General features: G+C 41.5%; 1 protein-coding gene and 2 pseudogenes across 1 annotated transcript; 1 reads left to right on the plus strand and 2 right to left on the minus strand.

Moving 5' to 3' along the window:
- Positions 1 to 257: 257 nt before the first annotated feature.
- Positions 258 to 63,216, minus strand: LOC131327226 (disease resistance protein RPV1-like). Its single transcript, XM_058360271.1, has 5 exons — positions 62,288 to 63,216; positions 60,985 to 62,086; positions 60,417 to 60,854; positions 59,421 to 60,326; positions 258 to 1,018 (listed from the first exon to the last, which is right to left on the minus strand). Exons 1-5 carry the CDS (start codon positions 62,812 to 62,814, stop codon positions 305 to 307), a joined length of 3,687 nt encoding a protein of 1,228 aa, XP_058216254.1. The 5' UTR covers positions 62,815 to 63,216; the 3' UTR covers positions 258 to 304.
- A 33,366-nt stretch (positions 63,217 to 96,582) lies between these two features.
- Positions 96,583 to 101,751, minus strand: LOC131327229 (disease resistance protein RPV1-like; annotated as a pseudogene).
- Positions 101,752 to 112,024: 10,273 nt separating this feature from the next.
- On the plus strand, positions 112,025 to 113,783 carry LOC131327227 (crocetin glucosyltransferase, chloroplastic-like; annotated as a pseudogene).
- Positions 113,784 to 123,614: the final 9,831 nt, after the last annotated feature.

Below are 123,614 nucleotides of genomic sequence, written 5' to 3' on the forward strand. Positions count from 1 at the left end.
AGATTCATACACTTAGGTTTGCATCCCGCACCAAATGAGGCGACGGAGGACCTGGGGCTCCAAGTCGCTACGCACACCAAATTTTTGCTAGAAATCTTGACAGCAATCGAGTCAGCTAATATGTTTTGGTAGAACGCAAAAGTAAATTCGATCACATTCCCCCAAAATGGCACTAAATTTGTAGTATCATGAAATCTTCAGTATCATATGCATTACACAAGAGCAAATGAGATGTAAAATGTACTTTTTCCAGATTAACTACGAAATATCGATCGTTGATACAAGCTGTTAGAAGCTTAATAAATCAACGCCCAGGGTCTAGAGAAACATAAAATGACCTCCCCGCCATAAGTGCTGAAGCCCAACAATATTGCAAATCAGAATCATAATTAGGACTGACAAGGATCCAAGGTGGAGGGTACAGATTCTCACAATACTCGCAAAGACGAGAATCATTGCCGAGTTGGTGCAATATTGAGGTCGGCTGATGTGCAGAAACATTTCCTGGAACAATATTACCAAATTGATAGACTTGATTGGATCCTTTATCTTCATAGGCTGATTGGGAGCTCATCTCTTCTTGTTCCTCCTTGTACAAAAGGTGGACTCCAACCTCCTTTACTTGCACAAATCCACCTCCAGACACTGAAATATTGACTTCATCGCCGCTTTCCAAATGATTTCCAAACTTCCAATAACTTAGCCACATCGTATCTTCACCATCTTCTGTAGTTCCAAAGACTTGTGGGCAATGGCTCCAAATCAAGCTTTTTGTCCTATTACTAATGACAGTATGTGGTTCATGATCTTTTTGGTCAGTCATGAAAGGAAGTACTTTATAGTCTATTGGATCACCAGAGAGCTCATAAACTAAACACACGTTCAAGCCTCGTATCCTCGAATTAATATATGAAGACACAATAAAATCAATTGAAGATCCTAGATTCTTAAAATTGAACCAGGGTGGAACCTTGTTACCAGGAATATAAGCGTAGATTATATGTGTTTCATAACATACCTGTGTCACAAAAGAAAATCTAAGCATCACTCAGAGAGAGAGAGAGCACCTGGGGGAGACACTCTTTGTTGTATGCCAAACCATGACATTAGCTTTACAGTTAGGTTTCCCATGGATTGCAAGTTCAAAAAGCCCAGATTGTTAATGATCTCAGCTTCAACGTTTCCTATGGATTGTAATTTGAATGAGCCCAAAGTCTCTGGATGGTTGCATGCGTCCAAATGACAAGTGGTTGTTGGACGGTGCGAGATTTGAAACGTTACTTCCCCAGCAATCTATTAGCTCCACAATGCAAATAACGTAGATGCATGAGCCCATCAAGTTTGCGCAGCCTTGGGCAATGATTTATATGTAAGCATTCGAGGTTCGGAAGATCTCTGATGAAATCAGGGAGGCCACGAAAGAAATTAAACGACTGATCTAGTTCCATCAGTGAGCATAGGTTTCTAAGTTCTCCAAGGAAATTATCCTCTGAAAGATTACAGTTCGCTAGACTTAGTTCTACTAAGAACCATGGTAAAGAAAGCCATGAAATCTTTGAACTTTTTCTTGGATCCAACCGCCAAGGCTAGATGAAAGATTGCACTGCGTTCCCCTGCCCATTGGTAGGGAGAGATTGATTCAAAGCAATTCCATCTACCTTGAGCGCAGTTGGAGACTCCAAATTTCCCATATTTGTCGGCAATCCATCGAGATTTGAGCAACCGGAGATAACAAGCATTTCCAAATGTTTGAGCATACAAATGCTTCTCGGAAGATTCTTTAAATTTTGCAGTCTTCCAAATTTAAGAAAACAAGTCTCTCAAGGTGTCCAATGGATTCATGAACCTCAACCAAACATCTATAATTTTTAAGCGCTTGCCTCTCAAGATTGGGGAGTTCTGAAAAGTTGGAAGTTTTCGCAAGGTTATATGAATGACTTAGATTGAGGATTTTTAACATCCATAGAAACTGCAAAAGAAAGGGGACCAAAAGTGGGTATCACAGACTTCAGTTCACTTTTCGAAGAAATTTTGAAGGAAGAAAAATGTAGTATGTGTGGCCCGTGATTCGGTGATCTGCAGCCCTCCTTCGTTGGTTCGCGGGTTTCCTGCCTTCTCCTCGATTCCTGCACAATGAACGCACGACTAAGACCTGGCCGAGGTTGCCCGACAAGGCCCTCCGGCGAGAGGATGAGAATATGCGGAGAATCAAGTGAGAAGTTAGAGTTTTGGGTAGTGTAAAGTGTGTACCTCCTTTAGGGTTGCCATCCTTTGATATTTATAGAGTCTCCTTAGCCTGCTCTCCAAGCACGGGCATGTGCCTTGCACGGGCTAGGTGACGTCACTGTAGCGTCATAGCATAGATCTGGTAACCGTTTTGGCATGAGCTGGCACACCCCATGTGCGCTCATCATTATCTTTTGGCATAACCGCTTTTGTCACGTGAAGGGCCACGCGGCCCGGCGGGTGGCCGAGCCTTGTACGTAACCGAACCCCGTTCTCGGCCGAACCTGGTATACGGCCGAGCCCGATGGGCGGCATGTGCAAGGAATACGTCGACAAGTGCGCCACAGATGGTGGCCGTGCTTGAATTACGTACGGTGCCAGAGCTCCTTGAAGGATCTTCCCAATGGTGAGTCTCGGCTAGTAGCCGAACCCAGTTCAGGCACGATAGTGGCGCTGGCTGCAGGTGATTACGTTCGATCCGCTACAATAGCCCCTCAATCTCCGCCGTTGCTGAGCGCATGGTGGAGAATGATGTTTTCAGCTTGGCCGAACCTGCCTTTCACTGAGTGGAGCCTGCAGCAAGCTGGGTTTCTTGGCCGAGCTCCGTTGATTTTTCAACAACTACCACAGATATGCCTAAATGTGAGTGCGCGAAGTGTCCCTCTCTGGTTGGGCATGGCTGATGCGAGGACGAGTGGCACATGTGAAGCTCTGCAAGGTTGTCCCATTATTGCCACGTGTTTAGATTTGATTAGTCCTTGGTTTGGCGGTGCAGAAATGGGCGGGAACTTCGAACCCCAAACCCTACGCCTATATAAGGATGAGGAGAGGAGAGAGACAGGCTACGAACCCTTTCTCTCTCTCTAGAACGCCATTGCCAGAGCTTCCTTTCATCTTTCAGCCTTGACTTTTCGTCGATCCGCCACTGAATCTTCAAAAAATCTTCAGGTGAGCCTTTGATCCTTATTTCTCCTCATTTTTGCAATCTTACGCGTTGTTTTTCTTTGATCTTTGGCTTTCCTTGAGATTTTTTGTGCTGTGTGAATAGTACGTTGCTGGGGTTGAACCGTCTGTTCATCTTCAGCTTTATCCTATTCTTCCGAGCCCCAGTTTCAATGCTGGGGGCTTAGTCGACAACGGTGTCTGCCGAGCCTGATGGCTTTGCTTAATTACGTTTTCCCGAGCTTGAGTCTTGATGGGATATGGGGTGGGCCTAGTAGGTTAGCCGAGAGAAGTGAGATCCTTGCCATCTGGCCGACGACGAGGTTCTTCATTATTCTTTTTCTTTGTTTTGTTAGGTCTGGCTCACCCAACCATTGTCATCTCTTCCGACTCTGAAAGCTCGGGGAACGGCTCCGAACACTTAGTCATCCGAGAATATTTGGATAGGTGCAGGAGCCGACGCCAGATTTCTTCCATTGCTTCGAACATGTCGTTCGACTCTGGTGACTCAAACGCCGAACGCATTTATGAGTACGACGGGGATGGGTTCAATACCGACCCAGAAATTTCATTTACATCGTCAACGCGTTCCGAGGCCGAGCCCCGGCCAGGGGCCGAGGCCGAATCGAGATTCAATTCTCAAGCTGAAGCGACCTCTTCAATAAGATCTGGTGAAGGTGAAGTGCCCTCAGAAGACAGAGAGGTCGCCGACCAGTACGAGAGGGGTCAAGTTTGCCCCCATGCCCATTTTTTCAGCGGAGAACCCGGTGAGTATGAGAGATTCTGCCGAGACTATAATATCCCTGACGACGTTGTCATCAGCCAGGTTGCCAGCAACCGTATTCGAGATATGAGGGAACACCATCCCGAGCATATCATGGTTCCTCTGATGGCAATATGCGAGGCTGGACTTCGGTTTCCTCTCCATCCATTTCTGAGGGAGCTTTTGGCTCGGTTCAACCTAGTCCCCCACTACTTTGCCATCAATAGCTATAGGATCGTGATGACGGTGATTGCTCTGAAAGAGCTTCATAACTTGGATTTCTCCGTGGCCGACCTCTTTCATACGTACATAATGTCCAGGCACGGCCAAACCGAGCGTCGGTACTTATCCACTCGTAGGGGCAAGACGCCCCTTGTGGACGGTCTGCCCGATACTGATAAATGGGCAAATTTTTATGTTGAAGTAAAAAGCAATTACGAATTCGGCGACCAGTCTAACCGTCGATATGCCGTTCCGAAGATAAAAGATTTTCGAGGTAGAGTTTCTTCAATTTTGATTTTCTGCCGAACCTTTTGTTGCTCCTGTATCATCCCTCCTTTGAATAACGTTTGTTATCTTTGTATTTTTTGCAGATCATAGGTCCATAACAAAAACTCAGCAGTCTTTGGCCGTTGAAAAGCATATAGAGATTTTGCTTTCTCAAGCTGTCAGAGACGCGCCGACGCTGCTTGGTTACGACCCATCATACAGAGGTAAACTTAAAATGAGGGAGGAGGTTGGTGGGCCGAGCAACAGGGAAGAAATTGCCAAGAAGGGTGGATTTTCAATGAGAGAGAGACGTCAGAGGAAGGGGGGAAATAAGAAGCAAAAGGAGCCGAGAGTAAAGTTCCCTACGTTTAGGAAACCAGTAGACTTTTGGTTCCAGGAAAGTCAATAATCCGAGCATTCAGGTGTGAACATTCCCCTTCAAACACTCATACCCGAATTTGCTGGTCAGATGGGGAGGAGAAATGTCGTTCGCGTCAACATTAGAGACGGCGTTGCGGTTCGACAGAAAGAGTCGGATGTGGCCGAACCAGCGGAGAAGAGACAAAAGATTACCCATGATTTTTTCCCATCTAAGCCGTCAACTCCTTATCCGAGTGATAAAGACAAGATCGAATCCTCAGCCGCAGGTGGTTCGAAGGAGGTCGAGAAGTCTGTGGGTTCGGCTGGGCCGGTTGCTATTCCTGAGTTTGCTCCCTCTTACGCCCTGGCCGAAGGTAGGGTTATTACTGTAGAAGACTCGGTAAAGATGGAACCAGGATTGGCCGTGGCAATGCTCCAAGGGCTGGCTCTTCCTCGTGATATGCAGAAGATTCCTGAGGACCTTCAGCCGAGCTTAGTACATGCAAGCACTTACCTTGTTCAGGTTTGTCCGAGCATGTTTATTTCCCTTCTGTACCGTACTTGCTTAAGCTCACTCTTGAATCTATTTGTAGGTTTCGACTTTCTTATTTATATCACATTTTGATTCTCAGGCTGGGCAAGCTCTACTGAGAGCTTCGAATAAGGCCGAGCTAGTTTCCGCAGAGAGGTCTCGTTACCGAGACGACTTGAAGACCGAGCGAGATAAAGTGAAGTCTTTGAAGTCAAGCTTGAAAGCAGCTAAAGCTCGTGCTGCCGAGCTTGAAAATGAGAAGGCGAAGTCTGGGGAGAGAGCTAAGAAGGCCGAGCGTGAGCTTGGGAAGGTGCTGAGGAAGGAGAAGAGGAAGATGAAAGAAGTTGATGAGAAGGCTTATCAGGCCGGTTTTGACCGAGCCGGTGCCGAATATATTAGGGATGCATGTAAGATGGTGAATGAAGAGGTAGAGAAGCGGGTGCCTATTGCCTATAGGAAAGGGTACAAGGATGGCGTAGCTGCGGCTGCCAGTGTTCTACAGCTGGAGTCCAGCTCGAATTTGTACAAGACTATTCCTCCTGCTGTTGTTCCCGAGCTTGTCTTGCCGTACACTGATGAGGAGTGCGCACCCTTCCCTCCTGAAGAGTTTCCCGGGAGTGATGATGAGATCGAAGATGTTTCTGGTGATGAGGGTGAGGATGGAGCCACTAGGCAAGTTGCTGTTGATGTTGTTGAAAAAATTACTGATGAAGGTGCTGAAAAGGCGATTGGATGTGCCGAACAGGAGCTTTCCAAAGTTGACAAAAACGCTGAGGTTGGAGCCGATGCTAATTTGGCCGAAGCTACTGAAGATGCTGCTCAAGCATGAGTGGGAGATTACCATTTTCTTTTCTTTTGGTGTCTTTGTTTTTTGAATTTGAACTTGAGATTTTTGTTGGGCTGGGCGGATCCGAGCTTGGATTTTACCGCGCCAGATGTAATAGTTTTATGGGGGATTGACACCGAACGATGTATTTGGCAGTATCTCCCAGCTTAGGATTTTTTTTACAGCACTTGTCTTCTTTTGAATGAATGACTTTGACTTCTGTGTTTGCAATGTGTCATCTTTGCCGAACTTTGATTGATATTCTGTATGCCCTCTGATTTGAATAGGCTTGCTTGGTTTGAATGGTAGATAGAATAGTGGTTTTCTTGTAGCCCCTTCTTTGGTTTGGGGTTGTCTGAGTTAAGTCGTCATGGAGCGAAGTAAAAGCTGCTTTATCAAGTTTGTTGGGTTTTTGCCGAGCCTTAAACAACGCATAGTGATATGACAGCTGAGCCTGGGCTATAGTTAGAGATGTTGATGTGATATGTTGCCGAGCCCTGGTTATTGGAATAGTAGTTATCCTGTAGCCCCCACTTTGGTCCGGATTCAATTTGAGGAATCGAATGTTGGCCAAAGTAGGATTAGCTTTTGATAAGGGGTTGGTGCCGAGCTGTTGTTGTCGTAGATTTGAATTTGAGACTTAGTTTTTAGGGAACATGAGAGTTGAATAGGTGCCTGCTAATCGTGGCATGGGCTCGGTGGGATGGTGTCAGTTCCTCGCCAAGTGTTTAGAAAGTTGATGCTGTTAAATGTTGGTTGGAGGTTCTCGCTGAACCATTGGTATAACCGCGTATTGGCCGACCTCATGTCTTGCCAAACCGTATCGAAGCCTAGATTTCAGTTTATGTATTCTAGGCTTGGTGGACCATATGTCTAGTTTTATGCTTTTTTGGGCGGATATAGTGGCCGAAGCAGGGGCGTAATAGCCGTTTGTGGGTGTGATCGAAGTCAACGTTTGGAGTTGGCAGAGTGATGCCGAGTATGGTGCTATAGTATTTAAGACAAATAACAGTAAGAAGAAGACATCGATTGTTTAAACAAGATACTTCTTTTACTTTGTGAAATGTTAAATACAAGATGAATTTAAAGATCTTTGGCCGAAGCTAATAATAAAGAAATTGACATTGTTGTGGCCGAAGCCAATTCTTTAAAAGACTTAAGATAAAAAGCGGGTTAGGTTGGGGCCGAACAAGCGGCCCATTTGTTGGGATATTTTCATTACATGTAGGCATTCTTTAGATTCTGCGCATTCCAGGGGTTGGTAAGGACTTTCCCAGTCATGTCCTCCAGTATGTAAGCACCTTCACCAGCAATCTTAACAACACGGAAGGGGCCCTCCCAGTTGGGTTTGAATTTCTACTTCTTACTAACTTGCACCACTTTTCGCCAAACCAAGTCGTCTGGTTTGAAGGTCTTGGTTTGAACACTTCGGTTGTAGCTTCTTGCCACTTGTTGTTGGTACTCGGCGAGCTTTAACTGAGCGTCGTCACATTTTTCTTCTGCCAAGATCAATTCTTGTTTTACAGCCTCTTCATTAGTTTTTGGATCGAAATTCTCTATCCTCAGAGTGGGGAACTTAGACTCTAGTGGGATTACCGCCTCCATGCCGAATGCCATTGAAAAGGGGGTTTGGCCTGTTGAGCGCCGAGGCGTAGAGCGGTAAGCCCAGAGGACACGTGGTAATTCCTCAGCCCATTTTCCTCTCTTGGAGTATAACCGGTGTTTGATCCCGGCACAGACAGTCTTGTTTGTTGCCTCGGCTTATCCATTCCCTTGTGGGTATGTAGGAGTAAAGTTGAAGAAGCGTATCCCAAATTCGTCACAGAGGCTGGTCAGGTCTTTACTAACGAATTGGCTTTCGTTGTCTGATACGATGGCATACGGAACTCCAAATCTGGTAACAATGTTTCGCCAGACAAATCTGCGAACGTCAGCCTCTGTGATTGTCACAAGAGGCTCGGCTTCTACCCATTTGGAGAAGTAGTCTGTTGCGGTGATCAAGAACTTGAATCCTCCTGGAGCTGTTGGTAGTTTTCCGACAGTATCGAGCCCCCATTGTGCGAAGGGCCATGGACTGGTGATGGGAGAGAGGTTCTGGGCGAGTTGCTTTGGAATGGGAGAAAAAAGTTGGCATGGTCGGCATTTGCGAACTGTATCTTCGCAGTCTTTCTTCATGTTCTTCCAAAAGTATCCCTGGCTTAATGCTCATTGGCAAATTGAACGGCCGCCTGAGTGGCATCCACAACTTCCTGAGTGAAGTTCGGCGTGAATCTCGGGTACCTAGGTTGGGTGGATCACGAGTAGGTATGGGCCAGAGATAGATTTCCTGTAGAGTTGGCTGCTTTCAAAGAGCCCGTAGTAAGCGGCTTTGTTCCTGATGCAATAAGCTTCCTTTTTGTCTACCGGTAGAGTATCATGTTTGAGAAACGCAATGATCTCGTCCATCCAGCTTGGGCCGAGTTCAATGTTGAGAACCTTTGGAGTGGCATCGAAGCTTGGGTGGTCAATGTTGTCGAAACTGATTGTCCGGAATTCGGAGGCTTTTGAAGCTGAAGCAAGGCCAGCGAGTGCGTCGGCATGCGCGTTGTGTTCACGGTTGATCTGTTCGATCTTGAAATTGGGGAAGTGGGTGATTAGTTCGGCTACGGTTGCCTGGTACTTTGACATCCGCGGATCCCGAGCCTCATAGTCCCCCAGTACTTGGTTAACTATGAGTTGAGAGTCACAGTAAACAAAGAGATTGGAGATTTCCATCGCGACTGCAGAGCGTAAGCCAGCTAGGAAGGCTTCATATTCAGCTTTGTTGTTGGTGGCGGGGAAGTCGATGCTTATAGCACTTTCGTGTAGTGTTCCAAAGGGGGAGACTAGAACGACCCCGGCCCCTGCTTCGTTGCTGTTGGATGCTCTGTCAACATGTAGACGCCAAGTGTCACCTTGGAAAAGGTACCAAGGTTTTGGCAATAATTGATGCTCGGCGATGGTGTTTGTTGGAATGGGTATGTTGAGAAGTTTAGTATCTGCGGGAGTGAGTTCAACAATGAAGTCAGCAAGAACTTGTCCTTTGATTGCCGTTCGTGGTTCAAAACGGATATCAAAGTTTGCTAGCTCTACTGCCCACTTCGAGACCCGGTTAAATAGATCAGCCTTTTGAAAGAGGCTCTTAAGGGGATGTTCTATTAAAACGACGATTGGGTGTGATTGAAAGTAGGGCAGGAGTTTCCTAGCCGCTGAAACGAGAGCAAGGGCTAATTTTTCAAGTGGCAGGTAACGAGTTTGAGCCGGAAGGAGCGTCTTGCTTGTGAAGTAGATTGGCATGTCCATGGCGCCATCCCGCCGCACGAGTGCGGAACTAGTTGCGTGGACGGACACGGCGAGGTAGAGATATAAAGTTTCGAAGTCCTTAGGTTTCACCATCAGCGGGGCCGAGTTTAAGTATTCTTTAAGTTCGGCTAAAGCGGCGTCACATTCCGAAGTCCACTCGAAACTGCGTCGGCTTTTTCCCTTCAAAGCATGGAAGAATGCGTGGCACTTGTCTGAAGATTTGCTGATAAATTGATTTAAAGCCGCTGCCATCCCAGTGAGTCTTTGTACCTCCTTGATTGTCCTTGGTGGGCGCAAATCTTTGACAGTCTTGATTTGGTTATGGTCGGCCTCAATGCCTCTTCGCGTGACAAGGTGTCCGAGGAATTTCCCAACGCTTACCCCGAACGCGCATTTTTCAGGATTTAGTCGTAGCTTGTGGAGCTTGAGGATTTCGAAGACTTCCGCCAAGTGTCGCAGGTGGTTGGATTCCTTCTTGCTTTTGATGGCCAGGTCATCAATGTAAGCCTCTACGGTGTGACCGATTTGTTCTTGCAACATCTTGAATATTGCTCTGTTGAACGTCGCACATGAATTTTTGAGTCCAAAGGGCATGACGCGGTAGCAGAAGATGCCGTATGGCGTGAAGAAAGCAATTTTCTCCATGTCGTCGGGGTCCATGGCAATTTGGTGGTAGCCATGGTAGGCGTCCAGAAAGCTTAGCCGAGCATGGCCTGCTGTTGCGTCCACAAGTTGATCAATCTTTGGGAGTGGAAACCAATCCTTTGGACAAGCGTCGTTGAGATTGGTATAATCCACGCAGACTCGCCATTTGCCATTTTTCTTTTTAACGACCACAGTGTTGGACAGCCATGTTGGGTATTGTACTTCTTGGATTGTATTGGCCTCCAGCAAACGCTTGACCTCTTCGACGACGGCGTTGGCGTGTTCGGCTGCAGAACGCCGTGCCTTATGGATGACGGGTTTAGCGTCTTTCTTGATGTTGAGGGACTGACTGATGAAATTGGGATCGACCCCCGGCATTTCGTTGGGGTTCCAGGCAAAAACTTCTACATTCTTCTTGAGGTATTGAAACATTTCTTCACGGTCAGGCTCGCTAATGGAAGAGCTGATTAAGAAGAATCGAGAGCCATCCTCGTTGATTGGCATTTAGATGAGGTCCTCTTCTACTTTGTCTTCGGCTTTCTGGCCGACGTCATCGATCACGGTAATGTCTGGAACTTCGACCCATTGCACTTGCTTGGATTTGGTGGAATTGTGGACGGCTGATACGTAGCACTTTTTGGAGGCTATTTGATCACCTCGTAGATCTTCCTCTCTCCCATTGATACCGATGAAGCAAACGACCTGGTGGTAGGTTGAGGCGATTGCTTGCATGCCTGTAGCCAGGTTCGGCCGAGAATTACGTTGTATGGGCTAGGGACATTAACGACGATGAATTCGACGCTCAACGTTTTCGAGCCAACGACGACGGGCATGAAGATCCGACCGAGTGGCCAAACGGGTGCTCCGTTGAATCCGATGAAGGGTACTTCGGCTGGTTGCAAGGCTGATTCTGGGAGATCAAGCTTTTTCAACAAATCATAGTACATGACCTCTGCCGAGCTTCGCTGATCGATAAAAACGTGTTTGACATCATGTACCCCTATTTGGACGGTTACAACGAGGGCGTCGGAGTGTGGTGTTTGCACACGTTCAAGATCACGCTCGGTAAAGGCGATTGTCCATTTGGGTAGCTTTTCTGGTCGTGGTCGTTTGGATCTGGGTCCTACGGTGAGTACCTGCTTGGAAGCTGATGCGCGATTGAGGTCGGCTTGAAGATTTGATTCAAATTCCTTTGTTATGGGGCCGTGGATAACGTGTATCGTCGGTCGTTGTAGAGACCCGTGTTTAAATTTTAAAATTATTTTTTATTGATGTTGGTACGTGGAATTATAATTAGATAATTTTGTGCGCAATGAATTTTATTTTGTATATGAAGATGTATGTTTGGTCATGTGGGCCCGAGTTCGTGAGCCATAGGACGAGAGTGTTGAGAGACCCGCGGTGGTTAATTTTTATGAGTAGTTACTATTTATTTTTATAGCTCATGGGGTATTAGTGCAGCTACTTATTAAATTCTAGGACTTGAGAAAGTGCTTAAGGTAGTTGAGGGGGGTGTAGTGTAATAACTACACTTAAAAGGATCAGAGAGAGACCGGTCGATTCTAATTTCTTCTTTTTCCTTTTTCCTGCGTCTTCTCCTCTGTCTCTTTTACCTCTCTCAAACCCTCATGGTTCAAATGCTAAATTGAAGGCCAAGGTTCGAGAATCGCGCAACAAGGCAAAAAGAAAACGCGATCTACGGACAAAGGGCTACGCATCTATTTGAATAAAATCTCAATCGATCAAATTCGGGATTTCATGGCAATTTGGGAATTTCTCTTTTTAAGGTAGGATTCTTGCTAAATGCTTAAATATGAGAAAGTATAGTGAGATACACCTAAAATTTCGTGGTGTATGGCATTTTTTTTCCTCCAATTTCATGAAAACCCTAATGTGTTCTAAGTAGATGTGATATATGTATGTTGTGTATTGTTCATGGGTCTATAGTTTTCGTGATAGATTATGATGATTATTTAGCCTAATATGTAATCTTGGGTACTTAGATGAATTATTTGTATCTTGTTAAGAACACATTTTGTTTTTATCGTATCAATTGTAGTATAAAGTAAGTAATGGAAGAGTTACCTTGAATAAGGAAAATGATAAGTACATACAAGCTTAAGAAACTTGAACCTAGATGTTTGTGTTTTCTTGATTTTTCTATATTTAAATAAAGGATGATTTCGAGTTTATACTTTATATTTGGGATAGTGAGCCATGTATTGGTGATTGACGTTGCTATTTTATACTTGTTGTGTAGCCGGAAGCATATGGATAACGAGTTTATCCGTCGGTGTATAGTCCGTAAACCCGCGCGGGATAAGGTGTTCCATAGGCCTTTGGGTTAGTAGCCCATAAATTTGGATGATTAGGGACCTGATCAGTCGCCTAGGATTGGTACACAACTTGTTAATTTGGACCATCGGTCTTATGCGCTCTTACTTTCTCCTACTTGACTAAATAATTTAACGTGTTTTGTGTTTGAAGGATTTTGGATATATGAGATGAGATGAGTTTACGTGGTTTGATTAATATAAGAGATGAGATGAGTTTACGTGATTTGATTATAACTTGGTACTTGGGAATTGGATTTCCATCGTATTGTACCGTATCGGATTGTTTTATTTATTTATTTACTTCGGTTTGATATTTGAGAAGGAAATGTTAGTATTGCATTTTTTTTTTCGGGATCATTAGAATGCGCTTTCTCTTAGGATATAGTGTATACTCGCAAATTGATGTATTCGAAAAGAAGTAGACTAGAGCAAATTATTTTGTGTATCGTGTATTTTGCTTGCGTTCTCTTATCTTTGCCTTTAGCACGTTTCCTATTGAGTGTCGACTCACGTTGTATAATCCAACCTTTTTCAGGTTTCAAGATGGATCCGAAGGCTTAAGAATCATGGGATATGTTCTAGTCTTTTATTTAAATGTGTAATATATAGGGTATTTTGAAGTTTATTTGTAAAAAAAAAAAAAGCGGGTCGTGACAGTCGTGGTTCGTTTGGGTTGGGGTTGCGAGCAGGTGGACGGGTGGGTGTCTTGGTTTGATCGATGTATTGATCAAGATGGCATTGTGCTGCCAAACGCTCCAATAGGGCTTTGTAAGGTGCGCATGCGGTTGTGTAATGACCGAGTTCGTTGTGGTATGAGCACTTTTTTCGTGGATTCTGATCCGCTTGACCAGTGTCTGTGCCAAGTTTTCCCGTTGGCCATTCGAACCAAGGTTGCCTCATGATCTCCTTTAGAAAAGACCAGATGGGTTCTTTGAAGTATGTGGTTTCCGCCACGTAGTTGTGTGCTTTCGGCTGGTCCTTTTTTCCTTCCTTGATGTTGTGGACAAGTTTCTTTGGCAGAGGTTGCTATGTTGTGACTGGTGCTAGTAGCTGAGGTGTGACCACTGGAAAGCTTGTAGTTGAACTCCTCAGCCCTTGAGCAGCATGGTCCGCGTAAAATTCTTTGAGAGCGCAGAAACGTTCTACGATGCGCATTAACTCGCCCATGCCATGAAGTGGTCGAATAGCAAGTTCATCTAGAATTTTACTGTTGATTTCCAAGCCATTTTTAAAGGTTCTTGCGGCCCAGTACTCGTCGATTCCAGGAATTTCGTTGAACAGTTGCCAGTATCGCTCGGTGTTCTGACGGAGAGTTTCGGATGGGAGTTTCCGCATTTGGGACAATGACTCAGGTTCATTTGCCGTCCTGTTGCTTGTGATGAAACGGGTGTTGAATGCGCGTTAAAGGTAGGCTAGGTTCCGTATGGATCCGGCAGGCAACTTGTTGAACCACTAGAGTCCAAGGGAACCGAGGCTGGACGGGAATGCTTTGCATTTGATCTCGTCTTTTGTGGTGCATAGCTCAATGGTTTGACGGAAATGGATTAGATGGGTGTAGGTTTCGCATGTGGTAGGATCAAACTTTGTAAACTTTGGTAGGTGGAAGTTGGGTTCAGCCGTCGTGTTGATTATGTGGGGTGTGAAGGGTGAGACGCCGAGATCCTTCAGCTGTCGCTCAAAACCTGGGCGCAGTTGCTTGCCGTGCTCATCCATCTTTGTTCTCTTGGAGTCTCTGTCGGGAGACTTTTCACGATTTCGATGCCTAAGTTTGTCTCTTAAATCTGCTGTTACCTGGCGATGTTCATCAACCGTTTCTCCCCTGTCTTTACGGGATTTGGTTTCGTTGTTCGGTTCGTCAATACACACGCCCTTTCCGTTCCGTCGAGCCTGGTTGCTGTTGTCAAACTTTCCTGCAGGGATTTCCCCGAGTCGTTCTGATACATGGCTTCTGGTCTCCACAAAATCTCGGCTACGGTGGGAAACCGTTATGGGAGAGAATTCTGCGTGACCAGTCGAGTATGTGCTTGTAAACGTCTCGGTATCCCTAGTGTTGGTTCGATCGTGGTGGCCCTTTGAGCGGTGTGTTCAAGATGTCGTGTTCCGCTTATAAAGTATGATCTCCCTCGCATCACCTGGATCTGGTGGGATGCCAAGGCGGTCCTTGACGGAGCCACGGTGGCCGGTTTCGTGAGGACATTCTTGTGGCGGTGGTGGGGGTGGTGTTTGTTTTCTTTGCCTCGCGCTTCTGCCTCCCGCCGATCTAGATGTAGCGGGAGCAGTGTTTCGCTGCATCTGTTGTTTCATTTGGGCAAGTTCCGCTATCAGAGCTACCAGCTCGTTGTCCCTATCCTCGTCGCGACGTTGTAACAAGCGGATGTAGGCCGTTGTTACGTCATCCGCTACTGGGGAGAGGCCTGAACTTTGGGGAAGTGAAATAGACATGTGCCTCTCTGAAAACGGTGTAAGGATTGTGTTTCCATTGGCGTCTTTGGCCCCTGAGATGGTGACGTCTGCCAGATCTTCGCCCATGGTAATCGAAGCTGTAGTGGTTGTTCAAAGGAGGAGAGGATGGGCTGAGGAGGTTCGAGCCATTTAGATCAGAAGTTTTGTAGTTTCACGTCAGGTTCACTAATTGTGTGGCCCGTGATTCATTGATCTGCAGCCCTCCTTCGTTGGTTCGCGGGTTTCCTGCCTTATCCTCGATTTCTGCACAATGAACGCACGACTAAGACCTGGCCGGGGTTGCCCGGCAAGGCCCTCCGGCGAGAGGATGTGAATATGCGGAGAATCAAGTGAGAAGTTAAAGTGTGTACCTCCTTCAGGGTTGCCATCCTTTGATATTTATAAAGTCTCCTTAGCTTGCTCTCCAAGCACGTGCATGTGCCTTGCACCGGCCAGGTGACGTCACTGTAGCGTCATAGCATAGATCTGGTAACCGTTTTGGCATGAGCTAGCACACCCCATGTGCGCTCATCATTATCTTTTGGCATAACCGCTTTTGTCACGTGAAGGGCCACGTGGCCAGGCGGGTGGCCGAGCCTTGTACGTAACCGAACCCCGTTCTCGGCCGAGCCCGATGGGTGGCATGTGCAAGGAATACGTCTACAAGTGCGCCACCGATGGTGGCCGTGCTTGAATTACGTACGGTGCCAGAGCTCCTTAAAGGATCTTCCCAACGGTGAGTCTCGGCCAGTAGCCGAACCCAGTTCAGGCACGGTAGTGGCGCCGGCTGAGGTGGTTACGTTCGGTCCACTACATAGTAACATACCTTGGTTCCTTCCCATACATTTTTTAAGCAGCTATATTGCATGTCAAGAGCAACCAAGCTCTCCAAAGGGAAATCACCAGATATGGACTGAAGTGGGAATCCCCGCCAGCACAACCATCTTAATCCTTTGGGAAACTTTTGATAGGGCCCATTAATATATACACCATTGAGCTGCAGAACTTTTAGTTTGTTCATCCTTGCAAATGCATCAGTTTCCAAAGCCACTCGATTTGAATTTTCTGAATCTGTGGGCTCGAGGTTAGAGGAGAAGATATTGAAACCATATCTTTTAAGGGAACCACCAAAATTTGACAATGAGGGCTTCCCAAGGTACTCTTCAGAGCGACATTGTCACGCCCCGCCTCGCAAATGGCACTCAAAGTGGGCCCGAGTCGGCGCGATCACGTGGCATTCCACACAGAAGACCAAACCACACCTCACAACCTGTCAAAAATAAACACCCAGCGGAAGACTTATCACCTTAATATAAAAATGAGTCAATGTATTGATCAACCAACCACGACATCGCACAACCAAGAAACTACATCTGCATTATAGTACTTTAAAAATTCTATACTTCAACACATCCATCGACGACTTACTAACAACTTGAATAGACCAACTTCTTCATCAACTACTTACAACGAACTCGACTATCCACAACGTCCAAGGCTAATCTCAAATAGAACGCCAGTCATCGACCAAACTTAATTACAACCTGTAAAATTTAAAAGCTTTAACTATCTTTAGCTACAACTCCTTAAAAATTAAGTTTTGCATCAGCTAAAGCACTCCACAATAACGTAACCAAAATCCCACCTGCTAGCAAAACACCTCAACACGATGACCGGTAGTGGACCCACTCTAAGCAACCTGCTACCTGGCAGACCAAAAAGGAAAGCCAGAGTGTGTGAGATGTAGAAATGTTCAACATAATACACATCACCAATGTAACTGAAATACTAGAATGTATACAACGGTTGTAACCAACATATTTACCTGACTGAGCAATAATAATCAATGCACAACAATATTGTTGTAACGAACGCTATGAATGCAAGCTAAGAACGAGAAATTGAAAACTAAACAAGAAATCACAAAGACACAAGATATACGTGGTTTCCCAAGATGGGTACCACCACGGGCGAGGAGAGAGAGGATTCACTAACCAATGTGAAGAAGAGATACAAAGAGCCGGCTATAATCCGTAACTCTAGAAAGGCCACAATATGAAAGCCCAAAAGATAATTTCTAAAAGTCCCTCAAAAGCCCTATTTATAATAGGCTACAAAACGGGAACAACATAATTAACTAATGTGGGACTAAAGAATACGAGGCATTCCTAACAATTCTCCACCTTGACTTGAATTCCACTGAATCAAATCACCAAATATAGCTATCCCCTTCTAACCCCTCACTCGCCAAATGCCCCCTAGGGGCGATCAACTGCAAATACCAAGCAAGCCCAAGCAATGCTTGAACTTGGCAACCGGAACCGTTTTAGTCAACATATCTGCTGGGTTATCTGCCGTACCCATTTTCTTCACCTTAACTTGTGTAGGGAGGTATTTCCGAACAGGCCCGAGAAAAGCCCGAACGCGGTGTGAAGAAAAGGTCAAGCATTATGGACCAGTGACATGAGAAGTCATTGGTCCAGAGAGGTTATACGATTCTTAGTTCAGTAGAACATGAGAAGTTATTGGACCAAATAGAAAGAAAGTGACATGTGAAGCCACTATTCAAGTAACTTGTTCGGCGACGAGGAAGCCGAACATAATGAGAATTTCTAAAGAAAAGAATGGTCCAAATAATTGATAAAGAACCTGTTACATGAGAAGTAACTGGTCCAGGCCATCTGTTCGGCCATGAGATGGCCGAACAAGGAGAGAGGTCCTATTAGATGTTGAAGTAGGGGGAACATTCTGGAAGAGTCCAGAAACAGTGGTATTCCATTTAAACATGAGATCCCGAGAATGTAGGATCTGGGAAAGATACCCAACGGGAATGTGATGTTCGGCTCATTATGGAAAAGAGTCCTAAAAGGACTAAGCTAGCAAACTGATAAAGGAAACGAGAATCCTTGATATCTTAGGTTTCCTTTACGAGATAGGAATCCTAGGGCGACAGGGACGCTTGGGCAGCAAGCAATTATGAATCTATAAATATGAGGTAAACTTTGAGGAAAAAGGTACGCAATACACTGCATTCTTATTGCTTTCCTACTGATAATTAGGGTTTGACTGCTAGTACGTGATACTAACTTAGGCATCGGAGGGCCTTTGCTACGAGAGGCAAAGGTGCACTCACTCCTTGTCTGTTTTGCAGGACAAAGGTTCCAACGACGAACTAGGGTTCCGGTCAAGAGGCACGAGAGGCCATTACAATCTAGTGCTGATCAAAGCACTAATTGAATTTGTCCACCTACAATTGGCGCCGTTTGTGGGAAACGAAAGAGTTCCCTTTGAAATACGACCATGGTAGAAGTAGATCCAGCAACACCGCACGACCCAAAGGATGTGTTAGATGGAGGAAGGGATAAATCTCCACCTGGGGCTCCGAGAAAGCCCGAGGGTGGACACAGGAGAACCACGAGTAAGGGCCGCCCCCTTACCGTCCACGATAAAAATAGAGATGGAGAGACAGCTTCGAGTTCCACGAGAAGGAGTAAATCCCATCGAGGGGATGAATCAGTCGCACACTCCAGGAGTGTGCACCGTAGCGAAGACGTTCTTGATAAAAAGAGACAAGAAATTGAGGAGTATGCTCGTCTGATTAAAAAACGAGAACATGAGATCAGAGAACTAGAAAGAATCAGGGAACATCCGGAGGACTCCGGACTGTCTCGAAGAAATTCCAGAGGCAGTGGGTATGCTATGGTACAATTCAGAAAAGCTCCTTCACGAGGAAGAAGGAGCAGGAGAAGAAGTCCAACCCCAAGGCGACGTAAAACTTCTCCACAAAAAGAGAAGAGCAAGACCCGAACGCCGGAGAGAATGAGGGATTCCCCAAGAAAGAGGAGAAGCAGAGGTCGAAGCTCTACCCCTGAGGAGGAAGGGAGTAGGAAACATCATAGGGACAGGTACGAAAGACCTAATTCCGATTGGGAAAGAACTAGACCCAACAAAAAGAAAGGACCAGAGGATGAAACCATGACTGCACGAGAAGCAGCACGGAAAGCACTCAAGAATATAGCATCCTCCCATTTTGCAAGAAAGTTACAGGAGGTTAGGTTGCCGACCAGAGTGAAACATGGAACGTTCATCCTCTACGAGACAGATGCTGATCCCGTGGCACATATACAGCATTAACAGCAGGCGATGTTTATGCATGAAGGAGACGATGCAATTATGTGCAAAATGTTCCCGTCAAGTTTGGGGAAGGTAGCTTTGTCTTGGTTTCACAGGTTCGGTTCACGCTCTATCCGAACATGGGTGCAGTTAGCTGAGGAATTCACTGCACGATTTTTGTCGAGCAGGAAAGCTCCAAAAACTTTTGAGAGTCTTTCCTTTATGAAGCAAGGCGAGGACGAGCCGATCAGGACATATGCAAAAAAATACCGGGAAACCTTTAACGAAATTGAAGGTTGCAGCGAGGAATATGCCATTACCACTTTCAAGACAGGTTTGCCTGTTCGGGGGGAGCTGCGTAAGTCCCTAAACATGAGTCCGGTGCAGACACTCGCAAAACTGATGGAGCGAATTGAGCAGCACCCCAGAAACGAGGATGATATTCTTCGGGAAGATGGCAAGCTGGCCACCGAGCAAGTAAAGGGGCCCATAAAGAAAGCAGAAAAGCCAGAGCCCAAAACTTATCGTGAAAGGAAGGATTATGGGCAAGCAAAGAAAGAGCCGTACAAGGATAAACAAGCTCCGGATCCCAAGTCATTCTTTTCAATAAATACGGTCTGGAAAGAGCCCATTTACAGGATTCTTTATCGAATAAAGAATCAACCTTATTTTAAATGGCCTCCAACTCTAGGTGGGAATAAAGATGCGAAACGTGCTACGAATCAACACTGCAGCTACCATAAGGATTGGGGCCATATGACAGAGGATTGTGAGATGTTTAAACGGCATCTTGATGATCTGGTCTCGCGAGGTTATCTCAAAGAATTTATCCAAGAAGATCTCAAGGATAAAGAAAAAGCAATGGAATTGGATTACGAACAGAATCCAAAGGGAGTAATCCATATGATACATGGATTAGCCGAACCTTATACGAGAAATGAGGTGAGATTGCTTCAGAGATAGATTAAACACGACCAACATGTGATGCAGTTGGGAAAGAAGAGAGGGCGCAACGAAGAAGCATGCAATAAGGGCATAGTTTTTACAGATGAAGATCTGGGAGGAGTCCAGGTACCACACAATGATGCTTTAGTCATAACCCTACGAGTTGGGGAGTATGACATGGAAAGAATCCTGGTGGACTCTGGGAGTTGCACCGAAGTGCTGTATTACGATGCATTCAAGAAATTGGGACTGACTCAAGAAGACTTGGTACAATCAGCAACCCCTTTGGTAGGATTTGGAGCAGGAGCAGTCTGGCCATTGGGAAAGGCAACTTTACCTGTTCGGGCTGGGACAGTGCTACTATGAACTGACTTCCTGGTGGTGGATGTACCGTCCTCCTATAACGTAATTATAGGGAGAACATGGTTACAAAAGATGAGGGCAGTCTCTTCTACTTTCCATCAAATGGTAAAATTCCCAGGATCCAATGGGATTGAACAGATCAAGGGTAACCAAAAGGTAGCTCAACAATGTTTGGTATCCATCATAAAAAAAATCCATAACGCCCACCATGTCAACACAGTGGAAATTCCAGATCAGCCGATCATTGAGGATATCGGTAAGGATCCAACCGAGAGGGTAGTTGAGGGTTTGAAGAAAATACAGATCAACGAGATTGATCCAGATAGGTATTTTTTGATTGGGGAATCACTGCGAGCAGAGGAAGAGACTGAATTAATGAGTTTCTTAAAGACTTCTGTCGACGTATTTGCCTGGACACCAGAAGAAATGCCTGGGGTGAGTGCAGGCGTTATCTGCCATCATTTGAATATAGATCCACAGCATAAGCCGGTCATTCAAAAGAAAAGAAGGGCAGCCATACAGCACATTAACGCTGTAATTGAAGAAGTAGACCATTTGTTGGAAGGCAAGGCAATAAGGGAAGTTTATTATCCGGAATGGCTATCAAATACTATTGTTGTCAAGAAAAAGAATGGAAAATGGCGCGTTTGTGTAGACTTCACAGATTTAAACAAGGCGTGCCCAAAGGATAGTTTTCCTCTTCCAAGGATTGACCAATTAGTTGATGCAACAGCAGGATACGAGTGGATGAGTTTTCTCGATGCATATCGAGGATATCATCAAATTGCCATGTTCGGGCCAGATCAAGAGAAGACTTCTTTTATTATACCACGAGGGTTGTACTGTTACGATGTCATGCCCTTTGGATTGAAGAATGCAGGGGCAACATATCAGAGATTGGCAACCATCATGTTCAGAAAATTGCTCGGCAAAACTATGGAGGTTTATATAGATGACATGGTGGTGAAAAGTAAAACTGGGCAAGGCCATATAGCAGATTTGAAGGAGGCTTTTGAAATCTTGAGGAAATACAAATTGAAACTCAACGCCTCGAAGTGTGCATTTGGAGTCGGTTCGGGAAAGTTTTTGGGCCACCTTGTGACCTTAAGGGGGATTGAGGCGAACCCCGACCAGATAAAAGCCTTACAGAATCTGCAAAGTCCTCAGACAACGAAAGAAGTCCAACGGTTGACTGGGATGGCAGCGGCTCTTAATCGATTTATTAGCCAGTCAAGTGACAAGTGCAGACCTTTCTTTCAGCTGGTAAAGAAAAGGGAAGGGTTCAAATGGGGAGCAGAATGTGAACAAGCCTTCCAGGATCTGAAGGGATATTTGGCTTCTCCTCCCCTTCTTTCGACTCCAGAACCAGGTGAGTCCCTAGTTTTGTACTTAGCTGTTTCTTAGCATGCTGTGAGTGCAGTCCTTTTGAGAAATAAGGGATCCGAGCAAATCCCTGTTTATTATGTGAGCAAAATGTTGTTAAATACGGAAACAAGATATTTGCCCCTCGAGAAATTAGTCCTGGCACTAAGGACAGCAACCAGAAAATTGCCACATTATTTCCGGAGCCATAAAGTTGTGGTTTACACTGAGTTCCCATTAAAATCACTGCTACGAAAAGCAGACTTCTCGGGAAGGATTTCAACTTGGTCCGTTGAGTTGAGCCAATATGACATTGATTACCAGCCGCACACAGCAATCAAAGGCCAGGTGTTGGCAGATTTTGTGGCAGAATTCTCATCCACAGTAGCACCTTTGCCTCCTACGAGAAAGGAGTGTGAAGCAAAGCCACCTGTAACGAAGAAACAGGCATCAGCCGAACAAGATCCCCTGGAATGGAAGCTGTTCGTTGATGGGTCAGCTTGCAACACCGGATCAGGAATCGGGGTAGTGCTTTTTCCCCCTGAAGGATCAATGTTGGAACTATCTGTTCGGCTAGGGTTCAATGCATCAAACAACGTGGCAGAGTACGAGGCACTCTTAGCTGGTTTGAGAAGTGCAAAAACCCTAAAAGCAGAACGTGTTAGGGTATATTGTGATTCACAACTTGTAGTCCATCAGCTGTCCAGGCAATATGAAGCCCAGAGCGAGAAAATGGCAGCTTATGTACAGGCAACCAGAGATCTACTCGATACTTTCGAAAGGCTGTATATTGAGCAGATAAGTTCTGGAAAGAATGCTCATGCAGATTCATTAGCATGGTTAGCCGCAGCTGTACCAACGAAGTTTAAAAGAAAGATAGCCGTAGAGTATCTAACTGAGCCGAGCATTGGGAGAAGCGTGGAGATGGTCTTGGACGTGAACCAAGGACCAAGTTGGATGGATCCAATTGTAGAGTTTTTACGAGATGAAACATTCCCTTCAGACAAAAAGGAGGCTCACAAAATAAGGACCAAATCTGCTCGGTTTTGGTTATCCCCAGAGGGAAAATTATATAGGAAGTTTTTTACAGGACCCTATTTACTTTGTGTGCATCCTGAAATGGTGCAAAAGTTTCTCCACGAGATTCACGAGGGAACATGTGGAGGCCATGCTGGGGGCAGGTCCATAGCCCGTCGAGCAATCACCCAAGGTTATTGGTGGCCGTACATGCAAGAAGATGCTAAGATATACGTAAAGATTTGTGAAAAGTGTCAGAAGTTTTCACCAATGATACGAATGCCAGCAGAAGATTTGGTACCACTAACGAGTCCTTGGCCATTTGCCCAATGGGGCACGGACATCGTGGGTCCACTACACAAGGCAACTGGGAATCGAAAATTCGTATTAGTTGTAACTGACTATTTCACTAAGTGGATTGAGGCAGAACCATTGGCCAAAATCACTGAACATATGATAGAAAAGTTCGTGTGGAAAAGCATCATTACTCGTTTTGGGGTTCCATACTCATTGATTACAGACAATGGATCACAATTTCAGAAGAAATCCAAAGCATTCTGTGCTCAGTATGGAATAAGGAATTATTACTCAACTCCAGCCTACCCCCAAAGTAATGGACAGGCAGAAGCTTCCAACAAAACAATTCTAGATGGAATCAAGAAAAGGTTGGATAAAGCCAAAGGGAAATGGCCCGATGAATTACCGTTGGTTCTATGGGCATACCGAACAACGCCTAGGAGGTCTACAGGAGAGACCCCCTATTCTTTAGCATATGGAACAGAGACTGTTATTCCATTGGAAATAGGTCTGCCGACCAACAGGACCACTTTGGTTGAAAGTGGAGGAAATGATAGAGCCTTGGAGATTGAATTAGACCTTGCCGAGGAACGACGAGAACGGGCCCTAGTGCACTTGGCCTCATACCAAGAGCAACTAATCAAAGGCTACAACAAACACGTGCATCCACGAAAGTTTGGTGTTGGAGACCTTGTGCTACGAAAGGTGCTCGGCAACACTAAAGTGGCAAATGAGGGAAAGTTAGGAGCCAATTGGGAAGGCCCATATCAAGTTACTGAGATCGTAGGCATTGGAGTTTATCGTTTGATTGATCTGGACGGGAACCTAGTGCCAAGGCCTTGGAATGTCCACAACTTGAGAAAGTTCTTTATATGAATATATTTGAACATATTTTTTCTTTATGCACATCGTGATTGTGTGAGAGTTACGAATAAAACTCTCTTATATTTTATTAGTTGCAAGGGGTACGAGTAACGTCCCCTTGAGTTTTGAAATTTTTAAACTCCAATGCCATGTTCTTTTTTCAATTTTTATTCTGGGTACTATAATATGAAGTGTGCCACTTCTTTTTCCAACATCCTTCATATTGGGGAGCAGGGATTGCTCCCATATGATTCCGTGCAATTCTACGCTTTCTTTACATACGAGATATGCAGCTTGACTGAAGTGCTTTAAGTATGAGTACACTTAGGCATATATCCAAGCATACGAGAATATGCACATATCCAAACATACGAGAATATGCACAAACTGTTCAAGTACGAAAATTTTTGGAAGCATGCGAATACATGCATAAGTACGAGAAACTTACGAGAGTTTACGATTAAGTACGGGAAACTTACAAACCAAAGTAAAGTACGAAATACTTAAAAAGTTTCAACACGGTATTCTAACATCACAAACCCACATGTTAAACCCACAATTCAAAACAGGTGGAAAAACAGGCTGTTAAATAAAAGACGATTGAATTTGTTCGTCTTCCGTGAGATCTTGAACAGTTGTAGGAGCAGTCGTAGGAGCTGCTGGAGCAGTTGAGTCTTCTGTGGTATTTTCAGGTTGACCACCACTGACTTCCTTTTGGCCAGGGTTGGTCATGACTTCACCTGGTTCAACATCAGGAACATGTTTCTCAGACCTATGCACCTCCTGCTCCTCATTTCCTTCCTCAGTAATATCTTCCTCACAACCAGCAGCAGCACTTGGTAGTTCGATGTTGGTCCAGAGGGGAGATGACTCAGGTATCTCAGCTTTGGCAAGGCAAGCTATCCAGGAGGCCACCCAAACTTGGTCTTGAATCCCAGGCATCTGTTTTGTGTAGCTTTCTGTAGCTACTTTGATTCCTTCATTGTAACCCCGTTCGAAAGCAGCTTTGGCTTCATTCTGGCTCGCCTCTAGCTCTTTCAAGGATTGGTTCAGGCTATCTTCAGCCCCCTTCAGCTGTCCCTTAAGCCCATCAGCTACCCCCAAGGCTTGGTTTCTCTCTCTCGAGAGCCTAATAATGGTATGTTGTAGTTTGGTGTTCTCACTGACAAGTTTGGCACGTTGGGGCTCGGACTGGCTAAGCTTCTGAGCCATGGCCACCATCTTTTGCATCGCCTGGAAAATATTCAAACAGATAAACATGGATACCAAAGATATGGTTTACAAAGGGAAATTTTACCTTGGCATTATGGGACATGAACGAGCTTAGAAGGTTGTCAGGAGAGCTTGCCACTTCTCTTTGCATGTCTCCAGGCAGTAGAAAGGCTTGGGACAGGACAAGGGCCATGCCTTCAGACTCAACACTGTCCCGAGCAGTGATAGCTCGGTTCCCGTGCGAGAAAGAAGGAGCCCAGATAGGAGCAGGAGATGAAGAGGCTTGTGGGGGCCTTTCCTGAGTTTCCTCCACTCGTTGACGTTTTTCTCGATGGAGGGCTTCAATTTCCTCTGGAGAAAGTCCTGGGGGAGCATCGGTTTGAGTCTGGGTACGACGACCACGACCTTGACCACTTTGGCCCCGAACAATGTTACGACCTCGACCAGGAATGGTGAGAAGGCTGCCTAAGTCAATTGGCCGGTTCATCTCTAGAGGTGAGGGGGTGTAGCAGCTGGAAGTGGAACTGGGAGCTTCCTCAGCAAGAGGGATTGGTTTGTCAGAGATTGGAGGAGTTCGAGAACACCTCTCTTCTTGTTCGGAGACTGGTCTTGAAGGACCAGCTACTACAAGGTTGTCAGCTGCACGGGTACGTCGATCAATAAAACCCTCGTATGATGCTTTGTAGCTGAGTAGTACCTGAGCTGCTCTTGCTCGGCCAGCAAGGTATGTCCATTCACCGTTGAAAGCAAGTGCACGTCTGATATCTGCTACGTGAACTTGAGGGGTTATGATATTATATCCTCGATTGATGTTTGGTGCTGAAACATAACAAAGCACAAATAATTAGAAGCATGAAAAAGCTTTTCTTTTTTTTTAAAAAAAGGACAAACATATGAATTAGGAGGAGAGCACTAACGTGGGCTCCCGAATACATGAGGAGCATGAAAACCAATCACTTGGCCGTCCTCATCTCTGGGTTCGAAGTTGCCTGTAACGATCAGAAAGTTGTCGTCATCCCCTCGAGTAGAGTCAGGGAGTTCGAGAACAAGTTTCTTTCTAGAATCCCTATTTTTTAAATAATAGGTGAAGGCATCCCCGGTTCTGGAGATACTGTATAAATGAAGAATGTCGTACAAACCTAGAGAGGTCCCTAACATCTGATTTAGGACATTTATACCCATGACTACTCGAAAGAAATTAGTAGAAACCTGCATTGGGAAAAACCTATAATATGCTAGGACTTGGCGAAGCAGGGGAGCCAAGGGAAACCTAACCCCTCCCTCAACAACGGCTACCACTGGAATGTGAAGGGTGTCAAAATCAAAACTTTCACGAATGGCGTCCTCAGGAGCCAAAACAGTAGCTACGTTGTCAGGAATCTCATAACGAGATCTAAAACTTGCCATGGTTTGAGTAGTATTACAATGCCTCCGAAATCTCCCCATAAATCAGAAAAGATTTTGATACTTTGAAAAAAATAGAGAAAGGGGGACGATGGAACCCTAAAAAGATTGTAAGCAATCTACTAGAGAAATGGAGCAACAAAAGAATGGTAACTTACGAAATTGGTCGATGGAATCCCTAAAAAGCAGAATGGAGGAGGCTTTGAGATGATGAACAGAGCTTCAATGGCGGGTAAAAGCTTGAACCTTCTTTTTTCTGCAGAGGGAGTCTAAGAGAGAGATTGGGGTTTTGAAAATGGGACGAAAACCCAAAAATACCCTGAAAGTGGAGTGGCGTATGTGAAACGTCACCTCAGACGGCGTTTGAGTGTTCTGTTCCCCAAAACACGTCTGTCCGCATTTAATGTAAGCAATACAGTGATCGACACGTGTAAAGATTAGGACTAAAAGCTTGTGACGGCCAAACGAAAATATGTTTTCGCCTTGGCAAAATGATAAAAAGTTGCACCAATATATGAAATAAGATGCAGGAGTAAAATAAATTTGCTCGGTAAAAGAGCTTTACTCGTCATTTGGGTAAAGCATAACGAGTAAAACTGAGGAGCAATTGTAGGGAGGTATTCCCAAACAGGCCCAAGAAAAGCCCGAACGCGGTGTGAAGAAAAGGTCAACGCATTATGGACCAGTGACATGAGAAGTCATTGGTCCAGAGAGGTTGTACAATTCTCAGTTCAGTAAAACATGAGAAATTATTGGACCAAATAGAAGGAAAGTGACATGTGAAGCCACTATTCAAGTAACTTGTTCGGCGACGAGGAAGCCGAACAGAATGAGAATTTCTAAAGAAAAGAAGTCCAAATAATTGATAAAGAACCGGTTACATGAGAAGTAACTGGTCCAGGCCATCTGTTCGGCTATGAGATGGCCGAACAAGGAGAGAGGTCCTATTAGATGTTGAAGTAGAGGGAACATTCTGGAGGAGTCGAGAAACAGTGGTATTCCATTTAAACATGAGATCCCGAGAATGTAGGATCTGGGAAAGATACCCAACGGGAATGGGATGTTCGGCTCATTATGGAAAAGAGTCCTAAAAGGACTAAGCTAGCAAACTGATAAAGGAAACGAGAATCCTTGATATCTTAGGTTTCCTTTACGAGATAGGAATCCTAGGGCGACAGGGATGCTTGGGCAGCAAGCATTTATGAATCTATAAATACGAGGTAAACTTTGAGGAAAAAGGTACGCAATACATTGCATTCTTATTGCTTTCCTACTGATAATCAGGGTTTGACTGCTAGTACATGATACTAACTTAGGTATCGGAGGGCCTTTGCCACGAGAGACAAAGGTGCACTCACTCCTTGTCTGTTTTGCAGGACAAGGGTTCCAACGACGAATTAGGGTTCCGGTCAAGAGGCACGCGAGGCCATTATAATTTAGTGCTGATCAAAGCACTAATTGAATTTGTCCACCTACAACTTGCTTCTGTGAGATGATATCCCGAACGAAGTGATACTTGACATCAATATGCTTGGTCCTCTCATGATACATTAGATTTTTAGTCAAATGTATAGCACTCTGCGAATCACAAAATACTGAACTCACACCCTGTGCAAGACCAAGCTCACAAAGCAAACCTCTCATCCACAATGCCTCCTTCACAGCTTCAGCAATGGCCATATACTCCGCTTCTATTGTAGACAGCGCGATTGTAGCCTGTAAAGTAGCTTTCCAACTAATGGCACTTCCGGACAGAGTAAAAACATAACCTGTCAGAGACTTCCTCTTATCGTGGTCACCGACAAAATCCGAATCAACATAACCAACAACATGATTACCAGAATTGGCAACCCCAAACAATAGACCAACACCTGCAGTTTTGCACAAATACCGTAGTATCCATTTCACAGTCTCTCAATGTGCCTTTCCTGGACGCCCCATATACCGACTAACGACACTAACTGCATGTGAAATATCAGGACGAGTATATACCATGGCGTACATAAGGCTCCCAACTGCGCACGAATATAGAACTTGAGACATATACTTCTCCTCATCCTTCGACTGTGGTGACAACTCAGCTGAAAGTCGAAAGTGTGCTGCCAAAGGGGTACTGATTGGCTTCGAGTTATGCATGGCAAAGCGCTCAAGCACTTTAAAAACATAAGACTTCTGATTCAAAAATAGTTTGCCAGCTACTAGATCTCTGCAAATCTCCATATTCAAAATACATTTTGCCGCACCCAAATCTTTCATCTCAAATTCACTACCTAACTGTTGTTTCAACTTGTTGATTTCTGATACACTTTTGGCAGCAATAAGCATATCATCAACATACAACAGTAGATAAACAAATGAACCATCTGGAAGTTTTTGAAAATACACACAACTGTCATAATCACTCGTAGAATATGACTGGCTTATCATAAAAGTATCAAACCACTTATACCACTGCCCAGGGGATTGTTTGAGGCTATACAAAGACTTACGAAGTAAACAAACGTGATCCTCCTTACCAGAAACAACAAATCCCTCAGGCTGACACATATAAATCTGTTCCTCAAGCTTGGCATGCAAAAACGCAGTTTTGACATCAAGTTGCTCTAACTTAAGATCATAACATGCAACAATAGCAAGTAAAGTGATAATGGAACAATGTTTTACAACTGGTGAAAATACCTCATTGTAGTCAACACCCTCATTCTGGCTGTATCCTTTCGCCACTAGCCGAGCTTTGAACCGAGCATCTTCTACCTCTGGAATACCTAGTTTGCGCTTGAAGACCCATTTGCATCCAACAATCCTCTTCCCTTTCAGCGGTTTTACTAACTCCCATGTCTGATTCTTCTGAAGAGACTCAATCTCCTCATTCATAGCAACAAACCACTGTGCAGACTCAGCACTCAAAATAGATTCCGTATAGCTTGAAGGCTCCTCATACTCAACTGTCTCAGCAACTGATAAAGCATAGGCCACCATCTCAGAATAAGCCGAATACCTTTCAGGAGGCTGAATCTCCCTCCTTGGCCTATCTTTAGCAATAGTGTGTGGTTGCTCAACTAACACATCAACTTCTGTGTCTGAACTCTTGAACTCCTCTTCAGTTGGCTTCTCAATGTGTTTCTTTCCTGAGTCAGCAGATTCACTCAAAAACTCCACCTGCTATGGAACACTATGTTCCTGAACTGTATCATCAACCTCCTTAGACCATTTCATTAGATAATTTTCATCAAAAGTCACATCCCTATTGATCAAAAACTTCAAATCATCAGAGCACCATAACCTGTATCCTTTGACACCTACTGCATAACCCAAGAAAATACACTTCTTTGCCCGTGGCTCCAATTTACCCTCATTCACATGAGCATAAGCTGGACACCCAAAAACACGCAGCACAGAATAATTAGCTGGATGACCTGACCATACCTCAAACGGAGTCTTACACTCAATAGCAGTTGACGGAGACCTGTTCAACAAATAGCATGTTGTGGAAACGGCTTCAGCCCAAAATTCTTTGCCCAATTCGGAATTGGACAACATAGAACGTGCCTTCTCCAAAAGAGTCATGTTCATTCATTCAACCACACCATTCTGCTGAGGGGCTTTTCTCACTGTGTGATGCCTCACAATACCCTCATCACTGCAGAACCTATCAAACTCGCCAAGACAAAACTTCATACCATTATCAGTTCTCAAACGTTTTATTTTCTTACCAGTCTGATTCACAATCAAAATTTTAAACTGTTTGAATGTATTAAAGGTGTCACTCTTATGTTTCAACATATACACCCAAACTTTATGAGAGAAATCATCGATAATACTCATAAAATATCGAAAACCACCTTTAGAAGTTACCTCTGCGGGACCCCAAAGATCTGAGTGAAAATAATCCACCGTGCCTTTGGTGCGATGAACAGCTGTACTGAATTTTACCCTGCACTGCTTGCCGTAGACACAATGCTCACAGAAATCCAGTTTCTCAATTTTTTGGCCACATAGCAAACCCTATTTGCTCAAAACTGTCATCCCCATCTCGCTCATATGCCCAAGGCGCATATGCCACAAATGAGTCAAGTCTGAATCTGAAACCTTGGATGAAGCAACCGTTGCTGCAGCACCTATAACTGTACTGCCCTGGAGTGTATAGAGGTTACCACGCTTCTGACCCTTCATCAGTACTAACGCACCCCTTGAGACTTTCAAAACTCCACCTTCACTGAGAAATTTGCAACCATGAGAATCAAGAGCACCCAGGGAGATAAGATTTTTCTTCAAATCTGGAACATGTCGAACCTCAGATAAAGTCCTAACAATACTGTCATGCATTCTAAGCTGAATCGTTCCTGAACCAACAGTCTTACAAGCCATGTTGTTGCCCATCAAAACTGTACCACCATTGACCACCTCATAATTAGAAAACCACTCTCTATGCAGACACATGTGGTATGAAAATCCAGAATCTAGAACCCACTCGGTCTTAGAGCGAGAATCGCCCTCTGTAACTGATAACACGTTATCTGACTCATCTGAACTTTCAGCAATTCCAGCAATTACTTTACCCCCTTTCTGGTCTTCTTTTTCCTTCTCCTTGAGTTTTAAACAGTCGCTTTTCCAGTGCCCAGGTTTCTTGCAATAATTGCACTTTCCCTTCTTCTTACCTGATGACCTGGATCTTCCCCTATTACTTGACTCCACCCTTTCTGTTGTTCTTCCCCTAACAAACAAACCCTCCGCATGTGCATCACCCTCACCTGACACTTTCTTCCTCGATTCTTTCGAATATAGGTGTAGGGGGATGAAAACAATTGACGCTTCGGATCAACTGGATTGCAACGGCTTATTCGTGCCTCTTCACCGGAACCCTAGCTCGACGTCTGAACCCTAATCTGCAAAATAGACAGGGGGTGAGTGCACCTTTGCCTCTCGTGGCAAAGGCCCTCCGATGCCTTTGTTAGTATTTCGTACTAGCAGTTAAACCCTAATTATCAGTAGGAAAGCAATAATAATGCAACGTATTCCGTACCTTTCACCTCTAGGTTTTCCTCATATTTATAGATTTATGGATGCTTGCTGTCCAAGCATCCTTATTGCCATAGGATTCCTAACTCGTATAGGAAACCCAGGATATCAAGGAGTCTCGTTTCCTTTATCAGTTTATGGAAAAGAGTCCTTTTTAGGATTCTTTTCCTTTAAGAGCCGAACATCCCATACTCGTTGGGTATCTTTCTCAGATCCTATATTCTTGGGATCTTTATCCCTATATAAGACATGACTATTCTGGAATCTTCCAGAGTATTCTCTCTGCTCCTACTCTCGATTGGAGTTCCATCTTTGTTCGGCCGTCTCATAGCCGAACAGACGGCTTGGACCAGTTACTTCACATGTAACTGGTCCTTGAGCCCGTACTGTCCTGTCTATATTCAAACTATGGTCCCACGTACCATTTATTCAGATATCGATTGCATTGCTTTCAACCCGTGATTACTCGTATCGCATGCTAGGTTCTTTACATCATCTGTTCGGCTGTATCATAACCGAACAGTCTATTTATAGCCATGACTTCTCATAACACTGGTCCATATCGCAGTCCACCGAACTGTTCGGCGATAAGTCCAGCCGTATTTACCACGAGTTCCCAAACATCACGTGTTTGGTAACTAAATGTATCTGCTCGGGAATAGCTCCCTACAATTGCTCCCCAGTTTCATGTATTTACCACTATTCGGGGGTAATATATGACGCTTAGAAACAGAATTCTATCTAGACCAAACTCTTTTGATCCCGTGCAGTCATAATTTCAATACTTCATTGATGCCTTTTGGCGCCTATGTCATTATACCATTTCGGGGTAAACGACTCCACGTGGCACGTTTTCGTGTGCCTAGCATTAACTTCGAACTGACGTTCTATGAAACGGCGTCAGAACGGTTTCTGCTTTCCGTTACTTTTTCCTGTAACGGTGTGAGAGGAGACGTTTCGTCTCCGTCTCTCACCCCTTAACCCCTGAAAGAGCTCTCTTTGGGTTTTTACCAAAGATTTACACGCACTCCTTCTCTCTCTAGAAACCAGGCGAAAGCATCCCGCTATCCGCCATTGCCGCCACCTGCAAATTCAATTGCATTCAAGGGAATCGTCACATTTATTCTTGTAAGATTCTCGTTCTTACTCCATTTCGTCTTCTTAGGCTTCCCTCTGAGATCTCACTCTCAGATTCGTGGGTCGTTTTTCTAGGGTTTCAATTACACCCTTTTTCAGTCTTTCTTCTTTCCTGGGTATACCCATGGCTGACGATGGTGAGAATCCTTTGAGACCCAGTAAATTTAGGAAATTATGTGAGACCCCTACTGCCATGGCGGCATTTAGGAGGGAATATAACGTTCCAGAGAACGTTGGTCTCGAACTCGCCCCCCTAGGCGCAGATAGAGACGGAGGTTCCTGGGATCGAATGTGTATCCCCATTGTTGCCATCGTCGAAGGTGGAGTTCGATTTCCTCTTCACCCACTACTCCGTCAGATCCTAAACTGGTATCGTCTCACCCCCATGCAAGTATCAACAAACGTCTTTAGGCTGATAATGGGTGTAATAGCTTTGAATAGGATTCTGGGGACCCAGTTAGGAATTTGGGATATTCAGTGGTGGTACAGTATTGTACTAAACCCTGACTATAATACCTACTATTTCAAAGTTAGAAGGGCAGAAAAGCGCTTCGTGCTCAATCTGCCAGATTCTGCTCGTGACCACGAGATCGACTTCCTCTATGTGACTGGAGCATTCGAGCCCTTAGGGGAAGATGGCCAAGTGATAGGGCTCCATTGCCCCCACATATGGGGTTATCCACGTATGCTCTTGCTTTTTATCTTTTGCAATTTCTTCATTTACTGCTTTCTCGTAGCTTTCTCATGAACTAAATTGGTTTTTCAATTTGAAACTTGCAGCCGAAAACGTTAACAAACGTCCTAGACGTGAGCCGAGCTACATCCGAGCAGGGGACATTAACAGGATACTAAAGTATACAGGAGAACCAGGAACCCGAACAGCTGGTCGGGGTCGAGACGCTGATATACTGCTGGGATACGATCCTTCGTACAGAGGGGTCATTGACAGAAGACTTGCTCATCCCAGTACCAGTGCTGCATCCACCTCAACTGCCCCTTAAGAACGTATCTCAAGACTTCAAACTGGGGTTACTGTTGCTGGCCTACCTGGTGAAGTTCCCATTTCAAAAGGCGTGCCACTTCCTCGTTTGAGACTCAGAAGATCTTCTCGTGGATCAGTCTCTAATCAACAACAATCCGAGCAGCTGATTGCATATCGTGATACCAGCCAGTCTTCTTCTTCTGGTTATTCTCGATCCCCTTGTAACCCAGGTACAATGACCCGTCAACCTCTTAATCTCAGCTCCTTACTTACTGTGCCCGCACGAGGACGAGGTGCTACCAACAGGGTAGCATCATCTGGCGCTCCACCCCCACAACCTCGTCGCAATAGGGGGGGATCAGCAAGATCATCATCTTCTCCTCGGGGGGAGGAAGGTTCCCTTGATGCTGCTAACGAACATCGGGACAAACGGCCGAGGTCTGATGACCCAGCTGATTCTGTCCCACAGGCTGATACAGAAACCCATCTCCCTGTGTCACCAACTGCTCAAGTACTCCCCCAGACATGGACTCCTTCTTTTACTAGGGGAGACCGTCTTGTCCATGTTGGGGATAGTGCTAGTTCATCTGAGACTGCTCTAGCCTTGGCCCAAGGTTTAATGCTCCCTGTTGATTCGCAAAAGGAGTCTCTGTCGTCTCCTGATCGGCTGGTGTCTACTGGTCTTGTTAATGGAATTAAGGTAATGTGACTCAATCTTTTCATATAAGTCTTCATGTATATTTCGTATACCATATATCATATACTGCTACACTTGTCACTCACCACTCGCTGTTTTTGCCAGTTTATTCAAAAAATGGTAACCATGGGGCAAAAGTACCAAGAAGCTGAGGCCGAACAAATCAGGTTGCTAAATGACAACACTCGACTTCTTCGGACAGTTGCTCGGCTTGAAAGAGAAAGAGACAAAGCCAAGGCAGATTTTAATGGTGCTAAAGGCAAGCTGCAAGTTGCCGAAGAGAGCCTAAATCAAGCTTTGTCTGAAATTGACAGCACCAAGAAGGCTTCATATGAAGATGGCTACCAGAAGGGTTATGATGCCACAACCGCCAGTTACGTGGAACAGATGCCAGCTTTACAGGACCAGGTCTGGATTGCCAGCTGGGAAACCTGTCTTACAAAACTAGGGGTTGCTGAGGATTCACCCTTCTGGGTTGAGAACGAGCTGCCTAGCACCCGTGTTCAGAACATCGAGGACTTTCCAGAGCCAACAGAACATCCAGAGGAAGACTTTGAACAGCAAATTGAAGAATTTGCTAATGCTGAGGAAGATATCCCCACGGATGTGGTCCCTACTGAAGCTCCTGCTCGGGATGTACCTGTTGAGCCCATTAACCTGGAAGAAAATGTAGTCGAAGATGGTGCCAATACTGACATCAACACTAACACTCCTGAAGTCCAGAATGTGGATTGATTTGGTAAGTATAAGAATTGTTTTGGTTGCTGGTCCTGCGTGACCATAAGCATACTTTGGCCCTGTGAGGCACCTGTTCAGTTTGAATACTTTGTTAACACAGGTATTTGGCCCTTCGTGGCATAACCTTATGTTTTGCTCGGCATCCTTTGTTGTTGCAGCTGCAATGTTTCAATCTAAGTATGTCGTATCATTTGTTTGCATAAGTATTTCGTACTTTTTAGCAAATCTTTCACGCCTGTCAAGTTTCACATACTTAAATTTGTTTAAGTGTCACGTACTTCAAAACATTTGTTTCCCAGTGTCTCGTACTGTTTTAAGTACTTTACAAGTGTATTCATACTTGTTAAGTATCACGTATTTAGAACATCACACAAGTGTCTCGTACTTGTGTTTCAGTTTCACGTACTGAACTAAATGTGGCTTACATTTAAGTCAAGCCAATATAGGTTCTCAAGTATCACGTACTTAAAACACCATATAAGTATCTCGTACTTTGAACGTCCATACAAGTATTTCGTACTTGTATTTGTTTAAAAGTAAACATACAAGTGTTTTCATACTTGTGTTCAAATGTATACCCAAGTTTCACATACTTGAAATTCTATACAAGTGTTTCGTACTTGTATTCGTTAAGTGTCACGTACTTAAAAATGTATAATGCTTTTAAGTTTCACATACTCAAAAGGTATGCCCTGCTCCCCAATACGAATAAGGAGAACCAAACTCGTAGTTCGTATTTAAATACCACAACAGTTTTTCGAAGTGATTGTATTCATAATCTGTAAAACGCAAGAGGGCGTTACTCGTACCCTTTGCAAAAACAATCAAAACTAGAACAAAGGAATTATATTCGTAATTCCCACACAATCACGTAGTGTAAATCCAAAACAGAATTTAATACTTCTAAACAAAGAACTTTCGTAAATTATGAACATTCCAAGGCCTCGGAATTGGATCACCATCCAGATCAGCCAATCGATAGGCTCCGATGCCCACAATCTCAGTTACTCTATACGGGCCTTCCTAGTTGGCCCCCAGTTTGCCCTCGTTAGCCACCTTGGTGTTGCCGAACACTTTTCGTAGCACGAGGTCCCCAACACCAAATTCTCGAGGGTGAACATGCTTGTTGTAGCTTTTCATCAGTTGTTCTTGGTAAGAAGCAAGATGTACCAAGGCTTTTTCTCTCCTCTCCTCGGCAAGGTCAAGCTCGATTTGAAGGGCCTTGTCATTGCCTCCACTTTCAACCAAAACGGTCCTGTTGGTCGGCAGGCCTACCTCCAGAGGTATGACAGCCTCTGTTCCATAGGCCAATGAATAGGGGGTCTCTCCCGTAGACCTCCTAGGCGTTGTTCGATGAGCCCACAGGACCAATGGTAACTCGTCAGGCCACTTTCCCTTAGCTTTGTCCAGCCTCTTCTTTATCCCATCTAGGATAGTTTTATTAGATGCCTCTGCTTGCCCATTACTCTGAGGGTAGGCTGGGGTGGAATAAAAATTTCTTATTCCATATTGGGCACAAAAAGCCTTGAATTTCTTCTGGAATTGGGATCCATTGTCTGTAATCAATGAATAAGGGACCCCAAAACGAGTGATGATGTTTTTCCACACGAACCTTTCTATCATAGGCTCAGTGATTTTGGCCAGTGGTTCTGCCTCAATCCACTTTGTAAAATAGTCAGTTGCAACAAGCAGGAATTTTCGATTCCCAGTTGCTTTGTGCAATGGACCCACGATATCCATCCCCCATTGAGCAAAAGGCCAGGGACTTGTTAATGGCACCAGATCTTCGGCGGGTGTTCGAATCATTGGTGAGAACTTTTGACACTTCTCACAAATCTTTACATACACCTTTGCATCTTCTTGCATGTGTGGCCACCAGTAGCCTTGAGTAATTGCTCGGTGGGCAATAGATCTGCCTCCAGCATGGCTCCCACATGTTCCCTCGTGGATTTCATGAAGGAACTTCTGTACCATCTCAGGATGTACACATAGCAAATAGGGACCCGTAAAGGATTTCCTATACAACTTACCCTCTGGGGACAGCCAAAACCTAGCAGATTTGACTCTTATCTTGTGGGCCTCCTTTTTATCAGAAGGGAGTATCTCGTCTCGTAAGAACTCCATTATTGGGTCCATCCAACTTGGTCCTTGGTTCACGTCCAAGACCAAGTCTACACTCCTCCCAATGCTCGGCTCGTTGAGGTATTCTACTGCCACCCTTCTTTTAAACTCTGTTGGTACTGCTGCAGCCAACCAAGCTAAAGAATCTGCATGAGCATTCTGTCCAGAACTTATTTGCTCAATATATACCCTCTCGAAAGTATCAAGCAAGTCTTTTGCTGCCTGCACGTAGGCTACCATCTTTTCATTCCGAGTCTCGTACTCGCCGGACAGTTGATTCACAACAAGCTGGGAATCACAATACACCCTGACCCGTTCTGCTTTAAGGGTCTTCGCACTTCTCAATCCAGCCAAGAGTGCTTCATATTCAGCCACATTATTCGATGCACTGAATCCAAGCCGAATAGAGAGTTCAATCAGAACTCCTTGAGGAGGAAAGAGGACAACTCCAATTCCAGAACCAGTATTACACGCTGATCCATCAACGAATAACTTCCATTCTTTGGGATCCTGTTCGGCTACGGGTTGATCCTTTAATGATGATGTCTTAGTTGCCTGTTCCTTTCTCGTAGGAGGCAAGGGAGCAACAGTCGGGGAAAACTCTGCCACAAAATCAGCCAACACTTGGCCTTTAATTGCTGTGCGTGGCTGATACTCGAGATCATACTGACTTAACTCTACGGACCATGTCGAGATTCGTCCCGAGAAATCTGCCTTTCGAAGCAGTGATTTTAATGGATACTCAGTATAAACCACAACCTTATGGCTTTGGAAGTAGTGTGGCAATTTCCTGGTTGCTGTCCTAAGTGCCAGGACAAGTTTTTCTAAAGGCAGATATCTCGTCTCTGCATCCAACAATGTCTTGCTAACATAGTAAATGGGGATTTGTTCGATCCCCAAATCCCTCAACAAGACTGCACTTACTGCATGCTCGGAAACAGCTAAGTACAGAATTAAAGACTCACCAGGCTGTGGAGTTGACAACAGTGGGGGCTCGGCCAGGTACTTCTTCAGGTCCTGGAAAGCTTGTTCACATTCTGCTCCCCATTCAAATCCCTCCCTTTTTTTTAATAACTGAAAAAAGGGTCTGCATTTGTCGCTTGACCTGCTGATGAATCTGTTAAGTGCTGCTGCCATTCCAGTCAGTCTCTGGACTTCCTTGGTAGTTTTGGGACTCTGTAGTCTTTGTAAGGCATCAATCTGATCGGGATTTGCCTCTATCCCTCTCAAAGTTACCAAATGGCCCAGGAATTTTCCTGAACCAACTCCAAACGCACACTTCGAGGCGTTGAGTTTCAGCTTATACTTCCTCAGGATTTCGAACACTTCCCTCAGATCAGAAATATGCCCTCCTTTTTCTCGACTCTTTACCACCATATCATCTATGTAAACTTCCAAGGTCTTCCCGATGAGCTTCTTGAACATAATGGTTGCAAGTCTTTGGTATGTAGCCCCAGCATTCCTTAGTCCAAAGGGCATAACACTGTAACAGTATAACCCTCGTGGTGTGATGAACGAAGTCTTCTCTTGATCAGGTTCAAACATAGCAATCTGATGATATCCTCGATATGCATCGAGAAAACTCATTCGCTCGTAACCAGAGGTTGCATCAACCAATTGGTCAATCCTAGGCAAAGGAAAACTGTCCTTAGGGCATGCTTTGTTCAGGTCTGTGAAGTCCACACAGACACGCCACTTCCCATTCTTCTTCTTTACCACAACAGTGTTGGATAACCACTCTGGGTAATAGACTTCACGTATTGCCTTGGCCTCCAACAAACGATCGACCTCTTCAATCACTGCATCTACATGCTGTACGGCAGCCCTTCGTTTTTTCTGAATGATTGGCTTGTGTTGAGGGTCAATGTTTAAATGATGACAGATCACGTCTGCATCCACCCCGGGCATTTCCTCTGGCACCCATGCAAAAACATCAATATATTCTTTTAGAAATCTTACCGACTCAGCCTTTTCGTCTGCTGGTAATGATTTCCCAATCAAAAAATATCTTTCAGGATCAATCTCGTTGATCTGAATCTTCTCCAGGCCCTCAACTACTTTTTCAGCCGGGCTTCTGCCAACATCCTCGATGGTTGGTTGATCTGGTACTTCTAGTGTGTGAACATGGTGGACCTTCGGGGCTGTTTTGATGATGGAAATCAAGCATTGCTGTGCCACCTTCTGGTTTCCTTTAAGGACTTCAATCCCATTTGATCCTGGAAATTTCACCATCTGGTGATAAGTCGAGGAGACTGCTCTCATTTTGTGCAACCACGTCCTCCCTATAATCGCGTTATAGGAAGATGGGACATCGACTACCAAAAAGTCTGTTCTTAACACTACTGACCCAGCCCGAACAGGTAGAGTCACTCTTCCCAGGGGCCAAACTGCTCCTGCACCGAACCCAATTAGAGGTGTTGTTGATTGTTCCAAGTCCGATTGGGCCAGGCCCAGCTTCTTGAATGCATCATAGTACAACACCTCTGTACAGCTCCCCGAATCCACTAGAATTCTTTCGATGTCGTATTCCCCAACTCGTAGGGTCACGACCAATGCATCATTGTGGGGTATTTGGACCTCCGCCAAATCATCGTCACTGAATGCCATGCTCTCGTTGCATGCATTAGTCTCTCGCCCTCTCTTGTTTCCCAACCGCATCACGTGCTGATCATGCTTGACTTGTCTTTGCAACAGCCTCACCTCACTCCTCGTATAAGGTGCAGCCAGCCCATGTATCATATGGATCACGCCTTTAGGGTGCTGCTCGTAACCCAGTTCCATGGCCTTCCCTTTCTCTTTAGGGTCCTCCTGGATAAACTCCTTGAGATAGCCCCGAGAGACCAAATCATCAAGGTGCCTCTTGTATACCTCACAATCCTCGGTCATATGGCCCCAATCCTTGTGATAACTGCAGTGCTGATTCGTAGCACGTTTTGCATCTTTGTCTCCGCCTAGACTTGGGGGCCATTTGAAATATGGCTGATTCTTTATTCGATAAAGAATCCTGTATATTGGCTCCTTCCAAACCGTAGTGATAGAGAAGAAGGACTTGGGGTCAGGAGTTTGCTTGTCCTTGTATGGCTCTTTCTTAGCCTGCCCGTACTCCCTTCTGTCTTTGTAAGACTTGGGTTCAGGCTTATCCACCTTTTTGGCAGGTGCCTTCTGCTGTTCGGCAACCGTCCTGCCATCCTCACGGAGTATGTCATCCTCCATTCTGGCATGTTGCTCTATCCGTTCCATCAATTTAGCCAAGGTGGCTACTGGATGTTTATTCAATGAACGGCGCAGCTCTCCCCGAACAGGCAAACCAGTTTTGAACGTAGCAATTGCATACTCTTCACTGCAACTTTCAATCTCGTTAAAAGTTTCCCAGTACTTCTTTGCATAATCCCTGATCTGCTCGTTCTCCTCCTGCTTCATGGTGGAAAGACTCTCAAAAGTCTTTGGGGCCTTTCTGCTCGTTAAGAACCGAGCAGTGAATTCTTCTGCCAACTGCCTCCATCCTCGTATGGATCGTGGGGCCAACTTATGAAACCAAGATAAAGCCACCTTGCCAAGACTGGAGGGAAACATCTTGCACAAGATGGAATCATCCCCCTCATGCATAAACATGGCCTGTTGGTAATGCTGTATGTGAGCTACGGGATCCGTATTTGTCTCGTAAAGTACGAACGCACCGTGCTTCACTCTGCTCGGCAACCTTGCTTCTTGTAGCCTCTTTGTAAAGGGAGAGGCTGCAATATTACTCAGGGCCTTGCGTGCTGCTTCTCGTGCAGTCACTGTCCCATCCTCTTGCTCCTTTGACTTGTGGGCCGAAGCCTTGACCCAATCAGCATCAGGTCTCTCGTACCTGTCTCGATGATGCTTTCTCGTGTCCTCTTCCTCGGGGGTAGAACTCCGGTCTCTGCTCCTCCTTTTTCGTGAAGAAGTCTTTCTCTCCGGTGTTCGGCTTCTACTTTTTCTTCCCCTTTTTCGTGGAGAAGCTTCGTGACGCCCTCTAACAGGACTTCTGCTCCTTCTTCCTCGTGAAGGATCCTTTCTGTATTGTACCATAGCATACCTACTGCCTCTAGAATTTCCTCGAGACAGGCCAGAATCCTCCGGATGCTCCCTAATTCTTTCCAATTCTCTGATCTCATGCTCTCGTTTTTTAATCAGACGAGCATACACCTCGACTTCTTGCCTCTTCCTATCAAGAATGTCGTCACTATGGTGCACACTCCTGGAGTGCGCGATTGATTCATCCCTTTGATGGGATTTACTCCTTCTCGTGGATCTCGAAGCCGTCTCTCCATCTCCTCTATTTTTGGAGTTATGATGCACGGTAAGGGGGCGGTCCTTACTCGTGTTCCTTCTGTGCCCACCCTGGGGCTTTCTCGGAGCCCCAGGTGGTGATTTGTCCTTTCCCTCATCTAACACATCTTTTGGTTCATGCGGCGTTGCTGGAGTTACTTCCACCATGGTCGTATTTCAAAAGGGAATTCTTTCGTTTCCCACAGACGGCGCCAATTGTAGGGGGATGAAAACAATTGACGCTTCGGATCAACTGGATTGCAACGGCTTATTCGTGCCTCTTCACCGGAACCCTAGCTCGACGTCTAAACCCTAATCTGCAAAATAGACAGGGGGTGAGTGCACCTTTGCCTCTCGTGGCAAAGGCCCTCCGATGCCTTTGTTAGTATTTCGTACTAGCAGTTAAACCCTAATTATCAGTAGGAAAGCAATAATAATGCAACGTATTCCGTACCTTTCACCTTTAGGTTTTCCTCATATTTATAGATTTATGGATGCTTGCTGTCCAAGCATCCTTATTGCCATAGGATTCCTAACTCGTATAGGAAACCCAGGATATCAAGGAGTCTCGTTTCCTTTATCAGTTTATGGAAAAGAGTCCTTTTTAGGATTCTTTTCCTTTAAGAGCCGAACATCCCATACTCGTTGGGTATCTTTCTCAGATCCTATATTCTTGGGATCTTTATCCCTATATAAGACATGACTATTCTGGAATCTTCCAGAGTATTCTCTCTGCTCCTACTCTCGATTGGAGTTCCATCTTTGTTCGGCCATCTCATAGCCGAACAGACGGCTTGGACCAGTTACTTCACATGTAACTGGTCCTTGAGCCCGTACTGTCCTGTCTATATTCAAACTATGGTCCCACGTACCATTTATTCAGATATCGATTGCATTGCTTTCAACCCGTGATTACTCGTATCGCATGCTAGGTTCTTTACATCATCTGTTCGGCTGTATCATAACCGAACAGTCTATTTATAGCCATGACTTCTCATAACACTGGTCCATATCGTAGTCCACCGAACTGCTCGGCGATAAGTCCAGCCGTATTTACCACGAGTTCCCAAACATCACGTGTTTGGTAACTAAATGTATCTGCTCGGGAATACCTCCCTACAATAGGCTGGCCTTAACATCCTGCATGGATATCGTGTCTTTGCCATACAATAGGGTTGTAACAAAGTGCTCATACAAAAGTGGTAAAGAACATAGCACAATTAGGGCTTGGTCTTCATCCTCAATTTTATTATCAATATTTTTCAGATCCATAATAATACGATTGAACTCGTCTATATGATCCTTAACAGGTATACCTTCTTGCATACGAAACGTATAAAGACGTTGTTTGAGATATAACCTGTTGGTGAGCGACTTCGTCATATATATGCCTTCCAACTTCAGCCAAATTCTTGCTGCTGAAGTTTCTTCTTCCACCTCGCGAAGAACGTCATCTGCCAGACTCAACTGAATAGAACTCAGAGCTTTAGCATCCGTATTATCCCAATCTTCCTCTTTGATTCCAGAACTAGTCTTGCCCAACAAAGCTTTGTGCAATCCTTGTTGGGTTAACAGCGCCTTCATCTTTACTCTTCAAAGACTGAAACTGCTGCTCTGCCCATCAAACTTCACAATCTCGAATTTAGCTGCCATAGCCACAATCGGAAACGAAACCCTAATTTTTGCAACCTAAGGCTCTGATACCAGTTTGTTGTAACGAACGCTATGAATGCAAGCTAAGAACAAGAAATTGAAAACTAAACAAGAAATCACAAAAACACAAGATATACGTGGTTCCCCAAGATGGGTACGTCAACGGGCGAAAAGAGAGAGGATTCACTAACCAACGTGAAGAAGAGATATAAAGAGCCAGCTATAATCCGTAACTCTAGAAAGGCCACAATATGAAAGCCCAAAAGATAATTCCTAGAAGTCCCCCAAAAGCCCTATTTATAATAGGCTACAAAAACAGGAATAACATAATTAACCAATGTGGGACTAAAGAATACAAGGCATTCTTAACAAATATGAATGTAATCACATCATATGCAGTGGCACGTCTGCCACATGCCATGTACCCAAGATAAGGTATCCCAAATACCATGCTTCCATCCACCGACAATTAGCCGGCATGGCATACGACATGATATGCCTCACACGCTAACCTTCGATGGTTCAATCAACACCTATCAGCATGCATTTTCATCAAACACGCATATCACAACCAAATCTTGTGTCTCACACACCATGCTCCCAACCATCATCCATTGAACGATATGGCTTATGACATGGTGTGCCTCATACACAAACATTCACAACATATCAAAAGTTAAACAACAATAGCATGATATACACCCCTCACTACAACATCTCATTAAAAATAACCATATCGAAAGCTAATCACAAATAGTAAGATATACACTCACCACCATAACAAAATTATATGGAGAAAAATCATATTAAACACACTCACCTTTGTATCGACCGAGCTACGCCAAACTTACGATTTCGGAATTTCCCTAATTGACTAGTTTGTTATCTAGTCACAAGCTAACCATATCAGTTTATTGAACGCTTAAACGTTACCACCAACTTCTGAAAATAATTTATAACACTAACAATAGATTAACGATACTTAACACATACAAGCATGTCCATCTTAAAGGTTTATAATTGTCCCTAAACAAACGTAACACTCAAACACCACATCAACCCTACATTTGGTCTGAAATCTTCAACCAACTTGTCGTATTCTGCCTATAATTTCTTATAAGGTTGAAACAAGATCATGAAACCAACACCATTAGAAAGTACACCTCCAGTACATGAATTTTGATATAAAATTTGTTAAAAACGGAGTCCGAACGACAAAGTTATGCTCGTCCGAAATTATACAGTAACCTATCCAAAATCACAAATTCTGCACGTCTATCAACTTCAAATCAAAAACTGATATAACCTTCTACAAACTAAAACACAACTCTCACATATTCCGAAAGGCATACAAGTCTATTTATTAAATCAAAAATTTGTGCGCAAACCCGATACCCGAGCTAAGAAATATGACCAGTTTTTCAAAATGTCTCAGTGCAGCAAATACAAAACTCAGCAGGAATACACCAATTTGTAAAATGAATCAAACTTAGACCATCAACAAAATGACCTGAAATTTGGTAGAGATCATAAAAACATCTCAAAGTTAATCCCTAACTTTTCTCAGATTTTTTACAATAAAGGAATCTAGTCAAAATCACCCCCAAACTCAGAAATTCTGTGCAGCGAAGCACAATTTCTAGGAGAACAGTCTGTGTTCGAAAATTCATTAAAATTTGAATATTTAATACTTTTTAGTAATTTCAATACCAAAACATCCCCAACTTATCAATCTTTAAAACCCATAAGGACCCATAACCAGAAAGGTCGCTTAACTATAAAAAAATTGATAAAAGACACAGCTCTGTAAGCTGTTTGCTCAAAAATAGGAATCTGATCACAGCTTGATTTACGATTTTTATCTTTTTCCACACTTTTTAGAAAATTTTGAAAATTTAACACGATACAATAGACACACTAATGATCATTTAATAAAAATACCAGAAATTTAAAAGCTTTCTAGGTACCTTGAATAATTTTGTAAAGAACATACAATAGTCTCCCGCCTCCTCTTCCTTCTCTCTCTCTCTCTCTCTCTCTCTCTCTCTCTCTCTCTCTCCCCGTAACAAGATATGTATGGAGAAAGATAAATATCCCCAAGATATTTTGCTATATAAAGGCACAAGAGAATTTATCATATGCAAACGGAACCACGTCCTAATTTATACTCCAATCACAAATCACACGCAGGACCCTCGCTGTAACGCCCCGAATTTTGGGTACGTTAAAAAGACAATTTCATTGAAAACCTCAAAATAGAGTCTGGCTCTTATTACAACAAAACTCCCACAAGAGTTCAATAATTACACAAATGAAAAGAGTTCTAGGGTTCTTAACTATAGCTCCACCTGCTCCTCCATCCTAGCCAGCTCCTCAGCTTCAAAAGCCTCCAAGGTGTACTGTTCATCTTGATCATCTATAAGGTCTGACACATTATACCGGCGTCGCCACCCGTATAATATGTCAGGGTCACCAAAAAGGCAACACCGTGAGCTACAACGCTCAATAGGATAAACCTTACCCACCAACCTTAACTTACGAAAATAGGTTATAATAACACATCAATTTCCACATGATACGTGTATAGACACCTAACAATGACACATCCACATTCGTTAATCATCTATCGTTGGTGTCCAAGATTTCCGTGTTTTATCCTACGCGACTCATCGTAGACCGTGTCAACGTTTTCACATTTCATAAACGTATCACCTTTTCAAAAACTCGTTTTTAACACACCCAACCTCGGTTCCGCCGTTCCGGGTTCCTGAGTATCCTCACAATGGTTCCGCCGTCCTGGGTTCCCATTGGCACACATTGCATTGGCTCCGTATCGCGGATAACCAAGCACACACCCAACCTCGGTTCCGCCGTTCCGGTCTCCCGAGTATCCTCACAATGGTTCCGCCGTCCCGGGTTCCCATTGGCACACAAAACACACACCACACAATGGGCTACCATGTCCGGCCACATTGCGGTTTTCAAAACATTTCAAAAATCGTTCGTTTAACTCACCCAATCTCGGTTCCGCCGTTCCGGTCTCCCGAGTATCCTCACAATGGTTCCGCCGTCCCGGGTTCCCATTGGCACACAAAACACACACCACACAATGGGCTACCATGTCCGGCCACAGTGCGGTTTCCAAAACATTTCAAAAATCGTTCGTTTAACTCACCCAACCTCGGTTCCACCGTTTCGGTCTCTCGAGTATCCTCACAATGGTTCCGCCATCCCGGGTTCCCATTGGCACACAACGCACACACATAATGCCACCCAAAACTGGTCATTATGTAGTTTCAAAATATTTTCTTCCTCGAAAAATATTTCCTTTCATTAACCACACCCTAGGTGTCATGTTTCTACTTTCTCGGTTCTCGTGTCTCGTTTACATGCAAAGACTCCGCGGTAGAACAAAAGTAAGCATGAAACATTCTAACAAGATCATCCAATTCTATACTACTTATCATGCTCAATCACCACTTATAGCATAATGCCACATGTACGGACGCCCTTGTAGTGTATCACTTATGCTTATTCAAAGCACAACGCCACATGTACGGATGTCTTTGGAGTGAAATCACTTATGCTTTATCACACCACAAGTAATACAATCAATTCACATATGCAACTCAAACTCTTTGAAAGATCAAAATATGAATACTTCGATTCACATGGTAAATAATCTACGTATTCATCGAGTAAGTATGGGTACCTACATTATACTTAGGAATAGAGATAAGAAATTCCTACTTTATACTTGGGGTGGATGATAAGGAGATCCTACCTTACTTCTTGGCGGTAGTAATGGATACGGAAGGTTAGTCGGCGGTTGGACGGAGTAACTTCCTACGGTATGCCTTCGGGAGCTTCGAAAGAGAATGGTTTCTCTTGAAACTTCTTCTTGACTAACTGTACTCTACTTTATGGATCGAAGGGTGGTCGGGTGGCGATTTAGTGGCGGCTTTGGATGAGTTTCTTGAAGAACTCAAGAACACTCAAGAACAAAGTAAGAACAAAAGAAAGAACAAAGAAAGAACACAATTATTCTAGAGAGAGAAGTTGCTAGGTGAAGGTGTGAGTTGAAATGCTTGGAATGGGGTCCTATTTATAGGAAAAACCTTGGCTCTCTCTCCCTCTCTAAGGCCGCCCCCCCCCTCTCTCTCATTCCTCAATTTTTGACACTTGTCAAGCACTCATGGAAGGTCAAAGTCTAAACCCTAGGTTTGCATGGCTAGTTTGTACCAAGGATTGATTTATGGAAGATTTATTGGAAGAAAGGAGACAATGGTACAAGATTTGGTCTAAAACAATCCTAGAAGTACAATGGGAGAGTTATGTTTGGCTAGGAAAAAGATTCACCCATGGATTTGAAAGATGTAGGAAAGATCATGGAAGGTACAACCAATCTTCCTCACTCTTTCCTCCTCTCTCTCTCTCTCTCTCTCTCTCTCTCTCTCTCTCTCTCTCTCTCTCTCTCTCTCTCTCTCTCTCTCTCTCTCTCCCTCCCTCCTAGTACTATATATATATATATACAAGAAAGAATAAGAAAGTACTAAGGTACAAGATTTTTTCAAATCAAAAATCCCATAAAGAAATCCAAAAAGGCACATGTTTGTTTAAACAAATAAACTAGTGTACTAATGTACTATAGGAAGATCAATTCCCCAATAAATTAATCCAATTGGGTACAAAATCCCAATATAAAATAATATAAAAGTACTTTTAAGAATCTTAGGCCTTAAAGGTTACTAAGGCTAATAAGTACTTTCATAATAAAATATTGGTACATTATCCCATGGGTTTTTAGAAAAGACTAATTTATTAAAACCCTTATACTTGGTTGAAAGATTAAACCTTTTACCCAATGGATAATAAATTCCCTAACTTTTATTGTCTAATGGACAAAAGTTAAAAGGAAACTTTTATATTAAAATAATCAAAGTCCTTTAAAGCATGTGACAAAAGCCTTATATTAAATTAGGTGTGGTACTAAGTACCCCAATTAAATAAAAAGACTAGGATTCTTCTCATTAAAATAATAATAAAGTACAAGTCAAATATCAAGTCTTTCAAGTACAAGTCAACTAAAGAATGACTAATGGTTTTAACCAATGGGTAATAGTTTCCTTAGCGGGTAAAGACTAAAGGATAAAAGAAGTACAAGTACTTTTTAAAATAAGATTTTGAAAGACTACATGTACTTTAGTTAAATATAATAAAAAGTTTATTGTCAAATGGACAAAAATTACCCTAACCATTATGGACTAATGGGTAAAGGCAGAAGGTTAAAAAGGTCCAAAAGGTTCATCAAGTAACTAGATGAGTTGGTTGCTCGGTTCTTCCAACTAGTTGGTTAGAAACTAACTAAATTGGTCAAGTAGGGTTTCTAGTCGAGAGTTAACCAACGACCAAAATCTAACTACGACGAAAATTAACAAGAAATTATATAGCCACTCAAGGGAAAATAAGTAATTCAAATAAAATTCAAATATTTAACGAAATTTTTATTGACCAAAATTCAGGGGCGTTACACTCGCAAGTTCTATTGTTTACGATTTAAACCCCTAAAACACATAGTTCAATTAAAAGTAATTAAAATACGAAAATATCCGGAGTGGGTATTACAACTCTCTCCCTCTTAGAAAATTTCGTACTCGAAATTAGAACCAACCGCCCCACACCAGCGACAACCAAAACTATTAGATTATTTACACAGTTTTATCCCACAACAACATGTAAGAGCAATGATAACATATATACAATACCACAAACAAGTTACCCATTCAAATACACAATCGTGTAATCCATCCTCACTCTTTTTCAACTCCAAACAAAACTCCCCTTACAATCATGTCTCTATGCACACAACACATATAGCAATTAAAACCCTTATGTTTCACATTTTAAAACTTCCTTATTTCATAACAATTTTCGATGAAAATAATTATATGAGTCTCACAAATACTAACTCAATGCCGATTCGGCCTCTCAAATAGGGCTCATGACCCTCAATTTACATTGCAGTACCTAACTTGTGTAAACAATAACACCACCTTTATCATTTCGCATGATTCCACTGAAGGAAACTTATGAGTTTATCCGTAAATAGAGTAAATTCTCACAAAAAACTCTATACTCTCGTTAAAATCAATATAACGCAATCTAAACAATTTCCTTTGTAAAATTGATTTCATCATTAGTATGTACTTCTTAAACCATCATGATCTCATATTAACGCACACTCCCAATACATGAGTATTACCTTTCAAGAAAAGTAAGTTATAACCTCATACTATCAGCTGGCACATTATTACTACTTGGCGTAGTATTACACCCAATTTCGGCAACCACTTTTTTTTAAACATATATAATCATGTAATCATGTTCAATCAATCATTATATCACACAATTATATCAAAATAATCACACCTATCACACACACAACACCCTAAGAAAATTGTATATACTAGTATACAATCCAACCCAACACATATTAACACGAATTGATAACTCACTTAACTTCCTAACCATAAGCCCATCACAAAATCTGCTACCTCAGTAGCCTAATTATCACTTAAGATTTCATTTCTACCCCTAACATCACTCGCAACCCATTTTCTTTATGCTCCCACTTAGAAACCCCAACATCCTCTCCATCACTCTATCACAACTAAGATACTATCATTATTCCACGTCCCACTGTCAACTCAGTAACATCTCCGAATTCCGTTTCAAAAACCCGAACTCAGTTTGTTGTAACGCGTCCCTTCAAAACAAAGTTAGTCCATAACATATATATTATTGATTGCATGCGAATATGATAATATGCAAGACATGTCGTGATTTGATAGGCACGTTGTCTATTTCATCACAACACCATTGACACTCCAGTCGACTGGACTGACTCTGACACGAAGTCATAATGCATGATCATGCTATCAAATCAAACAACAAATAAAAGTTATACCTGTCCCATTCTCTCAGAATGGTTTTCAAGAACACAAGCACTCTGCCCCAATTTCACTTCTGCGAAGTTAACCCATTTCTCATCTGACCCTTGCAACTGTTTATAAACATTGCCCATTCCATCAACACAATTCAATCCCAACCTGATTTGTATTCCCAAACTAGTATCATTCAAACTCATTAACAGAACAACCCCAACCAAAACTCACTCTTTGTAATACCCAACATTTACAGTTATCTTTTGTATCTGCTCCTATTTTTCAACTAATTCCTGTCGCCAAGGACACGACTCTCAATTCCTTCCCAACTCACTACTCCGACCATTAGACAACCATCTCACCCATTAATGCCACATTCAACAACTAACTCACCAAATTCTTTCCAACTCATCCGCACAGGTAACAAAACATAGAAATACTCACCTACACCTATTTCTCCCATAGATAATCAAAACCATATACCAATTCATATAAAGTGAATAAAACTATCTTCATATAACACCAAACTATTATGTTTTACATCTACATTTATCAACGTATAACACGTGCACTTACATACACCACGTGTATCCATAAACTCAACCCCCTATCATACGTTAACCTACTAGCAACGTTATAACATATCATTCACACTACAAAAAGTAGTAACGTATGGTTTGCTCATCCTTTAAAAAGATATGTTTACAAACATAAATTCTACATTATCAAATTCTCACTATCAATCAAAATTTATCTTATTACTCATTTCAGTCTTTTCAATACCAAATACGGATTATTCCCTATGGCTACAGAGTGTAGTTTTTCAAGCATTTTTCAAAGAAAACAAAACCATTTTGTACATGCTTTCAATTTTGAATATACTCCACAATACCATACCTGTTACTTAAGAACACATAACCAGATACAAGAAGTACATAGGTACACATTCACTACTTATTCAAGTTCCCATAAATAATATTATAACATCACCAAATATACTCATTCAATGCAACACCATCATCTATAAGATTATCAACTTCTACCGCATTTGATCCTTTCAACTAAACAAAAATATTCACATTCCCACAACATTTTTTTTGACGTTATGCCCAAAAATATTACCACACTAGATGTATACAAACTCATGACTTTTTTTTTTTAGAAAGTTCAATATTCTCCGCACACTCTCATCGCATTTCAAAAGTTTTCAACTTCTATAATAGTTAAAACTTCCCACACAACGGATGGATAACAACCATCTTAAACCTTGTATTTAGCAATACATATATCTCTATGATAGTGCCACCTCCTTTGCATGCATACACTAGACACATACCTAACCACACATCAATGAAGCAACATAGCTTCTAAAGACACACACCAATTTTTTAATGTCCCCTCAAACTCACCACAAAATCTACAACTATGATGCTAATATTTTAAATCCAAATTAGCCATCACTAGTTAATGAACTCCAACTTTCAAAAGTCTCCCTACCACTAACCTACACTACAGCAAGGTTGACATACCATATAACAATACATCTTTCTCACCACAATGCAAATCACTTTTTATAAAAGCACATAATTATTCTAAATGTATGCCAGGCATATAGATAACACAGTTAATAAGTTTAACCCTGCATCCACTGCAACCTACACTTGACATCATACAATATTGAACATACCTGTCACCGTATCCAGCAAAACCTGCATTCATTGACATACATAAGCACATACTTTCCATAACGCCATAAACCCTCAAATCCCTTTACCTCCAACACCCTGAACAAGACTCACATAAGACATCGCAGGTGCCTGTGCAATTTACCATGAAATACTTACCAGTTGTTGCTCCATGTACTGAGCCACATCAACACCCTGTTTCAACATTTCAAACCACCACCACCAACATAGTGCTAAGTATTAAATATGCACACGTTAGTCACCCACTAACCCCTACTCGACAGACTCAACACCCTATGGTCCACTACCAAAACTCCCAATTGACTCTCAACACAAAGACTAGAAAGTACTAGCTCTGATACCAAGCTGTCACGCCCCGCCCTGCAAACGGCACTCAAAGTGAGCCCGAGTCGGTATGACCACGTGGCATTCCACACAGAAGACCAAACCATATGGAATAGGACCCACCAACTTTTCTCCTGCCTAAGTGACCAAGTGATTTCCACCCTCTCGTTTGGTGTTTACCCGTTGGTCAATGACACCATCTGGAATTGCCTAGTGGTGTCACCATTGCCGACGATAACTAGTTCTGGGATAGATTGTCTTTGGATTGTGTGAAATTTTCCCTTCTAACTTAGAAGTTCTTTTTCCCTCGTGCTTTTCCCCTGGGATACACACCTTTTTCGAAGTAAATAATTGCTTCTTGGAAGATCTTGGGCAAGCGTCTGAACCGTAAGTTTATGAGCTTTATCAAGAATATTTATTAGTTACTCCCTCTTTCCCAAATTGTTGGTTTTGATATCGTCCCAACTTCTTAGCCCTCGTTGTAAAGTCCAAGTAGAAGTTGTTAGTTTTCCGAAACTGTCCTTCGCAAAAGGCTTTTTTTTTTTTTTTTTGTGTATTAAAAATTGGGAACAAAGGCGTGACGATTGAAATTAATGCCTTTCTAGTTCAATTTGACCATGAGTGCAATTATTACGTCTATATACGTCAAAAGTTGAAATTCTCAAAAGGACCGAATTGGGGGACTGTGCAAGTATTTATCTGAGCAAGACAGTTTGTGGGCATTTTCCATTTGGTTGTGTAGCTTTGAGATGATCGTGGGATTGCTCTAACTTGTTTGCCCTTGTAGTGTTTTACGATAGCCTGTTTGATCTCCTATTATTTCATATTCATTCTACATATGAGGCGTGCAAACGGAAATATTGTAATGGAATTTCTGATACATTACTACAATTTTGTTTTGCAGCATGATCGTCGCGACTACTTGGATGATTATCATGTAAGCATAAACCTCTCGTTTACTTGAGTCTTTCTTAGGCATTAATAATCATGTGACACGGTCTGAATACTTTTGAGATTATACACAACTTTTTATGTGCTTTTAACTTGATTTATAAGCACATAAATTTCTTTAAATAATTCTGCTATCTGTGTGTGGACTTGCATCAATTGCAATATCCCTGTGACGATTCGAGACGTACTCCAAAAGTCTTGCAGATTATATCTTATATATGTGGATGTCACATACATTTGTGCCGCACTAGTGGACCTCCACCATTTTGAGTTTATTTTCCGGTTTGATTTTCATGATTTTTTTCCTTGGATTCACAAGCTGCTAAGTTTTTTTTTATTTTTTTGGATAAGTTCACAAGCTGCTAAGTTGCAATATAGTAATTTCTCGATAGTTGGGCATCTCAGGTCACTCATGACATCAGACGCGCATTTTTGCTTAGTAGTGGAAACTTAAAATATGTTTGAGTTGAGAGTTAGTGATGTGCTATCAAATAGCACTTCAGACGCGCATTTGTGCATTTGCAAAAGTGTATTTTGCTTTCCTTTTACGAATGCAGTAGTTCCACCAGGTTTGAAAATTCTCGCCGGCAGACTCATCCCAGATATCTACTCCCACCAGGTTTGAAATCTTTTGATTTTGTGCACGTAGAATCTCTCTTTAATACTCACTTACTGAAAACAGGAGATTTGGAACATTTTAATACTCCCTTTGTCCCTTTTTTAGAGTCCAGTATTCCATTTTGTGTTGTCCCTTTTTTAAGGTCCAGTATTCCATTTTGTAAAGTTAGTGGGTAAAAGTTGGTAAATTTTCCATTTTGCCCCTAAAAGTAGATTCCATTTTGAAAAGTTAGTGAATAAAAATGTAATGATGGTGTTTTCATAAAAAGTAAGGAGAGAAAGTGGAGGTAAAAATTGATGTGAAATGTGTAATGATGATATCTTTTTAATAAGTTGGAATTACGAAGTAGGATACTTAAAAAGGGACGGAGGGAGTATGATTTTGATTGGATTGGACTGCGATGCTACAATATCTTATTTAAGAAGACAATTTAAAGCTAAAAAATAATGTGGTTACACAAATAATTTTTCTAGCAATATAGATCTTATTTGATAGATCTTATTGAGATCTTTTATACGGCACAAAAAAATTAAAAAAATTATTTTTTATTTACACTATTTTTGAGTTTGAAAATGTGAAATAAGTACTTATTTTTTAAGAAGGTGTTCTGGAACGGGGCCTAATCACACATGGGTTATTATTGTGATCTCGGTTTTTCTCTTTTGTTCTCTGTTCATATATATTACTATTAGACTACTAGTTAGCGGACGGTTTTTTTCAATTCGCACGAGTCAAAGGTTTGAAGAAGAAAAAAGACTTACAAATTAAGAGTACGAGAAGATTAAAACCTTGGTGTGAGAAGGCTAGAAAGAGGAAGAAGAAATTTGTTTCACAATCTATATACTCACCTTGATGAGCTAGGTATAACTATTTAACTTTTTCATTTTGAACTTGTAGACTTTTCTTGTTACTTTGTGCGTTATAATAGTTTTAAATATTTTGTGATTTTCATATAGCATATTGATCACAACGCCACCACTACAATTGTGCATGATTCATTCATGAAGCAGCGAACTGTGAGTTATTTTTATTTGTGCTAAGTTATAACGTGGTATGTTTCTAATGTTGCGTTTACTTGTGGATGTATTTTGTGTGTTAGGATGTTTGAAAAATCCCATATGTACCACAAATGATGAGTTATGAAGTTAATTGTCATATAATCTATAAACTTCTTAAGTGTGTTTTATTGAATTGTGAACCACCAACTCATCTAAAAAGCTTAAACTGTTAGAGAGAGAGGCAACTTTATTATTTATATTCTAAATACGCCCACTCACGTGTAGCGAGACTCTCCTCCATAAGCATGCTAAACACGTATAAATTTTTAATCATTAGGTAGCCGGTGATTTTCGAACCCAGAATCTATTGCCTGCTTTGATACCATATTGAATTGTGAACCACTAACTCATCTAAAAGCTTAAACTGTTAGAGAGAGTGACAACTTTATTATTTATATTCTCGACATTTTTATATTGTTACTATCGTATCCGGAGAAAAGAACTAAAATCATTTAATTCTTTGCTCGAAGTTATGGTGATGCCTATTGATCTTGCAAGTCATTCTTCAAGGGATACTCATTTCTTGAATTGTTAAGTTATTCGGGAGATCCCAAAGATAATTAAATTGTGTAACGAACGGCATATTTATGGATGAGGGGTTGAACTTTGTTTAATGATTGAGTAAGGAACTCACGTGACTCTTTTTTTTTGGTGAGACACTTATTGTGGTCAAATTATTACCATTTATCAAACTCTATCAAATATTGGGATGACTATTTTTTTTGTTGCTTACGTTTTCATGAACGACCAAGTTAATCAAATTACAAGATCCGTTTGTTGGCGCTTATATTTAGGTAAATGATAATGCCACGACACTAAATGTTAGTGCCACGAAAAATTAAACTTTAATCTCGGAACTGGCTACCGTGCCCTCTGATCGATCCTTTGTCGTCTTTCGTGCACTCCCTCTCTCTCTCTCTACCTAGATGCTTTACTCAGCCTCTCTATTTTACTTTAAATCTTTCCTTTGTTATTCATCATCCGGGCCTCCGGCAAAATCTTCCCCGCCATGACTTCCCCTATGAAATGAATACTCAAACCATTCATCAATTTGAAGTTTCAATTGTACGAGAAACACTAACTCGAAATGGGACAATATATATGCAGAATGACAATTTTTGAAGCCTTTACCTCCAAATCACCCACAAGACTCTCAATTATCACTGAGTCAAAACTGTTTTGACAATTTATCAAAGGCGGTGACCCCTACTACCCTAGATCTGTTGGACCTCCTTCACAGAATGAATCTGATGGTTCTCCATTCAAATGCACTCCGGCTATCCTTCAAAATGCATTGTTACCTAGTTGGTTTGTAACTTTGTATCTTCAGTTTCAGTATGTTGGATTTGTTATACCAGTTTTATGACAGAGATTGAAAGTGGATAGAGAGGAAAGAAAGAAGAATAGGAGGGATTTGGGTATCGGAGAGAGAGGGGGGAAAGAGAGACAGACAATCGAAGAAAAAGAAAGGAAGGGAAGGACAAAATCGTCAATTGGAAGCAGAAAATTAAAACCTGTTGTGGCAGTAGCATTTTCCGTCGTGGCACTATCGCTAACGTATATTTATTACAAGTTTCTGGTGGCATTGGAAATGGAAGTATAAGCAGGAAACAAATTTCACGTTTTTGTTGCCTTACAAATGCGAAAGTTATTAAGTGTTAAAAGCGATGCAATCTGGAAATGCGAAGGTTTTAAGTGTAATCTGGAAATTAAGGATTGAAGTCTGGTTCCAAACGGCAGTAGCTTTTTCTAGTCTTTGAAATGATTAAAACGATGTAGTTTTGCCTTATGGTGTGGCGACTGGGCAAGAAATTAATGATTTTTTTTAAAAATTTTGTGGGGCTCATTACATGTCCTACAAAGTTGATTCAAACTACAAGTTATTCTTGAATTATTTTTTTACGGTTTTTGGAAAAAAATTACCTCAACCCGATATCGGTAAGGGTTATTTCAGAATTTGTAGGCTATTTCTGAAATCGTAGGGTGCAATACGAATTTTGAAACAGCCCTTACCGATATCGAATTGAGCTCATTTTTTTTAGGAAACCCACAAGAAAACATTTAAAGAATAACTTGCGGTTTGAATCATCTTATACTCCTATGCACTTGGACATGGTTCGATTCCCGTAAGCGTCTATCCCCATGTCCAAATTCCCTAGGATAGAGTATATTAGGTTTAACAAATGACCCAAAAAAAAAAAAATCTTTGCAGGACCCGTAATGAGCCCCACAAAAATCTAAAATCTAATAACAGTTGCTAGCACAATTAGTTTGTCTTACCTCCTCTCTCAGGGGCCGCGAGGGGCTTGGTTGGGGTTTAGAGCTATGGACAGCTTCTGAACATTTGTTGACTTACATAGTAACACCCGTTAATCCCTGCTAATGTATAAAGTGTGAAAAAAAAAATTGCTTGCATGCTCAAAACGACGTAGCTTTTTCTAGTTTTTATGGGCATCAAATGATGTAGTTTTGCCTTATGGTGTGGCGTCCCTTTTTTGCCCAAAACGGCATCATTTTGGGCGCTTGGCAGCGCCTGCTTGGTAGTGTCCCCAAGTCCATTGGCTTATGCAGCTCTCTTATGCAGCTCCGCAATGTCCACACACAATTATTCAGGACAATACAACATGGGTGACAAAATATCGGATGCCAACATGAGACCTCTAAACAAATGGAGGAACATCGCACTTGCCTATAATTATCATAATAATTTTGCAATGTTCGTTACTAGTTTAGTATCAAAATTACTGTTTTGGAATGTTTTTTATTTTATTTTACAGATTTAATACTTGGAATTTTTTTAGGGGATAGAATATTGGAGAGAGAAAATTAAGAGAGAGAAAGATTTGGAAGATTAAGAGAGAGGAAGGGTAGTGCGGCTTTTTTTTTGAATTTCTGATCAAAACATAATTTTTCAATTTCAACTAGGATGTAATCGGAAGACTAAGGGACATGACTAAAATTTAAGTTTTGTTTTTGTTTGTTGCTTTTTGGTAATGCAAGCTACAAGGTATTTCGGGTCAGCTTACACACATCTCGGATTAATTCTTATAGCCCATCTCACTACATTTTCTCTCGCTAACACATTAGGGTGAGGTGACTCCAAGAGTTAGATTGTAAGGAGAATCGAACTTGACAACTTAAGAGGATTAGTATTTTTTATTTTGATCCGCTAGGAGGATTAATATTTAAGTTACCCCAAATACTGTAGATTCTTATTTTATTGAAAGCCAGTTTTGCGTCTTGCAAAAGGAAAAAAATACTACTCTCTCCGTCCCCTTTTAAGTGCGCTGCTTCGTAATTCCAACTTATTAAAAAGACATCATCATTATACCTTTCACATCAACTTTTTCTTCCACTTTCCCTACTTACCCATCATCATTACACTTTTATTCACTTACTTTTTAAAATGGAATATACTTTTAGGGACAAAATAGACAATTCACCAACTTTTACCCACTAACTTTACAAAATGAACACTTATTAAGGGACAGCTCAAAATGGAATATCGGACTATAAATAAGGGACGGAGGGAGTAGCTTTTTTATTATATCCTTGATAAAAAAAAAAACGAATCAAACCAACAAATTTTAGTTGGTGGAATATCGGCATCGATTCATAAACGGATTCAGATAAATCTAAACCAGCCTTGATAAGTTTCTGATTCTTTATTCATATTATTGGATCAAATAATTTCGGTACCTAGATTCAGATTTTCTCAAATCAAATCCAGATTGTTGTGAGGTTGCATCCCGCAACGAATGTGGTTGGGGAGGACCTGGGGCTCCACATCCTGGTGCGCACCAAGTTAGCTAATTTGTTTTGGCAGAACCATATTTTGGTGAACGCCAAAGTAAATTCGATCACATTCCCACAAATTTGCACCAAAATTTGTAGTATCATGAAATCTTCAGTATCAGATACATTACACAAGAGCAAATGAGAAGTAAAATATACTTTTTCCAGATTAACTACTAAATGTTGTTGATACAAACTGTTAATAAATCAACGCCCAAAGTCTTGAGAAACATAAAATGGTCCTGCCATCGCAAGTCTTGAAGCCGGACATTCCACAGTATAATCATAATCGTAAGGAGCAGGGATCCAAGGTGGAGGGTACAGATGCTCACAATACTTGCAATCGTGACGATGGCTGAGTTGGTACAATTTTGTGCTCGGCTGATGTGGAGAAACATTTCCTGGTATTTTGTCTTCATAGGCTGATTGGGAGCTCATCTCTTCTTGTTCCTGCTTGCATATAAGGCGGACTCCAACCTCCTTTAATTTACCTCCGGACACTAAAATATTGACATCATCTCCGCCTTCCAATTGATTTCCAAACTTCCAATAACTTAACCACATCGTATCTTCACCATCTTCTGCAATTCCAAAGACATATGGGTGATGGCACCAAACCAAGCCCTTCGTCCTATTACTTATGACAGTATGTGGTTCATATTCTTGTGGATTAGAGAGCTCAAAAATTGAACACACATTCAAGCCTTGGATCCTCAAATTAAGATATGAAGGCACAATAAAATCAATTGAGGATCCTAGATTCTTAAAACTGAAGCAGGGTGGAACTTTGCTACCAGGAATATAAGCGTAGATCATACATGGCTCATAACATACCTGTGTCACAAAAAGAAAATCTAAGCATCAGAGAGAGAGAGAAAGAGAGAGAGAGAGAGAGAGAGAGAGAGAGAGAGAGAGAGAGAGCACCTGGAGGTGAAACCCCATTTGTTGCACGCCAAAAAATGACGTTAGCTTTACAGTTACGTTTTCCATGGATTGCAAGTTCGACAAGCCCAAATTGTTAATAATCTCAGCTTCAACGTTTTCTATGTATTCTAATTTGAATGAGCTCGAAGTCTCCGGATGGATGCATGAGTCCGCATGACAAGTGGTTGTTGGACGGTGCAAGATTTGAAACGTTACTTCCCCCAGCAATCTATTAGCTCCACAGCGCAAATAACGTACTTGCAGGACCCCATCAAGTTCGCGCAGCCTTGGGCAATGATTTATATGTAAGCACTCAAGGTTCGGAAGACCTTTGATGAAATCAGGGAGGTGGCGAAAGCGATTAAACGATAGATCTAGTTTCGTCAGTGAGAATAGGTTTCTAAGGTCTCCAGGAAAATCATCCTTTGAAAGATTACAGTTCGCTAGACTTAATTCTACCAAGGACCATGGTAAAGAAAGCCATGAAATCTTTGGACTTTTTCTTGGATCCAACCGCCAAGGCCAGATGAAAGATTGCACTGCGTTCACTTGCCCATTGGTAGGGAGAGATTGATTTAAAGCAATTCCATCTACCTTGAGCACAGTTAGAGACTCCATATTCCCCATGTTTGTCGGCAATCCGTCGAGATTTGAGCAACCGGAGATGACAAGCGTTTCCAAATGTTTTAGCATACAAATGCTTCTCGGAAGATTCCTCAAATTTTTGCAGTCTTCCAAATTTAAGAAAACAAGTCTCTCAAGGTGTCCAATGGATTCATGAACCTCAACCAAACATGTACAATTTTTAAGCACCAGCCTCTCAAGATTTGGGAGTTCTGAAAAGTTGGGAGTTTTCGCAAGGTTATATGAATGACTTAGATTGAGGATTTTTAACAACCATAGAAACTGCAAAAGAAAGGGGACCAAAAGTGGGTATCATAGCCTTCAGTCCACTTATCGAAGAAATTTTGAAGGAAGAAAAATGTAGTAACATACCTTGGTTCCTTCCCATACATTTTTTAAGCGGCTATATTGCATGTCAAGAGCAACCAAACTCTCCAAAGGGAAATCACAAGATATGGACTCTAGTGGGAATCCCCGCCAGCACAACCATCTTAATCCTTTGGGAAACTTTTTATAGGGCCCACTAATATGTACACCATTGAGCTGCAAAACTTTTAGTTTGTTCATCCTTGCAAATGCATCAACTTCCAAAGCCACTCGATTTGAATTTTGTGAATCTGTGGGCTCGAGGTTAGAGGAGAAGATATTGAAACCATATCTTTTAAGGGAACTACCAAAATTTGACAATAAGTGCTTCCCAAGGTACTCTTCATAGTGACGTTTTCTATTATCACCAAAAACTGTAGACGCATATCCTTCCTCTTTGAAAAGACACATATCGAGTTTGAGGCCTTCTATTTCGCTTGTGCCCTAACATACGAATGAGAAAAAAGAAAAAGAAAAAAGGAAAGGGAGCATAGGCGGCAGGAACAATGATTAGTAAATAGAATCCTACCCAAATTCATACAAAAGTACATAAAGGGCAAAGTATAATTCTTACAGTGTTTTCTTTCAAAACATTAAATGCTTCCTTATGATTCCAGAGGATGCTACGTTTGCTTGGCTCCTTTGGTGACTCTTGGCGAACAATTTCTCTTCCCATTTGTTGAAGCAAATGATGCATTACCAGTATATTACTTTCATCAATCGATATTAGACATCTGTCCACGAGGTTTTGAATCCCAACCACTGTGTAAAATTCACAGCTGTCTAAGATTGTAACTGTAGAATCCTTATCCCTTCCGACAAAAAAACAGGCAAGATGGAGGAATAGACGTTTGTCGTGGTCATCTTGTAAAGAGTCATAGCTTATTCGGAGTTTTTCAAGGATTTGACCGTCAGGAATCGCTTTCAATTTTTCCAATTGACTTTTCCATACGTTTAAGCAGTTCCCTGACAGAGAAGAACCAAGAACTTCAATTGCTAATGGAAGCCCTCCACAGTAGCTTACTACCCTTTTTGAGACCTCTCCATATCCATTGTTAGGAGAATATTTTCCAAAGGCATGCCAGCTAAAGAGCTCCAAGGATTCTTCGTTACTTAGATTTTCAACCCTATGCACCTTACAGAACTTAGAAGCCCTTAGTAACTGCTCACACCTAGTGGTTATGATGATTTTACTTCCTGAAAAAAGCCAACGTTGCATTCCAAGTAGTGCATCTAATTGTTCATGTTTATCCACATCATCAATAACTACAAAAACTTTTTTGCAAATTATGGCATCTTTAATCATAGCAATTCCTTCAGATATACTATTTAGCTTTACTTTCCTTGTCTTCAAAATGTCTGAAACAAACTTTCTTTGTAATTGAAGTAAACCATCTTGTTGTCGTGAAGTTTCTCTTACATTCTCAAGAAAACTGCTACCTTCGAATCTCGAGAAGTTCAAATCATACAGAAGTTTTGCAGTGGTTGTCTTGCCTATTCCACCCATTCCACAAATTGCAACTATGCCAACATTACTTGGCCCACCTTCTAGCCAAAGCTGAATGTTTTTGACCCGTGAATGTATTCCAACCAAGTGGTGCGCAATGTTCAAGGTTGTGTATCTTAGCTTGTCTCCTACCACTCTTATAATTTTCTGGATAAACCTTGCCTCGTGTCTGAAAGATGCGATGATGATGAGACATAAAAAAACAAAAAGATTACATGATTGAATAGCACAAACCTAGAATTAAACATTTCAAAGGAATAACTAACAAAAATGAGCACGTTATTGGCACTATTGCAACAATGAGATGAGTATGAGGTGAAAAGCGATGAAAGTTATGCCTAGCTAAAGAATCGAGTTACAAGGAAATTACCCATCAACTTGATTTTGTAAATTCATCCCGGCCACATCTGCAACTTCTCTAAGCGCAGCCCTCCATGTACCCACCTTATCCTTCAATTTCTTTTTCGCCAGTTCATTTGTTTCTGATTTGAGCTTCTCTTCATACCTTATAAATGCTTCTTCTAAACTGCCGCTTTGCTTCCTCACTTCAGACGGTTCCACGTCATAGAAGACCGGTAGAACGAAATGTCCAGAAGCCCTGCATTTAAGTATCATCACAAGCTCTTCGAGGCACCAAGTTGACGAGGCATAGTTCTTTGACAAGACAATTATCGAAATCCTCGACTCTCGAATAGCTTTCTCGAGTTCAGACTTGATATCTTCTCCTCTTTCTATGCCATCATCATCTCTGAAGTAGCGGAATCCGGCTTGGTCCAAAGCTGTGTAGAGGTGATCGGTGAAAGTCTTGCGAGTGTCCTCGCCCCTGAAGCTCAAGAATACATGATAACTACATGGAGAAGCCGCAGAAGTGGCTTCTTGGAATTTCATAGGAGACATTGAACAAAGCCCAAGAAAAGACTAAGGAGTCAAGCACCAAGAGATCACTGCTATCTGTCAAGACTCCAAACGCAATCCAATTTGTATTTAAGAAGAGATGCCAGCTTAGCCAACGAGAGTCAACTGAAATCTAGTCATGAAAAGCAAAAGCTAGTGGAAGAACAGCATTCTCTAAAGATTTATTTATGGATTTTCCGCCTGGCTAGAAGCAACTAAACACAAATGGAACCAGTAATTCCGCAGTCCTTGGAACATTATGAACCCCTGGGAAAAGAACTCAAGAAATCTCTGGCAAAAGCCTGCAACATCAAGGAAAATGTGGTCCAACTCTGTACAAGATGCTTGAAAGATCCTCTGCTTCCTCTCCCTCCATGTTGCAAAAGAAACCTTCACAGGTGCTTCTGAGGCATGGAGAAAAAATCAATCAATAGCCAAACCATTTTATATGGCATTCTAAAAACAAGAGGTCATGAGATTATAACTGAACTCTGCATAAACTGCACACTTCATCTACTCTCATACCCCAGTTTTGAAGTTTGTCAGTAGTACTTAGTCGATTCTGAATACGTACCATTCCCATCAACAAAAAAACATGGTTCATATCCATCAAGGGAAAAAAAAAAAAAAAACATTCAGTTGCATCAACCAAAAATAAAAATAAAAAATCCCATTTTCAGCAACGAAAACAAAGAGGGAGAGAAGAAGCCATGAATGGAGTGGACGTGAAGATAGAGAGAGAGAAGCAAGCTTGTGTTGAAGGTGAGGTGAGAGAAAACGAAGAGGGACGTTGGGTGATGGAACAAAAAGTCAAGAAGGAGAGGCAGGGACGCAATAGATGGAGTGAGAAACTTTTCAGTGCCGGGTGGGTATATCCCATGTGGTACCCGCTTGGCTCATCCGGAGCGTCCAAATTACACTTTTGAATGGTTTGGATTGAAACCCGCTCTCTCCTCTCACCCCAATACTTTCTCTCTATTTTTTCTCTCTCTAAATCCGAGCCGTCCAAAAATACAATGGATGGCTCAAATGCACCGAGCAGGCACCATGTGGACCCCACCCGGCACTGAAATTTTTTTCAAACGGAGAGCGTGTAGAGTAGAGGATGGCTGACTTTTCAGTGGTGTCGCTTCAGCCTGCAAGGTGGTAATTGTTCGCTTATTGGACGCTTCACTGAAATTTTCCACAGTGGGAGCCACATATTTGTATCCCCTTTGGCTTCTTGGTTGAAAAATGAAAAGAAAAAAATGTGGAGTATGTTTTTTCACCATCTTATCTGGATAAAGAGTAGTATAATACATGACACTCGGATCATGTTAAAGTTCATAATAGGAAACGAATGGGCCAGATTCACAGTGCTGGGAATCTAGACCGTTCCTTTCCTATGATGAATATTTTCATGCTCTGGTTGTCATTTATCCTAACATTTTCGTATTTTGATAGAAATTCCCTTTCTCTTCTCAACACTTTTGGCGAGAAATAAAAATGGCTCCTGTAGAGACCAGTGCCTTCTCGGATCATCACCGGTCTACTTTGGGTGCAAGCCCTCCACTCCCCCACTGCACATTGTTGTGAGGTTCATACACTCGATTTTGCATCCCGCCGAATGTGGTGGTGGAGGACTAGGGGCTCCATGTTGCGGCGCACACCAAATTTTTGCTAGAAATCTTGGCAGCAATCAAGTTAGCTAGTTTGTTTTGGGGGAACCATGTCTTGGTGAACACCAAAGTAAATACTGACTTCGATCACATTCCCCCAAAATTGCACGAAATTTGTAGTATCACTGTATCAGAAATCTTCAGTTTCATATGCATTACACAAGAGCAAATGAGAAGTAAGAGATACAAACTGTTTGAAGTTTAATAAATCAACGCCCAAGGGCTGGGATCCAAGATGGAGGGTACAGAGGCTGACAATACTCGCAATCGTCAAGATGTTTGCCGAGTTGGTACAGTTTCGTGCCCGGCTGATGTGCAGAAACAATTCCTGGAACGATATTTCCAAATTGATAGAGTTGATAGGGTGTTTTATCTCCATAGGCTGATTGAGAGCTCATCTCTTCAGGTTCCTCTTTGTACAGGAGGCGGACTCCAACCTCCTTTACTTGAGCAAATTCACCTTCATACACTAAAATACGGACTTCATCTCTGCCTTCCAAATGATTTCCAAGCTTCCAATAACTTAACCGCATCATATCTTCACCATCTTCTGCAGTTCCAAAGTTGTGTGGGCAATGGCTCCAAAGTTCCAAACCAAGCCCTTCATCCCATTACTTATGACAGTATATGGTTCACGAGATTTTGGATTGCTAGAGTGCTTATAAGTTGAACACACATTCAAGCCTCGGATCTTCGAATTAAGCTATGAAGGCACAATAAAATCAATTGAAGATTCTAGATTCTTAAAACTGAATCATGGTGGAACCTTGCTACTAGGAATATAAACGCAGATTATGTGTTTCATAACATACCTATGTCACAGAAAGATAAAATCTAAGCATGGGAGAGAGAGAGAGAGAGAGAGAGAGAGAGAGAGAGAGAGAGAGAGAGAGACTCGTATTTTACGAAAATGGTTTAAAGGTTTTATAAATGCTGCAGTATTAAATGGATAAATGAAGAAAATTATGAGTTAATTTATTTGATTTGGGACCCAAATGATGGGATTGTAAAATTGAGGGAGTGTGAGTGAAATTGAATTGTGTGCTAGTATATAAGGATTGTGTGGGTGTGTACTAGAGGATAGAAAACCCAAAAATATCTCTCTCTCCTCACGTCTCTCTCTCGGCTCTCCCTCTCTCTCCGGCTCTCTCACTCTCTCTCATTCTCTCATCCAAAAACTTCACTCCATCTCACAAAAACCTCAAGGATCCATCTATATTTCATCTCTACAACGCAACCTCGGGCTCGAATTGTGTTGGGTGAGGCTCGGAGGGAAGATCTTGGAGGATTTCGGAGCTTTGGAAGCTAGGGCTCGATCGTTGATCTCATGTTTGAAGTTTCTAACCTTGAGGTAGGGATTTCTTACTCATTCTATGTGTTTATGAGTTGATTTCGTACTTTAATCGAGCTTTGATCGTCCTACTTCGTTCATTTGAAAAGCTGTCAAAATCTACAAAAAATCGCCCAAAATCGCCTAGGGATCGATCCCCAAGCATGAGGGATCGATCCCTCATTCAAATCTGGACTAAATCTGGACTTTTTACCTTGGGGATCGATCCCCAAGAGAGGAGGGATCGATCTCTCCCTTCTCTGGAAATTCTGCTCGCTTTTTGGGTTTCAGCCCAACTTCAAACGACCATAACTTCTTCGTTCGATGTCCGTTTCATGCAAACTTTATATCGATTCGAAGGTCTTGAAGTCGGCTTTCATTTGCTACCGGAATAACCTTAAACCTCGTAGTAGACAGAAAGTTATGACCATTTGAGTAGAGGTGTGTCGGTCTGCAAATGTCTGTGACTATTCCTAAGGTTGTTCTCGTTCCGTGTTATGATTTCCTATATAATTGGAATACGTTTAAGTCACTCTTGATCATGATTGTTTATGTACTAATGAACCATTGTTCGACCTTGTTTCTTGACACTCATTAGAGCATAATATCAATGACGTTGGTTAGGGAATGTACCGTAATGTTGATAGGAGTACCGTGGGCTATAAGGGATAAAGTGATGTGTGTTGTGAGTAGACATGAGCTTGTCTAGTGATCCGAGGGGTAGTATTGTGACTTGTATCCTTGCACTTTGTCGTGTTAAGTTCCCTAGATTCCTTTGGCATTCATTCTATAAGATTGTCGTCTAGAACCTAGCGGGTGGTGTGTCGAGAAGTCAATTGTGGTTTCGATATGTAGAGAAGAACGTCATGATAGACTTAGAGAAATAATGTGAACTTAAGGTAATAATCGATGTACGATGTGACATGTTTACGAGTTTGTATTACAATGTGAATTTGGGAGATGTTGCCTGCTTGTATATTGAACGTGGTTTATATGTGTGTATGCTTGAATTGAGAATTTGAATAAAGGGCCCGCAACGCAAGGTGTGGTAATGCGAGGACTCTAGAGGGCCCGCAACATAAGGTGTGGTAATGCGGAAACCCAGGTGGAGAGAATTCACTGTCACGCTAGGGGTGGTAACACAGTTGAATGTCTTTCAAGGATGAAGATAATTTTGATTGATTTTAGAAGTTTATGTTGAAGTTTGGATTGTTTGTTGCTTGGGATCGTGGTTGTCGAAAAAGAGAATGAATGGTTGATTCTATCAAGGTTTTATTAAAGAAGGGATTTTGGATTTTTAAAAGAGGATTTTTACTAAAAATCCTCCGGTATTCTTGAGCGAATCAACGGATCCGGTATTTGGGCACAAATCAACGGACTCCGGCATTCAAGCTCGAATCAACGGAGCTTGACCTGTGATGGTCTTGAGTTTTCTCTAAATTGTTTTGGAAATCAAAAAGGAAAGTTTTATGAAACAAAGCTCTATGGTGAATGGTATGAAATGAGGAAGTGGTTTGTGGCATTCATTCGAAAAGTTATGAGATGGTTGAACTATTGTTGTTATTTGTTTGACTGATGTGAGTTTTAATGCTGCTTCTAGTTGACATATTGATGGTTAGGATTAACTCTAAGATGTCCGAAATCCCGAAGTCTAATCGTCTGTTCATTTTGGTAACCCCTCTTGCATCTTGTGTCCTTATATTGAAACTCATTCACTCTGATTGCATGTTTCATTGCATTTACATATCGCTTGAGTATAGATTTTTCTACTGGGCTAGTGCAGCTCAACCTATCATTTTCAGGTAAAAAAAAAGAGCAGGGAAGTTAGCTTGGCGTGCATCTCGTACTTGTTGACCATATGTCTCGAAGGTACAAAGGAGGAATTTAATTTGCTTTTGAAAATGAAAATAGTAATCGGGAGAAGGATTAATGAAAACTGTAATATTATTTTGGCATTTGTATAACTTGAGCTTCGAGCCAGAATTGTAACTTTTGAATGTGACTTGAGAACGGGAAAAGATATGTCTTTTGGGTATTATTGGTACTTCAGTAATGATTTTATTTATTGTAAACGATTATTATTTATGTTGAAAATCGAGGGCGTGACAGCACGTGAAGGGGAAACATCCTTTGTTGCATGCGAGGCCATGATTTTAGCTTTACAGTTAGGTTTCCCATGGATTGGAAGTTCGACAAGCCCAAATTGTTAACAATCTCAGCTTCCACTTTTTCTATGGATTCTAATTTGAATGCGGTCAAAGTCTCTAGATGGTGGCATACGTCCAAATGACAAGTGGTTGTTGGACGGTGCGAGATTTGAAACGTTACTTACTCGAGCAATGTATTAGCCCCAATACACAGACATAGTTGCGGGACCCCATCAAGTTTGCAGAGCCTTGAGCACAAATCTATCCATAACCAATCTAGTTTCTTCAATGAGCAAAGTTTGCTAAGATCTCTAGGGAAATCATCCTCCGGAAGATTACATTTACTAAGGCTTAATTCTACCAAGGACCGTGGTAAAGAAAACCCCGAAATCTTTGGACTTTCTCTTGCGTTCAACCGCCAAGGCCAGATGAAAGATTGCCTGTGTTCACCTGCCCATTGGTAGGGAGAGATTGATTTAAAGCAATTCCATCTACCTTGAGCACAATTAGAGACTCCATATGTCCCATGTTTGTCGGCAATCTGTCGAGATTTGAGCAACTGGAGATGACAAGCGTTTCCAAATGTTTTAGCATACAAATGCTTCTCGGAAGATTCCTCAAATTTTCGCAGTCTTCCAAATTTAACAAAACAAGTCTCTCAAGGCATCCAATGGATTTATGAACCTCAACCAAATTTGCACAATTTTTAAGCACAAGCCTTTCCAGATTGGGGAGTTCTGAAAAGTTGGGGGTTTTGGCAATGTTATATGAATGATTTAGATTGAGGATTTTTAACAATCGTAGAAACTGCAAAAGGAGGAGGAAAAAGTGGGCATCAAAGCCTTGAAGTTAACTTTCCAAGGAAATTTGAAAGGAAAAAAAAGGTAATAACATACCTTGGTTCCTTTCCATACACTTTTTAAGCGGCTATGTTGCATGTCAAGAGCAACCAAGCTCTCCAAAGGGAAATCGCCAGGTATGGACTTAAGTGGAAATCCACGCTAGCACAAACATCTTAATTCTTTGAGAAACTTTTTATAGGGCCCACCAATAAGTACATGATTGAGCCGTAGAAGTTTTAGTTTATTCATCCTTGCAAATGCATTAGCTTTAAAAGCCTCTGGAATTAAATTTTTTGAATTTATGGGTTCGAGTTGAGATGAGAAGATACTGATGCCATATCTTGTAAGCGAACCACCAAATTTTGACAATAAGGGCTTCCCAAGGATCTCTTTATAGTAACGTTTTCTATTGTCACCAGAAACCATACAAGCATATGCTTCCTCTTTCAATTGACACATATCGAGTTTGAGGCCTTCTATTTCACTTGTGCCCTAACATAAGAATGTGAAAAAAAGGGAAAGGGAGCACAGGCAACAGGAACAATGATTTGTAACGTCCCGAATTTTGGGTACGTTAAATAAACATTTTATTGATAAAATCAAATGGAGTCTGGCTCGTTATTACAACAAAACTCCCGCAAGAGTTCAATAATTACACAAATGAAAGGGGTTCTAGGGTTCCTAACTACAGCTCCACCTGCTCCTCCATCTGAGCCAGCTCTTCAGCTCGAAAGGCCTCCAAGGTGTACATCTTACCTTGTTCATTTATGAGGTCTGACACATTATACCAGCGTCGCCACCCATATAATATGTCAGGGTCACCAAAAGGTAACACCGTGAGCTACAAAGCTTAGGATAAACCTTACCCACCAACCTTAACTTACGACAATAGGTTATAATAAAACATCAATTTCCACATGATACGTATATACACAGCTACAAAAGACAATGTCAAAAACACATCCGCAATCGTTATTCGAACTATCGTAGGGGTCCATGATTCTCTTTTGTTTCTCCTACGCGACTCATCGTATACCGTGTCAACATTTTCACATTTCATAAACGTATCACCTTTTCAAAAACTCATTTTTAACACACCCAACCTCGGTTCCGCCGTTCTGGGTTCCCGAGTATCCTCACAATGGTTCCGCTGTCCTGGGTTCCCATTGGCACACATTGCATTGGCTCCGTACCGCAGATAACCAAGCACACACCCAACCTTGGTTCCGCCGTTCCGGTCTCCCGAGTATCCTCACAATGGTTCCGCCGTCCCGGGTTCCCATTGGCACACAAAACTTGCATTGGCTCCTCTCCGCGGATAACCAAGCCATATTACCAATGAGGCTACCACGTCCGGCCGCATTGGCAATCTTCACAATGGGCGACCAAGTCCGACCACATTGTGGTTTTCACAATCCACGCAATGGGCTACCAAGTCCGACCACATTACGAGTTTTCATACACACAACGGGCTACCAAGTCCGGCCACGTTGCGGTTTTCACAATCCATACGATGGGCTACCACGTCCGGCCACATTGCGGGTTTCCATATACACAATGGGCTACCAAGTCCGGCCACATTGCGGTTTCAAAACACATCTCATCATTATCCACACCCTAGGTGTCATGTTTCCACTTTCTCGGTTCTCGTGTCTCGTTTACATGCAAAGACTCTGCGGTAGGACAAAAGTAAGCATGAAACATTCTAACAAGATCATCCAACTCAATACCACTTATAGCATAACGCCACATGTACGGACGCCCTTGGAGTGTATCACTTATGCTTATTCAAAGCACAACGCCACATGTACGGACGCCTTTGGAGTGAAATCACTTATGCTTTATCACACCACAAGTAATACAAGCAATTCATATATGCATGCTCATAATCATCTCAAAGATCAAAATACAAATACTTCTAAACAAACGATAAGTTCTATCTTTCGAAATCCGTTAAGGATAATCTACTTTTTATCATATGGTTCTATACGTAGAGTTAGGGGCAAGGGGTTTTACTTTACTTCTGGCGGTAGGGCGGCTACGGAAAGTATGTTGGTGACCAAGCGGAGTAACTTCCTACGTGCGTTCAGGAGCTTCGAAAGAGAATGGTTTCTCTCGAAACTTCTTCTTGACTAACGCTACTCTACTTTATGGATCGAAGGGTGGTCGGGTGGGGGTTTAGTGGCTGTCTTGGATGAGTTTCTTGAAGAACTCAAGAACAACTCAAGAACATGAAGAACAAGAAAGAACAAAGGAATTCTAGAGAGAGAAGTTGAAGATTGGAAAGGTGTGAGTTGAATGCTTGGGATGGCTTGCTATTTATAGGCAAAACTCTTGGCTCCCTCTCCTCTCACAAGGCCGGCCCTCTTTCTCTCTATATGTCCCATGGATTTGCTCCATTAAGTTATCAAATCAAACCTTTTAAACAAGTCATAGCCTTCTCTCCAATCTTAGGCCAAATCTTAGGTGTAAGGCTATGAAATCAATAAGACCTTTAGCCTTTCTAGGTAATTATAACCTAGGTCTAGCTTGTAATCAAAATCTTAGGCTAATAAAGGCTAGGATTGTGTGATAATGGCCCATCAATAGGTTGTTATTAGGTAAAATAGACTTAGGCCTATTAGGTAGCTTGTACAACTACACAACACATCACATATCACTCTCTCTCTCTCTCCCACGGCCTCTCTCTCTCTCTCTCTCTCTCTCTCTCTAGCTTGCAAGAACACAGATAAAATATAGGTACTTTTGTACTTTGAAACCAAGTAGTCTTTAAAGGTCAAAATTTTCTAAATAAACTAATAAATTGGCACATGGAACTAAGGCAATATTTAAATCATACTAGGTACTTTGTAATCTAGGTAGATCACACCTCCCATTAAACTAATCCAATTGGGTACAAAACCCCAATATAAAATAATATAAGAGTACTTTAATAATCTTGGGTCTATTAAGTACTTTACATAATAAAATAATATGTACTTCTTCACATGGGGTTTTAAGAAAAGACTAGTTTAATAAACCCATGTACTTAGTTGAAAGAACAACCTATTACCCAATGAATAATAAATCCCCTAACTTTTATTATCCAATGGACAATAGTAACTAGGAAACTTTTATAATAAAATAATCAAAAAGTATTTTAAAGCATGTGACAAAAGCCCTATATTAAATATAGGTGTGGTACCAAGTACCCCAATTAAATAAAAAGGCTAGGATTCTCTCCATTAGATTATAATAGAGGTACAAGTCAAATCTTCAAGTCTTTCAAGTACAAGTCCACTAAAGAATGACTAATGGTATTAACCAATGGGTAATAATTTTTCTAGCGGGTAAAGACCAATGGATAAAAGAAGTACTTTTTATCTTTAAAATAAGATTTTGAAAAGACTACATGTACTACATGTACTTCAAACAAAATATAATAATGAAAATCTTATGCTTACTCAAGGGGTATCATCAATCCCTATCGGGACGTAGATTCTATTAATAATTAATAGTTGGCATATACATAATGTTACGACCCAACTCACCGAGATTATTGACCATATAAAGATCTCTCTTTAATGAATCAAAGTCAACAACATTAAATATATGCCTCTAATAATTATCTTTGGATTAAGAGCATAAGCATTCATAAGGTTCCAATTGTCTTATAAAGTTAGTACAAAGACAATTACCTCAATATGGTCCCGTTCAATACACACAAAGTGTATTAGCACAATGAGTTGGAACTAGACCGTTCCTTATAGTCAAGACAGACCTACTAAACATTGAACTACAGTCCTACCGATGGTGTGTCCAGTTCCATCTAAGACTGTGAACTATATCTTATATTTCACAAGAACCGATGATCTGATCTTCTGTGTGTAAGCCAAACTCTACACACCGGATCATCTACTTTTAAAAAAAAGACACACATACACAACATACAATAATATTATGCAAACATTGCCCATAAAAGATTCTCATCAAAAAGGGATAAAACTGATTAATACATAACAATATTAATTCATCATATAAAATCATAACTTTTACATAACCTCTTAACAAACTCCCACTCAGACTCAAAGTCATGTTGCCGCGCATCTCACTCACATTCCCTCTACGTGACTATTAAAAGTCTTAGCCTGTAAGTTGTACGTAAAAAGAATTGCTAGGTTATTTACTGATGCGATCTTGGACACAGCTCACTGAATGATTATCGAATTAGGTGATACATACGCTCATCGTGTTTTCCTTCTTATGAGTCAATGGCTCCTTAAAGTTAGCAATTTCACCACTATTGTCACAATAGATGTAATAGCTAATTACACTAAAGGAATCACTTCTAGATCCATCAAGAAGTTTCTAAGCCAAACGGCCTTTTTGGCTGCTGAAGAAGCTACCACATACTCGGCCTCCATGGTGGAATGAATCAATGCACGATTGTTTGATACTCCTCCAACTTATGGCTCCACCTCCTAAGGTAAACACATATCCCGAGGTAGACTTTCTAGAATCCCTATCTGACATAAAGTCTGAGTCTGTGTACCCATGGGGTACCAGACTATCTGACTGGAACACCAACATATGATCTCTAGTTCTTTTCAGATACTTGAGTATATGTTTCACTGCAGTCCAATGCTCTTGCCTTAGATTAGACTGAAATCTACTAACCATGCTAACAGCAAAGCAAATATCAGGTCTAGTACACAGCAGAGCATACATGAGGCTTCTTACTGCCAAGGCATAAGAATCTGCCTTCATCTTCTCCATCTCCTCAGGTGTTTTACGACACTGATCCTTGGATAGGTTGATTCCATGTCTAAAAAGGGAGGAACCCTTTCTTGGAATCCTGCATGCTAAAACAAGCAAGGATTTCATCGATATAAGTAGCTTATGATAAGCCCAACATCCTATACTTGCGATCTCACATGAGCTCAATCTCAAGGATGTGACCGGCTTCTCCCAAGTCCTTCATATCGAACTGGCTAAATAGTCACACATTTACCGAAACAACATTCTCACACCGTTTCCGATTAGCAGAATATATATCATCTACATATAGTACCATGAACACCACCACTTTTCCGTTGCGCTTCTTGTACACACATGACTCATCCGGACATTGATCAAAACCAAAAAAAACTTGATTGCTTGATCAAAACGGATGTTTCAAGATCTAGATGCTTGCTTGAGTCCATGAATAGACTCCTTAAGCTTACATAACATGTGCTCTTGACCCTTTGCTATGAATCTATCCAGTTCCATTATCTAGATACATTCCCAATGGATTTAATCCCTTCGGGTGGTTCTACAAGATCTCAGACCTGATTAGAGTACATAGACTCCATCTCTGATTTCATAGTCTTTTGTCAAAATTTCGCATCTTTATCTTATAGTTCCTCATTGTAGTTGCAGGGTTCAGCATGTTGTTCTTCAGGGATCGTATCATAAGATTCTCCCAAGAACGTATACCGATTGGGTGGGACAACAACCCTCCCACTACGATGAGGTGTGTGTCAACAACTCTTTCTTGCAGTGTAACCTCCTGTACTATTAGTGTTGAAGAAGTCTTTGTCGATCATTCTCCTCTCAATTAATCTAGAACAATCTTGCTTCTAGGCTTATGGCCTATTACATAGTCCTCTTCTAAGAACCGGGCATTAGTGCTAACAATGACCTTCTTATCCGTAGGACTATAAAATAGTCCATCTTTTGTTCCTCTACGGCACCCCGCAAACAAGCAAACTTCTGTCCTCGATTCCAATTTCTCTACGTCCCCATTCAGCACATGTGCTGGACTACTCCAAACCTGAACATGCTGCAGACTAGGTTTGCGCCCAGTCCATAGTTTTGTGGGTGTAGATGGTACTGACTTAGATGGTACCAAGTTAAGAATATACGTTGCTATTTCTAGTGCATGTCCCCAAAATGAAAATTGGTAAATCTGAATAACTCATCATTGATCTCGCCATATCTATAAGAGTCATATTCCTTCTTTCTGCTAAACCATTTTGACGTAGATACCTGGTGCTGATAACTGGGATGTAATCCCTTCAGCTAACAAGTACTCCCTAAACTCTCCCAAGAGGTATTTGCCACCACGATCAGATCGCAGCGTCTTAAGACATTTACTCAGACGCTTCTCCGTTTCCGCCCTATACTCCCTAAATTTCTCAAAGCATTCGAACTTACGGTGCATCAAATAAATGTATCCAAACATTGTGTAATTATCAATCAAAGTGATGAAATACTCAAAATCACCTCTTTTCTTGGACATTCATGGGTCCACACAAATCAGAATGAACCAATTTCAATGGCTCTTTGGCTCTGTAACCTTTTACAGATAAAAAAGTTTCTTGGTCATTTTACCTTATAAATAGAATTCACAGACTAGAAGTTCCTCAACTTCCAATGAACCTAAAAGTCCATCCCTGACCAGTCTAAAAATCCTATTCAGATTAATATGACCAAGGCATAAGTGCCAAAGATACGTTTGGTTCAATTTAGAAGGCTCATTTCTCTTACATGGCATATTATTAGTGTTATTCAATTCATGCAGTTGCACTGTAAGAAATATAGGATTAATAAAGTAGAAATTATCCATCTATGAACCAGAATAGATAAAATGTTTATTTAGTTTAATAACCACAAAGTTACTAAAATAAACCAAATATCCATCTTTAATCAACTTAGAAACTGAAACCAAATTTCTTCTAAGTGTGAGATCATAAAGACAATCTCTCAAAATTAAACTTCTATTATTACTAAATTTAAAATAACATTTCCTACTACAACTGTTGTCATTCTCGTAGCATTACCCATGTGCAGATAAATCTCCCCATCACCGAGTCTTTTGGTTTCCTGAAACCCATGCAACAAATTGAAAATATGATTAATGGTTCTCTTATCTACACACCAGGTACTGGTAGATAACATCACTAAACATGATTCAACGACTAGCGAAAAGATCTATCTCGATTATTCACTTTATTGAGATAGAATAGACATTCCTTCTTCTAGTGTTCTTTCTACTTGTAATGAAAACACTTGCCCGCAGGCTTTTTCACTCTACCTTGAGGCGCATAAACTGCCTCCACAACCTTTTTTTCTGCGACTTGTTCTGCTTCTTCTTGCCTTTCAGCTTAGAAGTAGAAACATTCTCTGCCACTAACACTGATGGTGGTTTCTTCACAACCAAAAGACCCTCAGCTGCTTAGAGTTCCTAAAGAAGTTACGCTAAAGATAAATTCATTTTGTTGATATAATAGTTCAAGCAAAATTACTTAAAACTCTCAGACTGCAGTGAGTTGAGAACGAAATCGATCTGGGTTTCCCCATCAATTTCAACTCCAAGGATCTCTAGTTCATTAAGAAGAGCTATCATCTTCAGAATATGATCCCTAATCGGGGTCCCTTCAACATAGGTGATACTCACCAATTTTTATAAAATCTTGCTTCCTATTATGTGGCATTCTTATAAGGTCTAGGAGGGCACACCTCAGACATCACAAAATTGTGCCCTTCAGCAGTTAACACAATATCCAAGTTCCTTTTTCAGTCAATATAATTCGATCCAGTAAGTTTATTTTCTTTGAGAATAATGACAAGTGGATTGAAAGAGTCCATTTTTGAATCTGAGAATTACATAACAATAATTATGAAGGGCAATAAAAACTTGAATTTCATTTTAATATTGGTTCCCTCAACCACAAGTTAAAAGAAAAACATTGGCAACCCTATACACCATGAAGAGCATGCCTCGATGGAAATGTCATCCACTCTTCATCATTCGTGTAGATAGGTACAACCTTTTAATTTTACTATTTAGACACTATACCATGCCAAGCAAAATTAAATAGCCAATATAGCTTTGGTCCTATAAATAATAATAGTGACTCAGATGATGAAGATACTATTATTTATAGCTACGTGTATACCATTACCTAGTCTCATGACCCATTGTTCCGTTATGAATTACCTCGGATGGTGAAGTAATTCACACAACAATTATCATAGACCTATCCTTTAAGGAAGTCTGTACCGATGAGGCCATAATTAATTTTGCCCGATGGAAGGAAGGTTCCAAAACCATCACACATAATTAATTACATCATCTACATACTAGTAATGGAGACCGTGAGATTTATAAAAAAAAACTCCTTTTGCCACTTAGTTATTTAAAAATTTGTGAGGGTTATCAAATTTTCAAGTTTGAAAAAAACGTGATCTAGGTCAAAGGCCATATATTACCATGTTGTCTCAATATGGTAAACTATCACATATGCAAACAATATGGAAATACAAATAATAAGAAAACACAAGAGAAAAGAATCCAGCTATTATGGTCAAAGATGCAATCCTTGAGCAATAAGGAATCCTTTCAAACTTGAAATCCTTAAGCAATAAGGAGTCCTTCCAAACTTAAAATCCTTAAGCAATCTTTCCAAACTTGAAATCCTTCAGCTATACTTGTGTGGAAGACTTAGATACTTTGAATCAATCAAGGAAACCAAAATCCAAACGTGTTTAAGCAAGAAAATTCGGATTTGACATATTCCCGCATAAACTGCACAGCCTTCAATATTTTGGCCATATTTTCCTCATCTGACCTCCAATTGAAATGATTCAAATTGGGTTGGATTCGAAATTCAATTATCTACAACTTTTGTGAAAAATAGATTTTCTAATTCCAATGTTTACTAGGTCGAAATAACCCTGCAATCAGACCTACGAATCTGGAAAAAAACTGTTATGAGCCAAACATCTTGAATCTTCTGTATCTTCCATCTTTGATCTCCGAATAACCGTCGAATGCTATTACAATCGAAGAAACATACATACGTTGATCTTATGCCTCCATTGGAGTTCACATGCTACGTTAATTATGACAAACATGAAAAATAATTGTGGCACCAAATAAATAACACATGCTACATTAATTATTACAACCATGAAAAATAATCATGGTACCCAATAGATAACAATAACCACAAAAAAATTATCGTGAGATCCAATTACACAAAATCAACAAAAATCATGTGACCATAATAGTTGGGTAATAACGCTGCAAAACAAGGGCTAGCAAAGTTCTACGTTCTACTCTCTATAACCTACGGATAACATGACCCGTTTAATCCATACGCGAGATTACAGCCTGCTCTGATACTACTGTTGGGAAACTAAATCCCCAAGACCCAGTAATGGCGCGTATAGATTAGACAACAAAAATTATAAAACCCTACAAGGCGAAATTAGGGTTCTACCTCAACTCCCTATGACACGAATGCTGGTTGAACTTGTTATAACACGCCTTGCTATAAACCATAAATACTGCTCGACCGTACCTTACGATCTTCTATCATATTCCATGCACGTCTAGAACACGAACCAAGTGTGTACTCTTTCGTGATCTATTTGCTCTCTCTAAACCTGCTTCTATTTTGTGAATAATAGAAAAACGTCAAACTGACCAAGAGAGCATAACGTGTATATATAGGTCTACGATAGGGACCTAAGGAGTAATAAGTCTGAACTCCGAGTGTAAATAAGAAAACCTAATCCTGTCAGGATTCTATTTCTTATTTCACTAATTATAATTCACCCCACTACAGAATCATAATTGCAATCCCGTCCTTATCTCAATTATATTATGAGCTCCATAATATTAAATATTTATCAATCTCTCCACGTTAAAATTACAGATACCCGTTGATTAAAATAAATTACTAACACTTCTGCATTTTCAAAGACACATTTGCAATGGCTCCAAACCAAGCCCTTCATCCTACAAATTATGACAGTCACAGCACTATGTGGGTCATATTCTTTTGGATCAACATAGTGTTCATAAACTAAGTACAGGTTCAAGCCTCGGATCCTCGAATTAAGATATGAAGGCACGATAAAATCAATTGAGGATCCTAGATTCTTAAAATTGAACCTTGCTATACAAGGAACATGAGCTCACATTATATGTGTTTGATAACATACCTATGTAACAGAAAGAAAATCTAAGCATCTGAGAGAGAGAGAGAGAGAGAGAGGGGAAACCTCCTGCGTTGCATGCCACACCATGATGTCAGCTTAACAGTTAGGTTTCCTAGAAAGCTCATAGTCTCTGGATGGTTGCATGCGTTGAGACAACAAGTAATGGTTGGACAGTGTGAGATTTGAAACGTTACTTCCTCCAGCAATCTATTACCTCCCTGATAGAAATGACCAAATCAACTTCCACACAAGAATTTGGAAATCCTCCGGAAATGTTGCAATAGTACTACTCTTTAGTGCAAGCCTCACGACTTTGTTAATAATCCGACGAGGTTTTTCTTGATCTGACCTCTCTTCGCTAATTACTCCAACGGCCTGATTCGAGATCAACTTCATCGGTAGTTGCTTCGGCCGGTTCTAGACGAAAACGGATCCCTGCTATGACAATACAGGCAATTATAACTAGCCACGAATATGAAGATTGGAGCCCGAAAAGACTCAATGTTTGATTAATACACGCGCTGAGGAGGAATTCTAGGGCGCCAAAATCCGTATATCGTTGGGTACAGAAGAGAGCGCAGAGACAGTAAAAGGCGAGGAAGAGGAAAGTGAGCATGCAAGCAACGGATTTCTCGGTGAAGTAGTAGAGTCCGACGTTGCCGAAGAACAGAAGTGTGTAGCTGATTGTTTTACCGGCACGTTGGTATCCGCGGAAGAAACGATCAGTTTCTGGAATACTTGGTAACGAAAAATAGAACTGTGAAAGCATGAAGTTAATAGCGAAGCATGAAAGTGCGAGTGTTGAAATCAGGAAGATGAAGATGAGGTCGGTGGTATTCTTGATGAAATCCATGGCAAAGAATGAGAAAACCCATGCTGGTGACGAGATGATAGCAAGGTAGTACCAGAAGTTGAGACCCGGCCAAACGTGGGGCAACTTGGCTCTGCTGAAGAGGGGATAGATCCCAACAAGTTTGCGGAGCCTTGGCCAAGGCCAGAGGAAAGATTGCACTGCATTCGCTAGCAATGTTCCAACCAAGTTGAGGGCACTGTTCAATGACATGCGACTGAGATTGTCTTCAACCACTTCTATAATTTTCTGGATAAACCTTGCCTCGTGTCTGAAAATTGCGATGTTGGAACATAAAAAACAATAAGAATACATGATTGAGTCGCACTAACCAAGAATTAAACATTTCAAAGCAATAACTAACAACTATGAGAACGTTATTGGCACTACTGCTAAAGTGGGATGAAAAGCGACACAAGTTTGCCTAGCTAAAGAAGCGAGCTACGAGGAAATTACCCATTAACTTGATTATATGTAAAGCTATCCCGGCCAAACTTGCAACTTCTCTAAGTGCAGCCCTCCATGTTCGTAGTTTATCCTTCAATTTCTCTTTCGCTTGTTCATCTGTTTCTGATTCGAGCTTCTCTTCATGCCTCGTAAATGCATCTTTGAAACAGCCGATTTGATTCCTCACTTCAGATGGATCCACATCGTAGAAAACAGGTAGAACCATGTGTCCAATAGTCCTCCGTTTGAGGATCGTCACAAGCTCTTCAAGGCACCAAATTGACGAGGCATAGTTCTTCGACAAGACTATTATTGACATCCTCGATTCTTGAATCACTTTCTTGGAAGAATAGATATCTTCTCCTACTTCTATATCATCCTTGCCTCTGAAGGTGTAAAATCCGGCTTGGTTCAAAGCTGTGTAGAGGTGATCAGTGAAAGTACTGCAAGTGTCCAGAGCCTTGAAGCTCAAGAACACATGACAACTACATGGAGTAAGACATTGAAAAACCCCCGAAGAAAAAAGATGAAGGAAGGAGTCAACCTTTAATCTGTGGATTTGCACGAAATTCTCAATTTAGAAGAGGGAAGAATATAAAAAATGAAAATAATAAAACAAGAGGAGGTGTATGAACGGTGGTCTTTCATGGTTGGTGTGACAGCATGTTCAGTTCATCAGTAGTAAGCTACTTACAATGTACTGGCCAAGATCGAGCTCAATCCCAGCAGACTTACCTTGTGATCAAAATTTGAGTACTTCTTGAAGCCTACGAATTTGGAAGTGTTATTCATTGGGGAAAGGAAATGAAATGCTGGAGATTACATCTAACAATTTAATGTGTTTTTAAGAAGAGAGATGCCAGTTGAGCCAACGAGAGTCAAGTGAAACCTAGTAATGAAAAGCAAAAGCTAGAATTATTATTATTATTATTATTTTTTTTGGTTTCGTAGTAGTTTCGCAGTAGTTTTGCAGTTCTTTCATCTGTGCATGGGACATCCGGCTCTCATTATTGGTAGTATTAAAATTGTCATCTTTGGAAACTTATGAACCCCGGGGAGATGTATCTGGGGTAGGCAAGCTAGCGAGCTTTGTTTAATTGAAAAAACCAAAATCAGAAGTCAAGATTGATCAATTAATATATCTGCTTATTTTTTACCCTTTGCCAAATGCTTTTGCTTGCGGGCCCAATTTTACAAATTTCCAACAAGATTAAGATTGCGAGGAAAGCATGGATCGTTTCACTGTATGCAAGAGTTAGTTCTAACAAGGAACGTGGTAAATAAATTTCACGACCTTTTCTTGGATATTCAATATCCAATGGACTGATGAAATTTTTTTTTTGCATTGCTTTCACCTCACCAGTTGTAGAACGTAGTCGTGTCATGGAAGTTCCATCCACACAGATCATTGTTAGAGACTCCATATTATCCCGAAGAATAGCGGTTAAGTCCGAGATCGTCCACGGAGAGTTAAAAGCTATCATTTGAACAACTAGAAATGACAAGCCTTTTTAAAACTTTAGCATACCAGCTGGGCTTTCCAGGATATGCTTCTTCGGAATTTTGCAGTTGTTCAAATCTACCAAAACAAGTCTTTCTAGGCATCTATAGTGTAGAGGAGTAACATATCTTGGAGCCTTCCCATACATTTTTCAATTAAGCTGCTATACGGCACGTCGAGCAATAAGGCTTCCAAAGGGAAAGTTGGTTAGTGAGTGAGTGGAGAGGAAAGTTGGTTAGTGGAGAGAATAGTTTGTTAGCTTTATATTGGTTGTAATCGGTTGCTAATCAAGAAGATTGAGCAGAAATGAATTGAAACTCTGAGATTCCTCTTCTCTCTCTACGTTTACTTAATTTCCTCTCCACTCACTCACTAACCAACCTCACTTAACCAACTCTGTTAACTACAAAACAGACCCACTAAGACCAGCTGACGTGGACACCTCTTTATCAGTTGGAAGAAGAGCTGAGATCAACTGCAGCTGTGTCCACCTCCTTAGGAAAAGCTGTGTCCTTCTCCTATACAGAAGGTATCAGTTGGAAGAAGAGCTGAGATCAACTGCAGCTGTGTCCACCTCCTTAGGAAAAGCTGTGTCCTTCTCCTATACAGAAGGTGGTGGCGAGGTTGAAGAAGGCGGTGTCGGTGAAAGTGATGAAGAAACCAAAGAGTATTAAGTCACCTGTGAAGAAGGCGACGACGGCGAAGGGAAAGAAGTTATGAGGAAGTTATGAGTTCTCTTATTATTATTTTTTAATTATAAACAATAGGATCTCATATATAACTTATATGTCATCTTGTTTGTTGAAAAAAAGTCGCATTAGTCTAGATTGTGATTGCAATCTTTGTCGTGGAGGCAGGGCCGGCCCTGGGCATAGGCCTACCAGGCGACCACCTAGTGCCTCTAATTTTGGAGCCATTAATGATGGGGCCTCCAAATAATAGATCTATGTAGACCATATTACAGCAAGTCCAAAGTAGCACCAGCGGCAAGCACGTGTGCATGAGGCGCGGGTTTGTTTCCTTCCCCTTTCAATTTTAAGCTTCAATTTTAGAACCTTTACAAAAAAAAATGGTTGTGAAAAGCTACTTGTGAGGCTCAAACTCACAACATTAGGCTATAAAGTGGCAGCTACAACCGCTCTGCCAGACTTTGTTTTGTTTCCTACATTAAAACACTAATTAATATACTGAAAATGAGAGGCCCCATTTTCAACCACCGCCTAGGGCCTTAGAAATCTCAGGGACGGGCCTGCGTGATGAAATTAATTTTTGTCGTGGTCATCTCCTAAAGGGTCATAACTTTTCTGGGTCTCGCAAACTTGTCGTAGCCTATTATACTTTAACCCTTCAGAAGTTGTTAACCTGTCCACAAATGGCGTACCACCCTTCCACATAATCAATAAAGGGATAGTTTTTTCCAAAGGCATCTGGACAAAAGAACTCCCTCCACAATGGCGTGCCACCCTTTCCACATGCATATAGCTTTTGCAAAATCAGTAACTGCATGGATGGAAAAGACTCCGGTATACACCTTCATTACGATTTTTTTGTGTCTTCTTTTACGATTTTTTGTTGCTCTTTTTATGAATTTTGGACCTCAGCCATTTTGAGTTCATTTTCCTGTTTGATTTTTCAGGATTTTTTTTCTTGGATTGACAAGTTGGTAAGTTGCAACATAGTAATTTCCCGATAGCTAGGCATCTCATGTCACTCATGACATCAGACGTGCATTTTTGCTTAGTAGTGGAAACTTAAAATATGTTTGAGTTGAGAGTTAGTCATGCACCATGAAATAGCACTTCAGACGCGCATTTGTGCATCAGCAAAAGTGTATTTTGCTTTCCTTCTACGAATGCAGTACTTTATGTGAGTTGTCGATCTTGAGCTCCTAGCTAGGTTGTGGAGATCCCAAGTTTGCAGCAAACTGCAGCAGTATTGTTTCTAGTGGTTTTTGTTGATTACTGAATGAGCTCGGTGTTGGGAAATATAATCCCGAAGACCCAGTAATGATGCGTACAGATTAGACAACAAAAAATTGTAAAAATTCTACAAAGCGGAATTAGGGTTCTACCTCAACTCCCTGCGACACGAACGCTGGTTGAATTTGTTATAGCACGTCTTGCTATAAACTAGTAATACTGCTCGACCGTACCTTACAATCTTTTATCGTATTCCCTCCACGTCTAGAACACAAACCAAGTGTGGACTCTTTCGTGAGCAAGCAGTTACACTGTAGGAAATATAGAATTAATAATGTAGAGATCGTCCACCAATGAACCAGAATAGATAAAATATTTATTTAACTTAATAACCACAAAGTTACTAAAATAAACCAAATATCCATCTTTAATCAACTTAGAAACTGAAACCAAGTTTCTTCTAAGTGTGAGAACATAAAGACAATCTCTCAAAATTAAACTCCTATTATTACTAAAATTTAAAATAACATTTCCTACTACAACTGTTGTCACTCTCGTAGCATTACCCATGTGTAGATAAATCTCTCCATCACCGAGTCTTCTGGTTTCCTGGAACCCATGCAACAAATTGCAAATATGATTAGTGGTTTCCGTACCTACACACTAGGTACTGGTAGATAATACCACTAAACATGATTCAACGACTAGCGAAAAGATCTATCTTGATTATGCACTTTATTGAGATAGGATAGACATTCCTTCTTCTAGTGTTCTAACTGCTTATAGTGAAAACATTTGCTTGCAGGTTTTTTCACTCCACCTTGAGGCGCATAAATTGTCTCCTCAACCTTTTTTTTTAAGACTTGTTCTGCTTCTTCTTGCCTTTCGGCTTAGAAGTACAAATATTCTCTGCCACTAACACTGATGGTGGTTTTTTCACAACCAAAAGACCTTCAGCTGCTTGGAGTTCCTTGAGAAGTTTCGCCAAAGATAAATGCATTTTGTTCATATAATAGTTCAGGCGAAATTACTTAAAACTCTCAGACTGCAGTGAGTTAAGAACGAAATCGATCTGGGTTTCCCCATCAATTTCAGCTCCAAGGATCTCTAGTTCATTAAGAAGAGCTATCATCTTCAGAACATGATCCCTAATTGGGGTCCCTTCAACATGGGTGATAATCACCAATTTTATAAAATTTTGTTTCCTGTTCTGTGGCATTCTTATCAGGTCTAGGAGGTCACACCTCAGACAACACAAATTTGTGCCCCTCAGCAGTTAACACAATATCCAAATTCCTTTTCCAGTCAATATAATTCGATCCAATAAGCTTATTTTCTTTGAGAATAATGACAAGTGGATTGAAAGAGCCCATTTTTTAATCTGAGAATCAAATAATATAAGAATCAATTATTAAGGGCAATAAAAACTTTGAATTTCATTTTAATATTGGTTCCCTCAACCACATGTTAAAAGAAAAACATTAGCAACCCTACACACCGTGAAGAGTGTGTCTCGATGGGAAGTCTTCTACTCTTTATCATTCGTGTAGATAGGCACAACCTTTTAATTTTACTATCTAGACACTATACCATGCCAAGCAAAATGAAATAGCCAATATAGCTTCGGTCCTTTAAATAATAATAGTGACTCAGATGGTGAAGATATTATTATTTACAGCTAAGTGTATACCATTACCTAGCCCCATGACCCATTGTTCCGTTATGAATTACCTCAGATGGTGAAGTAATTCACACAACAATTATCTTAGAGCTATCCATTTAAGAAGTTTGTACCAGATGATACCACAATTAATTTCGTCCGATAGGGAGGAAGGTTTTGAAACCAACACACAAAATTAATTATATCACCTATGAACTAGCAAAGGAGACCATGAGATTTATAAAAATAAACTCCCTCTCCCACTTAGTTATTCAAAAATTTGTGAGGGTTATTAAATTTTCAAGTTTGCAAAACACATGATCTAGGTCAAAGACCATATATTACCATGTTGTCTCAATATGGTAAACTATCACATATGCAAATAATATGGAAACACAAATAATAAAGAAACACAAGATAAAGAATCCAGCTATTATGGTCAAAGATGCAATCCTTGAGCAACAAGGAATCCTTCTAAACTTGAAATCCTTAAGCAATACGGAATTCTTTCAAACTTGAAATCCTTAAGCAATCTTTCCAAACTTGAAATCCTTCAACTATACCTGTGTGGAAAGCTTAGATACTTTGAATCAATCAAGGAAACCAAAATCCAACTATGCTTAGGCAAGAAAATTCGGATTTGATATATTCCCGCGTAAACTGCACAGCCTTCAATATTTTGGCCATATCTTCCTCATCCGACCTCCAATTGAAGTGATTCAAATTGGGTTGGATTTGAAATTCAATTATCTACAACTTTTGTAAAGAACATATTTTCTAATTTCAACGTTTACTGGGTCGAAATAGCCCTGCAATCAGACCCTACGAATCTGGAAAAAATCTATTGTGAGCCAAACAACTTGTATCTTTTGTATCTACCATCTTCGATCTCCGAATAACCGTCGAATGCTATTACAATCGAAGAAACATACAAACATCGATCTTATGCCTCCATTGGAATTCACATGCTACGTTAATTATTACAACCACGAAAAATAATCGTGGCACCCAATAAATAACAACATGGTACGTTAATTATTACAACCACGAAAAATAATCGTGGTACCCAATAAATAACAATAACCACGAAAAAATTATCATGGGATCTAATCACACAAAACCAATAAAAATCATATGACCATAATAGCTGGGTAAGAACACTGCAAAACAAGGGTTAGCACAGTTCTACGTTCTACCATCTATAACCTACGGACAACATGGCCTGTTTAATCCATATGCGTGATTACAGCCGGCTCTGATACCACTATTGGGAAATATAATCCCCAAGACCCAGTAATGACGCGTACAGATTAGACAACAAAAAATTGTAAAAACCCTACGAAGCGGAATTAGGGTTCTACCTCAACTCCCTGCAACACGAACGCAGGTTGAACTTGTTATAGCACGTCTTGTTATAAACCAGTAATACTACTCGACCGTACCTTACAATCTTCTATCGTATTCCCTTCACGTCTAGAACACGAACCAAGTGTGAACTCTTTCGTGATCTGTTTGCTCTCTCTAAGCCTGTCTTTATTTACTGAATAATAAAAAAAACATCTATTAGACTTAGAGAGCATAACGTGTATATATAGGGTTACGATAGGAACCTAAGGAGTGATAAGTCTGGGCTCCCAATGTAAATATGAAAAAAACTAATCCTGCCAGGATTCTATTTCTTATTTCACTAATTATAATTCACCCCACTACAGAATTATAATTGCACTCCCGTCCTTATCTCAATTATATTACGAGCTCCATGATATTAAATACTTATTAATCTCCCCACGTTAAGATTACAGATACCTGTTGATTAAATTAAATTACTAACACTCGGTACTAAGAAGACTTTTCTTTTTTTGGGCTTTGCAGGATGAACTTTGATGGGGAGTGTTCTGCTTCTATGTTTCGCTTTAGTTCCACTCCGCCAATGGATGTGCTTAACCAGAATCAGTTGGTTTAGAATAGCATGTTCACTTTCATCTGGCCATTTGAAAAGAACATCACTTCCAACTGTTGTGAAATTTCATTTTTGTAGCTGTACTGTTGTAATATTTATCACCACCTTTATGGGTGGATTCTGAAGAAACTCCAATGTATATATACCATGTAAACAAGCAGAGTCCATCTCACAGCATTTTCCCTTGCTTACTCATTAGGATGAAATGGCTCCAAAAGTTAGATGCAAGAAGAATGGAACTTGACACCTCTGTACAAGACTAATATTAATTTTTTATTTTGATTAGCTAGGAGGATTAATAGTTAAGCTGCCCCAATTAAAAGAAATAGTTTCTTGGTTTATTCCAAGCCAGTTTTGCGTCTTGCAAAAGGGAAAAAAATTAATAGTTTTGTATCATTGTGAAAAAACGGATCAAACGAACAAATTTAAGTTGATGTGATATCGGCTTCGATTTGTAAATGGATCGGATTTGGATGAATCTAGCCCAGTTTGTTAAGTTTCAGATTCTTTATTCTGATTATCGAATAAAATTTTAAGTTGATAGAATTCTGAATTCTTTCTCTATGATGTGAATCTATGTGTGTTGATGCTTCAAAATGACTCACGGCACTAGCAAGCACCTGTTATGAGTAATTTGGCCCAATAATTTTATATTTCTTGTAAAGAGCTTCCCATTTACTTATAATTGGTTGGGTGAAGACCATGACAATCGGTAGTGCACATATTAGAGGCCTAAACTACAAAGGAATTAATTGGTCGAAACGTAAAAGGTTGATTATGAGACAAATCCTTTATACCTATCTCGATCCGTATTAGTCAGCCAAACAGGGTGTCATGATGTCAAATTGTCCCATTATACGATATTCTATAATGCAATATACTAAGGGCTCGTTTGGATGCAGGATTAGATTTGGAAGTATTATGTAAGAAGGGGAGATTGGATAGTAGGGGTATTAGTTAATAATGGATGACCCACATTGATGTGATATATTTTTTTTATTGCATCATTGATGTGATGTTTATGGAGGGAGCATTAAATAGCACTTGGTTTGGATTGAGGATAAATAGGGGGTATAAAGAATGATGGATGATGTAAGAAGCTGTCAAATGACCCTTTTGCCATTGTGCAGTCCCAAACTTAATTATATATTACGTTATACATATAATTACAAATATAATTAATCTTTCATACTTTAAGTGTAACGACCCTGATTTTTGGTAAATAAAAAATTCGTTAAATATTTAAATTTTATTTTAACTACTTGAATTTGCTACTAAAAATTTCTTTTTAATTTTAATAATCCGTCATAATTAGATTTGAGACTTATAAAATTATATCTTTCACGCCGGACAATTTAGTCATTTTTTTAAAGACAAGTATTCTTATAAAAGCACTTGTATATTTTCCTAACAAGTTAGATAAAATCTTTAAATTATATTTCTTGGCTAGAAATCCTACTTGGCAAGTAGAATTAGCATCCAACCGATTAGTTGGAGGAACCGGACCACCAATTCTCCTAGTTACACTTCCCGAACCCTAATTGGACCTTTTTGACCGTCTTGGAGCCTTTTGAACCCCCGAACCCTAATTGAACCCTTAGACTTTTAGGGGTAATCATTATACCCCATGACAAGTCATTTCAAACCCTAATTATAACCCATATTCCTTTACCCTTTGGTCCATAAATGCTAGGGAAATTTTTGACCATTGGTCATTGATTATCAAGTTGCCAATAAGGCTTTGATTTGACCATACAAAATCATGGGCCAAGGAAGCTCATCATTTTACTTCCAAAACTAGTTAACCTAGCCATGCATGCATGCAACCCTAGGATTTTAGCCTTAAAAACCTATTAAACCTAGACTTACTTTCCTAGACACTCATATATATATATATATATATATATATATATATATATATATGTACCAAAGAGAGAGAGAGGGGGGAGGCCGGATGGGGAGAGAGAGAGGGAGTGTGTGTGTGCAAATTTGGACACTTACACAAGCTACTTGACAACCCATGACTAGACCACTTTAAGTATGATCCTAGCCAATGATGTTATTCTTTCTTACAAGCCAACCCATTCTAGGATTTGACAAGCCATAGAACCTTCATTATAACCTAGGATTTGGCCTATTATTGGATTGACAAGTGAGGAAAGGCTAGGGTTTTGACTAAGGTCTTGAAATGACAAGACTATGGAGCTAATCCATGGGGAAAAGAGAGGAGAGGGAGGCCGGCCATATGGAGGGGGGAGGGAGCCAAGACTTGTGCCTATAAATAGCAAGCCCACTTCAAGTTCAACTCACACCTTCACTCCCTTGCTTTCATTCCTCTCCAAGAACCCTTTTTCATTTCCAGACAGCTTACTGCCCTCCACAAATCTTCCTTTTTCTACTGCTTAAAGTAGTTTTTGGAACCAACTCCCTTCGGAAAAGTTGTAGAGCACTTCGAAACCTTCAAGTTAGACCCAAGAACCACCCCAATCGGTGAAGAAATGATAAAGATATTGGCATCCGAAATTCAGTAAAAATCTCGGATTTCCATTTTCTGACAGCACACTGTCTCTTCCTTTATCACAATTTTCCTCCTACCTAAAGTAGTTTCTAGGATCAACTTCCTTCACGAAAGTTGTAGAGCACTTCGAGAGCTTCAGTTTCGACCCAAGAACGATCATATTCGGCCAAATATTGACCGAGTTACTGCCATCCAAAGTTTGGTCCAGATTTGCGAGTTTCACCGCCCATAGAAAACTTCCAACTAGCTTATTCGGCCCCGACTAGTTTCGGATCAAGGTAGATTAATCTTACTCACTATCTCTATGTATAATGTAGGATCACCTTAACTCCTATCTCTAAGTATAAGCCGAATATTCTTGAGTATTTTCTTAAGTAGATAAGGTTATCTATTGCTTTAAATGCTATGTGCGATACTTGTATGCACGAGAAACTTGAAAAGAGCTTTCTTTAAAAAGATGAAAAGGAAGGGGAGTATGTTGAATATATTGACTTTATTTTCCGAGTAAACATATGTTGCTTAGAATTTCTCAAAAGAAAGAAAGAACGGTTTTCGAAAGGTAGAATTTGACACTTGAATAGAAGTATTCGTATTTTGATCTTTAGGATGGTTATGAGCATGATTATTAATATAGAATTGAATTATCTTGCTAGTTTAGTTTTAAGATTACAATGAATGATTTATGTTGTAAAAAGTCCTACCGCGGAGTCTTTGCATGTAAACGAGACACGAGAACCGAGAAAGTAGAAACATGGCACCTAGGGTGTGATTAATGAAAGGAAATGTTTTCCGAGGAAGGAAATATTTTTGAAACTACATTATGACCGGTTTTGGTGGCATAATGTGAGTTGGGTGTGTGTGTTCCAATGGGAATCCGGAAAAAGCGGAACCATTGTGAGGTTGTGTGTGTTCCAATGGAGATCCGGAATAGCGGAACCATTGTGAGGTTGTGTGCATTCCCATGGGAACCCGGACCGGCGGAACCATGGTGAGGTATGGCTTGGTTATCCGCGGAGAGTAGCCAATGCAAGATTTTGTGTGCCAATGGGAACCCGGTGCGGCGGAACCATTGTGAGGATACTCGGGAACCCGGAACAGCGGAACCGAGGTTGGGTGTGTTAAACAAATGGTTTTTGAAAGATTGATTTGTAAATGAAAATGTTGACACGGTCTACGACGAGTCGCGTAGGAGAAACACGAAAATCTTGGACACCAACGATAGATGATTAACGAATATGGATGTGTCATTGTTAGCTGTATATACATGTATCATGTGAAAATCGATGATTGTATAACCTGTTGTTTGTAAGTTATGGGTTAGCGGGTATGGGTTTGTTCTGCTGAGCTTTTGTAGCTCATGGTATTACCTTTGGTGACCCTGACATATTATATCGGTGGTGACGCTGGTATAATGTGTCAGACTTTGTAGATGATCAAGGTGAGCAGTACACCTTGGAGGCCTTTGGAGCTGAAGAGCTGGCTCAGATGGAGGAGCAGGCGGAGCTGTAGTTAGGAACCTTAGTTCCCTTCCCTTGTGTAATAAAAGTACTCTCATGAGAGTTATGTTGTAATAATGAGCCAGACTCACCTTGTTTTTGTAATAAAATGTTTTCTTTAACGTACCCAAATTTGGGGGCGTTACATTACGCCTTAATATTTAATTTTACTAATAAATGTACTAATTTAATAAAGTTACAAAATAAAAAAGTCATTTTTAATTTGATAAAATTCATTTTTTTAATATATAAACTATAAGTGGAAAAAGTCAGTTTTACTAACAATTGTAGATTAAATTCGTTTTTAATCTTTCACACTTCATTTTTTTAATCATATTTTTTAATATATAAACTGTAGATTGAAAAATTAAGTGTTCCAATTTTCAATCGATTTAAATAAGTGCAAAGATACTATTTCTCTGATCATTTTATCCTAAAGGGTCATAATTAATTTTTGGCTTTAGGACTCTCGTTGGTCAGCCCTAAGATATTTGGTTGTACCTCAGGGTGGGAAAGAGGGATTACAAGGGTTAAAATTGTCCGAAACAGAGGGGGATTTGGGGGGATTCCACAGTAACTGGTCCAACCCTACCCATCGCTAACACTCCCTCAGGTGGTCTTAGCAGGTGTAGTGGAAGCTGGGGTAAAGATAGTACCCCCTCCATTTTGGAATCCAAACGGGGTCTTCGGCTGTGCCCAGGGATTGAAAAGGGGGATTTCACAACCCCCCTTCACAATACCCCATCCAAACAGGCCGTAAGGTGTTACAAGCATAAAGGCGGGGTTATGTAGGAATTTATCTGTACTTTTAGCATTGGTCAATACAGTAACATGTTAATTTGTTCACGTCTAAGGTATTTTTATGACAGGTTGCATATAAGCCGACTTTTGGACCCGAATGACTTTTTGGAAGTCATTCGTAAAGCATTATATCACAAGTTATTGAGAGACTTGTACATTGTAATACATGGAAGGAAATGTTCATTTCAGTAGCATAACCGCCATGATTTGTGTGTTAAGTCTCTTAACTAATGGTTATTATTTTGGTAGTTTTTGTATGGCCATATTCAATGTATAATATCTTTTATCCAAGAATTTTAAAATTGATATATCATGTGAGCCAAGTAGGAGAATGGTAGTTTTATATTCATTAAAGTGTGGCTCACATGCCTTGTCATCTTATTATTATATTTATGTATTATGTTTATTAAAACTTGAATATTTATGTATTATGTTTATTACCCATATAATGGTGCTTTTTTATGAATAGTTGCTTAATACTTTCTTGATGGAAGGAAGTCTAAGGGGGTGACTATTGGATATTGTGTGACTCTTGGGAAAGAGTCACATATTGGGTTATGATTATTGAGAAATGGTCCCTGTCTTTCTATGTAAAGGCCCGTGATTACCATCAAGTTATGGAATTAATGAGAAATAGAATAGACAGGAAATCCTACCCATTTCTCTCCAAACAAATCAGTGAGAGTTGTGAGTGTTAGACAATTTGATTCAAGATCAAAGATGGTTTTTCTGGAATTCTCAACACTTGATCACCATGGGAGAAGGTATGTAATTCTTCCGCATTCATTTATATCTCCCCCATAGGTACGGTTTAACAATCAAATGTTCTACATTGTGTAGTAAACCTCGAAATGTCATCCTAATGGCACACACTTTCTTGTCTTTCAGAAATGAATTATACTACATTTGGTCTCACAAAAAGATCAGAAGAAAGAGGGTAGAAAATAACCTTGTAAGATACCTATGTTCTTAAAGTAGAGGGAAAGTTAAGGGATGTCATTTGAGGTTATTGTGACATGTGCAATCTGTTCTGCTACACGATCCAACCTCTCTTTGACTTGCCCATCTGCACCTCTTCTATTAGCCCAAGTGAAAGGGTGTCCAGCGAATCCTAGGTCCATTGCTTCTAAAGCCCGTAGAGACCAAACTTCCCTTCTTTGACCCCCTTGCTTCTCATCATCCCACATTCTGTCATTGAAGTCTCCCCACAGGACCCAATCCCCAGAACTTATCTGTGATGAGATTATCTCAAGGAACATTAGATGTCGTGTTTAGAAGCAACCCAATACTCTTTCAGCCTACTGCTACCCGAGAATACTAGATCCATCGCTCCAACAACTACGTCAATATGCCTTCAAAAAGTTCGAGAGCTTCCTGATATAAAGTATTAGAAGGGTGATCCATACTTAGCTGACAGGAAACAAAGCATTGTAACTATTTAGGCATTGGTGTGTTCTCTTTGTTCGATCTGCTGATGATGAGTGATCCAGAGCAAAACGAATCCTTCGAGTGAACTTCTATTTATGTTGTTATTTGGAAATTTTTGAATTTTCATTACAGGCTTATTTTTATGTAAATAACACAGTATTTATAAATAGTCTATATGCCACGTGCAACACACATGCTCATCACTAGTTTCCTTTAAATATTGGAAGAATGTTCATGCGAGACATATTGCCTTTTTCTCCTCCACAGAATTTGAAGATGACCCAGATCTTTATGTTATGAAACCGATGAAATACGTTGGCATTGAAGTTTGGCAGGAGAGATATAGAAGGGTACGTATCTCCTACTATCACTAACTTTATATAGCCCAACTTTTAATGCTTGAACTCCACTCGAGCCGAGTTGGAGCTGACCTATATTTTGCCGAGCTTGAACACTTAAGAACTGTAGCCTGTCTCGGTGCTAGATCGTGTCACCGACCAAAGATTACCCACAATAATGTGGAATAGGACCCACAAACTTTTCTCCTGCCTAAGTGACCAAGTGATTTCCACCCTCCCGTTTGGTGCTTACCCGGCCCATTGGTCAATGACACCGTATGGAATTGCCTAGTCGTGTCCCCATTGCCCACGATAACTAGTCTTGGGAATTGGGATAGATCGTCTTTGGATTGTGTGGAATTTTCTCTTCTGTGCTTAGAACTAGAAGTTCTTTTTCCCTCGTGCTTTTTCCCTGGGATTCACACCTTTTTCGAAGTAAATAATTGCTTCTTGGAAGATCTTGGGCAAGCATCTGAATCATTAAGTTTATGAGCTTTATCGAGAATATTTATTAGTTACTTCCTCCATCCCAAATTGTTGGTTTTGAGTTTGTCCCAATTTCTTAGCCCTCGTTGTAAAGTCCAAGGAGAAGTTGTTAGTTTTCCAAAACTGTCCTTCGCAAAAGGCTTTTTTTTGTGTATTAAAAATTGGGAACAAAGGTGCGATGATTGAAATTAATGCCTTTCAAGTTCAATTTGAACATGAGTACGTGCAATTATTATGTCTACTTCAAAACTTGAAATTCTCAAAAGGACCAACATTATGGGACAGTGCAAGTATTTATTTGAGCAAAGCAGTTTGTGGGCATTTACCTTTTGGTTGTGTAACTTCGAGATGATCGTGGGATTGCTCTAACTTGTTTGCCCTTATGGTGTTTAATGATAGGCTGTTTGATCCCCTATTATTTCATATTCATTCTACATATGAGGTGTGCAAACGGAAATATTGTAATGGAATCTGATACATTACTACAATTTTGTTTTGCAGCATGATCGTCGTGACTACTTGGATGATTATCATGTAAGCACAAACCTCTCATTTACTTGAGTCTTTCTTAGGCATTAATAATCATGTGACACTGTCTGAATACTTTCGGGATTATACACAACTTTTTCATGTGCTTTTAACTTGATTTACAAGTACATAGATTTCTTTAAATAATTCTTCTCTCTGTGTGTGGACTTGCATCAATTGCAATATCGATCCCTGTGACAATTTCGTCTCCGAAAGTCTTGCAGTTTATATCTTATGTGGATGTCACATACATTTGTGCCGCACTAGTGGGCTTCAACCATTTTGAGTTCATTTTCCTGTTTGATTTTTCCCGATTTTTTTTCTTGGATTCACAAGCTGCTAAGGTTTTTTTTTTTTTGGATAAGTTCACAAGCTGCTAAGTTGCAATATAATAATTTCTCGATAGTTGGGCATCTCAGGTCACTCATGACATCAGACGCGCATTTTTGCTTAGTAGTGGAAACTTAAAATATGTTTGAGTTGAGAGTTAGTGATGTGCTATCAAATAGCACTTCAGACGCGCATTTGTGCATCTGCAAAAGTGTATTTTTCTTTCCTTTTACGAATGCAGTAGTTCATGTGAGCTGTTGAGCTCTTAGGTTGTGGAGATCCCAAGTTTGCAGCAAACAGCAGCAGTATTGGTGGTGGTGGTGATGGAGCCCGCTGGTAGTAGAGATGTTGGAAAAAATATGAGGTATGTCTACGGGACTGGAGTCCGATTCCACTATCAACAAAGGTTCTTACAAATGGATTTGCAAAGAGATACAAGATCTCACAAACACCGTAAGGTGTATCTAACAATCACTAATATAAAGAGGAAAGACCTCACCAAATGTTGAAAAGGAGAGCCGGAAACAGAGCACAAATCAGCCTCAAATGTTGATGAAGATGATGCTTCAAGAGAAAGAGAGAATGGCTGCCCCAATTGGTTCTCTTACCCACCGAAACACTCACACACAATGCACTAAAGTTTTTTCCTTTTTGGAAAGTTTTTTCCTTTTTCTTTCCAAAGGCTACTAACTTTTCTGATGATGTTTTTCCCCAAAACAGACGAAAACCAAATTAGCTTCCAGGAGAAGCTTTTCTCATCCCAACAAATCACGTGCCAAACATGTGCTCCAAATGTGTAGAATGTTCCACCAAAACTAGCCCACAATTATTATTAGGCTAGCAAATGAGAAGTAAAAAACACTTTTTCCCAATTAACTATACTAAATATCGCTGATACAAACTGTTGAAGCTAAATAAATCAACGCCCATGGTCTTGAGAAACATAAAATGGTTTTGCCATCGTAAGTCTTGAAGCCAGACTTTCCACAGTATAATCATAATCGTAAGGAGCAGGGATCCAAGGTGGAGGGTACAGATGCTCACAATCCTTGCAACCGTGACGATGGCCGAGTTGGTACAATTTTGTGCTCGGCTGATGTGAAGAAACATTTCCTGGAACGATATTTCCTGGTATTTTATCCTCAAAGGCTGATTGGGAGCTCGTCTCTTCTTGTTCCTGCTTGCATATAAGGCGGACTCCAACCTCCTTTAATTTACCTCCGGACACTAAAATATTGACTTCATCTCCGCCTTCCAAATGATTTCCAAACTTCCAATAACTTAACCACATCATATCTTCACCATCTTCTGCAATACCAAAGACATATGGGCGATGGCACCAAACCAAGCCCTTTGTCCTATTACTTATGACAGTATGTGGTTCATATTCTTGTGGATTAGAGTGCTCAAAAATTGAACACACATTCAAGCCTTGGCTATGAATTCTCTATATGCAACAGAAAGAGAACTTTTGGTAAATTACAAAATGAAGTCATTCAAGCCCGTTGAAATGTTTAAACCCTTTCAGAATCATAGCTATACGTTTACACAAGCGGATAGTTTTTGTTTTTTTGGGTGCGAGAGTAGGTACCATGGCTATGACGAAATTCTCTAGAGGCTCAACTTTTCTAGGAAAGCTTATTTGGAAAATGAGAACTACATTTCTCCAGATATTACATATCGTGATGCTCGTAGAGCGGCTATTGAGGATGCATACCTGCAACCTCAAGATAAAATAATTGCGAAATGGAAAATTTGCGGGATATTACTAGAGACCGAGAAATTGCAGAACAACAACGACAACGCGGAAACTAGAAATATGATCAAATATCATTCCTACGTTTTATTGTACTCCGTAATTACTTTCCGAATGCATCTTTATTGTATACTACATTGTGCGATGCCATGAGTAAAATAAAAAAGTTGATATTTTCTGGAAATAAAATGTATTCTTGAATTCAAGTTAAGGGTGAGTTTTCACTATTCTAATTTTTTTTTTTTTTTTTTCGAACTATCATTCTAATCTGGGGTGGTTGGTGATCTACGGTTGAGTCTAGGGTTAGCTTTTGAGCTGGGCTTTATTGTGTTGATTTGGGTATTTTAGGCCTTTTGTATGTGCTTTATTGTTTTTATTTGGGGTTTTACGCCCACGGGTGTTTTGGGCTTTGTTCCTATCGGAGGAGTATTTGGGTTTTATTCCCAATTGGTTGTACTTCTAACTTTTGGTTGGAATCCATTTCCTCCTATTTTCCTTAATAAAATGTTTTTGCCGATAAAAAAAGGGAGATAATAATCAAGATATTTTCACTAAATGGTATTTTAATTGATGTATGTGAGTGGAATGACTTACCTAAAAAAAGGGAGGCCACGAAAGCAATTAAACGATAGATCTAGTTTCGTCAGTGAGAATAGGTTTCTAAGGTCTCCAGGGAAATCATCATCTGAAAGATTACAGTTCGCCAGACTTAATTCTACCAAGGACCATGGTAAAGAAAGCCGTGAAATCTCTGGACTTTTTCTTGGATCCAACCGCCAAGGCCAGATGAAAGATTGCACTGCATTCACTTGCCCATTGGTAGGGAGAGATTGATTCAAAGCAATTCCATCTACCTTGAGCACAGTTAGAGACTCCATATTCCCCATGTTTGTCGGCAATCCGTCGAGATTTGAGCAACCGGAGATGACAAGCGTTTCCAAATGTTTTAGCATACAAATGCTTCTCGGAAGATTCCTCAAATTTTTGCAGTCTTCCAAATTTAAGAAAACAAGTCTCTCAAGGTGTCCAATGGATTCATGAACCTCAACCAAACATGTACAACTTTTAAGCACCAGCCTCTCAAGATTTGGGAGTTCTGAAAAGTTGGGAGTTTTCACAAGGTTATATGAATGACTTAGATTGAGGATTTTTAACAACCATAGAAACTGCAAAAGAAAAAGGACCAAAAGTGGGTATCATAGCCTTCAGTTCACTTATCAAAGAAATTTTGAAGGAAGAAAAATGTAGTAACATACCTTGGTTCCTTCCCATACATTTTTTAAGCGGCTATATTGCATGTCAAGAGCAACCAAGCTCTCCAAAGGGAAATCACAAGATATGGACTTTAGTGGGAATCCCCGCCAGCACAACCATCTTAATCCTTTGGGAAACTTTTTATAGGGCCCACTAATATGTACACCATTGAGCTGCAAAACTTTTAGTTTGTTCATCCTTGCAAATGCATCAACTTCCAAAGCCACTCGATTTGAATTTTCTGAATCTGTGGGCTCGAGGTTAGAGGAGAAGATATTGAAACCATATCTTTTAAGGGAACCACCAAAATTTGACAATAAGTGCTTCCCAAGGTACTCTTCATAGTGACGTTTTCTATTATCACCAAAAACTGTAGACGCATATCCTTCCTCTTTGAAAAGACACATATCGAGTTTGAGGCCTTCTATTTCGCTTGTGCCCTAACATACGAAAGAGAAAAAAGAAAAAGAAAAAGGAAAGGGAGCATAGGCGGCAGGAACAATGATTAGTAAATAGAATCCTACCCAAATTCATACAAAAGTACATAAAGGGCAAAGTATAATTCTTACAGTGTTTTCTTTCAAAACATTAAATGCGTCCTTATGATTCCAGAGGATGCTACGTTTGCTTGGCTCCTTTGGTGACTCTTGGCGAACAATTTCTCTTCCCATTTGTTGAAGCAAATGATGCATTACCAGTATATTACTTTCATCAATCGATATTAGACATCTGTCCACGAGGTTTTGAATCCCAACCACTGTGTAAAATTCACAGCTGTCTAAGATTGTAACTGTAGAATCCTTATCCCTTCCGACAAAAAAACAAGCAAGATGGAGGAATAGACGTTTGTCGTGGTCATCTTGTAAAGAGTCATAGCTTATTCAGAGTTTTTCAAGGATTTGACCGTCAGGAATCGCTTTCAATTTTTCCAATTGACTTTTCCATACATTTAAGCATTTCCCTGACAGAGAAGAACCAAGAACTTCAATTGCTAATGGAAGCCCTCCACAGTAGCTTACTACCCTTTTTGAGACCTCTCCATATCCATTGTTAGGAGAATATTTTCCAAAGGCATGCCAGCTAAAGAGCTCCAAGGATTCCTCGTTACTTAGATTTTCAACCCTATGCACCTTACAGAACTTAGAAGCCCTTAGTAATTGCTCACACCTAGTGGTTATGATGATTTTACTTCCTGAAAAAAGCAAACGTTGCATTCCAAGTAGTGCATCTAATTGTTCATGTTTATCCACATCATCAATAACTACAAAAACTTTTTTGCAAATTATGGCATCTTTAATCATAGCAGTTCCTTCAGATATACTATTTAGCTTTACTTTTCTTGTCTTCAAAATGTCTGAAACAAACTTTCTTTGTAATTGAAATAAACCATCTTGTTGTCGTGAAGTTTCTCTTACATTCTCAAGAAAACTGCTACCTTCGAATCTCGAGAAGTTCAAATCATACAGAAGTTTTGCAATGGTTGTCTTGCCTATTCCACCCATTCCACAAATTGCAACTATGCCAACATTACTTGGCCCACCTTCTAGCCAAAGCTGAATGTTTTTGACCCGTGAATGTATTCCAACCAAGTGGTGCGCAATGTTCAAGGTTGTGTATCTTAGCTTGTCTCCTACCACTCTTATAATTTTCTGGATAAACCTTGCCTCGTGTCTGAAAGATGCGATGATGATGAGACATAAAAAAACAAAAAGATTACATGATTGAATAGCACAAACCAAGAATTAAACATTTCAAAGGAATAACTAACAAAAATGAGCACGTTATTGGCACTATTGCAGCAATGAGATGAGTATGAGGTGAAAAGCGATGAAAGTTATGCCTAGCTAAAGAATCGAGTTACGAGGAAATTACCCATCAACTTGATTTTGTAAATTCATCCCGGCCACATCTGCAACTTCTCTAAGCGCAGCCCTCCATGTACCCACCTTATCCTTCAATTTCTCTTTCGCCAGTTCATTTGTTTCTGATTTGAGCTTCTCTTCATGCCTTGTAAATGCTTCTTCTAAACGGCCACTTTGCTTCCTCAGTTCAGACGGTTCCACGTCATAGAAGACAGGTAGAACGAAATGTCCAGAAGCCCTGCATTTAAGTATCATCACAAGCTCTTCGAGGCACCAAGTTGACGAGGCATAGTTCTTTGACAAGACAATTATCGAAATCCTCGACTCTCGAATAGCTTTCTCGAGTTCAGACTTGATATCTTCTCCTCTTTCTATGCCATCATCATCTCTGAAGGAGCGGAATCCGGCTTGGTCCAAAGCTATGTAGAGGTGATCGGTGAAAGTCTTGCGAGTGTCCTCGCCCCTGAAGCTCAAGAATACATGATAACTACATGGAGAAGCCGCAGAAGTGGCTTCTTGGGATTTCATAGGAGACATTGAACAAAGCCCAAGAAAAGACTAAGGAGTCAAGCACCAAGAGATCACTGCTATCTGTCAAGACTCCAAACGCAATCCAATTTGTATTTAAGAAGAGATGCCAGCTTAGCCAACGAGAGTCAACTGAAATCTAGTCATGAAAAGCAAAAGCTAGTGGAAGAACAGCATTCTCTAAAGATTTATTTATGGATTTTCCGCCTGGCTAGAAGCAACTAAACACAAATGGAACCAGTAATTCCGCAGTCCTTGGAACATTATGAACCCCTGGGAAAAGAACTCAAGAAATCTCTGGCAAAAGCCTGCAACATCAAGGAAAATGTGGTCCAACTCTGTACAAGATGCTTGAAAGATCCTCTGCTTCCTCTCCCTCCATGTTGCAAAAGAAACCTTCACAGGTGCTTCTGAGGCATGGAGAAAAAACCAATCAATAGCCAAACCATTTTATATGGCACACAATTAACTAAGTTCGTCACCATACGTTTTTTCTTTTTCCGGATGGAGGAGGAATAGGGGCATTCTAAAAACAAGTGGTCATGAGATTATAACTGAACTCTGCATAAACTGCACACTTCATCTACTCTCATACCCCAGTTTTGAAGTTTGTCAGTAGTACTCAGTCGATTCTGAATACGTACCATTCCCATCAACAAAAAAACATGGTTCATATCCATCAAGGGGGAAAAAAAAAAAAAAAACATTCAGTTGCATCAACCAAAAAATAAAAATAAAAAATCCCATTTTCAGCAACGAAAACAAAACAGATACCAAGTTAATCCCCCAATTTGGTTTAAATCAGGCGTTCTATTCCCTTCTTTTTATAGCCCGACGATAGGATGTTAGAGGTTAGTTGTTAGCGATTGCAATGGGGTTGAGCAACTCCTCCTTGAGGACTCGAAAACAAAACCTCGTGCTTATGAGAGGGAGAGTAGCGAACCAACCACACTATGAATCTGAAAGGTGAGTATCATTATTAAATCCGCAGAATGTCATGAAAATTATTGGAAAATTGAGAAAATATTAACTATTAGGAGTTTATTTATTAGTCTATCCATCATTCTCAAGTAAAACAAAAAATCCCCTAAAATGAGATTTGGGGGCTTTCCAAGAGACGATAAGTACTAGGAGACATTGTTTGGCATTTTGTTTTCTTGAAGAGTGAAGTAGTTTCTAAACTCACCTTCTGAGTTAGACTCTGAGGTAAACAGAGAGTCGTTCGTTGATAGAAGAAGCCATGAATGGAGTGGACGTGAAGATAGAGAGAGAGAAGCTTGTGTTGAAGGTGAGGTGAGAGAAAACGAAGAGGGACGTTGGGTGATGGAACAAAAAGTCAAAGAGTGGCAGGGACGCAAAACGTCTAGATCGATTGAGTGAGAGACTTTTGGGTGCTGGATGGGTATATTCCACGTGGTATCCGCTTAGCACATTTGGGGTGTCCAAATTACATTTTTAGACAGCTCGGATTAAAATTTTCTCTCTCCTATCACCCCAATACTTTCTATCTTCTTTTTCTCTTTTCAAATTCGAGCTGTCCAAAAATACAATGAATGGCTCAGATGAACCAAGCGGACACCATGTGGTACCTACCCTGCATTGATTTTTTTTTTTCAAACGGAGAGCGTGTAAAGTAGAGGATGGCTGTCTTTTCAATGGTGTCGCTACAGCCTGCAAGGTGGTAATTGTTCCCTTATAGGACGCTTCACTGAAATTTTCCACGGTGGGAACCACATATTTGTATCCCCTTTGACTTCTTGGTTGAAAAAAGAAAAGAAAAAAATGTGGAGTACGATTAGAACCTTAATTTTTTTTTTTTTTTTGTTTCTTTTTCTTCGTTTACATATGCTTTTTAAAACATGTAAAACGTGTCGTGTCTATCAGTTTTTCTTAAAATTCACGTATCGAAGTGTCAGTATCGTGTCACGTGTCCGTGTTAGTTTTACGTAAACTAAAACTAAACCCGTGGAGGTACCAAAAAATTAGGTCTGCATTTGTTTGATGCCCTTCGTGCGTCGACAATGATGCACCTCCCTCACTTTAAATTAGTATTAACCTGCTTGAAAATTGTAGAGATCTGTATTTTTTAGACCGTATTTTTTCTTTTGCAATCGTATGACTGTCGAGATAGACGGTATGGATTTACGGTGTGGCGTGTTCGTGAAAGGATATAATGGTAATTATGTGAGAAATGCACGTGTGTGTGTGGCGCGAGAACCAGGGGATTCCTCCCCCACCTTTGTCTTTTTCCCAGGGAGAATAATTCTCACATTTCTCTCCCTCACTCTTCAGCTCACTGTCTCTCTCTCCTCTCCTCCGAAACTTTCTCTCATCTCTTCTCTCTTCGATTTCATCTACCTAGGGTGAGATTCCGGACAAGGCCCGAGTATTAAAGTTGTTCTACGGAGCGCGGGCTTTCCGAATATTCAAGAAAAATTACGATCGGACCACGTGGGCTTCGGTTGACTTGGTCAAAGGGTCGGATTTTATTCAAAACCCATGAGGCAGGGATTCTTACGCTTGTTATTCGTTTATATGTTGATTATGTTGATAGATCGTGCTTTAAATCGTTGTTTGAAGTTGTTTCCTTCATTTCCGAAATTCTGCAGAACAGGGTCTTAGTTTTTGGGGTTTTTCGTCTTCTTAAACTTGAAATTGAATTTTGGTTCCTTCGTATGAAATAGAGTAGACTTAAAGCCCCTTCTAATGCCACTGGAATCACCCAAAACCGTTGAGAATTGAATTTATGGTGATTTTTAGAATACTGGTCTCTAATCTGTCTCGTTTTCTGGGTTTCAGCCCACTTCGGATGGTCATAACTTCCTCGTCCGATGTCCGTTTTATGCAAACTTTGTATCGGTTCGAAGGTCTTGAAGTTAGCTTTCATTTGCCACCGGAATCGTCTTAAAACTCTTAGTACACGGAAAGTTATGATCGTTTGAGTGGAGGCGTGTCAACCTGTCATGCTGCGTGACAGATTCGTGTAGCCTCGGTAAACCCCTGTTTAACCGCCGCCCTTGGAGTGCAGATTTGACAAGGGTTCCTTCGTGACTTATAAGCTTCGTTCAATCGCGCAACTATTGAGATTGGAATCACTCAAAAATATTTAGAACTCGATTTATATTGATTTTTAGAAGATTGCCTTGTAATCTGAAAATCTGGGCAGCTCACTGAGCAGTGTTTTTCATTGATTAGCTATGGTAAACGACCCTATTGGTTATGGGTCCTTGTAGGTTTTAAAGATGGGTATGTTGGTGATGTTTTGGCGTTGGAATCATTGAAAAATATTGAGTATGCTATTTTTAATAAATTTTTGAACACGAACTGCTCTGCTGAAAATTAGAATATCTGACAATCATTCCTAAGCTTGAAAGATCGTATCGTATGACTCGTCGAATGTATGTGTGCCATTGGTTTTTCGTTAGCATAGTTGGAGTATCATCGTAAAGGCTATAGTAGCATGAAGGAGTCCGTGAACGTCGTAGACTATAAGAAATGTTGTGACGTGCTTAATTGGTAGAAGAGTACTTGTTTGATTAAATTGATTAAATGACTTTTGGATTCGATTGAATGATTTGATGTTTGTGGAACGCGGAATGAACGTGATGACAAATTGTCACAAAGAGAACTTTCAGGGTCTCTTAAATGAGTAAATGCCTGGCAGGAGCTATATGCTCATATCATATGCTTTTAGGGCTCGTTATCGAGTAAGTGTCTGGCAGGAGCTTAGGCTCAGACACATGACATGAAATTGGTTTATGAAGTTGATGAAAGAGATTCTGGTGACTGATGATAATGAGAAATGGGATTTGGTGATGAAATGTGGAATGTGAAAGATTGTGAAATTGTACGAGATGTAATGAACGGTACTAAAGTTGTTGTTTATTTACTTAGAATGATGTAGGAATATTGATGGTCCTTGTTTGACATACGAGCAGATAGATCCTTCATATAGGTCGCCTAGAATCCCTGATCATAGTGTGCTACTGTTGACAGTCTTATGTACTTGGGCTTATCTGTCGTTACACTCTCACTCTAGATGCATAACTCATCATATTTTCCTATAACTTGCGTATAGATTTCTCTACTGGGCACGTGTATGCTCAAACCCTATCATTTTCAGGTACAAAAATAAGGAAGTTGGCATGGCGTGCATATCGTGCTTATTGATCGTGTCTTTCAAAGGTATAAAAGAGGCGATTATTTGCATTTGATTCGAAAGGAGTATTTTTGGAAAGACATTTGTTAGAACAGTAATATTATTTTCTTCGGACATTGGTATTTCGATAACTTGGGGCCTCGAGCCAGGGATGTACTCATTGAATTTTATTTGAGAACAATGAACAGAAAGGTCTTTTGAGGTATTATTTGTATTACAGTGAGGATTTTATTTATTAAAAGTGTTTATTATTTATGTAAAAAATCGAGGGCGTGACAAAAATCCTCACTGGAGTGTGGAAAAAATACAGTAATTTCAACACACTATTAAGAGGATGTGCACTGAATTTGGCTATATTAAGATTCCATTGTCATGAATAATCCAGGGAATTTAAGGTGTTTGGGAGTTTATTTTTTTTCTTTTCATTTTCACCCATTTAGCTTTTTCCAATTTTGATTAGAATGTAGGGGAATTTAAGTGGCAACAGAAATTAGCGGGAAGTCCAAGCATTTCGCGATTGAAACTCGGCAACCTTTTGTGATCAGGCAGTAAGAGATAAATTTTTTGTGAATCTATTAGTCCTGATGAAGATGGTTTATTTTTGACAAGACCGGGAAGGAAAATAATCAAAGTGCGCGTAACCCACCTGGACAACTCGTCGAGCCAAAAACTAAAAAACAAAGAATATTCGATGTCACGTGAGTAACGTTTGATGAACTAATAATAGAAAGTCGAGCCAAATAATTGACTGCACAGTATAAGGATAAGAATGGCTGAACGTACTATCCAGAGAAGCTTTTCACCACAAATTTCCAAGTCAGAGCTCCCATATATCCATATGCTTGTAAACCTCTCTGGAAAAGCCAATACTAGGTTGGAAAAATGGCTGCTGCAAATTTTGAACTGTTGGTGAAAACTCTACCGAATCTGAAATACACTTCGAGTCACAACTATGTCGCTTTCCTAAAGACAGTATTTGCCCCCACCAGATGGTATGCAAAGGGTAACAGCAAATTTGCCTTCAAGATAAATCGAAGCCCGAACTCGAAGTTCTTTCCGTTTCCGTTTGCATTAACGAAACGGACAGAATACCTGCTGAATGGAAATGAGAACCGAGAACCACTGCGTTCTGTTTTCTGCAGCAAAACAGAATGCAGAATGAATGCTAGGAAGTATAGAGAGAGATGTGGAATTTTGGATTTTTGTGTGTACATATGAACACTGGATTCTGCAAAGTAGTGGTCTATTTATAGGCCACTACACACCCATTGAGAATGGGTATGCACCCGATCTAATCTGACCGTTGGATTAGATCCTATGGTCCAGATCGACTAGTCACACTCAATCACACCGAATTGGTGTGCTGTTTTACTCACACCCAATCGGATTTGATCCAGTCCGTTGGATCGAGCCTATTCGCGGCCGACGGCTGCGATCGCAACTCCACGAATCAGCGCACCCATACGCACGAGTCGCACCCGATCGGAACCACCCCGTGTGACTCACCTGCCACGCGTGTGACACATGTCATCCACGTCAGCGCAACCTTATTGCCAACTCGCAATAAGAAATGGCGCCTAGCGCTGACGTGCTAAGCGCAAAGTGCGCTGCTAAAGCGCCACAATGCACCACAGCCCACGCCACACTGCCCACGCCGCGCGCGCGTGTGCGTGTGTGAGTGTGTACCGGCTCTACCGGTATGGTGCGAAGCACCAAAGGGCTGCACCACACTAGATCATTAGTTACTTACATTAGGAATGTTTCCTAATATATACCACTCCAACATCTCTCAGCTTACCAATGTGGGACAAAGCTCACAAAGAGGAAAACAAGCATTCTAAGGAAACAAAGGAAATTTACAAAACCAAAAAAGACGACTCTTTTATTTTGAAAATCTCTAACAATCCCCCACCATTTTCGAAATACAGATGAAATATTCTCGGTTCTTATTACAAGGTTTATGCATACATAAATAGTGTTTTGCGACTTCAACTATTCACTTAGTGAAAACATATCAAAGCTGGTCAAGGCAGCATAGTAGACGTGTCTTTGAACTTGTTGTCCTCTGTCGACCAACCGGACGTGTCGCACGCATAATCCTCCAAATAATACAGATATCCTAATCGGTTGACCCGTGAACTGGCCTTAGGTCTTTATCTTGATTTCATGAACGCTCTAAGGTCTAGCCCCTGTGACCTATAGGAAACGGCACCACCTCCACATTCACATAGGTAGATCGCTATCCGTGCTCCTATAACATTAGCACAAAACAATCTATTAAAAACTAAGTAGTTCAACCTCCTTTGTATTCACATTATAGATACAAAACACTTTACCTTGGAATGTGTAAAATAGCTTTAAAGTGTTTCCAATCACGACATATGGTGTAGTTTCTCATTGAACTCAAGATATTGAGAGTATCAACCGGTTGAGTTGAGTTTCCACCAGGAGTGATTAAACTAATGGGCAAAAGTCTCATTCCCCTTGACGTTTTCAACACCAAATTCCTTGCAAGGCCTTTCGTAAAAGGATCCGCCAAGTTTTGACTTGACTTAACAAAATCAATGGTTATCACCCCTTCAACGATCAATTGTCTCACATAGCTATGCCTTAGTCCAATATGCCTGGACTTTCCATTATACACTTGGTTATACGCTCGCGACAACGTAGCTTGATTATCACAATGCAGCGATACAGGTGGCATAGGCTTAGGCCACACTGGAATTTCCAGCAACAAATTTCTCAGCCATTTTGCCTCCTTACTACCAGAAGCTAATGCTACAAACTCACCTGCCATGGTCGAGTCTGTTATCAGCGTTTGCTTCTTAGATCCCCAGAAGATTGTTCCTCCACCAAGTGTAAAAATCCAACCACTCGTTGACGAGTGATCATTCCGCTCAGTAATCCAACTAGCATTGGTGTATCCTTCTAAAACCGAAGGATAACCACTATAGACTATTCCATAATCTATAGTCCCTTTGAGGTACCGCAGTACTCTATATACTGCATGCCAATGCACATATCCAGGATTATTAGTATACCTACTAAGTCTCCCCACCGCATATGCAATGTCCGGTCTTGTACTTGTCATGGCATATCAAGCTGCCAATCACTCTAGAATACTCTAGTTGTGACACCGCTCTCCCCTCATTAAGATCCAATGGTGATTGAGAGTCATACGGAGTAGACACCGGTTTGCTTTCAAAGTGATTAAACTTCTTTAAAATCTTCTCAATGTAATGTTCCTGGGATAGAATCAAGTGACCACCACTTCTTTTAATTTTTATACCCAATATTACACAGCAATACCCATATCTTTCATACTAAAGTTAGCAAAAAGAAAATCTTTTGTACTCTGAATGCTCTCTTGGTCTGTACCAAAAATGAGCATATCATTTACGTACAAACAGATTATGACTCCTCGTTTGCCATTAAATTTACTATACACGCACTTATCAGACTGGTGTATTGTAAAACCATTTGACACAATAACTTTGTCAAACTTCTCGTGCCATTGCTTAGGTGCATGCTTAAGTCCGTAAAGAGACTTTATAAGCTTGCAAACTTTGTGCTCATAACCTTGCACAACAAACCGCTCTGGTTGCTTCATATAGATTTCCTCATCTAACTCACCATTAAGGAATGCAGTCTTGACATCCATTTGGTGTATCTCTAACTTGTATATAGAAGCTAGAGCAATTAAAACTCTAATTGTTGAGATTCTAGCAACCGGGGCATAGGTATCAAAGTAATCAATACCTTCTTTCTGGGTAAAGCCTTTGGCAACAAGTCTGGCCTTGGACTTATCAATAGTTCCATCAATTTTCATTTTCTTCTTGAAAATCCATTTACAAGCAATTGGCTTAGAACCAGGTGGTAAATCCGCCAGAACCCATGTATTATTACCCATGATAGAGTCCATCTCATCTTGGATAGCCTCTTTCCAGAAAGCCACGTCTTGCGATTTCATTGCTTCCTCAAATGTCAAAGGATCATTTTCAACGTGAAGTGAAAATACATTGTGAGCACATGAAATCTCTCTAGTGCCTTCAACTAGATAAACTATGAAATCAGGACCAAACGTTTTCTCTATCCGAACTCGTTTGCTCCTTCTCAATTCAACTTGTTCCTCGGGTTCATTTCCTTCAACTGGAACCTCTAAAGGCTCGTTGTCCTCTTCGGACATCAAAGGAAACTCTTCCGAATCTTTTTTAGATTCCAAATCTTTACTAGATTTTAACCTTGGAATTCTGTCAAATCTGTTTTCATAGAACACTGCATCTCGAGATTCAATGATGGTGTTGATGGACACAACATCATTAGGCTCGGCCACTAGAAACCTATATGCTTTACTGTGCAAAGCATATCCAAAGAATACACACTCGATTCCTTTTGGACCCAGTTTCTTCCTTTTAGGTCCAGGCAATCTCACAATCGCCCTACATCCCCAAGTCTTAAAATAACTCAAGTTTGGTTTCCTTTTTGACCAGAGTTCATATGGAGTAATGTTAGACTTTTTGAGAGGTACTCTATTCAGGATATAAGCAGCGGTAAGTATGGCTTCGCCCCACAAACCTTTACTTAATCCTGCATTGCTTAGCATAGCAAACACCATCTCAGATAAAGTTCTATTCTTCCTTTCGGCCACTCCATTTTGTTGAGGTGTATAAGGTGCAGTTACTTCATGAATTATCCCTACTGATTCACAATAATCAGGGAAGTGATATTCACCACCCCTGTCAGACCTAAGACGTTTTATCTTCAAACCGTATTGATTTTCAACTTCAGTCTTATATGCAACAAATTTATCAAGTACTTCATCTTTGGAATGAAGCAAATAGATATAGCAAAATTTCGAATAATCATCTATGAATGTTGCCATATAAAGTTTTCGGCCTCTAGTTGGAGTGCTATGAAAATCACATACATCACTATGAATCAATTCAAGTAATGAAGAAGTCCGCTCAATTTTAGGAAATAGCAATCTGGTTATCTTTGATTCCAAACAAATCTTGCATTTATCATCCATATCATTATCAGATTTAGGAATTAGTCCAGATTTAATCATGCAATCCATTTTCCTTGTACTGATATGTCCTAAACGAGTATGCCAAAGAGAAAAAGAATCAAGCATATAAGCAGAAACAACTGTGTTATTAATATTAAGCATAAACATCCCCTCGGTTACATAGCCTTTATCAACAAACACACCACCCTTGGACACAACAATTTTGCCCGACTCAAACACTACTTTAAAACCATACTTATTAAGTAGACTTGCAGACACGAGATTCTTCCTAACTTTTGGTACATGATACACATCAGTAAGAGTCAGCGTCTTGCCAGAAGTGAACTCCAAGTCCACTTTGCCTTTTCCCTTAACTGATGCAGTTGACGCATTTCCCATGAACAGAACAGTACCATCTGCAATTGGACTATACTCAGTAAAGAGCCTCTTGTCATTGCAGACATGCTTTGTCGCACCAGAATCAACCCACCAACCTCCAGCATCATCGAGGATATTCTCCTCGGAAACAACAGCAATGAATTTAGAATTCTTTGCCCTAGATGCTCCTGGATTTCCACCAGAGTTCTTCCTTTTCAGCATTTTGCATTCTTTCTTAAGATGCCCAGGTTTGCCGCAATGCCAGCAACCAGTGTCGGTAGGATCCCGCTTCTGCTTCTTCCACTTACTAGAAGACTTATCACCGTCCCTATTCTTGCGTTTCTTGTTGGAACTTTCTTCCACCACATGTACTTTGGAAGTAGAATTATCCTTACCCTCCTGACACCTTGTCTCTTCCTCCACCCGAAGGTGTTGGGCCAACTGATCAAGAGTAAGTTCCTCGGTCTTATGTTTGAGTTCCTTTTTGTAATCTTTCCAAGCTGCAGGTAGTTTGTCAATAACAGAGGAGACAACAATAGATTCATCCATATGCTTGAAAAATAACCTTAAACTGACTGAGGATATACTGTATCTCATGCAACTGATCAATGACCGGCTTTGTATCAACCAAGCGATAATTCATAAACTGACTAACAAGAAATTTCTTACTTGTAGTGTCATCAGAAAGATATTTATCGTTGAGTGCATCCCAAAGTTCCTTTGCTGTCATTGAATTCTGATAGACGTCGAATAGTGAATCCGACAGTGCATTGAGGATGTGTCCTCTACAGATGTAATCATCATTCTCCCACTTGCCCGTTTCACGGGCCTACTCCATAGTTTCATCATCTGGATTTTCCGGTATCTCCGGACTCGAAGTAGTCAGAACATACACCACTTTCAGGGTCGTTAGCAAGAAGTGCATCTTCTTCTGCCAACGCCTGGAATTCCCACCTTCAAACCGCTCCAATTTCAGAAAGACTTGTGTCATATTCTGTAGAGACATCGCCATTGCCAAATACTGTCTTTAGATTGTTGGAAAAATGGCTGCTGCAAATTCTGAACTGTTGGTGAAAACTCCACTGAATCTGAAACACACTTCGAGTCACGACTATGTCGCTTTCCTAAAGACAATATTTGCCCCCACCAAATGGTATGCAAAGGGTAACAGCAAATCTGCCTTCAAGATAAATCGAAGCCCGAACTCGAAGTTCTTTCCGTTTGCGTTTGCACTAACGAAACGGACAGAATACCTGTTGAACGGAAATGAGAACCGAGAACCACTGCGTTCTGTTTTCTGCAGCAAAACAGAATGCAAAATGAATGCTAGGAAGTATAGAGAGAGATGTGGAATTTCGGATTTTTGTGTGTACATATGAACACTGGATTCTGCAAAGTAGTGGTCTATTTATAGGCCACTACGCACCCATTGAGAATGGGTATGCAGCCGATCTAATCTGACCGTTGGATTAGATCCTATGGTCCAGATCGACCAGTCACACCCAGTCACACTGAACTGGTGTGCTGTTTTACTCACACCCAATCGGATTTGATCCAATCCGTTGGATCGAGCCTATTCGCGGCCGACGGCTGCGATCGCAACTCCACGAACCAGCGCACCTGTACGCATGAGTCGCACCCGATCGGAACCGCCCCGTGTGACTCACCTGCCATGCGTGTGACACGTGTCATCCACGTCAGTGCAGCCTTACTGCCAACTCGTAATAAGAAATGGCGCCTAGCGCTGACGTGCTAAGTGCAAAGTGCGCCGCTAAAGCGCCACAGCCCACGCCACACTGCCCACTCCGCGCGCGTGCGTGGGTGCGTGTGTACCGGCTCTGCCGGTATGGTGCGAAGCACCAAAGGGCTGCACCACACTAGATCATTAGTTACTTATGTTAGGAATGTTTCCTAATATATACCACTCCAACATCTCTCAGCTTACCAATGTGGGACAAAGCTCACAAAGAGAAAAACAAGCATTCTAAGGAAACAAAGGAAATTTACAAAACCAAAAAAGACGACTCTTTTATTTTGAAAATCTCTAACATACTAAGTTCAAAACTTTTTCTTCCCCAAATCCAGCCAAGAACAATAGGAAAAAAACCCAACATAAGAACTGATTCGGAGTGAATTTTTGTTGTATTCCTAGCTCTAAGCACTGATTTAGGGATACTTCCACCCTCTATTTGTTCTTTTGTAAATAAAATTATGGATGAGAGTGTTCAAATCCTCCTAGTAACCTTTCCAGCTCAAGGGCACATTAACCCATCTCTCCAATTCGCCAAGCCCCTTATGACAATGGGCGTCCACGTCACTCTCTTAACGGCCTTTTCTGCTGTCAATCGCATAACCAAAAGCGTTGATGCCGCGCCACGAGGCGTAACCTTTCTCGGCTTCTCCGATGGGTACGACGACGGCTTTAGAGCCGGCATGGATTTCGAAGTCTACATGGCTGACCTAAGGACACGCAGTTCGGAGGCAGTGGCAACAGCCATCACTTCTAGTGCTGACAACGGAAAGCCCATTGGCCATGTGGTCTACACCACCCTTCTCCCTTGGGTAAGCCAGGCCACGCGTGACCTTCACGTGCCGTCCACTTTCCTTTGGATTCAACCAGCCACCACCTTGGATATTTTCTACTATTCCTTCTATGGTTATGGAGATGTACTCAATGAGAGCAAAATATCTGACCCTTCATGGTCAATTGAATTACCGGGATTGCCACGGCTCACTGGCCATGACCTTCCCTCTTTTCTACTAGCTCCAAATGCGTATAAATTTGCTCTACCTTTGTTTAAAGAGCATATAGATACTCTAGATGAAGAAACAAATCCGAAAATACTCGTAAACTCTTTCGATGCGTTGGAATTAGAGGTTCTACAGGCTATTAAGAAGTTAAATTTTGTAGCTATTGGACCTCTAATTCCGTCAACTTTCTTGGACGGAAAGGATCCATCTGACAATTCCTTTGGAGGAGATCTCCTTCCAAAATCAAACGACTATATCGAATGGTTGGATTCGAAGCCGAGAGGATCTGTTATTTACGTGGCATTCGGAAGCATCTCTGATTTAGCGAAGCAGCAAACTGACGAGGTTGCACGAGGTCTGCTTGAATGCGGAAGGCCGTTTTTGTGGGTGCTGAGAGGAAAGGGGAATGGTGAAAAAGAAAAAGAGGATAAGGTGAGTTACAAAAACGAATTGGAGCGACAAGGGATGATAGTGTCTTGGTGTTCTCAAGTGGAGGTTTTGTCACACTCCTCCATGGGTTGTTTTGTGAGTCATTGCGGGTGGAATTCTTCATTAGAGAGCTTAGTTTCTGGAATTCCCGTGGTGGCTTTTTCACAATGGGCAGACCAAGCGACAGATGGCAAGCTTATTGAAGATGTTTGGAAGACGGGGGTTCGATTGACTAAAAATGGAGAGGGAATTGTTGAGGGTGGTGAGGTTAAGAGGTGCATTGAAATGGTGATGGGAGGTGGGGGCAGAGGGGAGGAAATGAGAAACAATGCTAAGAAGTGGAAGGATTTGGCAAGAAAAGCTACCGTACGTGGAAGGTGGATCGTCGGACAAGAATTTCAGGGCTTTTGTTGATGAGGTTAGAGCTCATTTGTTTTAGACCATTCTTGATAGGAATTGAACCACAACTTCACTCCACTTAAATGCATCTACACACAATCGTTAAGTACTGTTCCGATTTGTAATGAATAATCTTGTTTGGACTCGTTGGTTTCGATTGTTTTTTGTGACCACTGCCATTAGTAAAGTGGTATCTTCAAAACCCAAAATCATTGTGGCCACATCAATTAAGCGAAATGTAGACACCCCAATCTGGGCTTCCAGATTAGTTTACTTACGGTTTTTGATTCCCCGATGATGAAATGGATCAAGAACACCCCGGGTATGTCGAGTGTTTGAGCTTTGAGTGTTTGAAAAACCCTTGAACCTAACCTAGCCTAAGCCACTTCAAAAACCAAAAACCCTACTGATGTGCGCCAGGGCGCAACCATCCCGCGCCAGGGCGCACCATCGCGCGTTTGACTCACTCCATCGCGCGACAGTGCGCCAGGGCGCACCATCGCGCGACAGACTCAAACCATCGCGCGATGGTCAAAGCTGTCCCCATCACCTTTATCAGCTGGGTTGCTTAGCCACCAAGCAAACCTCAACCAGCCTCGTGGACTGGCTGAGCTCCTCTCATTACACCAACCAGATTCACCTCCATCCTTCTCTATAAATACCCCCATTCTTCTTCCATTAAAAGGGTTCAAGAATTGCAAAGGTTAAAAAAAATCTCAAGAGCATAGCTTGCTCTTTCTCCTCCATTATCAAACATCCAACCACTCAATCAATCCTCAAATCTCAAAGCTCAACGCCTTTCAAACTCAAAACCGAAGGTATAGCTTACCTTTGTTCTGTTTTCTGTTCTGATCTCTGAGGGGGGCTGGCAGGGCCAAGGCTGGTAATCAATACCAGTTCTGGTCCTAAAGCTGGCAAGGTTTCAAAAACCGTCGTGGTACGAATCAGCGCGCGACGGACCCACTCACGCGCGCGACTGTTCTAGTCTGTGCTCGCTGGTCCGCGTGGGGATTGGTTCCTACTGTTTTGTGCTTTATTATGTTATAGATCACTGTTGAGCATGATAAAAATCAGTTTACTGCTTTCCTTAGTATAAACTGTTAGTCTTAGTTCAATATGAGTTTCTGCTGTTTTGGAGAACCCAGAAAAGTGTAAACCAAGCACTGGTCTGGTTGCGCCAGGGCGCGGCCATCTCGCGCCAGGGCGCACCATCGCGCGACGGACTGGCTCCATCGCGCGACAGTGCGCCAGGGCGCACCATCGCGCGACTGAGTGACTTCATCGCGCGACAGTGCGCCAGGGCGCATCCTCGCGCGCCAATCTGAAACCATCGCGCGATAGTATGCCCCTGACCAGTGAGTGGCCTTGCACGGGTAGCTTAGTTTTAGGCCATTGTTTTGTCCCCACACTGTTTTATGGGGTGTTTTATTAATTTGTAGGGCTTTACAACCTTTAAACTGTATATTATACTGCCTATAAACTGCGTGGTTTGTCCTGGGTGTGCACTGGTCCTTCCAGAGCCCAGATGGTTTGAGAATAAGAGCTGTGGGTTTGAGCTTACCGGCGCGCGCTTGTCTTGGAATTGTGTGCGCAGGAGTAAGCAGCATGCAGTGACTTGCTCAGTGCATGCTGGTTTCTTCCTACGCACGTCACTCCAAAACAGGGGCCTCCCAGTTTGTTTAAACTCCCACAGCAGTCTGTTCTCATCCTATACTAACTGCTCATCCATGCTATCATTCACATCTTGCAAACTGTTACAGTTTTAATCCCCTTAAACTGTTCCCCCGCCCTAATTGGCTAAAAATTGATTAATCAAACAGAATCGCAAACAAACATCTTTCGCAAATGCCTAAGTAGAGACCGATCTCCGGATTGGGCGAGAGGGGTGCCATAAAACCCTTCCCCTCTCGTAACCTGGCTCCCGAACCCAGATATGGTTATGACGGACTGGTTCCTTAACTTTTTCAAATCAATCAGCGCGGCAAGTGCTTCGAAATACGGTTCCTTGGGTGTCGAACCTTCAAACCCGAGTGGCGACTATGTATTTTGCGAGCGCTTGCTTCCCCGCTCGCGCTCCCTCGACCCGGGCATCTCGCGTCTCGGAATCCAGAAATTCCAAAAACGGGCACGCATGCCCACAGTGGCGACTCTGCTGGGGACCGAATCAATATTGGTCTATACTTAGATTTTAATACGCTTGAGAACAATCCCACAAAAGTCTGTCGAAATAGTGAGCTTCGCGCTGCTAAAGAAAGGATTGGTGATTTAACGGGACCTCGTGTCCGGCCATCCAATCTGGGGCTTTTCCGATTGTTCTCTTGTGTAGTTTCTTCTAAGTATTGATCAATAAAGAGAGCCAAATTTGAAAAGGCATTTGCGAATTTGCGATTCTATTCGATTAATCAATTTCTTTAGCATTTTTCATATGCATCGATGTGGGACAAGCCTCGTTGGATCGTTTTGGCAATCCGGCACGGTTTACCGGAGCTCGGGGACCCCGAATGACCAACAACCTTCGACAATGATGAGTCATTCTACCGTTTGACTGTTGCTCTGCGATTACGCGGGCAGCGGGAGGTATATCTTGGCTCTAGTCCGAGGAACCCGTTACAAGCCAAAACCAGCCTTTGCATATACAAAGCATTAGAACTCTCCAAACTAGGACAGGTACCTACAGGGTAAGATTACTTGCATCTAACCCCATATACTGTCTACGTGTTACTGCTTTCCCTATCGCATGCACTGTACATACACTATTTTGCATAGGAGCATGCTTAAGGTTGTCTTGTCTTTCAAGTTTGTCATGCGCTGTCTAAGACGTTGTTGGACCCGATGAGGAGTCGTTCATTCTGTCGAATGTTCGTTATCAATCGCAAAGTCCTTAGTTCAATGAGACTTTGGGAAATCAAAATTTACTACATCCTTGGCTCATGCCCGATTAAGGATTCAACCAACAATAAGGAACAACGAAGTAGTGATGCCACGTCATTGGTGCCACCCAGGTTGAAGTGCGAAGTCACTATACACCGCCGTGTTCAAGGTTAAGGTGCCATGTCATCACTACCAAGTTGTTCCAAATTCAAAGTTGAACCTTTAAATGGGACTAGTCGAAGATTTAGTCTATTTTGACTTCTTTTAGGATCTGTCGATCTACTCAAGGACACATCGCCGAAAAGAATTCTGAGGATTCCAGCAACGTCTGAAACTCGTGAGGCAAACTCGTCTCTGGAACTGTACATACATACATTCTGTTTTGCGTAGGAGCATGATTAGGGCGGCTTCTAGGTTGTCTCTCTCTTTCGAGTCTGTCTTATGCTTATTAGGACGCTGTTAGACCCGATGAAGAGTCGTGCATCTCGATGGTGCACGTTAATTTTTTTTCAAAATCCTTAGATCAGCGAGACTTTGAGAAATCAAACCTTATTAAGTTCTTGGCTCATGCCCGATTAAGGATTCGACCGACAATAAGGAACCACAAAGTGTTGATGTCGTGACATTGATATCATTCAGGTTACAAGTGCCTTGTCACTTACAACCACCCCGGCTAAAGCACAGCGTTGCTCACGCCACCCCGGTTAAGGTGTCACGCCGTCAATACCGAGTTGTTTCTAATTCAAAGTCGAATCTTCAAATGGGACTAGTCGAAGACTTAGTCTGTTTTGACATCTTTTAGGATCAGTTTGATCTATTCAAAGGATACACCCTCAAAAAGAATTCTGAGGATTCTGGCAGCATCCGAACATCATGAGACAGACTTGTCTCTAGTTCTAGAGTCTAGGGTTGACACCGACAACGACGTGTACATTGCATTTTGCTGTAGGAACACCACTGAGCTTTTGTCTTACTTTGCTGTCCGAAGCTTAAGGCCATTGCATCGTCGGAGAGTACCGAAAAGAAGAGCCAAACTTGCTTGGGAACATTTGCCGGAGCTGTTGCACCTTTGCTTCCAAGGTCATATCACCTGCCTCGTTCATCAATTCAGAATGGCAGTACAAATGGAGCTGGCTGAGCTCAAGAAGGCTGTAGAAGAATTGGGTCACAAGATGGACAAACAAATGATTATGGTCCAGGGACTCGTTGGCCTCATTACCTCCACAGCCCCGCAGCCAGATATGGGGCTAGTCAAAGAACCTTCTCAAGCCTACCACCCTCCGACGGTTGGAATCAAGCCGTGCTCAAGAGATATGTTCAAAGACCTGGCTGAGTTTCATGAGGCCAGGACTCACTCGAAGGAGGATGTTGATTCCTTTGTCGAAGCCATTGCCAAAGGGGAGGACATACTTAGTGATGAATTCGGCCCCGAAGGCAAAAGAATGCATCCTATTGATGAGGCAATATGTTGCAACTGCGAAGCAAACAAGGGTTCCGCTTTGGATTCTCAGTTCACTCGCCGAAACCCACCAAGGACTTTCTCACGCTTCTCTACACCTTTGGCCTCAATTTATGAGAAGCTCCTCGATGCTGGTTCCATCAAGCCCCTCAATCCAACTCCTCTACCCAAAAATCCATCACCCAACTTCAAGTATAACCTCTATTGTGCCTACCATCAGATGCCTGGCCATCCTACCAATGCTTGCTTCCGGCTTCGACATGCCGTTCAAGATCTTGTTGATTGTGGTATCATCACAACCCCACCACCATCAACAGCCGATATCAATCAGGTTCAAAACGCTCAAAGCTTCCGAGCCCGAACCCAACCCCGGAGTTTCTCTGTCTTCGAGGCACCTCTATCTACAGTAATGGAGAAGCTTTTCCAATCCGGGCATCTCAAGCCTTTGACCCCAACTTCCCCACCCAAAGTCTTACCAGCCAACTGCAATGCAAACCTCTTCTGTGCCTTCCACCAAATGCCTGGCCATCCCACTGACGCATGCTATCGTCTTCGACATGAGATTCAAGATCTCATTGACAATGGCACAGTTCAAGTTCCACCAAAGCCCAACGTCATTTCCAACTCCTTGCCTCAACACAACTCTGACCCTCTGGTTGGTCAAATATCTATCACCTCCACTCAAATCAACCCGAGCTCCACCATATTCAACCCTAGCCACTATATCGTCCCAGAGAGCCAACCCAAACCAATCGTATCCATCCCGTTCGAACCGGAGATTAACATGATGGCTGTAGGTTGGGCAATTGAGGTCTTCACTGCCGACACCTGGATTGACAGTAATGAGGAACTTACAAAGGAGCATACTGACGGGCTGAGGTCCATTGTTCATGGGAGCACCGAGTAGGTTTGGTCAAAGAAGCTGAGGAGGCCGAAGTGCTGTTGCTTGGGCCTGACACCCGTTGGATCCTACCTCTTTTTGTGGAAGCTATGGGTAGCTTTTTAAATATTGCATTTTCAAACCGCGTCTAGTTTGCATTGGCGTTTTGTCTGAGTCTGACACGGAGTCTTTTGCATTTGTCTAGTCTAGCTCTGAGTCGGAGGTTGTGCCTCTTGGCCCTCCACGTCGTAGCTTTTGTTTCAAGTTTTGAGTCTGCTGTACTTGGCAAACCCCGAGGGTTTTTATGATATGCTTTATCTTGCTTCTAAGTACTTCGCTGGCTTTTATATAAACTGTGTTGACTTTGACGACGATGGGATAGATTTCGATGGGATCATCCCCAAGGAAATGTGTTCTCTCGCCGAAAGGGAAGACGAAAGGCATGCTCAGCCTATAAATTGAAATAATAGTTTTCAAATAAACTTGAGAGATGAAGTAGACCTCCAAATGGTTCAAACTGGTTCAACACTGTCCCCAGAGGAGCATTGCGCCCGATCAGGCAGGCTCGAAGAGTTCATCAATGTTTTGGCATGGTCTCTCAAATGACATGCCTAACGTAGACCCTGAGATAAAGGAACATCAAACCCCCTGCTATCGGGTGCCAAACCATGCAAAGCAAAGCCCAAAAGGTCCAGCGCCTCATACCATGTTCAAGTTTGTAGGAACAGCGTTCCACCAAGTACAAGTTAGCAAGTTCAAAATTGGCCTGGAACGAGACATGTCAATCGAAGCACATTGGACTCTGCGCTATCAAGGCCGTTTTATCTGAGGCTGTGGCCAGAGATCATCGATCTCGACGACCTCGATGGCAATCAATTTCAAATACCTTGGTCAACATGGATCAATTCAAAAGTCTTTTCCCTGAGAGAAGCTCGTTGGGCTGAAAACTCCAAGGGTGGGCAGTTCCAAGCAAAAGTTAGAGCAGCCTGCTAGACCAAGAACCTATGAAGGAGGTCTAGGCAAAAGTAAAGGCAACGTTTGAAAGCTCGCTAGACCGAAAACCCGAATGGGCGGTTCTAGGCAAAAGTTAGAGCGTAAAAGGTGAGGTAAAATACTCGAGTGAACCTTAGCCTGAACTACGTTCTGACCTGATTCCCTAGCTTGGGATACGTAGGCAGTCTCTCTTTGAGACTCGGTCACATTCTATCAATTGGATCCATGGTTGACATTTTGGTACACATCAAAGGTCAAAGAGGATCGAAGATCAGATCAAGCTGCATTGGAGGAATCAGAAGGGGGAAAACCTTTGTCTTTCAATTTTATTACAAACTGCTTTTTCAATTTACAGGCTGAGCATAAGTCTTAAAATATTTGAAGCATCAAAAACAGAACGAAATGCTAGTGGCCTTAACCGGCTCACAATTTATTCTAAGTTCAGCGAAGTCTGGTATAAGCAACCGCAACGCGTTTGTTCGAAGTGATGCGCGTTGGTCTCAAACCTGCGCACGCTTCTTGCAACAGACAGTAGCAGCTAGCTACTACCCTCGAATGTCATTCCAGGGGCTTTTGCCAAGTCTTGTCATACCATGCAAGTCATATGGACTTAATGTGACTGCACGGGGGTGTCGGTTTCAGTCCAGGCCTATACGAGTCATTATCTGTGTTTTATGTCCGTTTTTGCGACATTTTTCCAGCTTTTCAATCAACTGTCGTTTCGAGATGCTTTTCTCGGTTTTGTTTGTACAGGTCTTTGTGCCTTTTTGCGTCTTTCGCAAGTGTCAGTTTCACCTGTCTAGGGAATGTTGTGAGTTTTTGGCTCATTAATACCCAAAAATTTCATTATGTTCCGTGTGTCTAAGGGTTTGCATTATACCCTGGGGCTCTTTTTCCCTTTTCGTTCGAGCTAGGCGAGTCTGTTTATGTGCGCACGTCTGTGTGTCGGTTCAAATCACTTGTCAATGCAAATTAGATATTAGTGGTTAGTTTTTGCATTCTCTTCAACACTTGTAAAAGAGGGTCAATAAACTGGAAAACGCAATTTTTACATTGCTACCCTAGTATCTGTAACCCACAAGCAGCGGAATCTCTTGAAGCAGCAAGGGCGCGTCAGCCCAGGGCCAAGCAAAGCACATCCATGGGGCTTATCCGCCCAAGCATCGAAGAAACGGCACGCAGGCCCAATGCTGTTACCATGTCAACTGGGCACACCGGCCCGCTCGGGCGTCTCTCTATCTGGATGCGCATCCCAAAAGCAAAAGACAGTAAAGTACTGGAGCTCAGTGGTAGTCCTTAGGCATTGTTGTCCTCGTAGGAGCCGCCCTTAGCTTGCATCTACATTTTCAAATTGTGCATTTTCTTAGTATGCATCTTTGCATATTGTATATCAAATGTTTAAAGCAGGAAAATTCTATGACGGAATTCGCTTCTGTGGGTTAGCACAAGTATGGGGGAATGCCACGCGCCACTTTCCTTGTCTCATTTGCCGTGATAACCATCAAGCACACAACCTCGCTGTCCTGCTTTGTTGGCACTTAGAATGCACTTTGGGGATCAGAATTCAATCCAATCTCAACGGCATGATCATTCTGCACACTAATCTGCCCAGTTCAAATCAACGACAGCCAGTCCTGTCCAAATCTCAACGGCATGATCATTCTGCACACTGATCTGCCCAATTCAAATCAACGACAGCCAGTCCTGTCCAAATCTCAACGGCATGATCATTCTGCACACTAATCTACCCAGTTCAAATCAACGACAGCCGGTCCTGTCCAATGTTCAACGGCTCGATCATTTTGTATAGTGATCCGCCCTTTTCAAATCAACGACAGCCGGTCCTGTCCATTTCTCAACGGCATGATCTTTCAGCACACTGATCTTCCCGTCTCAAATCAACGACAGCCGGTCCTGTCCTTTTCTCAACGGCTCGATCATTCTACACACTAATCTGCCCTTTCAATTCAACGACAGCCGGTCCTGTCCAAATTTCAATGGCTTGATCATTCTGCACACTGATCTTCCCCTTTCAAATCAACAACAGCCGGTCTTATCCAATTTCCAACGGCTTAATCTTTCAGCACACTGATCTTCCCGTCTCAAATCAACGACAGCCGGTCCTGTCCAATGTTCAATGGCTCGATCATTTTGTATAGTGATCCGCCCTTTTCAAATCAACGACAGCCGGTCCTGTCCAATCTTCAACGGCTCGATCATTTAGACTGATGATCTGCCTATCTCAATCAACGACAGCCGGTCCTGTCCTTTTCTCAACGGCTCGATCATTCTACACACTGATCTGCCCTTTCAATTCAACGACAGCCGGTCCTGTCCAAATTTCAACGGCTCGATCATTCTACACACTGATTTGCCCTTTCAATTCAACGACAGCCGGTCCTGTCCAAATTTCAATGGCTTGATCATTCTGCACACTGATCTTCCCCTTTCAAATCAACAACAGCCGGTCTTATCCAATTTCCAACGGCTTAATCATTCTGCACAGTGATCTTCCCACCCATCCAAATCAACGACGGTCAGCCATATCGTCCAACCCAATCAACCTGATGGTCAGCCATATCATCAACGACGGTCAGCCATATCGTCCGACCCAATCAACCTGATGGTCAGCCATATCATCAACGACGGTCAGCCATATCGTCCGACCCAATCAACCTGATGGTCAGCCATATCATCAACGACGGTCAGCCATATCGTCCAACTCAATCAACCCGATGGTCAGCCATATCATCCATGACGGTCAGCCATATCAGTCATTCAACGATGGTCAGCCATATCATCCATGACGGTCAGCCATATCAGTCATTCAACGATGGTCAGCCATATCATCAATGACGGTCAGCCATATCGGTCATTCAGCGATGGTTAGCCATATCATCCATGACGGTCAGCCATATCGTCTATCTCCACCAAATCAACGGCTTGATCATTCTGCACACTGATCAGCCCGTCTCCTGTCATGTTTGCAACGGTTTGATCATTTATACTCATGATCCTCCCATCCAGACTTCAACGGTTCGATCATTTATACTGATGATCCTTCCATCCTATCTGCAACGGTTCGATCATTTATACTGATGATCCTCCCACCCAGACTTCAACGGTTCGATCGTTTATACTGATGATCCTTCCTGTCAAATCCCCCAACGGCTTGATCTTTCGGTACACTGATCAGCCCATCTCTTGTCAAAGTTCCTCAAACGATCTGATCATTCGGCACATTGATCTCTCCGTCCGCCTTCACGACAGCCGGTCCTGTCAAATCCATAAACAACGACCAGAACATCATTCGATGGTCCTTTCATCCGCAACTGATTGTTCCCTAGGAGAGTCCGTCTTGGCCTGTCCCGAATGACAATCACCCTTAGTCTAGCCGCAAGTGCATCTTCCAGCAGGCTTATTGCTCTGTCTCGGATGGTCTTTGATAAGGAGATTGGCTCTGATTCCTTACAGATGGAATTCAACCTGCCTGACACGACCTACCCGTGTTTGTTGGAATACTTTGTGCTGAGGATAGCTTGATCTCCAGCAACGACGGCCTGTCCCGTCCACATCTGCAACGACAGCCTATTCTGTCCAAATTCGATCAACAAGCGGCGATTCACTCGTCCACTTCTACTTCCATCCCCGGCAATGGACAGCCAGTCCATTCCACCGATCAGGTTCCTTAAGTTTACTTGTCTACTTTGCTAGTATGTTCTGCTCTGGATTGCCGTGAGGGGTGTCTAGAATTCTTTGACGTTACTTGTACCAAGTCGATGGTGCTTCAAGTGCCGTCAAAGAGAGGCTACTGTAGACACCCCAATCTGGGCTTCCAGATTAGTTTACTTACGGTTTTTGATTC

The sequence above is a fragment of the Rhododendron vialii genome, chromosome 5a (assembly GCF_030253575.1).
Source record: "Rhododendron vialii isolate Sample 1 chromosome 5a, ASM3025357v1".
Taxonomy (NCBI): domain Eukaryota; kingdom Viridiplantae; phylum Streptophyta; class Magnoliopsida; order Ericales; family Ericaceae; genus Rhododendron; species Rhododendron vialii.

What these genes read in the sequence shown, in the direction of transcription:
- LOC131327226 (XM_058360271.1), bottom strand. Translation starts at nt 62,814, where the DNA reads ATGTCTCCTATGAAATTCCAAGAAGCCACTTCTGCGGCTTCTCCATGT. An exon ending in TTACAAAATCAAGTTGATGG is followed by an intron (nt 62,087 to 62,287) that starts GTAATTTCCTTG and finishes CGCATCTTTCAG; the next exon opens with ACACGAGGCAAGGTTTATCC. An exon ending in ATGTATGGGAAGGAACCAAG is followed by an intron (nt 60,327 to 60,416) that starts GTATGTTACTAC and finishes TTTCTTTTGCAG; the next exon opens with TTTCTATGGTTGTTAAAAAT.